At 40.0% G+C, this 144,179-nt stretch overlaps 2 protein-coding genes across 23 annotated transcripts in view; one reads left to right on the plus strand and one right to left on the minus strand.

Annotated features, from left to right (window-relative positions):
- The first annotated feature begins 9,268 nt into the window (after positions 1-9,268).
- ARHGAP21 (Rho GTPase activating protein 21) lies at positions 9,269-119,857 on the plus strand. Of its 4 annotated transcripts, XM_061351471.1 has the most exons (26): positions 9,269-9,375; positions 10,661-10,965; positions 57,001-57,183; positions 62,504-62,528; positions 73,506-73,598; positions 76,837-76,915; positions 82,309-82,363; positions 90,377-90,406; positions 91,875-93,822; positions 105,503-105,661; positions 105,810-105,912; positions 106,004-106,040; positions 106,515-106,640; positions 107,407-107,691; positions 108,728-108,792; positions 108,877-109,025; positions 110,574-110,716; positions 110,811-110,966; positions 111,069-111,147; positions 111,651-111,724; positions 111,808-111,897; positions 113,903-114,028; positions 114,230-114,271; positions 114,584-114,689; positions 116,473-116,504; positions 117,267-119,857. In XM_061351471.1, the coding sequence occupies exons 2-26, from the start codon at positions 10,885-10,887 to the stop codon at positions 119,004-119,006; spliced, it is 6,006 nt and encodes a 2,001-aa protein (XP_061207455.1). In that variant the 5' UTR covers positions 9,269-9,375; positions 10,661-10,884; the 3' UTR covers positions 119,007-119,857. The 4 variants fall into 4 exon arrangements, with proteins under 4 accessions (XP_061207455.1, XP_061207451.1, XP_061207469.1 ...); XM_061351467.1 differs by lacking the exons at positions 9,269-9,375; positions 10,661-10,965 and adding an exon at positions 41,592-41,699; XM_061351485.1 differs by lacking the exons at positions 9,269-9,375; positions 10,661-10,965; positions 105,503-105,661 and adding an exon at positions 41,592-41,699.
- A 5,472-nt stretch (positions 119,858-125,329) lies between these two features.
- The window catches only part of KIAA1217 (KIAA1217 ortholog), a 371,859-nt gene continuing 353,009 nt past the window's right edge, over positions 125,330-144,179 (minus strand). For 12 of the 19 annotated variants that reach the window (XM_061351553.1, XM_061351543.1, XM_061351563.1 and 9 more), the window contains 8 exons: positions 144,141-144,179; positions 143,245-143,425; positions 137,837-137,991; positions 137,068-137,214; positions 133,361-133,480; positions 128,289-129,977; positions 127,691-127,813; positions 125,330-126,962 (listed from right to left, as the gene is read on the minus strand). The exon at positions 144,141-144,179 is cut by the window's right edge and continues 454 nt beyond it. In XM_061351553.1, coding sequence (XP_061207537.1) covers positions 126,468-126,962; positions 127,691-127,813; positions 128,289-129,977; positions 133,361-133,480; positions 137,068-137,214; positions 137,837-137,991; positions 143,245-143,425; positions 144,141-144,179 — 2,949 coding nt within the window. In that variant the 3' untranslated portion in view covers positions 125,330-126,467. Of the gene's footprint in view, positions 126,963-127,465; positions 127,814-128,288; positions 129,978-133,360; positions 133,481-137,067; positions 137,215-137,836; positions 137,992-143,244; positions 143,426-144,140 lie in introns of those variants that run through there. The other 7 variants (XR_009725177.1, XM_061351507.1, XM_061351524.1 and 4 more) reach the window with 7 other exon arrangements.

The raw sequence follows: 144,179 nt of genomic DNA on the forward strand, positions 1-144,179 counted from the left end.
CCTGACACAGTTGAGAACAGCCTGCCAGGCGGCTCTGTGCTGAGTGACACCCTTGCCAGTAATAAGATGTTCCAGCCATGCTCCTACAAAGGATGCTTCAAGAAGCAGTTATCATGGACCAGCAGCAACAGTCTCCCTATAGATGGTATATCCTCTGGCTGGGTGAGTTTTTCCTAGACCTTCTGTCAATGCAGAGTAGCATAAACAGTGGGGCACTATTTCATTAGTCCAGCAGTTTGTGAAACAACCATTTAGCTCTAAGCGTAGCTAAAGTAGGCAGCTGTTTGAGGTAGCTGTCTTTAGGAGACACTAACATGGACCATCCTTTCCCAGTGATCCAAGAAGCATGCCTTGCCCTCTGCCCTCATCTTTGTTCTTGTAAGAATAATATTGTCATGATCAAGAAGAACGTAATCCCCCAAGCTGGAGTCAGAAAACATCTTGCAGGAGGAAAGGCCAAAAGATGACTGCTGCAGTGTTTCCACTCAGTTCATCCCCTTTGCTGTAGCAGCTAGCTATTGGAAGGGGACCTGAGCTCTGCACAGCTGTTATTTACTTCTGTTTTGAAATGCAGAAAGTTGCAGTAATCTGTTTATTTTTCTTTAACTCTTTTGTGCTTTGGAAGTATCACACAGTTCAAAAGGCAATATGACTAAATTTTAAGACAATTATTGTGCTGGCAATGTTTTAACAACTGTTTCTTTGCAAAAGAAAAACAATAAATACGGGAAAGCAGATTAAATAAACATAGAAGCTATCAACAGCATAAAAAAAAAGTCCCAGTGAATACAAAAGTTTGACAAATGGCAACTAGTGCAAATCTCTGCTTTTTCTCTGGCTTTCAGCAAGATTTTCCTAAACTTAAGGATTTTTCCAAAATAGGAGCTTGACACATCACAAATGGAATAGAACCTGTGGCTCCTGCAGCTGGTCCTACAGGTCTGGGAGTGAGAAGAGTGAACAGGAATACAGCATATCAAGGAGGAGGGTTCCCCCTTTAGATTTCTTTTTTTATTAATCAGATGCAGTCATTAAGGCTAATTGCCTTTACAGAAGTTGTAGAATGTTTGTGGCCATTACCTCAGGCAGTTGTATAGTCCTGAAATCTAATAGTCTGTCCCCAGCAGATCGAAAGGAAAGACCACTCTTACTGTACCAAGAAGATGAAGCCCTGTCCTTAGACTGCAGAAAAATGCTTTGCACTGCTGTGCTCTGAGTTTGTTTTGTATTTTGCTCAGCGCTTAAGGACCACCTTGAGAATGAAATTAACTTGGACTATTTCCCCTGGCCTCCCTTGTAACGCTTTGGTCTAATCCTGCACATGACCTTTGTGTGGACATATTTTGCATCCACATGGAGCCATTTGGAGTCTGGTGCATGTGAAACAGCACAGTACTGCAGTGAAGAGTTCAAGTATATCTAATGAGTTAAAATATTTGGCTGCTGCTTTCTTATGGGAAAGCAGTGCTGAAATGAACATCTGAGGGTGTCTCAGCAGAAGACTGGGCTGAAACTATTCTGTAAACGTGGCTTTGTTCCTTAGCTCTTTACTTTCATTTTGACTTCTCCCAGCATTATGTTACTGCTGGATTGATTTTTGTCTAGATTTGCAACTGAAGTCCATCATTGCCAAAGAAGGACAAACTGGTGGAGGGTGCTAATAATTAATTTAGTCACACTAGAAACATGTTATATTCAATGCTTTCTTCGGTCAATTCAGAAGCATGTTTCTTCTTTATATACTACAGTTTGCATAAGCAGTCAGCATAGCCTATTTACAGAAAATTAATGAGCGTTTCTGTTCATTAGTGGCAGTAATTTACATGTCTGGGATTTTTTTCATACTGGCACATGAGCTACTTGGAAGCTGAACCCAACCCCAGGTATCCCTATTCTCACACTTGTCTCTCTTGGTCCCTAAAAATAGTGCAGAATCACTCATTACCTCTAACTCTGATCAGCCAGCATCTTCTGCAGCATTTGACATTTGTTCAAAGGATTTGTAAAACACTGAAAGAGAATGAATTCAATACTTTCTTCTCCTTGAAAGCAACATCCATAGGCAATCCTTTCTCTGGAAGTAGGATGTAGCTTGCTGGGAAATTTATACTACTTCTTCCAAGAAGTGAAGTGGTAACAGTTTAGCTCTGTCAAAATACTAAACATATTCCTAATCCAGCCTCTCCTGGAAAATTCGTACCATACAGACATAAATACAATCCAGGTTGCTTCACAGATTATTCGGGGGGGGGCGGGGGGGAGAACGGGGCAGGGTGGTCATGCTTTCCTGGTACAGTCTCTCCATTTTTATTTCACTTTTTAAAAGCCAGAGCAGGAAAAGAGGTGGTGGGAAAGGAGTGGGGGAAAAACAACCAAACATTGTAATATCACTTTCAGAGCCTAGTCCCCATAAATAGTAATCAGCTTACAGGTTTAAAGACCTTCTGGCCTTTAGATGGCTCCTTCTGTCCCAGAGAACCTCTCTTGTGTCTCTCTTCAGTGAAAAGAGAGCTGAGCAGCGGTCAGTCGGAATAAGTAGCAACACGTGGAGTCAGGTTTAGAAGCCAGTAAGAGCTGAGTACATGGTTTCTACAGGATATATGGGAGCAAGGTTTTGAGGAGCTCAGAGTGAAGCAAAAGCTCTTTGCACAGAGTACATGAAATAAGAAAGCAGCAATTGATACACTGCCCTTGGGTGGAGCATGTCATTGTTGGAAGGAGGTGGGGTTCTGGTGAAATCAATATATATGATATAAATGTGCCATTTTTACTCCTGAGCTTTTTCTCAATGCCTGAAAGCTATCTTGATCCAGCCCCAGCTATAGAGAAAGTTCTGTTAAATGGCAGGGTGCAGGAAAAGGCTGTCACACTTTGTCCATATACAGGGAAGCTGTTGATAGTAAAAATACAGGATGTGTAGCCTGGATTTTGGTAGATGGCTGGTAGCACCACTGTGCTACTAAAAAAAAGGTTTCACTAATCAGCGGATCAAGCTGCTGACTACCTGATAAAGCAAGGACGCAGTGATAAAACTGTTGTCAATTCATTACCGGCTACTTCCACCTAAATTGTCAGTTCAGTAGTTAAACTACTCAGGGCTGATTTACCACCTCCCAGCTGACAGCACAGAAGGAAACACAGAACTGTTATTTCAGTAGAGGAGCTAAGGTAACCCCAATTGTCATTTCACTTTTCTCTGTCATTGAGCACTTAAACCTTTTCTGTCACAGCCAGTTTTAAATAGATTGTATATTTATTGTGCTGAACTCTTTTAAACTGTGCATGTGTGGGAGGGGAGGGTTTCTGAGGGAAAATGCTGCATGTCTCATAGTCCCTGCTGGCTTTCTAAAACAAGTTAACATTATTTGACCTAAAGTGAATAAACCCTCAGCAGAGATGAGGCTGATGACTTTATCTGTTAGACTCTGACTCCACTAATTTAAAACAAATGAAAGAATGTAGATAGTTTAAGTGAATGCAGAAGAGATGGGAGTGATATTTTTCTTCCCCTAGACCTTTACAGAATTAGGAAATCTTGCTGTAAACAGGAATGGCATTTTCAGAAACACGTTGTTATTCCACAGCGACAGTTTCCAACAGCAGAACGTGAAAAACAGGAATTTTGCTTTGCTTACGGTTTCAGAGTGTTTCAGGAGATTTTCATTGCTAGGAACCCAAGTTGAAGTAAAGTGAGTTCTGCTGGGCTCCTCCTAGCCATAATCATACTTGCTCAAATTTTACACTGCAACTCATTCCCCTGGGCTCACTGAATGATACTTGAAAATGCTTTTGTCTCTGGCTGGATGATGGTAAATTCCTGAAGGCTTGAACAATTTCATATTTCTTTACAGGGTAACAAGTTTGCTGTTGGAACTGAAATACGAATACCCCAAACCCACCAAAATGTACCAAACTCTAGACAGAATAGCAGGGGTGATTGGTGTGAACAAGAGGCTTATTCCTGGGGGAGTCATGCATCAGCCTGCCTTGATGCCTCAGGCAAACACCTCCAGTTCTAGTTCAGGGTATATGCAGGCACACAAGGGAGTATTAATAAGTACCAAGTTAGGCTGTGAATTCAGGAAACATCAGAAACTTTCTACCATCTCTGTTTTGGATACATCTTTCATGGAAGAATAACCTACCTCGCTACTTGGTCATCCTTACTCTAAGAGGAAACGAAGAACCATGAGCTTCTTACCAGAACACAGCTTCCTTCTGTTGGTGGTGGATCAGTGATGCTAGCCAGGAGGAGCAGGCACCTTGCTGAGGTGTCCTCAAAGCAGTGGGTGGGGAGTTGTCCTGGCACAGGATAGGAATTAAGCCCTGATAGCTTCTGCATGGAAGGGGGGCAGTCATCTTCCCATGTACATCTCTTACCCAATGGACACACTCTCATGACACGGGTCCGGGAAGCTGTTCCTCACAGCTTCACTGAGCATGCCCAGTAGTGATCTTTTCCTCATAGTCCTGGACTTACCATGCATTAATGCAATGTCACACTCAACCTGCCTCATTGCCTCAAGTCATTTACAGCTATGGCAAGAAGGAGGATCACAGGGGAAGGCAATAGGCTGCACTGCCCATCAGACTGGCTAGCTGAGTGCTGGAGGATATTCTGAGGACACACAAGTCAGCAGTGACACACTTCTGGTCTTACAGAGAATCGCTTTCTCTCCCCCTCACCTGTATTCAGCAAGTCTAGTGATACTGGCTCTGGTCTGCTTCAGTGCCCAGGCATTCACAGGAGACTAGTTCCCACAGGCTTGCCCTGTACCTGCTCTACAGATGTCATTATTCATGGGCACTGCTGGCAAACAACCTCATATCTCAGACTGGAGCCCCTGCTATACATTTTCCCCATGCCTTCAATATATTCTTCTTTTTGTAGTATTTCCATTTTCTTTTAAGTTTATCCATCTGAATTTTGCTCTGTAATGTTAATCCTTCTCTGGATGTCTGAGCCAAGTATAGTCCTCTTATGTCCTATTTCATTTCTTGTGCCTTGATGGTCACCTCCTGCAAACAGAGCTACCTCTCTGTTCATAAGATCTCTGGATGCCTCTGATCACCGGTCTTAAGCTGACACTGTTAAAGCTCATACATGACACCTTAGCACTCTTAAGATGTACAGCTCACCACATATCATTTTCACCACAACTTTGGACAGGCAGAGATCTTTCCTAAAGGTTAAGTCCTGCAGAATATTGTATGCCCTTAAAATGGTGTTCCTCCCACGGGATACTGCCCAGCACCCTGTGACTGGTGGAGACAGCATGACTGAAGCTTCAGGATGCCAAAATCCTCTCTTACTAATGGACCCAGAGGCAGGTCTGCCTACAGTTCTCTTTGGCAGTGCTCAGGAGCACTTGAAAAGCATCACTATCCGGGGCCAAATAAGGTAGGTGTGATCTCTTTTAAAAAGAACATTGAAATAAAAGAAAGGAGACACTTTGGACATAGTTCACTGTGTTCATGGGAACCACGATGTAGGCATGGCAGTGATTACATTTATTTCTGTTGCCCGAGTGTAGGTGATAAGAACATCTGTAGAATGAAAGGGGATATTGTGGTACAGTTATCAAGAAAACAGCCATCACTAGTGATGTCTAGGATGATAATGTAGTAGTGCTGGAAAGGAAGCAGATGCTTGCGTCATGACTGAATCACAGGAATCACAGTGCAGAAGTCTGTAAAGCAAATACAGTTGCAAAAAATGGTCGCATTACTGCACAGCTCTAGTCAAGATTTCATGGCTTTTACATGTCTAGGAAGGGACTACTAGCTGTAGTATCTTGCAAATATCGATTAATGAAAAATGTATCTGTCATCCACATCTCAATGTCCCATTTTGGGGAGGCTCTAATGAGTCATCCTCACTCAGGGCACCTGTCAACATCCTTGTGAGTGGGGAGTTGTTAGGCTGATGCCAATCAGTGTTTTGGCCATGTTCTGAAGTGTCTGTAGCCAGGGTGCTCACAGCAGTGCTTGCAAACACTTTCAGGGAGGTAGCAGCGTTCATTACCTCCAAAACAGAAGATATTGCACAGGTGTCCATGTTCAGCCTGAACCTCTCAAAGCAGGCCCTAACTGTGAGATTTAAGCAGCTGGGATCCATGGTGAAAAGTGTTATCAGAATGATCATTGTCCCAGCAGCTCCAAGTTACAATTTCTGAGAGCAAACATCAGTGCAAACATCTACTTCCTTAGAGACATATCTCCACTCACTCTTCCTTTCATTCCCAAATTCAGGCTTTGTTAAGCTCAGACCTTTTCCTACATAACTCTTCAGACTTTCTACTCTTCTCCTTATCACAGCATGAAATACCCAAGATTTACTGCTATCTTCCACTACTGCCTATCTAATCTTCTCTACCCAGGTACTCCAAAATAATCTAATCTAAAAAGACCTGTAAGAAACCTGCTTTCACTTTAACTTCTGTTTCTCTCTACTCGTGTTGTTCTCTATCCCAAAGGTAGGGCAGCTGGGACTCGCTACCACCAAGCCTCCTCACTGCTCATGACACCTCAGGTCTGAAGTACCATGGTGTGCTGCAAATGGTGAGAAAAAGAGAGGGCCTTCAAGATAGCAGGAACAATGTAACTGCCTGGGAAGTGAGTTGCTTCACAGTGGGCTAGATGCAGGTTAGATGTCTGAACACGTGGTACATGTGAGAGAAAGGGCCCTGCTAGAGGCAGATATTAAGGACCACGTGGGAAGGAGGCAGGTCCTTAAAACATATTTAACGTAATGAACTTCAGTCCTCCAGACTACCTTGCCACGTGAATTTTGATGTCCACAATTTAGCCTCTTGAATTTCTATGCTCTCAAGATGTTCATTCAGCAACTGACAGTTTAAGAAGATAGACCCCCATTATCGTGCCACCACTGACCCAAGGAACAGGAAAAACAGAATGACTGAGCACACCTCAGGCCCTGGACAGCAGTGCAAGCTCAGCTCTGGCTACTTCAACAATTTAAATTCAGCTGCTAGACTTCACATTGAAGCAGCTGAGATGCACTCAAAGATGTCTGCACTAACTCTCCTGGGGGGATGGTACTCTTTAGCAAGGAGTGATAATAAACAGTAGGATGGTGCTAACGCTTTAAGCTGCTGCAGCTGTCTGCTAAGTGAGTATGTGTCAACACCTTCAAACTGGAAGGTGAGAAAGTGAAATTACAGTGCTGTTACCCTAATTCTGCTTTTGCAATCTCTTTTATTAAACCACTTTCAAGGGTGGTTAAGGGACTCCGAGGTTTTGCTTGAGTGTTAAGAATCCAAGATAATAGGCATGTTCCTGAAAGTTTGCTTGCTTCTCTAAGTTCTTCTAACTATGGCACCATAGTTAAAATGAAAAATTACAGCACTGTAGCCTTATACATGAATGTCATAAGTACATCCCGGCACCTCAGACAAAAGCATCTGCCACAGAAAAATAGAACACTGTGATTAAGAGGAAGAAAATGAAATACACAGTTCAATAAAGATTTCCTAGTGTAAATACTTTTGATAATTACACAAATACGACCTTTTCAGAATGAATAAGAAGATCTATTTCCTCAGCCTAGCTATGAAGTCATTTATGATTCTAGGATCACATTTTCCTCTGTGGTATTTTCATCTCCCTGTTATAGTTTGAAAGCTAAAGCTAGAGAAACTGATTGGCAATGTAAGGAAAGTAAAAATGGAAGATTTGTCACTGTACTGATGTAGCTGTGCTGATATAAATAGAGACCTGATAGATACTAAATGATCACTCAGAGTCTACTTCTGGTTTAATGTCTTTAGATATCTTGTGAATCTGATGACTTTCTGCGTGGATATTAGTGACGGTGCTAACGCAGATTCGGAGTCAGCACTGTGGTTCCTACAGAAAAAAGTAATTATTCTGAATACACAGAGCTGGTTTTAGATACAGCATGGATTTCTGATGATGTTCTGTGGATTGACATGATGACTACAGTGCAGAGAGCAGTATGCAGCCAAGCACACAGCTACACTTTGTTCTGTTTGCTAACAGCTTCTAAACAGGAAAAGCGCTCCCACTGTTTCCCTTCTCCACCCTTCAAAAATCTCAAGTGATTTTAATTCTGGTCCTTTCAACTTCTTGACAACCATGGGCCAGACTACATTACAAGAATTTGCTCAGGGTCTGGACAGCAGTGAGAAACAATTAGAGAGCTGGGCAGAACCATCTGTGGATTGCCAGCTGGACAGCAGGATGCTCATTTAAAATATGTATATATAATCTCTGGTCCGGGTCAGGTTCATCCACAAAGTAGCCATTATCAGAAATCTATGAGAAACTCAAACTCTTCAGAAACCACTACAGGTTCTTAACTGTATAGACACCTCATGAAATACATAGCAGCACCTCGATGTAGGTAAGCACCTGAGAAAGTGCAACGGGCCTTGAGTTGTAACACCCTTTTAAACACGGCAAATGTGACCTTAGTTGTCAAGAACCAGCACATGGACAGACTTTTTCTCCAGCTGTAAGGATGTAAGCTCTTCACCCAGATCTTTGGATACCAATATTCATACCTGCTGCCAATGTGAGGGATAAAACCAGGCCAGTCACTTCTTTTCAGAGATTGCTTGAGAGTAGCATAGTAAAAAAAACCCACCCAACCCAAAACATCACTGTTTTGAGCCCACAAACCAGGCATGACCTTTCATTTCCCAGAAGACCTTTACCATTTATTACAAATGCCTTGCTCTTCTTTTCCTTTCACAGAGACCTCACTTGTCCAGCCTTTATGCTGAAAATAATCATTTAAGGAAAAAAAAAATATCACACACTCTGACGATAGATGTAGAAGATGGTTTTATTTAAGACCTTCAAGGAGACAGCAAAACCAAGCTCCCCATACACTGAACAGCGGTCTCAGGACTTCGGCATGGCCCCATCCAACAGAGACAGCCGTCTCCACCGCCAGGCGAGCCCTCACGAAGCCAGGTGCGGGTCAGAGCTGGCGAGACAAGCACTGAATTCTGCCTTAGGGCGGAACACCACATTACTCCTATGTGACCCACCCCCCGAAAGCGCGGGGGGGGCAGAAAACGCCGACGCCTCCGCCTCAGGCGTGTTGGCGGGCAGCGGACGGAGGCCGGTGGTGGGGTGCGGGCCCGGCGGGGCTCTGCGCTCCCGGGCCGAAGGGGGGGTGCCCTGGAAGGCAGCCGGGAGCCAGTTCCTGTCCTCGCGGTGTCGTCTGAGGAGGTGGGTGGATTTTTGGAGGGAACAGCAACGGCCAGCTTGGAGGCGGGGGAACGGGAAGGGCTCCCCACCCGCAGAGGCAGCGGGAACCGATAGAGCCGGGAACGCTTTATCGTCGCCGCGAGGCGGAGGTGCTGGAGACCCCCGGGCTGCCGAGTAAGACTGGGGCAGCTTGAGGGCCGGTGAGCCACTGCCGCCCGCCGCGGGGTCGCGCTGCCGGCCTGGGCTTAGCGGGCTGAGGGGAGGGAGAGGGGCTGCAGCCCCTGGCTCCTGTCAGGGTGGGGACCACCGCGAGGCGCTGAGGCAGGCACGGGGCCTTCCCGTGGCGGTGGTGTAACGGGACGAGGGAAGACGCGACCCGTGTTCGGGTGCTGGGGCCGCGGACGACAAGAGATGCCGCGCTGGCCCGGCGAGAGATCACGTCCACTAGCGCGGAGGAGGTTCCGCGGCGCAAATCCCCGCGCCTTCAGCTGGGCGCTGGCTGTAGCTCCTCAGCGCGCCCACTGCTCCCCCTCACGTCGAGCCCGGAACGGGGCTGGAGTGCAGCTAGTTGCCGCCGCCTGCGGCGGTGGGCGAGGCCGGTGCGCAGGTAGCCGGGGAAGCGCGGCGGGCGCAGCTGGCTCGGCGCAATGGCCCCCAGCGCCGAGACGCCCTAATTGGCGGCGGCGGAGCTAGCAGCGGGGGCAGGGTAGGGCTGGCCCTGAGCGGCCGCCTGCTGCCATCGCCGGGGCCAAACGGCGCGTCTGTGCGGAGAAAGGCGGGAGGCCCGAGGGAGGGGTGGCGGGCGGGGCGTGGGGCGCGGTGGTCTGATCGCGAACGGCTCCGGCTACGTAAACGGGGGGAGGGAGCCGCCTGCGAGCGGGGTAGACTCGTGTGAGAGACAAAAGCCCAGCTCTGCCGAGTGGGGGTCTCGGCCTCACTGCTGCCGGGAGGGCTCTTTGTTGCCGTTTTCCAACCGGCGTTTGTGCGTTCCCGCCGCCCCCCGCCCGGTCACACCAGTGGTTACGGCCGGGACGAGGACTGTGAACGGGCGGCGGCTTCCGCCCGACCCGGCGAAGGAGCGGCCCCTTGGCAGCTTGCTCCATACTCCACCAGTTGATCAAAGTTCGGCTGGGCCAACGCGAGGAGAGACCGGCCTGCTGTCCTCGGTAGCCACGGCTCCTCTCCCTCTCGTCCTGTGCGGCTCGGGGCAGCGCTCCCCCGTCGCTACTCCCTCCGGCGGCACGAAAGCCTATGTGTAGCGAGGCAAGAGGGAGCGGGCACCTCCCGTTTCTCCCCGCCTGCCCTCTCCTCCCCGCGGCTGGGGCTCTGGATAGGAGGAGCCGGAGGAAGAGGAAGATGACGAGCGGGTGCAATTAGCCTAACAAGGGACTGGTGCCGGAGGAGGCGGCAGCGTCCCCGCGCCGAGGACTGACACATCTGCTCTCTCTCTCTTCTCCAGCCATGAAGGCAGAAGCTGGGGTGCGCAGCTGAAGCCCAGGGTCGTCCCGGTGCGCTTCCCTATGGCAGCTGCGTGAAGGGGCTGAGCCCCCCTCCCGCGGCGGCGGGGCTGGCCTCGTCGGCCCGGGTGTGCGCGAACGGCTCTGGTTCTTCCCTCCTCTCCTTTCCCTTCCCCGATGTGGGCTCCAGAGGATTTGCTCCTCCTTTGTAACCGGGAATGAAATAATGGCGACCCGGTGGGCAGCGGGGCCACCCGGCGGAGATGGAAACAACGAGCCCCCCCCGGGCGGCGGCAACAACGGCCAGGTATGAGCGGCGGGGGCGGGAGAGGCGCGGGCTGCGCGTACGCGGCGGGCAGGGCCGGGCTGGGCGGTCGCCTCCCGCCGCGGGGAACGGCTTGGCTGGAGCGGGTTTAATGGCCGCCCCCTCTTTCCCTCCCTTTCTCCCTCCCTTTCTTCCTCCCGCTCTCTTCCTGCCCTCCCGCCTTGGAGTTGCTGGGAGTTGGACGCTGGGAGCGGTGCGGGCGTGCGGCTCCCCGGCAGAGGGGGACCGGCTGCTGGCCCGGCTGAGGGCTCCCCTCGCAGTCGGGGCGTAGCTCCCGGGACAGGGGAAGCGTGTGTGAGGGGACGCCTCCGCTGCTTTGCGGCCCGGGCGGCGGCTCCGCTTCCCGCCCTGCGGAACAGCCGGCGTCCTCGCCCTTGGGGCGGCGGTTTCCGTGGGGTGAGCCCCCAGTCCCGCGGTCAGCTCCCCTGCGGCCTCCCGGCGCTTGTCCGCCCCGTCCCTCCCCTGTTCCCGGCGGACGGTGGTGGGGTACGGCTTCGTCGTCCCCGTCCCGCACCTCCTCGTCCCACTCAAACTGTGCTGCTTTTTAGTAGAAATACGGGCTTGGCCTCTGCCTCCTTGTAGGTAGTACGTAGTACTTGTCACCCTCCTGTCTGTATGTAGCGGCTTGTATTCAACGCATTTCTGTTAATAGCATTTGTTGCTGGAACAGTCGTCTGTGTGCTTAGTTTGAAAACTTCATAGTATGCCCTATGGTGGCACCACTGCATGTTCGGACTCGCCACACAGTTTTTAACACAGAGCTGTGCCTGACGCTTCCTTCTGTACTCTCTATTAATAGTAATGTCTGCGAAACAACTGTAATTTCAGATCCAACAAAATACGTTGCTCTAAGATCTGTCCTAAACTTTATTTACAAAGACAAATTTGCTTTTGTATTTATCAGTTAGGGCATGTTTTGTCAAAGACAGAAAACTGCCCTAAATCTTTGTAGGGCTGTGAAATGGATGGCTTTTATATGTGTGCCCTGCTTTTGTTTGCTGAAACTGATATATAGTAGAGTGATTTTTAAATCTACAGAACTGAAAAAAAAAAAGAAGTGTGGGTTGGGTTTGTTTTGTTTTGTTTTTTAAGGACATCAGGTTTTAGTTTAGTGCTGTCCTCAATTCACCCTTTTGCCTTGGTTTGAAAGTAGCACATATGGTTTTGTAAGATACAGTCGACTAAAGCAGGTAGGTTAGGTGAGGACATGTGAATCTTAATATCATCTGCTTTCTTATTTAACCTTTAAGACCGTGGTCAATTATGATTCTTAATTTGTATGTAGATTTAAGCATGCATTATTCTTGTTGATGTCCTTTTTAAAAATGTGACTGAAAGCAAGGCCATTTTGGGAGAACCTGCTCTTTAATACTGTTCAAATAATGTGGGAAGAGGGGGGAGACCACATGTCTAAGTGTAAAAATTAAAACCTGATTTTTAATTCTGTCATATTGAGACTGCTGGTCTTTTGGCACTGGCACTTGTCATAATCCACATATCCCTACTGTGGTAAGCCCTAACACCGCCTGTGGCGCTTTTGGACATCGTTATGTTAAAGTTATCTAATTGGGGACTACTAATAGGTGTGGAATTGCAAAATGGACTGCTCTGCCTGTTGTTTTGCCTGATACTTACATGTTGCAGTTACATTTTAACTGCTAGAAAACATGCACTTACAGTGATGATTACCTTAATCACAGCAGGCCTGACATAATCTTTGCTTGAACGTAGATACCTCTCATGAATGCCTAATGAAGGTTGCAGTGCTATCTCAGTAACTTTAGTATACTTATTGCTGCATAGCTGAAAGTTCGAAGTACTTTCTTACAACTTTTTTCATAGACTGGTGTACAATGCCAAGAGAGAGTGAGAGTTTGTGATGTGGGATCTGCTGCCTCAGTTCAGTTGGTGGGACAGTTACTGTGTATAGTGTTTGTGCTATATGTGTGAACAAATGCCTTTAACTGAAGTCTTTCTTGTATTAAACAGTAAGAACTGCTTTTCTCTTGGGGAAAACAAAACAAAACCAGAAAACATCTTTAATGAGACACAATTACTATATAAAAGGGATTTGAAGTTTGCAAAAAGTCACTGGAGTTGCAGGCTTTTATAGCGTGCTCGTACTGACATGCAAGGTATTAGCAGTTTTGGGAAATGATACATGTTTTTGGGACTGTATCCCATATGATGCTTGTTTCATAATGCAGCATGAACTCACCTGCATTTACTGTTTAGCTGTAGACCTATATGCGTAGCAAGTTGTCACAAGGAGGATTCCAGGCATAGCTGGTGCTCATCACTGGCAAGGGAGTTTCAACAGAAATTGGGATTTTCAGCCAATTAAAGGTTTTGGAAAAGTACAGCTATAATCATCAAGATTTGATCAAATACTGAAAAATCTGCCCTCTGGCTTTAAGATCAGTGGTCAGTCAAAGGGAATTTCTGACTGAGAAGTTAGTGCTTCTGTGTGTCTGCATACAGAGGTAGGAGAACCGAGGAGAGGGGATTTAACTCCCTTAGGTAACATACATGGTGTTTGATAATAGTTTGGGTGTTTTTTTTTTTTTTTTTTTTTTTTGAATGCCTATCTGTTCTGATACTATGTTCCATTTGTCATGCCATGATTTCTGTTTTTATTTTCAGTTCACTTTTTCTGTTCTCCCTTTGACACTGTACCTGGTGGTCTTTCTCACTTCAGAGCCCCTTCACTGAAATGAGCGTTGAGAACAAAGGTTGTGCATTCAGGCTTGCAGGCTCCCGTCTTAACATACAGCGCCTGTTCAAAGGGACAGATCACGTATTCTGAGCTCCTGGGGGAGCTGGCAGAGAAGGCCAGAGACTCTTAGGGCTGTTTGCCATTCTGTTTGAAATCTGACACACATTTGCAAATGGGTGCAAGAATTGCTGAGCTTATGTTCATAAGGACAGATAAGTGAGAGCGTGTTCTTTTGGCTTTTAGATTAACAGGCATATACTATCTCTGTTTCGTCAGGCTGTAGCAGTGTTTTGCTGGAGTGATTAAGACCTGCTGAGGTACAGGCAGTACTGCTTCAGTCACAACGTCCCATCTACAGGCTTGTCCAGATTTGAGGCTGGAACTGGCTTCATCTTTAGTGCACTTTTAATCTCCCTTCCTCTGCCTAGAAAGGCACAACAAAAAGTGCCTTTTTTTTTTTGCTTTTCTATTCCCACTATTTTGTGCTTACTTTAAAAGAATTGCTAAGTTTGTGGTATAGTTTACTGTTAATCTGTATTAAAATTGCACGCAAAATGCTAATCGTAGGATGAAAAAAAATTTACCACAGCATGTGTGGTTTTAGAAGTAAAATTTTTACTGTAAGTAGTTTCCTTAGTTTATGATTACTAGGAGTATTTTATAAAATAATTTCTTAAAAGTGTTTGATATTTTTCTGTTGGATCTCATCAGAACACACATAACATTTAGGTATTTGTTGCAAGTTTCTAATACCTTACTGCAAATTTGCATTAAGAGTGTGGGCTTTGGGGTTTTGGTTTTGTGGGATCTTTTTTTGTTTGTTTGTTGGTGTTTGTTTGTTTGTTTGTTTGTTTGTTTGTTTGTTTTTTTAACAGCTGAGTTGTTAGGAACAGTTGCCTGCCCTTAGAGATTTCTGAGAATTTCTGTATTTGGCGATAATCAGGAAATACGTTTTCAAAGATTTTTGTAAAAGAAAAATCAGAGATTATTTTGTATTTGCATTGTAACCATGAATACTTGATTTCAGAAGAGGGGAGAAAAAAAGATTCTTGCTTATACATCTTATCAGAGAGAGCACAACTGCATAAACTAAAGAGAAGCCTGTGCTGGAAGGGTCAGGAACCAGAGAAGGGCAATGATGACGCTAAAAATAGAAAATGATTGGTGCTCTTGCTAACAATAATTAATAGATCGTGTACTATTTTAACAACCCAGTTGGGTTGACATTGGTAAACTTGAAGTAATGACTCCTATGTGCTGTGTCTCTCTACTGCAGGGACACAGGCACTGAAGGACTGTATTTTGATCCCTTATTTAAATTCCATCTTTATGTAAATATGCCTGTAAACATGTGAACTGTTGTGGAACTCTGTGATTGGATATCAGTACTTTTCTTATGCCTAATGCTTAAAAGCAGTACGGTTTAACCATAATGTTAAATCCAAGTTGGAGAAATGCATTTGTAAGATTCTATGTCAAACAGTACCAGAGCTAGTCATTAGAAGTGTATATTCCTTACGGTGATGAAGAATTCTGCACAAACATTTTGTCAAGGGAGAATAAAATTCACTATTAATACCAACATTGCCAGGAGTTACGGTTATAGCTGTTCAAAATGCTTGGGTCAAATTCTGCTTAATTATGTGAGCATAACACTGACTTCTGCTCTCATCTATGTCGGGGTAAGCCTAAGATGATTTGAAACAACATGGACCTCTTCCATGACGTAGTGCTAAGTGTTTAAACGACAATATAAAGCAGCAAATAATTCCTTCAAGAAAAGGAAGGGATCTGCTTTCAAATGTAGCTGCACATGGTGGGTTTTAAAGTGACTTTTTGCTTCCCAAAAATACACCTTTGTTGGTGGTACCACTTTGCTAATTGTCTGGGGGGACGGGACGGGACGGGACAACCAAACCAAAACCAAACCCTAAACCAGACCATCAGTTTTTGCAAGAGAATCGTGATGGACAGAGGAGTATCTTGAACTGGGTCAGTACAAAATAGTTGCAGTTACTGCATGCAATACGTGCATTATAAGAGTGAACTTTTTTTTTTTTTAACAGGTTTAACAAACATAGGATCACAGAATAGTTTGAATTATATCAAGGCACTGGGTTAATTTTTCCTTGTATGAGCTATTTTTAATATTTTTAATTCTGATACTTCAGATGTATTACTTCTAGTCTGTTGTATTTACTTGCTTACAGAAGAAAGCCCAACTGAGAGAATAGTTGAGGAAAGGAAAGTATATAATCTTGTGCAGTGTACATATTTGTGATCTTGTCTCTCGTGATCTTGTCCCTGTTGAATGTGTGGAAACATCTTTGTGTAGATGGATGACCAAATCATAGCTCAGCAGAACAGTATGGGCTCTGAAAAGAGTAGATGCTGGCCTTTTATTTTTAATAATAATCTTGTGAATACATCTGTTGCTGTGTAGATGGTGATTAGAATATAAATGTGTGCAACCTGTGAGCCTTATTAAAATGAAAACCTTTCTGTATCTCTTTCTAAGGAATTGAGTGTAGCAGTGTTAGACTAACATGTCAGGAATATATACTGATGCTTTGTAACTGGCATGTTGTTTTTTCTTTTAATCTGCCAACAACTGGAAGAAAAACAAATGTTTTCTAGCATTGGGTTGTGTGTTACTCTTCCTTGCAGTTGTTTGTGTGTTGTGTGCAGGGGTCATTGTTTTTAAAAAGCATGAGTTAGCCCTAGTATAAATGGGGAGACTTTTAAATTGATGCTGAAACAGTCTGAATTGACAGCAGTCCACAAGTCAGCCTGATGAGCTGTTAGGTATAACTCTGTGGTTGTAGAAGGCGTCAGAGCCTATGATCTCATCAGATCCTTGAATTCAGGGCCTTGCTACAGGGGAAGTATTTGTTTGCCTCCCATAGTAGATAATATATGTGCATGTACTAAATAATATATTGTGCTGAGCATAGGAGGTAAACAGTGGATGAGAATTACGCTGTTGGGTCAGAGTGGTGGATGAAAAGGGATGATCAAATCAGCTTTGCCTGTTTATTATACAGTGTAGATTAATATAAATGCTGTACATTTCTTCTGTCCAAGTCCTTCTTAAGTCTTGTCATTTTCAATATTTTTGTGAAGACACTTCCATGGTACTTTTTTCCCCATCACCTAATAGTAGGTACATGCCATAGAAGTACAACTGATGTGATGCCAAACACGCTGTGACTGTGTTCATATCAGAGGCTCAGTGCATCTTGTAAACCTGAAAGTGCCTAGTCTTAGAGTTGCAAGGTGGGATAAGCTGTTTTATGTATACAGTTCTTAAATACGTAAAGATTATTTAGTAGGAAGGCTTCCTCTATTGTGTTTGCCCTTTCTAAGAGGTTGAAATACATTCTTGCTTTTTTCCAGTTACGTGGGAATTCTGGCTACTCCCTGAATTGTTATTTACTGTCTTTTGTTAGTAATGGTGAAACAGTTTTCTGAACGGTCTTAATGTTCTATTGTTGCTGTTAGATTTGAAGAGAATCTTCATGGAGATGATGCTAGAGTTTGGAGCTTGGATCATTTGGTAAAAGGAAAGTAAAAACTAGGCACAGCTGTATGCTTTGTTCTCTGAATCTCTTTATATGGGGGGCTAGAACTACTGCATCTTTCTGAATTGGTGCATCCTGTTATCATTTTGTATCTTGTCAATGAATTGTATTCAGCAGGAAATGTTGCTGCTTTACATATTCTGTTCTTGATTTTTGCATTGAAAAGTTTACAAAGTGTGAGTAGAGAAGCACTAGGAGCTGTTGCTGCAAGCTCTGAACAGCATGATGCTTGAGAGAGCCTGATACAAATCATGTTAATAAATATTTGGCATTGGGTGTGAGAGGTTCTGTGTGGGCATTCTGGAAAATAACAAATATCTGCCTAGATTTTGACTGGCTTGGGCATACACCTTTGGGAGTTTAGGTAGTAGGCTTATTTTTGTTACAAATTTATTTCCATTTGGAAGCAGCTGCTGCTTTGCTGAGAGTGAATGAGGTGCCTCCTTAGAGGACATGGCTAATTACAAATTGGCTGTTGGTAGAGGGGTGCACTTTGAGATAGACATTTTCTTTTATGTGCGTGTCATTTGCATAATGTGTTAGGACACACAGTATGGACTGCATTAAGCAGTAGCAAATACTCTGTAGGGAATAATCTTGCCCTGGTATCGCTGAGCTGGCTGGATGAAATAATCTCCCTTATTTGAGATTTTGAAGTTTATTCTTTTTTGTTTGGCTGGTTTTCTTGGAGGCCCAGGGAGAGCAAATCAAATAGAAAGGTATAAATTTTATTGAGGAGGGGGGTTTTAAACACTTCTGAGTAGCAGTTACAGTTTGTACAAAGCAGTTGAAAAGAGAAACCTGAGCCTGTTTCTGAAGTGATTTTTTTTCTTTTATTAACTAATAGGGTACTGTGGCATTCTATTTATATCTTTGTATATTTTTTATTATATACTTTAATGGAGTACTGTTTTTTAAAGAAACTTAATTACAAATGACCGACCCTTTAAAAGGCTGTATTTTATTCTATTTTTTCATCTAAGTATATGGGGCTTTTATGCTAAAAAGTTGATAAAAACATAAAGAGTGAATGCTCCTATAATAAAAAAAAAACCCTACAGAAAAATCAAAGCTTTATGAACTCCTTTAATGTTAGTGTTGAACACATAGGTCTTCTCTACATAAAGTATTCTTGTTTTTATTCTGAGGGCAGAAAGCACTAAAATGAAAATACGTTCTTGTGCTGCCATTTAACACTGAGGTGAATAGTTGTCTTGAGTAGGACCTTCTCTGACCATGGGATGAACTAAAAAAGAATCTTTAAGTTCTCAGAAATCCCTTCGCTATCATTTGGCTTGGGACAAATAGGTGTAGCCTACCCAGTGGTATGTTCATGGTATTAAGGTGAACTTCTCAATTTTGGGAACTAAAGCTGAGCTCAGTCTACAACTTGTTGCGTTTTTGTATTGGAAAATTTTACACGGAGCAACATTGTTCAAATGCTAGTTTGTGGAGCTGAAGTCATGTGGGTTTTAAAATGGTTCCAGCTATTTTTGAGGAAAACATAACATTTTAACTTGTCCAAGGTCTACTCTGTTGTAATGAAACATGGAAGTGGTTGATTTCCTAAGAAATTTGACTGATAATTAAATATAATTATTTAATTAAAGTCTGTTAAACACTTCAGATGTGTTTAAAGTCATATGTCCTGACTTCTAATAATGTTTTAAAGGGCTTGAGTTCAGCCGCTGCTGGCAGGGGTATGCAAAACTGCAGGAACTGAGAACCAGAATGTTTTGTTCTTTTGTCCAGCAAAAGAAGCAGCAGATAAAGTAGGTGCATCTCAAGCAGGTGGCTCTTACTACCTGTAGGTTCTGACCTGTTTTGGGGAGATAAAAATCTGGTTAAGTTTATCTCCGAAAGGAATGCTGCAGTTTTTGTGTAACAAGCTGCCCCATTGCAGCTCATGTTTGTTATTGTTGCTGTGCTTCTCAGCTCTCCAGTTTTGATGCAACTTGAATAGGGAGCCTGTGACTCTGGTGAAAAGTATTCCCATGTGTAGCCACAAACATTTCTTATTCATCAATGGCTGTAAAATCTGACTTGTTCCTTCTTGCATGCATTTTAAAATTTTATTATCCTCAATCACCATGGTAAAAGGTGAGTAAGTAAACTTTGCCCGGAGTAATCAATTTTCATGGCAATTTTACAGGCCTTCTGCTGCATTTTGTGTACTTATACCATTTTCATATGGGTCTGTTTGAATACAGTCTTCCATTTTCTATTCACTTCAGTTATTTATTTTTTTCCCCAAAATTACGTGGTAGAAGTTGTTTTGGAGCTGTTCCTTAAGGAAGGAGAAATGGCTTCTGTATTGCTCTTATGGTATTAAAATAAGCCATCTTGCCAGATCAGCATTAATATGAATGTTCAAAGAGTGAAACAAGTTTATATGAATAGTCTTCAATGTTTCTTGCAATCTGTGCATCTGAATTGAGATGCAGGAGTAATTGGGTAGCCATGAATAGTTTGGCAAGCTGGCGTACTGATGCTCATGTCATGGAGGTAATCTTACAAGCTCGTTAATTGCATGTCTTGTTAGCATTTTTCTTTTTTCTTATTAAGAGTAGCATTACTGCTTTTGGAAAATACTGCATACCTAACCAGAATGGTCGTTGTAGCCCTGTTTGTGGAACAAAGGATTTTTCTGTATGCAAGTGTTGCAAAACATGATGCTGTATAATGGATGCAGGCCAATACTGGTAGCATTTCATAGTCCATACCCTTTAGGTGTTGTTTGTCATGTTGTTTTTGTAGATGGTTTTGAGTAATTTTCTCTGTTTGCACTGTGACTGAGAATATGATTCAGCTCTGTATCTAAATAGGTCTGATAGGTTTCTGCTGTTCTCATGAGTTAAATGGCAATGGAGAGGTAATGTGCTTATTTTTCTGTCTTTCTTTGTACAGAATTCTTGCTTACCTGTTCAGGCAATGTGAAGATGAATTGTCTGTGAAGAAATGCAGAAGGACCTTGTGATATTCAGTGCTAGTTGATAAAAAATAAAATTAGACTTAATGTGCATAAATGTCTAGTAAACGTCACATACAAAATACTTAGAGCTAATGATTAACTAGGAGCTCATGGGTGAGGTCTTAAGAGTTGTGATAGGTAAGTCTAAGAATTAAACAGCAGCTTAATGCTTAGTGTTGGTCAAAAAAGCAAATTGACATTCGTTTCCTAATAATTTTGAACAATTAATGTTCTCTGTCATGCCTCAGTGTATAAATCCATAGTGCACTTGGAGCTGATGTGTCTAGGTCTAATTCTGTCCCTTCATTTTTCCCTATTTCAGAAACAGTAAAGTAGAGCCTGAAAAGTCTCAGAAGAGGTGACAGTGGTGATTCGGTATATGGAGTTGTTTCTGTACCAAACCCAAGTAAGGAATCTAGGAACTGACAATTTGGGAAAGAGGAGACTGTGTAGATGGAGAGATGATTTTGAGATGGTGTACCTTTCTCTATCTGTCTAACTTCTGCAGGTAGCTTTTTACTCTCTACTCTAAGAACTAGGGCGTGTCAGATGGGCATGATGGATTGAGAAAAGGCAAAAGGAGATAGCCCTTTGCATGAAAGTTAATTAAGCTTGTTACTCTGCACCATAGTATTTTGGAAGCTAAAAGTGTGTATGTAAGCTGAAGGATAACCTAGATTTACTTTTTTGAGGAGGAATACAGGTTAAATACCCTTGTAGTGGCATGAATTACAAATTTGTGAATAATTGAAGCTGGGAATATATTCTAGTAATGCTTCCTTTTTTGTCCTTTCCTAAGTATCTGCAACTAAGAATTATGTCTCTGTTAAAGATGAGCTAGATGGACATTTGATCTGATCTTCAGGTGTTTGTATGTGTTACAGTACTGATTCCATGATAGTTCATCAGGATTCCTCCATCTTTCAGGAAGTTTTGTATTAGACCTGCTGAAAGAACACAGCTGTTTGTGATCAGGGACAGGAAGTGCATTTTTTCAAATGTTCAGGAATTGGACCTGGTTTTGCTTCAAGAGTTTCAGGCTAGATATCAAACTTAGGCTTTGGTTTTGCTCACCTTTGTAGAAGTTGCTATTCTGGCTGTATCACACAGGTCTCATGTTCTCCAGTTTTGTAAGTTAAAATGAAATGCACAGTTACCTGCTTTTGCATTCATCCCCTCCTCCACCCCACTTACCAGTTGAAGGAGAAAGCAAGGTGATTGTGTTGCTTGGGCGCAAAACTTACATAGGCTGTTGTAGTTCTCATTTCCTTTCTACTTAGTTGCAGTTAGGCAAGTACTTCTTTTGTCTGTCGAGTTGTTTTCTGCATTACTTCTTTTGGTGGACTGGATTATATTGCAGGACTTTAATTCCAAGTCTAGCAAATAGAGCAGGAGCAAACCCAGTGAATCCCTAAGAACCAGTGTAAAATTTATTTCTCCTGTGGTGAATGATGCTACTGGGTATTTTATTTGCTCTAAAATATTTGCTCCTTTTCCACTCCAGTTCTGTGGTAGCAGTTTAAGAAAAGGAAGTGGCGCTTGGAGGAGCCGTATTGCAAGTTAGGTAGCTTCAAAGACTGCTGAATGGGATTGAATGGTGTACAGATAGGGAAAGCACTGGAGGGAAAAGCTCTACCTGGCAAAAAGGAACTTCTTCCCTTTGCCAATCCTGAAATCAGTTATCAAGATGGTTAAGCAAAACACAACAAAAAAAGGTAAAACTTTTACCTAAAGAACTGTGAAATGAGGTGGCCACAAAATAATTTTGCTGAGTTTGTTTTTTGTTGTGAGTGGGCAGACCAGCATCCCACACCCCCAAAACCTATTTTTAAAACTAGATCTAAAACACTGAAAGGCATCTGTGGCTAAGATAGTCTGCTCTTGTAATCAGTGATTCATGACTGAGAAACTTAATTCTTTGAGGTAAGACATTGGTAACATTAGACAGCTACTCAGCAAGGCGTGTTTGGAGTAAACAGTTCTCACTGGTGAGTTCGTATGTAGAGAATCATTTTTTCCTCATTTCATTTAAACTGGGGAGTTGTACAAACTCATGGAAAAATCTTGCATTCAGTTTAAAGCTTACTATGTAGAATTCAGTGATGCCTGTTTTCACACTATGTGGTGTGAGTTTGTTTGGAAAAAGTTCCCCTCCCCCCCCAAGTCTGTCAGCATGTTGATCTTTATCTATTCCATGGCCAGTTGTCAGTATTAAATTATGGATGATGCAGCATTGGTCAGTGATGTAATGGTTGTCTGTAGGCTTCCCTGCAGCTTGCAATGGGAACCTGAAGTTTGGAAATAGGATTTTACTTGTGTGTTATGTTTTGTGTCTGCTTTTAGGGAGGTGAAGCACAAATACCACAATCCTCTCTGTCTCATTTTGGATAGTGCCAGAAGGGTGAATCATGTTTTAGCGGGGAGGGGGTTCATTGTAGGCTTGGGTTGTTTTTTTGGGTTTTGTATGTGGCTTTTTGGTGTTTTTTGTGGTTTTTTTTTTTTTTTTTTTCCTCCCAGGCCATTAATGACAGCAGATGAATTGAAGGGAAGGCATTCTGTGTGAGATTAAGAACAGGATTTGTGGGAGTGACTTGACCTTAAGTTCAGTTAATACTGTGGTCACTTCCCTCACTTAGATAATCTGCCCTTGCAGATTTCTCTCTCTTAGGAGCCAAGATACCATGAGCTGTCATTCTTGGAAGGTGCTTGGAGTCTTCCCTTCTTTTGTAAGTGAGAAAGTAGCCTTTTTAACCCATGAGGAGAAGTGGTGGTTCTTCCTCAGTTTTCCTTATCCCATGGTGCAGTTGTTTTATGGGGAGCTTGGTTTCTTTCTTGTAGAGACTCTTGCTTGGGAAAGGAGCAGAACTAGTTGCATTTTAGAATGATTCACTTCAGAAGGACTTTCGAATTAATCATTAGCCCTTAGGAAAACGTTTCTTCATAGTTGTATTTCCTTTTTCAGAAGCCTGTTTTTTCACTGTTACTTTATTTTACAGATTGCTACTACAAAAATGGTACTGTTCCATTACACTATTTTGTACTTTGAATTCAATCTGGTGGGTTCCCAGAAGTTTTATCATATGATGTATTGTTTAAAATGACTGTAGTCTTTTTTTTGTTCCCCTTTAACTATTAAGTGCAGATTTAGATTATTTCAGAAATTACATGTGTGTAGGAAGACATTTTGTGATGACTTGTGTTAATAAAATTTGGGGTTTTTTATAATTGGGGGGGGGAATAGTTTTCACAGTCTAATTTAAAATACTGAAATAGGTAGTTGTGTAGAGGCAATGGCTGTAAACTGTCAGAGGGTAGATTTGGATTAGATGTTATGAAGCTCTTCCCTGTGAGGGTGGTGAGGCACTGGCACAGAGAAGTTGTGGCTGCCCCATCTCTGGCAGTGTTCAGGGCCAGGTTGGACAGGGCTTGGAACAACCTGGTCTAGTGGGAGGTGTCCCTGCCCATGGCAGGGGGACTGGAACTAGATGAGCTTTTAACATCAACCCAAACCAGCCTGTGATTTTTGTGAAATGGTGGGAAAATGATGTTTCTAGTTCATAAAGTAACCTGCATAAGTTGTATCAGCTGAAGATTCTCATGCATTTCAGCACACTTTGGATCAGCAGTTCTAATAAACAAGCTTTTGAAAGTGTACCAATTTTGTATCTTGTGTTCTTGTTCTTTAACACTCACCACTTTTTATATTGTGTGCTAGAATATAAGTAAATAATTTGCATCATTACCTCCTGCAAACCTTTTGGAGGAATCAGTGCCAGGTTTAATCACGGATACCGCAAGCAACTAAAATTTTTTTCAAGTATTAGAGTAAAATCCTACCAATGCAAGTTCTGTTTCTTTTTATAATGCAAAACTATAGATAATGTCTAAAACATGACATGGTGTTACATATGAAGTCAAAGAAAATGAAAATATGACAAATGCTGTAAAAAACAGCAATAGTTTGAAGTTAATTAAACACACAGTGGAAGTAGATGTGTTTGTTTCTGGAACGAAAAGTTCATACTTCTCTATCTCAGTCAAGTTTGGAGGGGAGGGGAAATCTTGCCTCTTTAAAGGAATTCTGGGAAGAGTAAGGACTGCTTTTTTGAATGCCTGAGGCTTGAAAGAGTTGTAGATACTTTTCCAAAACCAGGCAAAAAAAGACTTCTTGCTGTAAACATAACACAGATTGTGAATTTTTAAACTGTAAATTTAATCTAAAATTAAATATCTTGAGCATTTTTCCACAGCGTGTCATGGACTGAAGTATAATTATACTTCATCTAGTGTCTCTTTCCAGCATTAACAAAGTCTTCATATTATAAGAGAATTACCTCTTCCTGCCTTTTTGTTTGTTTGCTTGGGTTTTTTTGGTTTTTTTTTTTTTTTTTTTTTTTTGCAACTTTATGAAATTAAGATTCTAGTCTTGGTGAAGTAAAGCTTATAGAAGAAGCCTTATGTGTGAAGGACATAGGTATCTCACCTGGAAATAACAGAGTGGTTAAATGTACTACCTAAGCACTAGGCTGGGAAAGCAGTAAGAACATACTAAAGCTTTGTTAAGAAACTCTGCCTTAAGGGGTTTGCTTTGCAGTTGAATTTTCTGTCCTTCTGCTATGTGATCCTTTTACAGCTTTTTGTGGGCAGCTGTGAATATTTGAAGCTTTTTATTTTTTTCCTGACTCCTGTTGGGCTTTGGATAATGAGGTAGATTAATGTGAAAAGTCACCTTATTAAAGAACATAGTTATACATTTGGTAAGTAGATTTTTGTATATCCTGAACTTGAAAGTAAGAGGCTGTCAAAAGACTGCCCTCAGTGGCAAAATACAGGGATCAGCTGATACGTGATAACTGGTTGTGGTACGTAGAAAAGGCTTTTCTGTAGTATTCATAGGATCTCATGTGGAGCTTAGAAATCACTGCTACCTGCTGCAGATAGTCTTTGGTATTAGATCTTTCTATGACTCAAGAGTTTCTGGCTTTCTGATGTCAGTATCAGAGTGAATTTGTTCTGTTTCCTCCTTTATTCCCTAAAGATGTCATTATGTGTTGTCATTGTAGGTCCTAAAAGTGGTTGCTGAATCCAGAAGTTTGAGAAAAGGATGATAGTTGCATGAATAACATAGTTTCCATAAAGTTAGATGGATATGGCAGAGAAGGAATTGATGTACCTTTACACTTACCTTAAAGGCTGACGCATGTTAGCAGAGAGTACTGCCAGACTATATTAGATATGAACAGTTAGGGAATGTTAGGGATTTGAGCTAGAGTGTACTAATGTGCCAAAACGCAGCCTGAACCAAATCTGTCTGCAGCAACTGTTCGTGTAGCTGTTCTATAATGCATTCTCACCATTGAAAATAATGCACGGAGTTAAAAGCAGTTTTCAAGAATCAGTGGGTCACTGAGGTTGGGTGGTGCTTCTGGAGATCATTTAGTTCAACCACCTGGAGCAGGCCACCCAGGACTGTCTAGGCTGGTTTGGATTCTGAGGATGAAGACTCAGCAGCTTGTCTGAGCAACCTGTTCAGTGTTTGATCATGCTTATAATAAAAGGATTTTCTTATGTTTAAATGGGAGTTCCTGTGTTTCAGTTTGTATCCACTGGCTCTGGTAATGGCATTTTTGGCAAAGTTGAGTCTGGCACTGCTCCTCCTGCTTCTCCCATCAGGTATTTGTACACATGGATAAGTTTCTGCCCTGCCCCCAAGCCTCTCCAAGCTAAAATGTTCCCTGCTCCCTCAGCCTTTCTCATGTGACATGTGCTCCAGTCCTTTAACCATATTTGTGGCCCCCGCTGGACTTGCTTTAGTATTTACATGTCTGTCCTCCACTGGAGACCAAAGAACTGGACATACCACTCCAGATGTGATCTCACCAGTGCTGAGTAGAAGGGAAGGGTCCCCTCCCTCAACCTGCTGGCTGTGCTTTGCTTTGTAGAGTCCAGCAGCCTGCAGATGATACAAAACTGGAAACTTGTTGAGGGTGTACTCTACCCAATTATCCAAGTCATCAGTGAAGAGGTGAGTTTTGGTTCCAGTATTGACCTCTGGGGGTATAGCACCAGTGGCTGGCCACCATCTGGAGCCGTTGTTGGTCATAACCCTTTCAGCCAGGCAGTTAACCAGTTTGCAGTAAAGTTCACTGTCTATTTATCTAGCCCATACTGTGTAAGATTGCCTATAAGGGTCTGTCTTTTCCCAAATAGAAATCCAGGTAGGTGCTGGCTGGCCTAAACCCATCGCTGCATGCTCAGGCAGGGTCTCTATTCCTCCTGTATCCATCAGGGTCTTGCTTGCAATGCTTGTATCTTCCTTTTTATATTTGCGTTCAGTCAGAAGCTTCTTGCAGGTCTCCTGACACCTCTGCTTGATTTTCTGCACACTGGTATGAGCCATTCATGTGTTTGGAGAAGGAAGTCCACTAAAATCAACCAGATCTCCTGGACCCCTCTACTCTCCAGGACAGTCTTCTGTGGGATTCTTTCAAGCTGATCTTTGAACAGTCTTGGTTCTTCTTAAGTTTAGGGCTGTGATGCTGCTGTTTGATTTTGTTCCCTTCTGTCAGGATACTGAACTCCACTGTTCATGGTCACCATAGCTAAGATTGCCCCTGAACTTTACACTCAACAATTCTTCAATGTCTGTAAATATGAAGTCCAGCAGATTGCCTCTTCCTTTTTGGAACTTAAGTCATCTGTGTCAGGAAGTAACTGTCAGTACATTCCAGAAACCTACTGGATTGCCTGTGACCTTCTGTGATGTTAATAAAATTATGATATTAAATACATTTTTTTTGTGGATACTTTCTGAATTTTTTTTGTACAAGGTGTAAAATGGGAACTGCCCTCACAGGCTCTTGGCCGGGAACTTGTACAGGAGAAATAAATGCAGAGATGAGGAAGCTTCATTAGGGGGTTAACCTGTTTCATCATACACTAAAATTTAAATGCCAGCATATAAAACTGGTTACCAAAAAAAAAAAAAAAAGTGAAGAGGTTTGGTAAAGGGCTATTCAATAAAACTGAACCAACAGCTTGCATTCCTACTTTTAAGTGTTTTTTGATGGATAGGCCACTTAATGGATAGGGAATTGGCTGAATGGTCTCACTCGGGGTTGTGGTTAATGGCTTGATGTCCAAGTGGAGACCAATGACAATTGGCGGTCCTCCGCGGTTAGTATTGGAACTGGTGCTGTTTAACATCTTTGGTGGACGTGTGGACAGCAGGATTGAGTGCTCCCTCACGCAGCTTGCCATCAGCAAGCTTGCTGATGTGGTCAACATGCTGGAAGGAAGGGATGCCATCCAGAGGGACCTGGGCAGACTCAAGAGGTGGGACAAAGCCAACCTCATGAAGTTCAGCAAGGCCAGGTGCAAGGTTTTGCACCTGGGCTGAGGAAATCTAAGTACATAAAAAGGCTGGGTGGAGAATGGATTGAGAGCAGCCCTGAGGAGAAAGACTTGGGACCGGTGGCTGGTGAGAAGATCAAGATGAGCCCAGAAAGCCAACTGTATGCTGGGTGTCATCAAAAGAAGTGTGACCGGCAGGTTGAGGGAAGTGATTCTTCCCCTCCCCTCCCCTCTGCTCTGCTCTTGTGACACCCCACTTGTAGTCCTGTATTCAGCTCTGGGCCCCCACGACAAGAAGGACATGGACCTGCTTCAGTGAGTCCAGAGGAGGGCATGAAAACGAGGCTCGAGCTTCTCTGCTGTAAAGACAGGCTGTGAGAGTTGGGCTTGTTGAGGCTGGAGAAGAGAAGGCTCCAGGGAGGCCTTAGAGCAGCTTCCAGTGCCTAAAGGGACTATAAGAAATCTGGAGAGGGACTTTTTTACATGTGTATTTAGTGATGGGACAAAGGGGAATGGCTTTAAACTGAGAAGAGGGGAGATTTAGGTTAGCTACTAGGAAGTAATTCTTCACTGTAAGGATGGTGAGGCACTTCACAGGTTGCCCAAGGAAGCTGTGGCTGCCCCATCCCTGGAAGTGTTCAAGGCCAGGTTGGATGGGGCTTTGAGCAGCCTGGTCTAGTGGAAAGTGTCGCTGCCTGTGGCAGGAGGGTTAGAACTAGATGATTCTTTTTGTTGCTGGTTTATGTCTGTTGCATACTCAAAATCTGGTTGAAAATTTTTGCCATCTTCATATCTTGCTGCATGTTAGTGGTGTGTTTTATTGTATCATCGTTTGACATGCAGTAGTGACTTTGTGCAGACACCTCTTCTTTCTTTTTGATCTTGGAATTTCTGCCATTTGGTCTGAAGTAGCAATGTGGTGATTTATTGAAGTAATTTCTCACTGGAAGGTTTCGAAAAGTTAGAAAATGCATTGTTCTTTTACAGACTTAGTAAAAAAAAAGAAAGAAAACAAGCCTCTCCAGAAGAGAGCCACTTCTTTAGTACCAGCTATTTTTGTGCAGTCCTATTATGGTCACTTATGTAATGAAGAGCTTGGCATGTGCGTAGTAGAGTTTGTGATTGATAGGTCACTGTGTGTGTACTCACAGTGGGACAAGACTGGTAAAAGACGTTGCTAATACATACTGTGAGCATAACATGACACTAAGTGATTTTTTTAATTTGTTTTTTGGTAAAGGATTAGGACCTGCTGTGGACTGAAAGAAGGTTGTAGTGATACAAGGCAGACTTTCTGCTCAAATACAAGCAATTCTGAATTCATTTCCCCATACTTACTGTTTGTTCTGTAGTCAAGCTGTAGTCTTCTACTAATAAGCCTCACTTATTTCTTGGTTTCTGCTGCTGTGTTTGGTTTTGGTTTTCCCCCCTGTATCCAACACATTCAGCTATGCAAGTTTGTATTTTCTTTTTAATTTCTTTTGAATGTTGGAGTATTTAATAACTTGCTTGTAGGATTTTTTGGCTGTAATATTAATACTTCCCTGAGCACCGACAGAAAACTGATATCAGATACATCATGATTGATTTAGGATTTGCTTGTTAAATTGGTATGTTTTTCTTGAAACTGTAATTTCATTAGGTTTCATTGACACATTAATTTCAGGCCTTGAATATAGACTGACTAGAACTTTCTGATAGCATTTTGCCTGGTGTGTTCTTTCCCATACAGAAAATGTATTGGTGAGTGAGCAGCTTTTTAGTTTGTTGAAGTATACTGTTTCAGGTGGTTTTATGTGCTCTTTACTTGGATTGCGCACCTGGGTTTCTGGGTTTGGTTGTTCGATTCAGTCTTTAATCATTAGGAGGTTTTTTGAGATTTTAAGTGCTCGTGTATTTGTTTCATAACTGGTAGGAGCATTTAAGTGTGGGATTTTTTGACCCTTTTTCATTTGTTTTGCATTGTAGCCCTGAACTTTTCACTTAAAAAATAAAATATAGAAAATCTTTAACCCTTAACTCTCTCCATCTTTTGCAGAAAAGGAACCTGTTAGCCTAAAAATGAGGACATCTTTATGTCCTTACTCACCTTACTCATCCTGTCCTCTTCCTAATGAACTGAACTTCCTTTGTTGTTGGGGTTTTTTCTCATTACTTAGTGCTTTGCAAAGACTTTCCCTTTTAATGGGTCTATTTTAAGGATGAAGGTGTTTCAGGGATAAGAAAGAAAAAAAAGGCTGATTCATCTTGATCTTAAACTTGGCTGAAGAACTTCAATGTGATGACTGAAGAGGAGATGGCTTTTCATCATCCATCATTATTTGTGACTAGGGTGATGCTTAGGTCAAACTTGCAGTTCCTCTTTATCACTTCACTTTAGAGGATGAAGTTTTGATAAGGAAAATGAGAAGAAAATCAGAATTAGGTTAACTTTAAGAGCTGTCTTGCCGGTGTGACTTCTGTATTAATTAATTTTTTGCAGTAGCAGTGCTCAAGTAAAGTGAAGGTACATGTCTGGTTTCTAGAGTTTTCTTTCTTGTCTTATCCTTATGTTGGGGAATTCCAGAAATGTATTTTAAAAGAAGATCTTGGAATCCCTTTGTGTTTTTTTTTCATCATGCTTTAACTTCACACCGTAAATTGTTCTGTTGAGATCTTGGGAATAAGGAGTAGGAAGAATGGATGTGAGATGAACGTGTGTCTCCGATTGATAAATCTTGATGATAATGATGAAGTTACGATTTTGGCCATCGGACCACATATGCGATGCCATTCTTGTTCTTCATTTATTAGTGAGGTTACTTCCGTGAATACTGTTAATGGTTTCAAAATGTTAAAGCTCCGTGTGTATTTGTGTACAATACTTTTAAGCTAAGAAAAGTGGTATTTTGTGCAATCTTCTCCTGGTTAGAAAGTTGACAGGAAAACAGTCATTCAGTTGAGTTCGTCCTTACTTCTAGAATTAATTTCAGATTGGGCTTTTTATTTATTTTTAGGAATTGAACGAAGATCAGTAATGCTCAGAAGGCAGTTTACTCCCTAGGGACTTCTCAGCTCCTCTAAGGCCTGGCTGTGTTTCTGGTGATGTTCATATCATTCCCTTGCTGAAGTGGTTCCCTGAAGGGTCAAACAGTAGGCTGTTAGGTTGGCCAGGCCCGCTTGTTTTATCATTAGATTTTTCTTTTTGTGCTGATGAGTGTTAACATGCTAATATGAGCAAGCTTTTGTTTTTTAAGATGCTGCTTGCTTTTGACGCTTCCTACGTAGAGGGGAAACGATAGCATTCTGTTTGTCTTACCTTTCAGAGGATGCACTAGCTTTTTTCTTTTACGAGTTTTGGAAGGATGTATTGTGCCACCAGCATAGCGAGGTTTAAAAGTATAATTCTAAGCGACACATTATTACTAAGATCTACTTCGATACCATCTCTGTGGAGTTACATGTGTTGAGTCTGTGGTTTTTTGCAATCAGTGTATTTCCCTTTCGTGGTAACCACTAAAAATTACCCTGGGTTCACAGCGTAATTGAAATTTTGAGGCCAGAGGGTGAAGCCATCGACTTCCTCCATAAATGTAAGAGGGCAGTGCTTTTGGTTGAGAAAAAGCAGGTCTTTACCAGTGCTACAGTGGTATTTTGCATACTGTTTGTTTTTGTCATAAAAAGTTTCTTTTATCCTGTGGTTAAGAAATCAAAAGGTTTTAAATTCCAATGTAAGAAAGAATTAAGTGTCATGTCAAATCTCTTTCATGCCACAAGTAATTGCCTGTTACATACAGACAAATTCAGACACCTGGCTTCTGTGCTTTTGATTGTTTAGGCACACATTGCAGCAATGCTTAATTTTACACAGTTCTTTTCACATTCTGTCTTAAAATAGGTTCAGTTGTCTGAACTCTAGAAATAAGTGGGATTTTGGGTGTACTCCTTTCTTCAGCATAATACTCCTTTCTTCAGTTATTGCTTTTAGCATCTGCCTGGGCCCTACTTAGCTATTTTGAATTTCCTTATTAGATGCTTAGCTGAGCACTAGATGCTGAGATAGGAACCTGAGCTCCTCACATTCTAAGTGCCCCTCCTAGAGCTACGCCCGGTAAAGTGAAGTGCAGCACCACCTTTGCTGTGCCTGTGTTTTTTGAATTTGAGCATTTGTTTTGTAGAAAACCATGCGTTCTTCAGCTCTTTTGTTGGTTTTCTTTACATACAGAAAATGAGGAGAGCAGAATTTAACCTATTGGAAAACAAAAATTGATCAGAAAAAATAGCTTATTTTTCTGCCTGTACTCATATTTTTTTGACAAGAATATGACTATAGGCCTTTTCTGACTTAATAATTTTCAGGTTTGTTCTTTTTTTTCCTAAGGAATTCACATGAGGATTGTAGGCTTGAAACATATTAAAAGCACCACCCTAGAGTTCTGAAGTTTCTTTTATACTTCTTATGAGAGGAGATCATGATCTCTGCATTTCTGTAGGACAGTCTCAGAAAGATAACCCTATAGGATTATGGAGGAAGTTTGAATGAAGTAGAGAATTGGTTTATTATAAAAAAAAAAAGGATATGGAATATAGCTTGTGCAATAACAACTGCATGATAAAGAAGCATAAGGCCATACAGTTGAAAATGCATGGCCAGTGCTCTTTAGGCAAAAGACATGGTGGGAAGCAAGTGATCTAATGGAGTGCAGAATTCTTGAAGCTGGTCTCTGCCATTAGTCTGCTCATCTGTTAGCTCTTCTGCAGTTGCTGTGAGCTCATGGACTGATTTTGGTCAAATAAGGTCTCACAAATAATGAAGTGCCTGGAAGTTTGCAGCCACTCAGTAGCTAGGTGCAGGAGCAGCCCATGTTAATGCTTCACACAGAAGATGAGATGGGGAGCTCTGGTGGCCAGTCAGCACATGCATGGCTGCTGTGTGGCCAAAAAACCTTTATTTCCATGATGGGGGATCTGATGGGGGGAAAGGCAATGAGAGGGAGATATGACATGTATGAGACCAAAGTCAGTTCTACTATTCATGTAGCAACTTGATATATTGGTTTCTAAAATAAACTTTAAGCCTTCTTAGCATTCCAGAGCTTGCTGGAAAATACGTTAACTTTTTAAGTCTGTTTTCTTCCAAGTCAATCCACCTTTGGATGAATGAAGGTTTTAGTGAAAAGATGGAAACTTGCACTATAGTGTGGAAGAACTTTGATCAAATGCACATATTTTATGCAACAAAAGATACTGGAAGGGATTAAAGTTAGCCTCAGAACATGTTCTGATAAAATGGTGCAAAGCTGGGTTTGGTCTACATGAAAAAAAATGATGGAGAAATTGAAGGAAAATTTGGATTTTTGAATTTCTTCCAATTGCCTGGGGAGATTCCTAGATGGGTAGAGTTTATAGAATTGAATCTTTGAGTTCTTTTCTTAAAAGTAAAGACTAGAGTTTGAAAACTGTATGCTCTGAAAACACAGCATATATAGAAGCAAGGTGATAGGGGCTAAACTAAAATGTTATTTGTAAACTTGACATGCAGGGGTGTTTGATTTTTCTGTTTGTTTGTCTGGGGTATCTCAGATTCATCTGAAGGGTTTTATGATGATAAAGTCCATCAAAATTTGTGCCTCTGGCACTTCACAACTTGTTCTAATTTGAGGCAGTCAAAAGAGAAAGCTAGACATAACAGTCACCAAGCTGTATTAGTTAACAAGCTGTTTTTATTTAACTCTTCTTCACTTAGGAGTGACAAGTGGTGATACTTGTTTCTCTGCTGCATTCTGTAGCTGGAGTGTGATAGGAGTTCTCTGTGCTGCGTTATGTTGACTGTAATCAATACAACAAATTGTCTGACAGCTTTGAAAATCTAACCTGTAGTAGCTTTATTTGGTAGCATATGTTAGCTACTATATTTACACTTCATCTCCCTACAAAAGAAAAGTGGAAGTGCAGATGTGAAGAATATTGCTCATTAGTAGTCTAATGTCTTTGAATCTGTCTCCTGTTCATTGATCTATAGGACAAACATGCTAACAAATGGCTCTTGTTTTCCTCCTTGACAAGCTGTAGGCTTCAAGTCAATGGTGTTCACTTAAGTACCCTTTTTTATATATTCCCTATATATAGGGAGTGGTAATTTTTAAATGTCGTGTTTTTAAAATTTGCTTGAAAGTGGGAGTGCTGCTGTAATATTTCAGAATAGTTTGGCTTCAAACTGCAGCAGATGATTCAGTGTTAATGCTTCCAAGTGGTACCCTTCTCTGTAGCATTTGTATAACGTTAAAGATGTGCGAGTTCTACTCAAGCTTTAAATTTCTGAGACCACCCGTGGGGAAAGGGGATTGGCATTTGGAAAGGCTCCTGTGAGGAGTACTTTGAGGTCTCTCTTGGTGTGGTGGTGAAGTGGTCAAGGAGAGTGTTCAGCGTGCATGGGCCTTGCCTGCTGGAGTGTACCTGCCTTCAAGGAGTTTGCTGTAAGAGTTTGGAGCTCCTGCTGCTATGGGAAGCTTCTAGCGAGGTATTAAGAATTGTGTCCACTAACTGCATGTAAAGTTCACATGCAACATTTTTTTTTCTAGGGTTTTTAGGACATAAGTACCAGGACTCTGACCATTACATAAATTTTGAGAGCTATTCTAAAACAAATTTAGTGTTTTCATTCTGAAATCTAACACTTTGAAGAACTAGAGCTCAGCGTGAAATTGTGTACCTGTGTTTGAGTCTTTCTGACCTACGGGTTATTCTTTGTTGGAATTGAAGTAGAATGGACATGTAATGTCTTTTCCTTCCTTCTTGATGTGAAAATTGTGTATACTTAATCATTATAACTCTAAAATTCCAGTCTCTTCTGCCTTTTTCATGTTTGTTTGTTTGGTTGTTTTTTTTTCACATGGTTATGTTTGTACCAGTGAAGGAATTTAAAATGACAGGATTCCATAAAAATATAGGGAAAGGTAAGACTGTAGATAAATAGTGCAAAAATACCTTGTGAACTAAGATAACGTCATTAAAACCAGTACTCTGATAGTGCAGGTGTCAAAGCTCAGAATTACAGAGATTGACCACCTGCAAGGAAGGGTAAGTTATCATATAACATAAACGTGTTTTTGTCACTCCAGTACCACTGTGTGTACAGTATGTCTTCCAGGGATTTACATGTAATCTAGACACAACTAGTGATGTAGTTTATAGCTGTTGTTTTTCTGAGGACAAATACAGTGATGGGGGTATACAAAGGCAGCAAAAAGCATTGCAGTATTTTTTCCCTGTTTTGGTTGGACTTGGAAAAATTACTGTGGAGAGAAAGTTCAAATTAAGTTTTGTTGCATTTCCTTTATGAGTGGAGTTGCTGTGAAATAACCAGGTGGATAGCACTAATGTGACTTAAAAGGCATTCAAGAAATACACTTGTTTAGAGTTTGTCTTGGGTTTTTCATTCTCTGTTGACATATAAAACTGAGGATAATGAGAATAAGTAAACACTGAAACAAAACTGATAGAGTTGTGGGAACATTGGGTTAGACAAATTTCCAAGGGAGCATATTGTCTGGCTTCTGTCATCCAAGAATTTTCAGGTGGAAAGTAAGTGATCTGCTCTTCTGAGACGTTGAGCTGTAGGTAGTAGTGAGGAGGGCTTGAGAGAACTTCCTTATTCTCATGAGTTTGATTTCATTAACACCATAAATGTTACAGAAATCCTTAATAGTATCACAGAAGCGTACTTTGCATAAAAATGTATAGCTTGTATTTCTTATTCATTCCCCACTGAATTTGGAGGTGCATTTCTTAAATGGAACTATGGTAGAGAAGCTTGCTTCCAGTTTCTAAAGATTGACAGCTGCCTTACTAGAGTTCAGTTTAGAGACTCATACCTTTTTTTTTTTTTCCCCAGTATATTAATTTTTGTGGAATATCATACAAAATCGCCATTTCCTGTAGCTGAAGTTAGTAAAAGTTAATTCTTTTTTGGGTATCTGATCATTCCCTGAAACAAAGGAAGGGATCTGAAACTGAATAGGTCAGATAAGGGGGAAGAGAAAATGCATCTTGTATCACATTCTGAACGGAAGCTGGTTAAAACAGGGAAACACCAGATTAGTCCCCTGAAAATGGCTGAGGCTAAAATCCAAGCAAATGGGGAGTACTTCAGCTTAGCTGGTGGAGGTAGCTCAAGAGAAAAGGAGTTTTCTTTGTCATGACTCAAACTAACTCTTGATGATTAATATTGCTATCCCATGTCCTTGAAGCAGACGGGATGATGATGTTGTCTGAGAGTAGATGCAAGAGGACTTTTGGAGAGTTAGGGAACCAAACTGTTGAGTACCTCACTCTGTGTGAGTCTTTAAATTGCTACTAAACTCCTTTTACATGACTTAAATATTGTGAATTTGTTTGCAGGAGATGGGAAGGTGGGGTGTTTACAAAATTAATCGCAAAAATACCTTGTTTGATTAATGAGCTTACATGTTGAATAAAAATGAAGAAAAATGTCAGTTAATGCTAATCTTGGTTATTTTCTTTTCCCTTTTCCACTTAGTTTTTGATGGAAGTGTCGTGAGTCTTGCGTGCTTCCTTGTTTTTCTGGTACTTGGGCTACTAGGAGGGTTATAGCACACTGGCATGAATATGTTAAACAGCCTGAAATGATGCTGTGCCAGTATTCTACAGTTGCATTTTTTTTCTCCCCTAAGGATTTCTGTTGTGTTTCTACTTCTGTGAACTGTGTTACATCTTAAAAGGAAGTTGATATAGGGGGAAGGAAATACTCCAGATTTTTTTTTAATATGGATTTTTTTTTTGTAATTACCCTTTCTTCCTTTTTTAGATGTTCATAGCTTTTTGTAAGAATTTCAATGATAGGAAAGAGTTCAGAATGGAAATCGTATTTCAGCCTTTTCCTGCTCTTGACTTAGTTTGTAGGAACTTTTCTCATTGTCAGTCCTGTGAGGTGAGCAATGCGTTTTTTCAGACATGCTTTTCCTATTTTCCTATTCTTGCACAATTCTTAATTTCATATACTAAAACAAGCCAGATTTTCTCCAGATTCCATCATCATCATTATCAGTCTATATCTTCTTGGTAACCTCTGAAATAAATTTCAGTTGTTTTAGGAATTCTTCTTAACTGCTAAGTCCAGCTGTGGTTAGTAGTAGCAAAGAGGATTGAGAGGTACTATAAAAGGTTTCCACCTCTTACATATTCGGAACAACAGGGGTGAACAAAATCTTATCTTTCCTAGGACCTTGTAACTTTTGATGGTAAAGAATTGCTTTCCAGATTTGAAAAACGTCTGATGTGGAAGAAGGGAGGAACAGATGAAGATGCTGATTGTTGTTTGTGTGTGTGCATGTTTCTGTTCTATTTTTGAAGCCTTTAAAATGTACACGGTAGAAAACAGTTGCTTGGTGCAGGGTACAGCAAAGCATTTGGTATTATATTGGACAGAAGTACCACTGAAATTACTGTCACTGGCTCCAACTGTGCTGAGTTCTTAACCGGATAGATGATGTAATAACTTGTTTTGCCTGTAATGTGACTTTCTCAGTTTGCTTGTGTTCTCAGTCCAGTCATCATTTACTGAAGTACATTTTTCGGGCCTGACTCTTGAAAGATAACCTTAGAGAGTTGTTGTTGTGCATTAGCATATATAAAGATTCACAGTGCCTTCTTACACAGGCGTGGTTTCTAATGGTAGCTTAAATAGAATTTGCTTAAGGGAGATAAAAAGGGTTTCTTTAGTAAAGGATATACCCTGTTAAAGAATTTGGTACAGCGAGTTATGAATGGCATGTTTTTGGGACCTGCTTCAGTGTGTGCTTACAATGTGGTTGACCGTTGTAGTACGGTTTACGTATTTGCTCGTGTACAAAAAGGATCTGCAGTCATCAGGAAATGGAAGCCCTTCCTTTCTGTGAGCAGGAGCTGTGTTTTCTATTTTGGAAAAGCTGACTGCTGTTTTTAGATAGAAGCCTAGATAATAGGGCAGAATTTTAGGAAAATCTTGCCTCTTCTGTACGATTTATCTTTAACCTTCAGGAGTTTGCATACAAGACCGACAAATTCTGAGAACTAATGAGTTGAGGAAGTTATGTTTCTGACCTGCTTTTAGCTTAGTTACCTCAAAATACCAAGATCCTAAGCCTCCAGTTTTTAACCTCAGGAGGAAAACATTAGTCTTTATGACAGGTGGCAGTGTTTGAGAGGACATGATGGCTTTGATAGGCTCTTACTTTTTTAGTTAATAAATTGCATAATTAAGCTTCAACTTGATTGTGTTACTGGAATTTTAAGTGGTGTTCTCATTATTTCAGAGGGGAAGAAGATTAACCAGTAGAGCTTCAAAACCTGGATGTCATCATCTTTTTTGGTCAGTCAAAGCTTACTGTACGACAAGGAGCTCTTTGGGCAGTTGGACATCAACACCTTTGGAGCCTGCTAATGTTGCTGTGTGTCCTCTGTCTTTCTTTAGTTGTGCAGTGAGTGCATCTTTAAATGTTCTGTTGACCTTTTTAGACTCCAAATCGGAAATTCAGTGTGGAAGCCTTGCTTTTAAATTTGGGGCGAACTTCAGAAAATTTTAAAAATTTTAAAATGTTTGTAGCACAAATTGTTTTGGTTTTGGTTTTGCATTAAACTTTTTGAAGGAAGGTATTGTGAAATTCAGTGTTGAAGGCAAAAAGGGAAGCCCTTTGTTTATTATATGTGTATTTAAGGAGGTTCTGTCAACCTTAAGGAGGTTCCGTCTTGTGCACATGCACAAGACTCTTCTAAGCATAGTAGCTATGCTTAGGAGAAGTAAATAGGGTCTTCCAAAAACCATGTTAACAGTAAAGGAAGTAGGGTTAGAACAGAGGAGCGCTAAGCTTTTGGCATTTGGTTTAACCTTGTACCCAACGGAGATTGCCTCTTGCAAATGAGAGAGCAATTATCAGGCTAGCTGAAGATTATCAGGAATGGTTTTCAGTAATGGCAGATCAAATTTATAAGTATACAGGCTGACCTGGAGGAAGTTTTTGAGACAGAGTCAAATTTTAAGCAGTAATTCCAAGTTACTGTTGAAGGTGTTGCTCTTGCAGCAGTTCCTGAGCCTCTTTTATCTAAGGGACTTCAGTAAAGAAAGAAGCTTGCAAAGACTTTGGTCCTCACCTCATTTTAAGCCTCTTGAAATATAGAAGCATTTTGATACTGATTTTTTGTGGCAGTTTCAGGCCAGTACTGATTGTTTCTGGAAATGTTGTGCTACTGCTCTGTATTGTTAGTTATGTCTTTATCTGGATGAATTGTGGTGGTGTGTAAGCATTGGCCAGATCGGAGGGGGAAAAAACCCCACCTTTATTTTGGAGTTTCCTTAAAACAGATTTGAAAACAAATGCCAAGAAGCAACAGGTTAATACTGGCTGCCGATTGTACTGGGAGAGTTGCACAAATTAGATTCTGAGGTTTAACTGACTTTTTTATATATCCCACTGTACAGTAGGAGACTTTTAATATACTATGTTGAATACTTTACTAGGAGTTTGAGGAATTCATAGGGAATTCTGAGTACTGCTTTATGGATCTTAAAGTAGCTACTTGATAATAGAAACAATCACTGCAGAATTGCATTAAATACTATTTAAGAAGAAACTGGTTGACATTTAGAGCGGAACAGCAGTTTTTAAATTTTCATCTCCTTTCCCTTTTTCCCTCTGCCTTACTTAGTTGATGACAGCATTTTTCCACAGGGCAAATAATGTGCAGCAGGCCGGTTATCTAGCTGTGTGTAGGCTGCCCCACATGTTTTGCCAGCATCCCTGCTGCTGGTCCTGCAGGGTGCCAGGTCCTTCTTCATTCCAGCATTGCTGTCCTGGCGACTTCTCTGCCTCATTCTGCTCCAGCACCTCTGCAGTAACCCCCTGCTCTGTAAGACCTTCCCAGACATCCTCCGTTTCCAAGATTTCTTAGTCTTGCATAGTTATGATGTCTGTTGTGAGGAAGTTTATCTGTTCCACCTAGTAATAGTTGCTAAGCAGGACATTTCTTCTAGCCCCTCGTCAGCACTGACTGCTTCAGTGCAGACCATTTAACTTGTACAAATAGATTTTATTGTTTTAATATCTCAAGATCTTTAATCCCCTTCTTTAAGTGCTTTTTCTGAGCCACATCCATTTTGTGCTGTGTTGTACTGATAATGCTGTTCTCCCTTTTTTATAATTAGGTGTTGTGAGGATAATGGAGAATCTATGCCATGTACATCTTAAAATGAACCAGAATAGATTTGTTGCACACAGCTGTTGAGGAAGTTTGCAGGCTGCTTACATTGGTGAGAAGGGAAGGGGTTGGCTTGGTCTGGCATTTATTCCCAGAGCCCTTGGGATGAGAAACTAGAACAAGATTTTTTATTTGGTTTGGTTAAAACAAATGAGGCCTTATCTATATAACTGTTTCAAAGTTACAAGCTGCTATTTGGCCATCCCATTTGTTTGACCCTTGTGTACAAGTTTGTTTCATTTCCAGTCTGCTTTTATAGCACAGATTTTATTTTAACAGTTGAAGTTCTCTTCAGTCTGTTGGCTATTACTGAACCGAAGAGCAAATTGGTCACCTGTTCGTGTAGCTGTTCCTGTGTCCTTTCTCAAGATAGAAAAGTTATCTTTGCTGGTGCAGACAGAAAGCTGTCTTTCTCATACATGTCTCCTCTCCTGTGTTACGTTATTCTGCTGTTACTGAAGGAGCAGCTGAGCCTAGGAATGAGGGGACCCTGATGCCCTTTTTGCAGGACTGTCTCTGCTTGTCTGTTGGCTTCAGGTGAGAAGGTTTGGGTTCCTTCTCTCAGTAGATAAATGCTTGGTATCTCAGACACATTTTCAACAAATAACATGTTTTAGTTTTCATAGAATCACAGGATGGTTTGGGTTGAAAGGGACCTTCAACACTTCCAGGGGTGGGCCATCCACAAGTCTTCTGTGCAGCCTGTTCCAGTGCCTCACCATGCTCACAGTGAAGAACTTCTGCTAATATCTAACCTAAATTTACCCTCTTTCAGTTTAAAGCCAGTATATCTTTTAAACTATTTTGAATTATACCTGTTAGATAAAGCCTTGTGTCTGTCTTTCTGAAGCATTTATTAGTTAATTGTGGTGTTTAAACTGCAGATTATTGTGACTACTCTAATAGTTCATTCAGTCATCAGATAAACCGTGTATTTTTCTGTGGAGACACATTTCCTGTATTTCTGAATTTCACCTTTGAAGGGGAAGAGGGAATACAAGGTAGGCAGTCAAGATGCAGAATATGAGGCGCATGCTGAAATAGGATGGTTGTTTGTAAATTGCAATAAAAGAAATACGTAAAGGAAGAAAGAAACTCTTCCAGTATTTCTTCAGATTTTCAGGATCCCTCTGGTGTTGCAGAGTTCCATTTCTGTCAGTAGGGCTGTTGTGCTTTATTACAAAAGACAACATTTCTGTGCAGTGCTAACAGTACTCTGCCATTTAAGAACCTGAAGAAGATGAACCCATACAATTTTTGTGAAAACTATGAAGTTCTCCTGATTTTTGAAAAGCTGCTCTTGTTTAAACATGCTCATGCTGGGTTTAAAATAGGAACCCTAAGCTTTTAAACCTCATGAAAACACAGAAGCCATCATCACAGCTGTGCCTAAGCAAGATTAAGTTTCGTATGATACAAATTATTGCACTAAATTGTGGATATTTGAACTGGTTGCAGCAGCTGCAGAAATGGAGGGAAACAGTTTGAGAGTGCCTTTCTGTGTTTGCTTTAGTGAGATTTCTTAGGATGTTCTTACTTCCCATTTCTTTTTCCTAAGAGTACATAATTTGGCAGCTTCGGAAGTATTATTTTGAAGAATGTTATGCAGTTCTGTCAGTTTATCTTTTGAGTTGACACATATTTGGGGTGGGAAAGGAGCCTGAACAGGAAGGAAGGTCCTTGTTCCTGAATGTCATTACTGCATAGCTCTCATATCCTTGATGATCACTGGGACAAAAGCTGAGTCAGAGTACAGCAGCAGTCTGCGCTATAGCAAGACATGGCCCAGTTTAAGATTTTGGACTGCATGATCAATCACAAATGGAGTTTCATATGTAACCTGTATTGTGCGTGGAGTGATCAGGTTTGTTGTTTGCTTATTCTTGCATATTTTAATATGATGACATAATTTACTACGGGGGGGGGGGGAATGCTTTGGTCAGTCTCTTCTCCCTACCTCAGTCCTATTGAGGATGCAACGTTAGAAATATTGCCATTTACTAAGGAGGTTTTTTGAGTTGTTAAGTATACAAAGCATGCTTTAACTATATAATTGCTTTTTTAACACTTTGAGTACTTTAGGTTGCTTTCTTAGAGTCTTGAACTTTGAGGGCTTTTACTTTGTGAATTGAACAAAAAGATAAAAATTAATAGAGAGGAAGGGGGTGATATGCCAGGGTAAACTGCATTGTTAATAAATATAAAGCTGATACGTTTTCCTGCTTTAAAAAGCCTTAAAGCAATATTTTGAAATACTTCAAAATACTTAATCATATATGATTTAAAAAAATAGTATAAGGAGAGGTTGTTGCTGTTTTTTTAATGTACAGGGTAAAATGAATTTTGACAGGATGTTATTCAGTTCTTAATAGGGACAGAGTGAAGTCTAATTGACTGCAGACCTGAGGGGAAGGGGGATGACAACGGCCACATGACACCAAGCCCAAAAACCTGCCTGGATTTTGAATGGAAATGTTTTAAAATGGAATCCACTTACTAAAGGGTTTGAAGTAGTGTATGCAATTGTAATAGTAATTTAAAAGTATTATAGGTATTATCTGTGTCTCTTGTGTAACATTCAGCCAGTCTTCTGTGGTGAATGGGGAAGGTAAGCAGTTCTTGCGAAGTTGCCCTTTTAGTGCTGTAACTAGAGGCAAGTGATTCAGAAGTATTCCCACCATACACAGAAGTCCTTTTTGAAACAGTATGCCATTTAAAATACAAGCAAACCCTGTATGCAGTGTCTCTACTAAAAGTTTGTAATCAGGAAAATACATTGTTGTGGGGTGGTGGTGTTTTTGTAATTTTCGATGTTTTGTTTGGTTTTTATTTTAATGATGCAAAAGGTGATTCACAACATCTGGGGTTTTGAGTCATCTCCTTAACCTCATAGGTTGAAAAAGTCTCCTGTTAGATTTGAGAAAACTTGAGGAATTCTCTTAAAAGTCTTAATTTTTGCAGGTGCTTAACTGTTTCAAGAAGTTTAATGCATTTTGCTTACACATATATCAGAATTCACCTATATAGACAAATTCAGTGTAACAATTGCTTACCATACTACAGAGAAATCAAGAAGAAGTAAGAAAAGGCTTTGGTCATGATGTGGGTCAGTCTGTAAAGTCTTGAAGTAAGTTTGATAACTAGAGGGAAGGGAAAGGGGGATTGAAGTGAATGGCTTAAAAAACCCTAAACAACAAAACCAACCCACAAAACAACACAACACTCACCTACCCCTAGCCCCCACGCCAACAAAACCCACTCAAGGAGGGTTCACATAGGGTACCTATGCCTAAACCCTGTTTCTTACCAAGCTGGAAAGAAGCACCAAGCCATAGATCAGTATACTGCAAATTACTTGCTTGCTTGAGTTGCTGCTGGTATTTTTGTTTGAAATGAAGCTGAAAGTTTGTTCGTGGGATATTACAGTGCAGCTGCTCTCTTCCTACTGCAGCTGAAATGCCATGGCCAAAGTGGAAGCTGTCAAGCTGGTGAGAGGTGCACGCTGCATTGTATAGCAGTGTTTGACGTTCTCCATTTAACAGTGTCCAAGCTGGTAAGAAAGCAGATGGGGGACCTGTGAAGCCTGAGACTAACAGCTCTTTCTCAGGTGTAACCTCAAAGCACAACTCTGGTTTGGCTCGTGGTATCTTTGAATTAGCAGAAGTTACAGAGGTTTCTTGGCAATTTCTGTTCATCCTGACCCCAGTAAAACATCAGGGGATGAATTACTGCTTGTGATCTGAGAGCTGAGTTAAAGATTTGCCTTACAGGAGAAAACGAATTTTCTTCTAAGGAGTCATCAGAAATAAAGAAGAAAATACAAACTGGTGTCACTGAGTAAAAGTCTTATTTGACACTTCCATGCATTTGTTGAATAATTACTCTTACTTGGATCACAGCTAGTATGCTAAGTTACGTTTCTGAGACTACAGCTTGTACTAGATGCAGAAGGAGCTACCCCTTCTGACCTTGTAGTAATATCCTTTCTCAGCCTTCAGCATGCAGGTGAACTCTCGAGGTTAGTATGTCTTTCCACCTTGTGGTCATGGTGGGGTATATTATAGCAAATATGTCTAAAATAATACCACTCCTTCAGATGGTTGGAAAAATTACTGGTAGGTAATATAAAGTAGGTGATTCATCGATTTTGGTTTTTGATCGCTGCATCACAAATACCTTGCTTTCAAGTGCTAAGATAGGGCATGGTAGAATATAAGTTGAATGTAGGTTGCCTTCTTACCAGCGAAGAGCATACATAGGTTGTCACAGCGCTTTAAGCTGGCTTTTATTAGTTTGAGGCAAACAGATCTTCTCATGTGCTGGCCTCATTGGTTCTTCACTGATCAAGAGCTGGCTTCTATTTTTTGTCTTATCTCATCTCTGCATCCTAACCTCTAAAACCAGTAATTTTTTTGAGCCCTGTAAATACTTATATCTTGGTTTTCTCAGCCAGAGACAGGTATTCTGCAAAGTTCTGTAAACTTAACAGTTGGTGGAATGAATTTCACTGCACAGAGTGGGCCTGACCATTGAAGTTGCTAGTCTTGGAGGCATCTTCTCGTGAAAGACTGTATTAATGTACTTGAAAATACACTAGTATGTTGTGACAGTATAGCAGCCAAGATCTCTTATTTCTGGTTGGTTTTTTTTTTCGCTTGAGTTCATTATTGCAGCCTCTGATTTTTGTGAGGCTGTATGTGAGAATGGGATCTTGCAGTGCAAGCCTGGCTCTCACGTTGCCTTCAAGCCCCAGGACGCATCAGTACTGCAGCAGCTGCTGCACTGCAGCTATTTCTCTCCCTTCAGAGAATCCGACAACATTAAAACAATCTTTCAGTCTTCCACGTTTGTCACTCGGAGGATGAAATAACAAAGGTGGCTGCATTCCTGCTGAGATATCTGCAGCTGATAATGGGTTTGAAATGTGATATTTATGTTATCTCAGTATGCTCTTACCTCTGTTTATCTGCTGCCTCAGGGAGGGAGGGAATATGATAAAAATCTTGTCTCTTCATCACACACTGCAGGGTGTGATGTTTTCAGTTTTATTGAGTAAAAAATGAGTATATGTAAAATCATTGCAGGAAATAGCTGGTGCCTTTACTCATTGTGGGAATTTACACTGCTGGAGAAACATTTTATAATGTTCAGAGGTACAGGGAAGTAACTCGGCAACAGTGAGCAATTCAAGCCTTAGTAGACATACGAAGATGAGTAGTTTATTAAATAAGGAAATAGATTTCTATTAAAATAGATTTCTTCTCTCTTCCTACCCCAGCCTCCCAACAGGGATACAAATGTAGTCAATCTATATGAATCATTCCTACTGACATATTCAGTGCAAACTGTGAGGAAATACACAGGTCATGTATAATAACATTGTAAGTCAACACTGAAAAGCTTCTGGATGTGCAGCTAAACTGAAAATCCTGTGGACAACTTTCTCCTCTCTATCCTCTTAGTGATATTTAATCTCCGGGCATAAAGATTTAAGATTATTTTTTTTTCATGATAATGACTTAACAGTCCCTTTTAAAGCACCTTTCTTTGCATTGTAGCTTTGTAAATGAAGTGTCCTTCACTGAAAAAGTTTTGGGTTTTTTTTCCCTCTGTTGTATGTACACAACAGATTACAAATGTAGGGGTTTGATATACTTTAACTTGGGTATTTGGATTTGTGGCTTTGCATTTATGTATGCTATCTTTTTATTTGTACAGACCTCAAGCCTTTTCACTTCTGAATTTAAAGCTTTTAAAACTTCCAGTATGTTGTTTTACATGTTATATAATCTGTTCAAATTAAATACCTTGAAACACAGGGCTAGGATTATATTTAAGTGGTGATTTTGTCTGCAGGAGTTTATTAATCGTCTCTGTATTAGAAAGCTTTAACACTGAGAAGCTCAAATTGTATATTTAGAGGTTATTTTTGAGGTGGGAAGCTGTCTATGTTATGTAAAGAATCTTGACACATTTGTTTTCCAGGTTTTGGTGTGTTTTGTGTTAAACTTCTGAAGAAGCTTAGGTTTGATATGAATAGTTTCTCTCTTGAGTCAGTTCTTAAAAATTTTCCCTATGTGTCTAGGTAAATCTTCTGTAAACAGAGTCAGACTCTGGAATACCAACCCACAATAACCATATTTTTAGGGCGACAGGTTGGATTTTGACATTGAGGATCAGTTCCCTGATGTTCCAGATGTTTCTATTTGGCTTTGGGCAGATCAGAGACAGTTCTGTTGAACATGGAAAAAAATCTTAAGCTTCAATATTGCAGAATTGAATGATCTTAACAGCTCGAATTACCAGCAGGTATGGTGATGTGTTTACGCAAATGAAGTGGTGTGGATAGTCTCTAAATGGTCTCATTTTCTTGTTTTTTTTTTTTCTTTTTTAGAACAGGAATGAGCATATTCTGTTTATGTTGAAAAGTTCAGTAGCTTCAGTACTAGAAGATCAACCTCATATTTGATAGAGAGCAAGTATAAGGCATTGCTGAGCCTATAGGGTAAATCCCTTACTCAGTGTTGTAGTTGCATCATGGTGTAGCCTAATCCAAGCACAGAAGTTTGCAGAGGGGGCAGAGTAACTGTGGAAAAGCTGGTCTTCTCTTGAGCTGGTTTGGTCAGCTTCGACTCTACAAGGGACATAGTTGATAGTTTTTTGAATCAAGAATATAGCCTCTGGCTACGGTGGGGAGAAACGGTATGAACAGAGGGAAATGTGTAGGTAGTTTCCGAGCTGACATGAGTTTAAAGCTGTGGTTTGTCTGGTTACTGAAACGGGGTCCATGCAGGTCAGGTTTTACACTGTGCAGTGGTTTTAGTTTTCTTAACGGATTCTGCAAAGCTATTTCACATGTAAATAGGTATGTTATAGTAGTCTGGTGAAAGTGTAGTAGGAGCTATCTGGAAGGTTGTGTGTTTGATAAAGTCCATGTAACTCTAGAAAGCAAAAGAGCGCAAACTTCGTTGAAACTCATTCCTATTCTTGCAGTAGTGTACTTAGGTAAGGACATCGGCAGTGTTTCTTACTGTTCTCTTCCTGTTTGTAGGGAGCAAAATGGATCATTGGGCAGGCAGCTTGTATTCTTGAGTCTATCAGAAAGTTCCCATAGGCTGAAAGAAGCAGTGTAAGGCAGTCCTTGACAGGCGGTGAGTGTGCAAACCACTCTTTATCAATTCTGTCACACTGCTGAGAAAGTTCTTTTATCATGCATAGAATAACCTCTAACATTACTTCAATGCTGAAGGGCAGAAGCATTTTTTCTTTGTCTCCTGTTTCTGATATTTCAGATTAGACTGTAAGGTGAGGACAAAGCATTTCCTATTCTTAACAAGCAACGACAGAACAAGCAGAGAAGGAAAAGCTTCAATTTAGCTAAATTAAGATCACATGACATTTTGCTGTTATGCTACCAGCCCTGCAGATGTTTCCTTTCTTTCCAGTTTAAGGATGTATGTGTTAAGAGGGGAGGCTTTTGCTAATGAGCCTGTAAGAAAACAAGGAAGCTCTCAATTTCTTTTTGTTTTTCATGTTTTTTCTGACTAAATTTAATACTATTAACTCCATGTTTATTATTGTCAATACTGCATGCAAGATAAAAACACATTGTGAAAATAGTTTGCATCTCTACTGTGAAGTCTGTGCTTTTTACTCTGTTTCTTGGTGATGTTGCTTGAAATCGGCAGGCAGTCTATGGAGTATAATGCATGATGTAAACTGAGGTGTACTTTAATTGGCTTTGAAAAGGATCTCGGTAAAGTAGTATAATTTTTTGGATGTGGACAAGCTACTACAAATATGTGTGTATATATATGCACACACAAAAATACAGTATACTTTTGGTGTACATATTTGTATACCATAGATGTTTATCTGGTAGATTAGGATCATTTTAATGAGTTAAAGTATGCTAAACTTGCTAGTATCTAGTGTTTAAAGGGAGATCTGATAAGTTAGTTTATGTGTACATCTGCATAATTTGAGGATAAGGTGTTAAGTCTGGAAAAGTCCCATTTGAGCTATGGCGGAGCACTAGTCATGCCAGACCTAATCTTGCTCTTTGTGCAGGTAAGAGTGTACTGCAAAACATGCAGATACCAGAACTACAGTATAAGAAAACCAAAGCTTCCCCTGTGTAAAAAAAAAAAAGCTATTTCAAGTCTTTCAGACTTAATAGGTTGGGATTCTCCCTGCTTCAAAGTAGAAAAACTCTTTCTGGATCCCCTCTGTCCTGGGAAGTTGCATGTTCCCTTCATTCAAGCAAGGATGTCCAGCAAGGCTCAGTTTACAGAGCTAATTGGCATCACTTTAATCCAGAGCTAGGTAAACTGAACGATAATAGACACATGGAAGCCACATCGTTGAGATCACCCATTTTTGGACTGTCATGTGTCTCTAAGTCCTTGAGTAGTTTGCCAGTGTAAAGCCTAATTACTCGTGATGGTGGGACTTGATTTCACATCAAGAAGATTGGGTTTTTCAGGTATAAGCTTCCTCTGACTCTTGGCTTTCTGTATTTGAGTTCAGGGAAAGTGCAGTATAAATGTGTGAGCATTTAAGGTGAGGGAGGAAAGTAAAGGTTGCTGTAGATAGCCGTCAGCTTTGCTTTTCAGGATTTACGGAGTACTGATGAGACTGACATGAGAACCAACTGGTATGCTTTACAGAGCAGCCTGTTGTGAACAGCAGAACACAGTAAGGAAAATTTAAGCTGGGTAATAAGCTGCATGTGTGGAGGCTTTTATTGTGTGTTTTCTCTGTGTGCCTTGACCTGATTGAGAACTGAAATACTTTATCTTGAAAATACTGTTTCTCCTTTGGATGGTTGTGTTTACTACAGCATAGTTATGAAAGTACATGGAAACATGTGTCCCTCTGTCCTCCTTCCACTTCCAAGCCAGCTTTGTGGCCTGCATGGTGCACGGTAGTAATGCATGTCTCCCTCCCTGTGCCTCCCAGCCATCTGCTGCGCTGGCACAGACACTTTGTTTTTGAAAGGTTGCAGACTTCCCACTTACTTCATACATTTGGAGTAGTCATGTATTGCTTTCTTGAGCCTTTCTCCTTGCCTGGTCTTGGTTTGAGGACATTATTTATGTATTTTATTGAATTAGGTTATTCATTTCTTAGATGCTTTTCAATATCTGTGTTGGTGTCCTCACCAGTTTCTGCTACAGGCAGGCAGCACCTGCCTTTGTTATTGAACTAAAAGAGGCTTGTATGCCATCTGGGTGGGATTCACACTTCTAAAAGAAAGTGGTAGGTTTGCTGCCAGAACCACTGCCCAGCAAACACCTGAATTAATTTTGGTTAGTCTCCCAAAAATGACCTGTTGCTGTGCCCACCTGGGCTTAGTTCAGTGCCATAATGGTGCATTAAAGTGATGAAAAGCAGGCTTCTGTGAGGGAGATACCTAGAACTGTGGTCACTCTGTCAAGTGATGTTCAAATCTTTATTGCCTTGCCCTTGTTTTGAAATGTCTTGTTATGGCTATTAGCAAGACCCATTGGGGCTGAGCGAGGGTGAGCTGCTTGAAGAGACATTCTCTGCTGCGGCTGGCAGCCCAGGGCCCACCTCATGTGGGCTACTCAACCGAGGTGAGTGGCACACATGAGAAATAGCATTGCCTATCCTTGCTCTTAGTTTTATGTAATCACTAATAACTTACTTCTGCTTTCTGGTTGTTTGATATTGAAACTATTCATTGCAGTAACTTCTCTCCATATGGAGTCATAAAGGATTTTGTTCTGCATCACCCTCAGCTGCAACCCAGGAAGTGTTTGGTAGTCTCAGGGAATCTTAGCAAATGCAGTACATATATACATAACAGCCACTCTGTAAGAGGTGAATGGTGTCCCCTGGTGACTGTTGGAGTTGATGCTTCGCCTGAGTTGCACAGTTGGAGGTCTTCCTGTGGAGACTGATTTTTCTCTCTGCCCCTTCATAAAGAGCTGCTGCATTAAAAAAGACCTATGCCCCCCCAGCCCCCAAAGCAGACTGTGACTGTTTTCTGCTGTTAACAGTGGCCTCAGAGAGAAGGCACTGACTGGACCAGTTTTATCTGTCTTTCTGAATGCTACCTACAAATGGTTGTATGGGTGAGGGCTCAGGCTCCCTTTACACCTCAGCTTTCTCTTGTAGTGAGAGTGGCTCTGTAGCTGTTTGATCTTGTGAGCTTTGAGGGCTTGTTTACATCTTCCATTTCCAGTTTCAGGTGCTTTGTGGCTGGGCAGCCTCCTCTTGATCACTACCGAAAATAGGCTCAGCAGTTAACTAGCATTAGGCAACCAAATCATTCTTGCGGCTTTCCTAAATGTACAGCACTGAAGCAGACAAGGTGGAGACAAATAGCTTCTGTCTCTTGCTCCAGGGGTCTTGCTACTAGTCAGTAGGTCCAGCAGGATCTGTTGGGTGGAATCTGTTTCCCTGTGGACTGTTCTGCAAAAGAATGGAGAAACACTTAGGGATATTCTGGGGTAGGAAACAGTTTCCTCTTCTCGGGTTCAGTATGTCTCCATGCGTCAAACTGCCTGACTCTTCTGTTCAGAATATGCTCTTACAGTGTCATTCTGTACATAGAAAGAAGCCTGTTCATCCTGAATAACTTTCACTACAATCTGGTATGTTGTGGTCATGCGTAGTTTTAGTGAAGTGCTGGTAATAAAAAGTCCATGTCAGCACATAATAAATGTCAGGAGTTACATAAATATACTGTATATTCTGTTGTGTTATTGTGGAAGTTGTATATTGAGAACTCATTGGATAGAGGGAAGCTGTTTTAACATTCTAGTGATTTATTTCTACTCAACAAAGTTCAATTTGGCATACAAACTGGAGGTGATTACACTTAGCCATGCCCAGGTCATGTTCTTATTTCTAAAAGGTAGACAAGAAAAAATGTGTCCTTTCTGATTACATTAGATCTCATAGGCATGCTTAATGGCAGCGTTTAGGCACGGTAAGAATTTAGTTTTAGAAGGGAGTATGTACACAAGAGTCAGAGATTACACAGGCAGACTCTCAAAGCAGAACTATTTACTGAAAAAATATTTAAGGCGGAGGCTTTGCATACAGGCTTCTTTACATCCTCAAGGGTGTATAACATCTTGGTATGTGGCAGGAGAAAGGGTCCAAGAGAAGAAAGCTCTAGGGAGTTGATAGCGCATGTAGGTAGATGCAGCTAATTCATGTTTACTGTGTATCTGCCTAAGCATAAATCTAGACATAAATTAAGCATTGGTAATTCTGTGTCCTCAACCTTGTTGTTTGTTTAGTGTGAACGGGGTGCCTTGGGGTAGCATGCAAAAATGAGTGCTCTAGTTTGGCGCTCAAAATACTGAAATGTGTGGGCTGGTTTGTCAATAAGCTATACAGGCTATTTGTGATGTTAGTAAAGGGGCAGTTTTTTCGGTATTATGCATGTATTGCTGCAGGTACCTTTGGAGTTCAGCTAAAGTTTCTAACCAAGCCTAGTGCATACAGCAGTTAAAAATTTAATTGGTGTCTTTTTTTTGCCTCTGTTCCCTCTCACAAATTCTAGATGTGTTTATTTTTTTTATGTTGTCAGCTAGCATCCAAGATTATATATCTAGGATTTCTAAAGGTTTTCTTTTATCCCACCAATTTGCAGACTGATTTTTGAACATCTGCATGGGGTTGGAGATACTGATGATTACACCTTGCAGCTGCTTGGCAAGGACAGAAGATGAGGGAAGAACTGTCAGTACATACACTGCCAGGTTATACTTCCTTGCCTGAATTTCTGACCTTGCCAACATCCTGCCCTACCTGTTTAGGGGAAAACTAGGATTTTGTTGAGCATGAAAGTCAGTCAGAAGTCTGAATAAGTGGATATTTGACATGGAGGCCTAATACTGCTGTGTAGGTTTGGAGTTTCTGCATTCCATTTTCATTTATTTTTTTTCTCTTTTTTTTCTTCTTCGTAATGTATTTGCTGAGGCTGAAAGCTACAGAACTCATTTGTTTTGAGGGGAAGACTGTCCTGGATACCTGGAGGAAAGATTTAGTCAAGGTGTTACCTTTGTGTCAGTAATAACTTTTCTTCAACTGGGAATGACCTGCATCTGTATAAGATGTTGTTTGTACATTCTAGTTTGATTTAAAGATGTGAGAAATGTTGTATCTCACCGTGGCTTGAGACTGTTTCAGTATGTGATCATAGTGTTTGTCTTTATAAGTGTGACCCATTTGCCTTGAAATCCTTGATTTATGAGCTTGAGAACTGAAAGGAAAAGACTCATTTCGTACCTTGTGTGAATGATCCTGCTTTTGAGGTGCTGCTAAGATAAAACATCCGATGGCTTTCTCTGGGTGCTGGATATGCCTCCCTATACTGCAAATGAGGATAGGGAGATAATGCATCTCAAACAAAAGTTGTGTAACCTCTTTTTTTGGCTGTCTTAAATGTCTGTGTGTTTCGGATGTTTCTGAAAGGAAATGTTACAAACTTAGGAACACAGGAGCTGTGTGCTTTGGAGGGTTTGGGTGGGGGGTTTTCTATTATGTTGGAGAACCAGGGAACCATGTGTTCTCAAGTGGATTAACTTTTTACTCTGAGATTTTTATATGCAAGAATCCAGGTCTGTAACCACAGGAGAAAATAGTAAGGGTTAAGGGAACATGCTGTCCTCTGAGTATTCATTTGCTTCTTCATCTTCTGAACTAAAAGGATACTGAAAGAGTCAGTAGCTTGTTAATAACTTTATTTTAAAATCATTGGTGGAAGAACCTGGTTATTACAGAAACAAAGGCTGTTCTGTGGGTAACTTTTTCTTGCCATATAAGCAGGATTTTTTTCTTCCATTCTGTAACTTTAGCCAAGACAGACTTTTTTTTTCCTTTTACTTTTTAAAGGACCTTATGCTTTGCCCCATTTAAGTAAGATCAGACTGTTCTAGAAAAACCTTTTCTGTCCGGCATTTATCTGTCTAGCCAAACTGCTATTTCAGGTATCACATTTCTTGGTAGATAGCTACAAGATGAACACTTCTATATGCAGCTTAAGCAGGCCCTGCTAACCACAGGCTGTCTACAAGCTCTTGCTGAGGTACTGATAGGAAAGTCCCCTGGTTGGTCTGGTGGGGTTTTCTTCTTTTTATTTTTAACAGAGGTTTAGGCTTCAGAAAACAGTGTGTTTGTCTAACCCTTACATTTACAATGAGATTTACATTTACATAATTTACTTGTGAAGTGTTATATGTGGTAAAAAAAAAAAGCAAACTGTTTAAAGATCAGTGTAGAGTAAATCTGGATGCTAGTCCTAAGAGTCTTTAGAAATAATTTTGAACCTGTGCACTGAAAACAAAGACGAAGATGAAAATGGATTATTCACACCAACTTTAAAATGGCTTGAATGATTTATCAAGAATAAATAGTGCAATATATCAATGATTTATTGTGCTCAGTGTTATTCATCTATGAAGACAGTATTTGGAACTCTGAGAATACTTGTTTATCTGTCTAGATAGTCAAGAATACAGTTCTTTATTGATAGCTTGTATTGCAATTGCTTATGGCTCTTAAAGATTTTTAGCATGCTGAGTAGAGGTCTGTCTGTAAAATGATCAGAAGATTAAAAATCAGATGTGATTTGGAGAGCATGCAAACTGGATGTGTTCAGTTTTTTAATTTTTTTTTAGACTGATATAATGGGATATTACTGATTGCAGATTTGCTTTTAATTGGAAATAGTATCCTTTACAAACATCAGTGCTGTTTACTGAATTTATATGATTCTTATGTTGTGTGTTAAGGTCCCAGTGATTCATGTAGTTCTTTAAGGTGCCATCTGATATTTTTTTCATGGATGTTTTCATTGCTCAGGAAAAAAGGGTTAAAATACAATATTAAAAACAAAGTATGCATTTTACAGTGCAGTTAAGCATCTGTTGTATGTCCTTGAAATTGCATATAACAGGAAATGATGCGTTGAGATACTTTGTACAGAAACCTTCTATGAAGAACTCCTTAGGGAAATGATGCTTGAATCATTTTTAGTACCCTGGGATTCTTCAGTCCTTGAACTTGATTGTATGCATTCTGACTTTATTTTTGAGCATTGAATCTGTATTGAAAAAAACATGCAGATCTTCAGTAAGGAAATGGCAAAATAATCTCTGGTTTGCTCAATTTTATATAAAATGATAATAAAATAAAGCATCCATTTTTCATTCTCTTGAAACGCAAATGAGTCTACCCAAAAGACAAATCACCTTAAGGATATGAGATACGTATGTATTCGGAACTTGATTGCTGTCATTTTTGGCTCTAAAGGAAAACCATGTAGGAACTCTGCCTTCAGTAACACATTCTTGTCAATGCTAAACATCATCTGTTTCTTGCTCGCTGTCTTGAATCCTTGTTTTGTATTCTGTATTTGAAAACTTCCCTTGTTCCTTTCTAAAGCTTCTCTGGCAAGGGATGTTCTTGTGGGTGTGCTGTGCTTGGACATGTCACAGGGTTACTCAACAGATGTTGACTCTTTGCTTCATAATTCAGATTCTTTCTTGTCCATAGTAGTGGTTGAGAGTTGCTGTTACTGAACATGTCTTACATTTACTATTAATACTGGCTTCTTTTGTTGCCCTGTTGGCAGACCTTGCAGGGGATCCAAGGTTGGCATGAAGATAACCTTTCCCTTCTGACATGCTTTTTAGAAATAATGATTTGACTGGGGAATACTGTTGTTTATGGATATCTGTTAGTTCAGCAACTTCTGTGAATGCTGAACATTTACATGAAATGACACGGAAATGAGAGGTTATCTTTTTTTCACCACAATCAAATGCTGCATCTCCCATTTCTCACACCTGGTGTAGTTCTCTGTATGACTGTATTTTGAACTCAGGTTACAGTATTTCTCTATGTAAACATCAGTGAACAGTTACACGTATTAAGATTACCTTTTAGCCTAATTAGGGAGGGTTTTGTCAGAAAAAAAGATGCAAGTATATTCTAGAGTTACATTTTGTCAGTGCTAAGCATGTTGCTGTCCACATATTTATAACAACAGCTATTTGCTTATTAATATTTTTTGCTGTTGTGTGATACCTGTGGTTGCTCATGATTGTTCAAACCTCTTGCATCAAGCATTGCTTATAAATATTTGAGAGGATAAACGAAAGATTGCAAGGGAATGTTAAATAGATGGGTTGCTGCCTGTAGCTTCATGGAGGAAATCACTGTCATATTTTAGAGGCCAATGAATTCTTTTTTTATTCAGAGCTATTTCTTTTGCCAGTTTACTGGGATCAAAATGTTCTTACTGGCTCCGGTTTCCGCTCATGTCATGAGATCGAAAGACTGAGAAGGGCCATTTATTTGTGCAGAACTGAAAAAATGCTGTTATGTTTAGAAGCTGAACAGGTTGTTAGGGATCAACTCAGTAACAAACTCCATCCTTAGGCTAAAGGATTATGTGGCTTTCACCTTAATCTTTGCATTCATTGAACTTTAAATTAAAGCACTTACCTTGGCAGTTCCACGGTTCTTGCTCGTTTTTTGTCATCTAATTGCACAGTCTTTTCAGTTTCTCACTAATACTCTAAAACATGAATGAAGATGATAGATGAGGGCAGACTAGGCTGAGAGTGAGTCCTGTTTATTGGTGCTCTTCCCAAAACCTGCTGGTAATCCTTCCAGACTGTTCAGAGGGGCAGATTCTTGTCAGGATGCTTTGGATTCTCTGCATTTTCTGGTTCCAGAAGTAGCACCACGACACTTCTCCATTTGTTTGTTTTCCTTGCTGAAGAGCAGTGTTGGTGGAGTCTGGTCTTTGAAACATTGGCTAGTATTTCCTTGTCTCCCTGTTGGACATACCAAGATGTGGGTTTTCAAGGACAAGCCATAGCAACTGTAGAAATGTGTCATTTTTATGTAGCTGAATGCAGAGTATTATTCCAGTGGGTTAAACTATCTCACCAAGCAACTTCAACATATTGCTTACAGTAATACGTGTTACTATCATTGTGGTTAGAGTAGAAATGCTTTGTTCTCTTTGTAGATGTTGATTGGAGTTGTCTGGACCCACCTTGCCAGTAAGCATTGCAGTTTGAGATCCCAGATGTAAGACTAAAGCAAAAAGGATTATTTGGAGCAGCCAAGGGAGAAAACCAAGCAGTAAATTCTGACACATATCAGCTAGTTCCTAAGCCACAGCAGCAGAGCTATAGGAGGACAAGAAGACTATTATTTCTGTTTGAATACCCTTTGAATAGGCTATAGGCTGTGGTATCTAAATTTGTTTCATGCATCGTTGAACTAGAATATTTAGAGGAGGGTCATAGGCTTTTGCATGCTTTCTTTGTATGTCTTCTGCCTTTCATTTGAAATGTTGTGTGTGGTGTGGCATTCACTTTTAAAATTGAAAAGGAAGATTTTATATAAGGTTGAAAAGATAATTTTTTTAATATAACAGTATGTTTCTTGAGTCGTAGGTATATAAAATTGCCCCCTAAGAAAATAAAACCCACAAGATGTCTTATTATACATAAGACAAGGGATTGCAGTAGGACTGTAAAAAGAAACACATAAGTAAAAAAGTCTAGTTTAGAATTCTCTCATTGAAATGTTCAGAGAAAGTAGCTAAAGGCAGAGGAAGCAAAGGTGAAGTCAAAGATACGACTGGAGAAAAAATATGTCTTGCTGAGGAAGCCTAACCACTTGACTAAGTTCTTCAGTTCTGTTTTACTTGTTCTGAGTGAGGAGATACCAGTCAAGAAAACTATGCTCGCACTGTAAGTGAGAAAAAGAGTTGTTTTGTACATGTGTGTGAGCTGTGTGCACTCAGAAATGAGGTCTCAGAAGACACATGTTTGTATCTAAAGTAGAAAGCAAATAAAACATGCAAGCTGTACACGTTCCTTGCAGTTCATTTGAGCCTTTCACTATTGTACTTTGACTTTCTTAATATCTAACTTCATTTAAAATTGAAGATTAATTCTGTATGTAATGTGACCAGAGGTGTAATGCTGTAAGGGGAGCTGCTTTACATTATACATTTATTTTGATAAGTGATCATTAAGGTATGTTGGCTATGGGGAAAAATAGTATTTTCAAGTGCACATGAATATTTTGGGGGGAGAGGGGTTTGTTTGTTTTAAATTACTCAAATTACGATTCTTTGTGTGTCTCTCTTATTTTAGGCATCAAAAAACAAAGATGGAAAAGAGCAGAGTGAAACTGTATCACCATCGGAGGAAGAAGAAACTTTCTCATGGCCTGGTCCCAAAACTGTCGTGCTTAGGAGGACATCTCAGGGTTTTGGCTTCACCTTAAGACACTTCATAGTTTACCCTCCAGAATCTGCAGTTCAGTTTTCTTTCAAAGTAAGTGAAATTAATAAAGAAGCACTTCTATATAGCTTTATTACACTTCTGAGGATAAAAAAATCCAGCATGTTTGAAAGTAAACATATGTATAGGTGTACTTTCACATCTATATCCTATGTGTGTAAGGTGGCTGGGCCACTTCATTGTGTGACAGATGTGCACTGATCTAGTCCAGGAAAATGCAGTTGACTGAGTACAAGTTCACCTGAATTAAAATATTTGTTACCATGGGTAAGACCAGTGATTATTGCAGAATATGGAACTATTTCTCTGTACAGTTTATTACTTATTTTTTTTTACCCAAAGCCAGTGTCATTATTTCTTTTAATAGTGATAGAATTTTAAATATTGAGAAAGGGTTTTTCTAGTGAATTCAAGTAACATTTGCTCATTTCAGAGTCATCAAGTATGAAGTTCTCATCATCCATGCTGCCTCTCAGTTTTGCTTTTGCTTTTCCACTTAGGTGGAAGAATAGATTCTTGCCAAGATGCGGAATGGGTATAGAAGCTTCCCACTCTTTCCAGATAGCTAACTGACTTGGGTCTTTGCAGGAGTCTTTCATTAAAGTTGCCCTTTTTGCCTGTTCTCTGTGGCTATAAGATTTCTTTTGAAGTAGAAGAAGCTTTGCAGGACAAAGTTGGCACATTGTTCTAGTTAACTTCATCTCTTCAGTCTGCACTTGAATGCCTGGATTCTTTGCCCTTGACAAGGAGTCACTGAAGCTAACTGGAAGTGAGACTATTAGCAGTATCAGGTGATCCAAGTATTTCTGTCCTTCAACACAGGTTATAGAGAGTCAGCCAAGAGCAATCTCTGGTTGAATTCCAATGCGAAACAGAGGAAGGAGGGTGGAGAAGCCTTAGCTGAGCAGAATTAATTATGTGCACTTGTTAGCATCTCCCAACAACCCTATTCATGCTGAGGGTGAAGATAAACAGCATGAGCAGGATTAATCTCCTTAATTAAGAAGTGACTGGATAGGTTTCTTCCTGAATGTATCGCTAGATCTCTCTGAGGAGGTCAGTATCTTTTTCACAATAGAAAAAGAGAAAAGATATGTCAGCCCCTCACCTCCATTTCACACCTGCTGGTGTCTCAGAGAGACCTAAACAGTATGTAGGGAGCTTGATATCTGTAAACCTGAGATGTCTTGGAAGTTCTGTCTCCCTCTTTTTCTGCAAGAGAGTTCTTAGTGCCTTTTTTCTTGTTTCTTGTCCAATATGCTAGAATCTGATTACTTAATTCCTATATCTGTCTAGTTTTATTTGAAAATGAAAATAATGAGATTGTTTTAATAGCTGTAATAAATTTATTAGGGATTCAGATACATCTAAAGATGCTAAGATTCATTTGCACAGACTGAAATTCACCTCTTGTCAAATCATGATTTCTCTGCCCTTCGGTCCCCTACTAGTTTCTCAGACAGTACTTTCATTATTCCAAGCGTCAACCTAATGATGGCACTTTCCCTATAGATCAGTGCAGAGGTCTTTTTTTATCACAGAGAAGGCTTTGCGTTCTAGCTGCTCTCCTTAGACTTCTTGCAAGGCAAGCTGTTTTGTTAATACCCACTCTTGGTTCCAATTCAGAAACACCTAGTGAAAATTTCTTCTTTGGATGTTTGGCTCCTGTTGCTTGCAGTTTGTGTGCCTTTGAAAAAGCTGTTGACAGGTCAAGTGGAATCCTTTGGGGAGGACAAGACTCCTCACATGGGGGAAACAGTGGGTATCTGTAGGAGAGAGAGCATATAATGTTCCTAGACTGCAGTGTGTGGTAAAGCTCACACTACAGCTGGATATTCTGTGAGAAGGGGAAGAAAAGCTTCCTACAGGCTGGAGAAGGATGCAGCTTGGAAAGCTGCTGAGGTGAATTTTCTTGGAAGCAAAGAATCCTACCCCAAAGGATGTATTGAGTGGAGAAGAGAGGGTATTATTTTATACACTTCTTTTAATTATGAATATCTTTAATAATATGTTCTCTTCATGGGTGTGTTTGAGTTCTTGGGGTTTTATTTACTTATTAAGAAGTTCAGTGTTCTGGTTGTTAATCTAATAAAACCTGTGTTCAGTTGAAAAGCCTTTCGGTTTTAGTTTTCTGAGCAGCTCACTGCAAGGAAGAGGACTAGGTCAAGAGTTCCAAAATACACTTGCCTTTAATATATTAACACCTAGTAGTACCTGCTTTGAGTTATCTTCAGTACTTCAGGTGATTGTTCAGTTCTGCAGGGAAGGTGAACCTTCACTTAATACTTCCCAGACTGGTGGCACAACTTTCCCTTGGTATTCGGTAGGGAGATTGCTGTGAGGCTTCCTCCTCCTGATACTCAGAAGTACAGAGCACCAGATTAGCAGAATGAGGGTCACTTTTGTGCAGAAGCAAAGTCCAGCTTACTGTCAAACACATGAAATTCTATTTACGTAGTCCATCTCGCGGATGTCTCTAAATGTTGCAGAACTTCAGAAAGGATTTCTTTTGTTTCAGTGCTTACCAGAAAAACAGACAGTGCTGAACTTTATTATTCATGATGCCACTGATTTTTTTCTAAAAAGAAAGAACTGTTCAAAACCTGAGTAAAACAGGTGGAGTCCTGTTAACCAAGAGACTTAGGGTTTGGTGAGGGGAAACTCTAGTTGCAGATACTTCTAGCCTTATGTGTTACAAAGCAGACATCTGCCTTTCTTAGACTTCCACTGTTATGAATGTGAAACTACAGTTCCTGGTAAAGTAACTATACCAGTACTCTAACTGTTACTGTGGGCTACCTCAGTTAGATGTGAAACACAGCTGTGCAACACATGAATAATCATGGTGAGTTTCAAGAATAAAACTGGATACCTTAGTGACAGGGGAGCAGTGACCTGCACAGCTGTGTATGAAGGGCATTCATAAAGCTTTGTTTTTCTCCATTTACATCTGACTGAAAAACAGGCCATACTTGGTGTCATCGAAATGATTGAACATAATCAGTTCAGAGAAGTATCTCTATGTATTTTAATCCTAAATATCAGTATGCTAGATTTAATTTACACGTTTATATTTTTATTACATATATTCTATTTTTATACTAGATTTACTTTCATTTAACATTTAATATATACACAGTACTGCAGGTCGAGGTCAAATTCAGGGTACTGTGCTAAGTTCTAGTATCTTTTCACGGTTCCTGCACAAGACAGCTCATTAACTACAAATCAAGGGTGTCTTTGTAATTTTTATTAAATAATTTAAAAACACTGTGATGGAGAACACTCTGGGAAGAAAGTGTTGTCTGGTAGGTTTGTTGGGAGGGACAGCCCTGTGTGAAGGACAGTGTGAAAGATGATCTTGGAAACTGCGGTTTAACACATTTCATTTTGGCAGAAGTACTTGGCTATGCTTGTTTGTGTGGGGCCACACACCGAACTGGGAATAGCTGCACATTCAGGCATAACCCATTATGTATTCTCCTTGCTTCCCATGCCTCCTTTCCCTTAAGAAAGTGAATAGGGAGTGCGTGAAAGATTTCTTAAGCTAGCATTGCAAAAAGCTTACATGAAATTATACTGTTAATAACAGGTGTTTATTAGGATTTGTTAGCAACACGAGGATTTTTTTGCATATGAAGTCTGTTCTCCAAGTTCAGTCAGAGAAGCAAGAAGATGATAAAAGAAAACCTCTTTAGGTATGGAGGCAGCATATACTAACATTGTGTAGTATGTAAGAGGTACAGGAGGGAAAGCTAATTCCAAAACAACTGCATTATAAAGCATTCGGTTTTAAATGCCTGAGCTCACTGGCTTATTATCATGAAAAAATGGAGTTTTGCAGCTGTCTTTTATTACAGAGCTTTGTATACCCAGTGACAAACTGATAAACCCACTGCAGTATTTCATAAATGATAGCATCTCTATATTAGATAACTTTTCAATTCCATCACTATTTTTTTGTTTTATAGCATCAAACCAGGTAGCCTTCCCTATGCATGACCCCTGATTTCCAGACTTATCAGCTCTAATATTCAAAGTCCTAAAGATGTTTTTTCACTTGACAGATTGGATGGAAACTAGAGACATGCAGATGTTAGCTATTTTGAGCAACTCTGCTGCTGATCAGAGTTCAAAACTAGGTGGCTGTTACAGGGCTTCAAGAGATATAGTGATAAGTTTTAACAGTATTCATCTACTAATGTGGTACTTTTCCCAAAGTATAGAGCAGGCAGGACAAGCTTAAGGTTATATTGTTTGCTGCTGTTAGAGTTTGGGTGATAGTGACAATAATGGTGGCTTTTTAAAAGTATAATGAGTACCAATTCTTTAACTCAGTATTTTGGGGTTTTCCTGTGTTGTTTTATTTTGCTTGTTTCTTAAAGTTACCTTTCCGTGGTATCTTATAAAAAGGTCCAGCAGAACTTTTGTACATCCTGCAGGAAATGTATTGCGCCTAGGAGAGACTGGTCTCATGCTCATCATTATAGTGTTCATGTCCAGGTCTTAACTCTCTTCTTTTTCTTTTGAACGACTTACTCAGATCAGCTTACAGTTGCTTCAGAAATATTTAATATGAAAAATATAGTGATTTGTCTTTAAATGCAAAGAGCTAGAAATATGGAATTAATCCATTTAAAGGTAGGAGAAAATATATAGATGAAAATAACTTTTGTGGTCATCTTCTTGCTTCTCTTTCCTTCAGGATGAAGCTGTTTCAGTTAGCTGAGGTGAACTGCTAGAAATACTTGCCAAATAGTACATACATATTAGTCTAAGAAATTGTATTTAAATTGAAATTTTGCTATGCTGTGAAAGTTAGAGTTGAGAAAGAAAAGACATCTTTATGTCCTTAATACGGGTAGTAGTAGCAAAGCAAAACAAACTTCATACTGCAAATTTCGGGAAGCTACCCACAGCTTGCAAAATACTTTGTGTCTCTTGCATATTGTTTAACTTTGTATCCTTAGATGATTAAAGTATAACCTCTCCTGCCTGGCTTTCAGGGTGGAAACATTCTTGCAGCAACACAAAGTGCAGCATTAGGCTTCATGGCAATGTTTTGAGGGTTTTGGTATGGTACATTTGTTTTCAGATAATGTTGTCCGTGTTGTTTCTGTGGGAAGTTTTCCTAAAGCTGCTTAGTTGTTTCAAGATGGGTATAACTCTGCATTGTCAGAATGAAAACCTTAATTCTATAAAGTTGAGTATTTGTAAAAGTGCAAGGTAGCAGAATGCAGACTTAATCCTACAAGTTCACTGCAAGTCTTCATAGCTGATAGATGCCTGTGCATTTCTTTTTTCCATTATTGAATTTTTAACATGAACTCTTTCTTTCTTTCTTTTTCCTTAGGATGAAGAGAATGGGAATAGACAAGGTATGTCTTAGTTTCATTCTTCCGCAGATCCAGTATGTTGGGCACTTCAGCTGTGTAATACATTTCAATAGGTATCTAAGAATTTGAAATGTATGATCACTTAAGTGTGACCATCGAGCTCATTGAATTCCATGGCATTGGAACAAAAGAAAGAAAATACCTGTCTTTTATCTTCATCTGTTTAGTATAGGTGTTTGTTGGGCACTGTTAATTAAAATGTTCTGTATCACTTCTGTGCTGTGTAAATATCACCTTCTCATGTATATGACAAGAAACCTTTTTAGTACTAAAGTTTCACACTCTTAATTTGATCTGCATGTAAGATCCAGAGTTATCTGTGCAAAGTACTATTGTAAAGATATATTTTTATATACATGTATTTTAGAGTGCTTGATAGCAGCCAGTGTGAAATTTTAATTTTGCTGCAGCTTTAATAAAAGCAACACGTTAAGTATATAAAACCTCATGTAGGTTGTGATGGTAAAAATGATCCATGGAAGTGGTATACAACTGTTCTAAAAACAGAAGATTAAAAAAAGTCATCCCATTAGCTTCATGATGCTTTCTTCAGTATTTAATAGCACTGATCTAACTTACTTCATCAGGTTTGATACTCTTATGTATATTTTAAGAGATCTGTGAAGCATGCTTCAGTGATGTCAGATAAGATGCGTGAATAAAATTCTTGCACTTGATTTAGGAGGGATGGAAAAATCATTTATTTCAAGGTTGTGTCTGCCAGTTGTGTGTTCCATCTTGTTGCCCCCCCGCCCCATAGATTTTCTCCTCTCACATTGCCTGTGTCTGCTCTTTCTTAATTCACGAGTTAACTTGTTACTAATTTGTGCTACATCTCAGTCCCACTTAATTTACACTTCTGTTTGGTATTTAGCTACTTTTTCATTCGCAGTCCGTTTTGCTGATATCTTACTTTTTCCTTTAAAAAGTGAAAAATTTGCTGATTTAAGTAAGGAAATGAGGTTTTCAGGTTGAGAGCCCTGTCCCGCTTTCTGTGTTTCTTAGTCTCTCATGATGGTAAGGCACACAGCACAGGTGGGATTAGGTGCATATGCAAGTGTAATGTGCTTCAGTTTGTGATTCATTGGGCAGTGCTTTGCAATTCACTGAGGACAGGCGTGTTGAAAGGCGGGACCTTTGCTCAGACAGCATAGGGCAAATGCTTGTTTCACTGGTAGGTTATGATTTTCTTTAAACTGTAGCAGAGAATGGTACCTGGTTTCAGTGTACTTTTAAAAATCTCATTTGTTTGGAAGACAGAGAACGTGTCTCAACTTTTGTTTCAGGTTTTGAGGGCTCTTTTTTGTGTAACTGTGATCTATTAGAAGCATTCTGGGAGATAATGAATTTGCTTGAACTTTCTTACTTTTCTCTTGGAAGCAGGTGAGTTCGTACATTTCATCCTCATTTTACTCAGCTGTGGTCATCTGCTTGTTAAACAGTTGGAAGTCAGTGTTTTCCTATTCCTCATCACCCCTTATTCACTCCCCAAACTTGTAACCTCCTTTGTGCCTTTTGGCATATAAAAATGAAAAGCATAATCTTTTAGGAAGGGAAAGGAGTCAATCCTCTGTGCCAAACCAGCATGGAAGGTACGACATGGTCAGGAAAAGGTTCTGCGGTATACTTCTCACATGGAGAATTGGGTCAGCTAAAGATAAACAGACCCACATTTGTATCTGAAATGTTACCCAAGATCTGTTTTTCAGTAGAGGAACAGCCATAAACAAACACACCTGATTTGCTAAGAGAGCTGTGCAGGTGGGAGAAAGATTACTTTCTGGAAATTTTTATGTAGCTACTTAAACTATGAATCATAGCTCAACTATTGCTTATTTATAGCAACGTAGTACGTTGTATGCCTTGAAATACAGATTAGAGGGCACAAAGTGCTCTGGGAAGATAACATTCTCATTAGCAGGAGAGGAGCTTGGACTTGTGCTCCTTCTGGAATGGGAAGATATGCCTTTGAGATGGAGTATGGAGGTGTCAGTAGAACTTAATCTGCCAGTTCTGTGTATTACACCTTTAAACATAACAAAATGGGACAAAGTCTGTTAGATTTTTCTCCAACATTTAGCCTAATCTTGGGGGGTGGGAGTGAATGGAGTGATGTCTGTTTACATTGCTACAAGTTATTCCTCTTCCCAAATGAGGTATGTAGGTAGACTGTGAGGAGAAAATCAGGAAAAGCATATCTCTCTCACTTATCATGTTCACAGACATCATGTTAATTTGGCAAAAGTGGATACGCCAGCAATTCTGTGAAGGATTATCACGAGGATTCTTAAAATAATTAACACTGGAAGATCAGATCGAGCTACTCTGGAGCAGCAGGAAGCTGGCTGCTGGCTGCGGCTGGAGGGGGTCCCTTGGTGCTGAAGCACCAGTTGCTTCCACAACTGAGGAGGAGCATACTGCTGGGCAGGGTGCAGTGCGTATGTCGTGCAGAGGAGCCATCTAGTGGCACATTTCATGTATTTTCTTTCAAATTTGGTGGGGAAACTTGCCTGTGAGCAGCTCTGTCTTAATTAACAATGAAAGTATCTTAATGATAATTTTTCTTTTGAAGTTTGTGGATGATAATTCGCTTAATTCACTTGAGCTTTCCTTATGAAGCTAAGAGGATTCGAGCTTTCCATTTTTGTGAAGCAGTGTGCGCCAGTGCAAAATTGTCTTTTTCTTTATAATTTTGAGTGAAGGTTTCTAATTACTTGCATTTTCCGCTTTGTCCTTCTCACAGGTTAATCTTACCTTTATGAGTTGAGACTTTTATCAGGTTCAGCGTTTGCAGGTTTGAGTAGGTGAGTGTGGAGAAGAGCATCTCTATTGCTATTGCCTTTTATTGAAAGCACTTGAATATTTTTTTCAAAGGAGCCAAGTACCTAATTAGGCCTAGAGGGCAGAAGATAAAAGGATGTACTAGGTTTGATGTATTCTAACAGTGAAATAAATATTTTTATCTGACTTTATGTTCTGGTATAGAATTTTAGGGCAACTTTCTTAGTATATCTTTAGATTGTGCTCCTGGCTTGCATTAATCTTGCTTTTGGTAAGCAGTAAGATTTCAAAGCATTTAGAATAAAAGGTAATGCAAATTTGTTCAGCCGTGCTCTAAACTGGGAGTGAGGCAGGAGAGAAATGATGGCCAAAAGCAAGTAAGGAAGTGGTGGATGAGGTTGTTAGGCAAAGAATAAGTTGGGATGCTGTGGACAGGAGGCACTTCATGGTCAACAGTTGAGACAGAAGGGGACCACCTCAAATGTATGTGCGTAAAAGAATGCTGACACGACAATATGATGGGGAGAGCTCCCATGTCTTTTTTGAGGGCCTCTCTGAATTCCTTGTGCACTCAAGTAAGCAGCATGGGGAACAAGCAGGAGAAATTGAAGGTCTGCATGCAGTTGCAGGTGGGATAGCTTGCAGGAGCTGGCTAGAGTGCTGCAGTGAATGAGGACATGCACTTTGGGAAGGACAGGTTGGGAGAGCACAGAGACCAAGTTGCTTTTGTTCTCAGTTTGTATAGGTATGTAGAGCTCTGGCTTGGGATGGACGTGGAGCCAGCTTAGAGCTTATGGTCATGATTTGCAAGCAGACCCACATGGGCAACATTTTGATGGGTATCTGCTACAGACCACCTGATCGGGGAAGAAGTAGATGAGGCTTTCTTAAGACAAGCAGTGGAAACTTAAGATATGCAGATCCTGCCCCTAATGGGAGGCTTTAGCACACTGTTACCTGCTGGAAGGGCATCATTGCAGATTTACCCTAAACATTTTGTAGTTATTTGAAAGGTTGCTGTTCTTTTGTACTTTTACTGTCCAGGGTGATGACTTTAAGCAAAGCTATTAAAATGTTTTTCTAACAGGTTGAAGATGCCAATCTTTGTTTATGGATTCCATTGTCACTGCATGGAGGCTTTGATCAGCTTCTGCTGTTTCCTTGAGAATTTCTGTTGTACCGACCGGCCTGTATTGGAGTTTTTTCTGGAGCTGCCCTATTTCAAAATTTTATTTAAAAGATCTCACAGACGGAATTCTCTCAGGAAAGCAATGTAGGACTATTTGGAGACAAGCTGAAAAATACCTATACCTATTAAAAATAGTAATATTTCAAATTAAAAACTTGCATTGTCAACATGTGATAAGAGGTACTGGAGAAAGCAGTCTCCATTGCCATGCTGTCTCCATGCCATTACATTGTTCACTTAATACGGTGGATGTAGTGTTGTCCTTTAATGTAGTGTTGTGAAGCAAAATACACATTTAGTACACATTAAAGGGGTTGGTCATTTCTCGTATCTTGTCCTAAACCATATTGTTCTTCAAAAATGTTTGGCTTGTGGATCATGATTAAATGCACTGTGAGAAGCATATAGAAATAGTCTGAAAGGAATTTCATCTTTCATATGAGAACTATTTTATGTTTAATACAGTGCCTGGAAATGTAGTATAATTATAGTTCAGTATCTGTCTTTTTTTTTATATGGAATTCTTGCTATTCTTCTATTTCTGTGTAGAAGTATCTATAGCAACTAGCTGCTTATCTTCCAAAAAAAAGGAAAAAAAAAAAATGAAAGGTATCTTAGGTATATTGCTCAGTGTCCTCTTCTGTAGACCCTGAGCATGTGCTTCCTAATGACACTTCAGACATCTGTTTTCACTGAGGTCTCTGGATTGTTAGTTTTTGATCAGCAAGCTATTTTTTTAAATGTTTCTATGGATTACAGTTTCTATCCTCCAGTAGTCTAAGCTAAATAGTTCCAATGTATGACCTGAGCTCCTTCTTCAGCTCTGTGCTAGTCTGGTTTGACGTTGTAGAGCTGAGTGGAAAAAAAACGAGGAAGAGGTTTTTTAATTCCCTACTGCAGCTTTACATAATGCCTCGAGTATTTGAGGTTTCATTTCTTTCAGCAGACTGATTTCTGTGATATAGTTTGTGCTCTCCCAGGAGTTAATTTAATCCCACGTTTTTTAACGTTATCGTCTATCAGCTCAGTCTGTTACAAAATAAACTAATTGTGCCTGTGATAATGGGGCAAGGGAATGAATGTGAAAGCAAGTACTTGGCAAAGTCAAAGGTTGCTGGGATGATATGGTCTAAGGTATATTATAGTGGAATTAGGAGTAAGAGACAAGAGGTATGTAACACTAATGCTTTAGGATAGTGCCACAGTAAATTGTCCTTTTTTACGGATTTTTAATCCACCTTCATTTTTTAACACTATCGAGAGTGTTGGAGGAGGGCTCATTTAAATTTTCCACTGAGGCCAAAACCTGAGGATTTCTTTTTCCCTTAAAATACATCCAGAATGTCCAGCAAAGTGGCCTTCCAAGTTGGTCACATATGTAACATCTGTGAGTGACTACTGTTGAGTTTCCATCATCTTTGATTTTTAATAAAAATGCAAAGTGCTACGTAAGTGTAATTTCTGGATTTATGGGAGAGTCTGTAGGTTCACTAGAACAGATAGAAATTGAATGGCCATGTGTTTATCTCAAAACTACAGTAAATCCTCTATACTGTTTCATCACAGGTTAAGTTTTAAACTTGAAAAGGTTTTCTTTCAGGTTTGAGAAAATTGAAAAAACTTGTAATAATATTGGCAAATAATGCAAAGGGGAAGCATGGTTTGGAAGAGTTTGTGGTTAAGTTGAAACCGTGTTACATGTTTTCCATAACAGTGCCAGATTATTTTCCTTTTCTCCCCACCCTGCCATGGAGATAGAATTGAGGCTCTATTAGTCAAATGGTTTAAGAGAAGAGTGAGCAAAAGAAGAAATACCATCTTTTGATTTACTTAGTCAAAATATCAGTGGTGCTTTGAGTAATAACAGAGGGTATTTTTCCTCTATCGCAGAGCTGAATGCCAGGTGTTTCTCTGTTAAATGACTCAGCAGTGCTATTAGACTTAGTGTCATCCTCTTTTAGAGGCTCATCCCTGGCACTGTATTTTGACAGTGGGTGCAATAAACTCTGTAAGGGCTGGGCTGGGACCTTTGGGCTCCTTCTCTGCAATGGATTGCTAGTCGAGAAATGCTTACTATGTATGAAATTCAGTTTGCAGATTATAAAATCCAGGATTGGCTTTAGTTGGACTCTCGGTTAAAGGTAATCCTAACAGATTTGTGATTTATGTTTAATTAAATCTCTGTTAATAAATTTAAGTACTGCTGCACTGCCAGCCGTCTGTTTTTGAGTAGTTTAGGAAGTGATTAGCATATTTTTGATTCAGGGTTCATATAGATCTCACTTTATCTGTATGTACTTGTCCTCCTTTGCCTAAAAGGTGTCCCAAGAATCAGTGCCACTCAGCACTGTTGCATCAGTGGAGTTCAAATGCCGTGGCTGTCCAAACGCATACTTGTAGATCTTCACATTGAAGATGAATGTTTCTCCCTCTTGAGTCAAAGATGTACATAAGAACCTGTCCTAATTTACTAATTTGAGGTTGTTTTTATGGTATTGGTAATTATTTGATATAAAAATAAAAATCATCCTTTTGCTGTCTGCTGAGTGTAGAGCCAGGAGTAAAAATATTCTGCGTAAGGCTAACAAAACTGTAGCCTTTATTCAGTTCCTATGTTATGAGGACTTCTAAACATGGATCAGCTGTCCTGGGCAAAAGATTTTTTCTTTTTCCTCTAGGAAGAGAAAGAAATGGCATGTTTTTAAGCAGCTGATCCTTAAGAGAGATTTTGTAAGGAAATATGTATTGCGCTGTCCCCTGCAACACTTGCAGGTTTGTGCTGTTCAGGTCATAAAGACAGCAATAGCACTTTGGTGTGGTGTTTGGTTGGTTGGTTTCTTTTGTGGGTTTTTTCCCCTCTTCAAAATGTAAAGTTTCTTTGTCAAAGAGGTGTCCTTTGTGTAGTCTTTATGACTTTGATCTTTTTATCTGACTGTATTATATCAGAAGGTTAATAACTAAAGAGAAGTGATCTGTTTGTTGCTATTTTGTAGTGTTTCGGTAGATTTGGTAATGTAACTTCTGCCATGTCATTTAGTTTTCCAGAGTGCTCCATCCCTGGCAGTGTTCAAGGCCAGGTTGGACAGGGCTCTGAGCAACATGGTCTGGTGTGAGGGGCCCCTGCCCATGGCAGGCTGGCTGGAACTAGATGATCATAAGGTCTTTTCCAAGCCTAAGCATTCTGTGAATCGTGGAGCAGTATATTAATACTGTCTGGTCTGCAGAGAGTAGCTTAAAAACTAACTCAAGGTTAATGCATTTGGTAGTACTAGTTACGTTTCCTACGTAGCAGCTGTATTCCAAACTAGCGTTTTAGGGGGTTGAGTTAGAATTGGCACCTAGATAAAATGGATTTCTTTGTGAAGTAAGGGGAATTAGAAGTTTTGCTGTATATGACCCCCATCTAAGTAAATCACGAATGTTATCAACTCTTCAATTTTACAGTTCTGTTTAAGGGCAGTGATTTTTTTATATTCCCTTTTATTAAAGGGAAAGAGAATTTTATTATTAAACACGAATCTTACAATTTTATTTGATGTGGAAATGTTTGTATTGGCTAGGAGAAATTTTGTTGCAGTAAACTGCTTTTCAGTGTATGTCTTGCATTTGATTTAGAAGTTCATGCTTTTCTTAATTTCAGTTGCATAGACTAAAGACTGTATTTGATTTCTTACTACCCTTGTTTAAGCCAATGAATTTTTGCCTTGAGCCTTCTGTATGCATGGTAATTCATTTTTATTTACTTATTTCTGATGGTGCTGAATGTCTGAAGTAAAATTTCAGATAACAGTTTGCCTGCTCTTAAATTTTGTTTTCGTTTGAATAGCATCACTTAAGCTAGTAGTTGTACTGCACAGAATATTCTAGTTGTTCTGTCAATAAAACTACATTACTGCCTGCACAGTAACTTGAGTTTTAATTTTTCCTGACTGGTGACCATTTATTCATACTTGAGATCTTTCTGTGCTAACAAAACTGATAAAGGAAAAGACATCTTGATCTTTATGGACTGTTTTCAGTTTCTGGTCAGCTAGCTTGTGTACTTAGCAACTGTATACATTTCTGTTTCTTTTACTGCCCGTACGGAAGACTGCACCTTTGCTTATAGCTGCATTTATGGACAAATGAAGTAAACATGAAATTCTTTTTCACAGAAATTGTGCTTTTCATCTCTGCTGTCTCCTTGTGTATGTGAGTGTTCCTGGCATCCTGCGCTTTCCACTGTTCTTTGTGTGTGTGATGTCTTGTTCTTCACTTGCAGTTGAAGATTTGGGAGAAACTGTCTTATTTCATGCTAGCCTGCAAAGTAATGCTCAGTTGTAAAGTTGTTTACAGAAGTAGGGAGGAGGTAAAGTAATACACAGTAATGAGCACAGGAAAAGCGCTGGCAAATAAGACTTCATGTTTAACAGACTAGTAGTACGAGCTGCTTTACTGCTAATTGTTGTATCACCTTGTAAGGAATTGCTAGTGTGTTCCAAAAAGTTAGGCCTGTCAGTACTAGAAAAGATAATTGTGAATATGATCTGGTACTATGTAGTGCAGAGCCGGAGAGCTTAGTGTAAAAGTTTCACTGTGATAATCTGCTCTAGATGATGGACTTTGGAAGGCGGGGAAGTTTAGGCTCACATTCTGAACAGCATCTTGATTCTGCCTGACGATTGGGTGCAAAAAGGACCAGTGAGATTTAGGCGCAATTAAACTGAAGTGTAGCAGTTGTTAGATTTTGAGACATTAGGCAAGTTAACACATTGTTCATTTTACTGGGAATTTATTTCTGTAATGATTGAGTGCACATCCACAAGCTTATACCTGCTCAGCTAGTCTGAAGAAAGTATTGTTGGCTTCCACTGTCAAAAAATACTGTTTAACTTCATTTGCATTTCAAACTCAAAATACAAACATACACTTTGAAACTATGTATTCAGGAAAGTTCATTTTTATGTTACTGATGGGAGAAAGTTTTGGCTTGTATCCAAATATGTAGAAGACCAAGGAGAAATGAAGAACATGTATTCATCTATTAAAGATTGGGAGTCCTAGCTTTTCTTTTTGTCTTGTATTTGGATGTTACTGAGCTGTAAAATGAACCTGACAATGTAAATAACACTTTAAACCTTTCATGCCAATTTTTTACTTCTGCATTGATCTTTATCTTTAGGGTGGGGGTTCAATATAGTGTCCTTCTGCATTTAGGACAAAGAACCAAGTTTAATGCCTAATTAGCTTTCAGAATCAGTCTTATCAGATAGCTGTGAAAACCTGAAACAAGAGCCTATGGTGCTGAAGAACCTCTTGGTGTAGCTAGCAGTTCGGTCAGAAATTGGATGCTTATGGGAGCCTTCAGTCTCTGGTCTTCATAAATTGATAGTTTTCCCCTCTTACCTTAGAAGTGGGAAGTGTATGAAAGGTATTCTGTGTTGGATGTTGAACAGGAGTAACCTTATCTGCTTGACCTCTTGCTTTGCATGTTCAAGTGTGGACAAGGCATGAAGTAGCAGTTGAGTGTTAAGCAAACTGGCAGTAGGCCACTAACTTTGTTTTTCTTTTATGAGCATTTGTAAAGGAAACTAAGGTAGCCCCTTGGTGTTTGAGTTATGAGATATTAAGTGTTATAAATGAAATGTGCCATGGGAGCTGCGTTAGTTTTTCTTGACGTTTTGGGGATTGTATATCTCTTCAGTAAAAGGTTGAGTGGCAATACTGGGAGAATGTTTGGTGGTCCTATGTAAGGTCGTGTATCTCGTAAACCATTGAAGCAACCTTTTGTTCATGGCATCTGGGTAAATTATACTTGGATCTTGTCTAAAATTGTTGAAACATTACTGCCTCTCACAGGATGAGACCCTGTCATGTGTTCAGTGTCTACTTAATTCATCAGATTAAAAATGACAAGATATTAGCTTTGGCTCACAAAGAGCATTTTGTATGTCTTGTAGCTGTGTCCTGCTAATAAAATTTCGAAGTATTTGGGAACTGAGCTGCCAGCTGGAGTTTCTTGATTTATAATTCAGTTGCTTTGGATATAGCAATTACCTGATTTTATCCAATCAACTTTCTGATTGTTCTCTACCAATCTGGAGTTATTTTGAGAAGGCCATTTAGAGCCATATGAGTAAGCCATCTTGTTCCGCTGTTTTGTGATAAAATGGCAGGACACTGAGGGCCTGCAGAATGAAGGCAATAGGCTAAAATGTATATTTGAAAACTGTGAGTCTGATTTTGGGCAATTTATTAAAACTTCAAATTATGAGCTTTTCCCACATAGACATTAAATCAAAAATATACTGTAAAAGTATACTGGGAAGGCAAGACTATAGAGGTGTTACAGTTTTTAACTACTGTAGACTAGCTTCTACGTTGTATATATATATGGATACTACATATACTACAGTACATGCAGACACTATAATTTGCTTTGAATTCTGCATTACTTCTTGAATTTTGATAAATCTTCAAGAAAATGTTAGACTTTATCTTGGAGCATCTTAAAAACAGTGTTAGAAGATCAGTTTCAGTTCCATGTGGGCTATAAGCCAAAGTTATGGGGTTTTTTTCCCGTCTAAGGAAAGATGCAAAAATTTTATTTTTCAGTTTGCACTATGAGTTCTTAACTTGTCTGGATTTATATCTTATGTCAGATAGCAGTCTAGAAGAGGAAGCAAGAATGCTTACTGAATAGTGTAAGCATCAGCATGAAGATGAAATGAACCTGAAAAATACTACTTTCTGGAACATATTCACAAGTTTTAAGTTTGAGATACACCTCTCCCCCCCACCCTTTTTTTTTTCCCCAGACACATAAAAGATGTGTAGTGTAGTTGCATTTAAGACTCCTAGTCTCTCTTCCTTCCCTCACCCAAATTGATCCTGAGTCTTCAATATAATGACGAACATGGCAGGGTTGCGTTTCATAACAATTCTTAAGGTGAAAACATTTGTGATGCAATATAAGGGAATGCTGTTAACAGCTATACTTTCTTCCCCAGGGAAACAGAGGAACAGACTGGAGCCAATGGATACCATATTTGTTAAACAAGTTAAAGAGGGTGGACCTGCTTTTGAAGCTGGACTGTGCACAGGTACTGCTTTTCTGCAACACTGATGACATGCTTGTGTATGTGATGTAAACTATATAATGTGGTTTAAGCTTCTACACATAATTCTGTCTTCCTTTTAAACACAGTTCTTTCCTTTATAAGTATGAAACCTCTCTTAAATTGTTTTTCAGTGTTTCTTAATCTCACAAGCACCATGGTGTTCTCTCAGGAAGCGTTGTATAAAATATATCAAGACATTAAAGCCTTAGTCTTTTTGGCTTATCTTTTAAAAAAAGTACTAAGTAGTACAAGATAAAATATGTGAGGAGAAAGTGAAAGGGGAAGAAAACAGCACCTTTCAGCTCCCATTTCTTTTGCTTTGTGACAAATGAATAACCTCAAAACATTCAGGTTTTTATCCTTTAAATTATTCCACCTCCTTAAATCAAGTTGAAACAATCCATGTTTATATCTTATAAAATTTTGTTCAGTTGTTTGGTTTAATCGAACTGGAGAGGAGAAAACTTGCGTTTTTGTGAAGTGCCAGGTACTTTGTCACACCTTTACTTAAACGTTGAAGGGAAAAAAAGCCATGTTAGAATGGGGAGGTCTTACAAATGTTAGTAAGTTACGTAGATGGATGCCCCTGCAACACAGGTTTCTGCTCTTAAAAATATGACAGAAGATAGGTTCTATGAAAGGATTGTGGTTGTGTTGACAATGTGATGTTACTTTCTTTTTTAAAAACAGTTATTTACGTGCATTTGACTGGAATAGGATAATTTTTGTATGTTTCTTCCTAAGGAAATACAAAGGTTCTAGAATGATCAGCAATTTAAAAACAGTGCTGGATCTTCCTTATACAGAATAAGGCATTTTTCTTTTTCAACTCCTCCTTAAGTAGCTATTCAGGAAGGGGCTTCTTTGGTATTATTTTAATGCTGTTATATAAAGAAATGTTTTGGCTTGATAAAGTGCAGCATATGTTGAAGTTGTACTGAGGAGCAGTGTTAATTTTCACTCTGTTCAGTGTTTGCCAAATTGAAAGAGATGAAATCTGTAGAGAATACTTTATTTTTAGGCATAGAAGAGATTTTTAGGAGCCGAGGATAAAGAACAGAAAGTAAATTTTTAGATTACCAGAGTATTCTTCTTAAACACATTGCTGGGAGCAGTTATATCTAATTAGGTCATGCCACTGTTTCTTGTTGGAAACTTCAGGGTGAAACGTATTGCTATATCTGTGTCTTGAAATCATATTATAAAACACTCAGGGAATAATCAGCCAGTTGGATTGCTTGGCCTCTGATACAGACACTGTATACATTTCTTATTTTGTAGAATCATCGTTGTGGTTTTATTGTTTTATTTTTTTATTCTTTTTTTATTTCAACTTGGTTTTGTTTCATGGTCACACTAATGGGAAAAAAAAAAAAAAGTCAAAAATATCATATTAAAATACAGCCAGCCAGATTTCCCATGTTTTGATCTTCATGCTGCTTCTTATGTCTTTTATAAGAAATCTGGAGAGGGACTTTTTACCAGGGCATGTAGTGACAGGACCAGGGGGAATGTTTTAATACTGAAAAAGGATAGATTTAGATTAGACATTAGAAGGAAGCTCTTCACTATAAGGGTGTTGAGGCACTGGAACAGGTTGCCCAGAGAAGTTGTGGCTGCCCCATCCCTGGCCATGTTCAGGGCAGGTTGGATGGGGCTTTGAGCAACCTAGTCTAGTGAAGGGTGTCCCTGCCCATAGGGGGAGTTTGAAACTGGATGAGCTTTAAGGTCCCTTCAACCCAAAGCATTCCATGATTCTATCTATATGCAAGAATATAAAGAACTAAAATGCTTGTGGAAAGGGAGGTGGTGTGTGTTCAGATTAGTTTCTAGTTTGATCAGAGGTATCTAATGGAACACCAGATTGATAGGCAGCTGTTAGAAAAAGCCTTCATGCGTAAGTATCTTTTTTTTGACCTACAGGGACTGGCTTTCCCTTTTATGTACTCCTGAAACTGAGCAAAGTTGTATTTTTCAGAATTGCCTGTTCCCACTTCTTTCATGTAACCAGTTCTGCACTGTCCCCCACACAAGATTTTTGACAGGATCATTGGATGTATACTTCAAGTAGGCTTGTTCCACTGCTGTGTGCAACCTAGTTTGTTTTCTTTGAAAAACCCCCAAACCTGCACAAGAATGGATAAGATCATATGGCCTGCTTTACAGATGTTCCTAATTGCAGTTTTTAGTGGAAATGCTGAATAAAGATCTACATCCACGGGCAAGTTCTGGAACAGCCTGGAAAAGAGCCAGTTTTCAGTTCCAGAGAAGGGTCTGGTGTGTTCTGAGGAAGTCTTGCCACAGGACCTAGCAGGACATGGTTCAGAGCTTGTAAATAAGAGTATTTTTTGGCACAAACTAAAGCATTCCTTTTCCTGCAACTTTTTGAAAGGATTTACTTCGGTGTTGTACTGAGCATTTAAAAATTAACTTTGTATTCATTAAAGTCCAGTTTCTCAGCCTAATTGCATAAGGTATGTGTGTGGGAGGGATGGAGTTTGCCATCCATCACAGGTGCCTGGCAGTCATGTGGATTGCTGGCAAGCATTGAATGTTGCCACCAGCCTTTCTTTCATTGCTTAAGAAGCTAGACACAAAACTCTTTGAGAGTTCTTTCAGGTGAAGAAGAGGGTGGTAACAAGCTGATAGAAGTGCATATGTAAACTGAAGCCTTTCAAAATACCCATTCTTTATTTCTGAGAAGGAAGAAGTACAGAACTGCAGTATTTGCTGCTATTAAAGGACATGTATAGAGCTACACCTGGCAGTGTTCTGATGTAAAGTTTTGGTTTATTTTGAGGTTAAGTGCTGAAATGAAATGTCTACTTATAATTCATTTAAAAATTAGGCAGGGTTGTCAGTATCTGTTGTCATACATCAAAAAAATCTTATTTTGAAGCCTTTACTTTGAGCCTTTCTATAGCTTACACCTGCTTGTGGTTTTCTTTCTATGAGTTTTTAGGTAATTCATTTGGAAGGGTAGAATGAAATACCACACCTGAAAATGTTCTGAGAAAAGAGTAGAAACTTGGCATCCTGTATAAGGTCATGTTGTTGTATTGTGCATTTTTTATTTTCTTCTTTTTCTATTTTGAATTATGACTAACCTTAGTTTAACGTGTTGGTGATCTTGAATATCGTGAGGTGTGGACATACAAAATGAAAATGATAAAAAAGTATCTAGACAAATTAATTGAAGATAAAACTTTTCCTTTTTCAGGTGACAGAATTATAAAAGTCAATGGAGAAAGTGTTATTGGGAAGACATATTCTCAAGTCATTGCTTTAATACAGAACAGGTAAGGTAATGTATTTAATTATATGCCACATTTTTTGTATACTAAGCAGGAAAAGACCACGTGATGGTTCTGAAAAAGTCACTGTATTTTTAAATTTTCCTTAATACACACTGTTAGTATTTCTGTTTTCATGTATTTATTGAATGCTGAGAAAGGTTTGAGTATAGGTGTGCTGAATTGTGCCCACAGTCTTTTTATTTCAGTACTTGTTAGCAAATCGCACTGAGTGTTACAGAGGAAGCTTGTTTGAACTTAAAATGGGAGGATTAGGTAGATGCATACAACGTGTCAATTTAAAAACAGCAGAAAAATCTATCTTGCTTATGAGATCTGTTAACTCGAAATCAGCATTTCTGGTAAAGGAAAAATGTTACGCTAGTGCACACCTGCAAAATACCTGCAGTACATCTTGGCTTTCCTCTATTTTGCAGTAAGTGATGAGCCTTGCAGAGTTGAGGAAATGCTGATATTTACTTGCACCTGCAACTCACAAGGGCTTGATAAATCATGTCCATACATGAATCTAAATACTTCTTTTCATGCCTTGTATCTGCCTCCATTTTTAGTTTTCTTGGTGCCAGTTTCTTTTCTATAGCAACAAGTTTCCAGTATAATAATATGTTATCTAGAAAGATGTATTATGATTAGCATGCAGAAATGTTCTCTAAATACAGCTCATGTCACATATTTTTAGTAAATCTTCACACATTAAGGCCCAGGTATGCTTACAGTTAAAGTACAAAAATGAAGTTCCTGATATTACAATTTCAGTGGAGTCTTTATTCAAGATTTCATTCAAAATAAATATATCCCTGCCTTTTTTTTTCTCCTCCTTTTTTTTTTTTTAACCTGTTCAAAGTTATGACAGCAAGATGTAGTGAAATGCTTTTTGTCTCATTAGTACTTTCTATACAAGGGCTGGAAAGATGGGGTCTGTCTTGTTTTAATAACCTTTCCTGGAGGTAACACTAGTCATGTATTGTTTTTTCATTTCATATTTGTACAGGCAGAACTGTTGTACAGTAGTGTATACCCAAGGTACAGGATTTTATTTTACATGCCCAACAGGTACATCAGTCAGTTAAATCAGAGATTGGGTTGGAAGGGACCTTAAAGATTATCTGGTTCCAACCCAACCTGCCACGGTTGCCCCATCTTTAATGGCCTGTGTGGCCAGAGATTCTTAACTGTAGGTCTCCTTGTGTATAAAGTTTTATTTTCAACCCTGTGACTGTACATGGCAAACTGTCCCAGCAGAATGCAACCCCTGCCCACTGTGGATAAACCAGGGACACCTGAACAAGGCCTTATCAGTGGTTATCTAGTGCAGCCAGGAATGACATAGTGCACTGCTGCATCTGTCCCTCTAATCTCCATGAGTGCAGAGAAGATGAAGGGATGCCATTGTTAGTTAGAAGAACAATTTGTTGCCTTGAGCCAGATGTGTACATCACAGAAGATGGTAACAAAAGGTCATGTGTATCTTTGAGTGTTTTATGCAGAACCTATAACCATCAGGAAGTCTTCAGCTGGACCTCTTAAGATAAACAGATAAATATTAATCCTGATCCATAGGGAGAACTCAGACTCTGGATCAGGTGTATCTTCCTGGTAGGCAATACTTCTTATGTGACTAAAGAATAATCTCTCTAATTCTTTTCTTGAAAATGGTATTTTTATGCTCAGAGCAGTTTGTTCTGCACATGTGCTGCCATTTCCTGGCAAGTAAAATTATATCATGGTGTATGCTTCTTGTTTTAGCATGTTGTTCTTGCATCAGCATAGCCATTCTGGGTCAGACTGATGATCTGTTTACGTCAGCATCCTCTTTGATAATATCCAGAAATGGATTCTTAAGACTGTGGAAACACTGAAACTGTTACAGAGTGATACTTGGTCAGGTAATACTAGCCCACTTCCCAGAAATCCTTGGTTTAGGAACTTGCTGAAGCAAAGGTCTTATCTCCATCACTTGATTTAATAGTTCTTGATAGGTTGGTCTTGCATAAGTTCGCTTCTGAGTGAACTCTTCGTATTGAAAAATACCCACTGACACAGTTCTTGCTGATTTGTGTCTCAGCTGATCTTCCATCAAGCACACCTTGGTTTCTTCAGTAGGCTTTGTGCAAGCAAGTTGATGAAAGGCTGAATTGTCCGTTGAAATATCCTTTATTCATGACTGAAGACAGTTTCATGTGTAGTGTCAGTATGTTCTGTGATGCTTTTCTAGACATTTTAATTACTGAATTTTTAATTCTTGTTTTCAATTGCCCTTTCAAACTTATTGCTGACTGCAGGTGCTTGTTCTTTTGTCATTTTTGTGATCATCTTCAGAGCAGTTTTTAAGGATAGAACGTATTTTATCATCTCTTATCTCTAAGGAGGGAGATCGCCCCCACACTAACTGTTTAGCTGTTTTGAAGTGAAACTCAGTCTGGACTTAGTGATTTTTGGATTTTATCACTCAATTTCCATAGCTGCTGACTGTTTTTGTAGAGAAGTTGTTCAACTGTAGCTGTTTGTCCTCATTATATAATGCTGCAGACATCGGAACTTAGCTACCTTATATGAAATGAATCCCATAAATTCCAGTGGGGCTTATGATGGAAGTATGATTCAGCCATGTTTTGTATTCTCATAAAAGTTTCAAGCTGTGTCTAGAATGTTACCTATTTTGCTCTGGTTAGAGATAGCAAAGCAATACTTAGACTGATTGCTTCCTCTGGAAGGTGCAGGGCACACCTTAAAAATGTTGCTGGAAATAACTGTGTCCTGTAAGATTAATTATGAAATCACTGTTAAGTCAGGGTTTTGTAGTGTACTTTACCAATAGCTGTTAAGTTTGGTCCATGAAGAATTTATTCTCATCTGTTTACATAATCAGCATGGATTTACATTGATTATTAATGTAAACTCTGTTAATTATTTATAGTTCTAAATAAAACAAGAAACAGATTCTGATTCCCAGCTTTTTTTTTCTTATTATTCTGAACTGTGGGGAATTTGGATGATTAGGTCTATTCTGCTTTTTCTCCTTGCAAATTCTTCGTGAAATTGTTTGGTTTACTTACAAATGTACGGAGTTCAGCTTTTGAATCTGTTCCATTAATCCAAAATAACACATCAAAAGATAGTCTTTATGATTAATGCTTTAGTTTCGTGACTCAGAGACAATAAATTTAAACTTAACTCTCAAAATGTGTAATGAAAGTCCTTACATCTCTGAGAATTCACAATACTGTTTCTAGTATTTTAGTGTAAACAGCCGTTTTGTGTGGTGGTTTTTAATAAAACTTTAAGAATTTGCATGTAGTAAATACACCAGAAGCTTTCTTTAGTACTTTTTGTTTCTGATATAAGAATTGAAAAACACTCTGAGAGCATGTCATAAAATGTAAAGCAGGAAGATCGAAATACTCTTCAGAAAATTCTGCATACAAACTGAAATAAAATACTTAAGTATCATTCAAATAACTATATACTTAAAATATTGTTCCTGAGTGGAATCCTTTCCTCTTTTGGGTAGCTTGTTTAAATTGATTTAAACACTTTAAAAAAAAAAAAGCTGCAGAATGTTTGTATAAGAGAATGGTTTGTTCTGTGTCAAATTATATTCCTTTTTATAAAAAGTACTTGAAGAGAAGCAATATATTTGTCAAATTAGTGACTTCCAAAGTTGACACTACTTTTAAAGAATTATTTGAAATAGCTTTGCTGTTTGTGCATTCAGTCAAAGTGGGAAATATTATTGTAAACACACATTAAAAAGTCAATACTTTTGTGTGTCTTAAAATTCAGTATTCTGAAAAAAAAAATTTAAAGGCTTTTGAAAACTTACATTTCCTAGCAGTGCATAGGCTTAAAAAGAAAAACTTAAGTCTGTCACCGCTGATCTTTTGGTCTTAAAACTGAACTAATTTATGCTGCTTGGAGATTTATTTCTTTTTTTTGTACTCCCAAATGAATTGTGGTTTAAGAAGATTGTGAAACCAAATACCTTTACTCCGCTATTTTGGAATGCAGCCTTATGTCTGCAGTTGTTAACAAATGGAAAAGGAACGACATTGTAAACACATTTTTCATGTAAGAAAGCATAATAATCCCATGTTACACTTGTGAGAAGATGGCTTTCCGCAGAAGTCAGAAACTGAGGTCCTTCTCCATGCTTTCACAAACTGTTCTGTGCACCCTGAAGTCAGCGGCCGGTGTCTGTGCTGGTTTTATCTTTTCTCAGCCTTGTACTGACCAGTACAGATTAGGTAATTTCTAGTCTGATGTATCAGGTTACATTGTATACACTTTTTCTTGTACTGGTATTGATCATCTTGTCCAAATACTCTTTTCTTCTTGTGACATGTTCTGTGAGATTTCTAAGTGAAAGTCATAATCTCCATAATCTCTCCGTTTTCTATTTCATTAAGGCTAGTTAAGTCTGTACAAGCTGTCTCTCTTGTAGCCCTTCTCTGTACCTGTTCCAGTTTACGTTTAACGGCTGTGGACAGACTATTCCTCTGTCTCAGATGAGATAATGAATTCAGGTGTTCTGTATCCAGTGTTACAAGCATATACTTCTTTCTTGCTTGTGAAAATGGTTTTTTCTAGTAGATACTAGCTGCAGGTTCACTATTTTACAGTATTTGACTCTGGATAACTCGGTAACATTGTACATTCAATGTCCAGATTTTGCCTGTATTTAAATTGCATTGATTGAACTATCTGGATTTCTGTATCTTCATGCCACTCCCGCTTTTGGTTTCAGCAATTCAGACTGACAGGCTCAGCACTTAAAAATAGCAAGTGTTTTTCATCCATACTTCAGATGTCATCTGACTGACTAAATATGTTTAAGTTGATTCTGTTAGGAGGTGATCGGAGTGGAAAGGTGTAAGTCAGTGCTTGCCTTGCTGTTGCTCCACTTTTCACATGATGTGGCAGTTACAACATTTCCCCATCAATTTTAGAGTGCTAGCAGACTTTAGTTTTAAATGGAATAGAGAGAGAACTTTTAACTTGCATTCAGAGATTTGACACCCTGTTTTGTCTGAAAAGCTCCAAATGGCTAATGTACCTTAGGGCTGGAGGAAATAAAAACACTGCAAAACAAATAAACAAAATCAAAACTGACAAAGCGTATTGGCTTAATAAACTGACTTTGCTGAGTACACAGATGTAGTCTTCAGTCAGGTTCCTGCTCTACTCATATTTGCAAAGGTTCTAATGGAAATCAGTGGGTTTCTGTTGTGTTAATTAATTTGATATTGTAACTTCGTGTGGGAGTTCTTGAATGGGTTTGCTCCATGGAAGTTAATGGATTGTCTTTGTAACAGTAACTGAAAATATTTTCCAAAAGTTCATGTCTTATGGTTGAGGTTTTTCTTTTCTATTTCTTTCAGTGACAGCATATTGGAACTTAGCGTTATGCCAAAAGACGAGGACATTCTTCAGTTGGTATGTTTATGAAGCTTATATTCAGACAGTATGTTGTCTAAAGAAAAATGTCTTGCTCTTGGTTACAAAGTCTTCGAACTGTGCTACCAGCAAATAATTAAAGAGCTAACATTTAACTCTCTGTCACTCCTTAGATACTCTACTTGCTTGACATTCTTTGACATTTCAGAGGAACCTAAATATAGGGGAGATACCTTTTGCATGTGATATTTCTAGCTTCTTGTAAAAAAAAAAATCTTGTTAAGAACGTTTGTATTTTTATTAAATTTTTGATTTGTTTCCTTATGTTAGAAATTATGAATTGGGTTGCTTTAACTAGGTTGTCTAATTCTAAGTGAGTTGGGAATGATTACTAGATCTGAATTAAATAATAAACATATGGTGCTTAGAATTAGCTTCTGATAATAACTCTCAAACTGTGCATTTCCAGGAAAGAAGCAGGGGGAATGTGCTGAAGGTTGTTCACAGAATTTTTAATTGGAATTGCTGTAAATATTTTGTTAGGCTGGTGTCTATATGCCCCTCATTTGAGCTGAGGTCCTGCATATATACCGAGCTAGTTCATCTCCTGTTTAGTGTCTCTAAGTCCAAAAGATCTGTGGATAAGATATGATGTGTGTCTTGAGAAAAATCAGAAAAATACCTAATGTATTGATACGGTCTAGTTTATTTGTAATTGGAAGTATAGGAAAGGGGTAGACTCCCCAGTTAGTGGTTGGAAAATTGTATTTTGTAATCCACACAGTATCATGAGAGTTGACTTTAAATAACATTTAAGAAAAATCTGTGGGTTTCAGTAGCTGTTTTCCAGTATTAAAGGACAAATTAATGCGTAAAGAAAAAACCCCCAAGAATCTCTGTTTTGAGCTGAAGGTGAAGATAGAGTCTAGTATAGGAGCTCAGCCAGTTAGGCCAGCAATCCAAGATACTAGAACAGGAGTGATATTCTGAGAATATTTGATAAAGAAATACTTCAGTAATCCAGCACAGGGAATGTTGGGGGCAGGGGGTGGTTTTGGTTGCATGAATAAGTGAGAGTGAAAAGCTGTTTGGCAGTGGTGGTTAGGGTGTTGGTTTTGTTTGTTGGTTTTTTGTTTGGTTGTTCCCCCCCCCCCCCCTTATCACTGGAACTGTGAATAAATAAAAATGTAGGAATAGTTCTAACCTTTAAATTATTTGAGTGGCTGTTTGCATCCAATGCAGTCTTATAGCCATAACAGTGTAAGGATCTGGGCAAGGCAGGATTCACAGGTTTAAACTTTGTATTTGACTGGGCAAGAAGCTCTTAGGCACATCTTCCTTCTGCTGTTGAAACAAGAAGTGCAAGCTTCAGGTGAAGTATAGATTGAAAATGATTGGAATTCAAGTTGTTTTATCAATGAGTGAGATAATGGTGGCAGAGGAAGATAACCAGTTGTTGCCTTTGGGCTAGAGAAGGTTATTAGTAAAAAGAAAATACAATCATTCTCTTGGAGGAGATTGAGTGGTACAGGAAAGAGAAAAAATACCTGTGGGAGTTCTGGGAAAGAAATTAAGACACATGTGATTTCCAGGTGTCATTTTAAAAAACCCTTTCTTTTGAATTGTAAGATGTGGTAGACTTGTGAATTCTGTTTATGGTGCTCCTGATTTGAAGATATGAAGAGGATTAGCTGTGAGTGGTGGGTCTTCATTTTGCAAAAGATGCTTTGCATCGTCTCTATAGCTTTGTATGAGTTCCTGCTGAGAGTTGTTTGCTGTTGGGTTGGGTTGGTATGTGATTATGATACCACATGAAGGAGATTATACTCCTGTTTGCTACAAAGTGTGTTTTTAGGTATAAGTGGGTTTGTCTTGAAGACTGTCAGTTCCACATGGCATCTGGCAGAGGAAAGCCATGAGGAGACATGTTTTCTGCAATCCACAAGACTATGCATTGCATGTACTCAGGCCTGTTGGAAAGGCTTCTGATGGCTGAAGTTTTCACAGTGTGAACTTCAGTATATATGTTTTCAGGTGTCAGTTTTTGATGGCAGAGTTGCAACATGTCAATATACAGGTCATAAAGATGAATTGTATCCTATAATAGAAGCTGGCAGTTAATGGCCTACAGATTTTCTTTTAGATCACCACAAAGGAGGAAAAAAACTTGTAAAACAACATTAGCAGTATTTTGAGACAGTGCACCACTGTAACTTCAGTCAAATGAAAAATTTATGCAGTTCTTCTGAAGATGGTAATTATTAAGCCTTCAGATGTTAGAATCTACTGTTCTCATTACAAGACTTGGTGAAGAACTTTGCTCAAAGCTGAACAGTCGTGTTTAAAATGTTTTTAAACAGCATAGACTGTTACTCCTTTCACTCAGTGTGAAAAGATGGTAACTTTCTGTTTTCAGCTGAGAGACTGCATTCTGCTTTTGCTTTGTTTTTCACTTTTTGTCTTTGTCATTAATGCTGTATTAGCTTTTGTGGATGTCTCTAAATAAATTATAAACCTCAGAGCAAATTCTTATTCCTGAATGAAGTGCAGCTCCTACAATCTCTGTAGTGGAAGGGTCAGTGTAAGTGCAAAGTGACCAGAAATGGGAAGGTGCATTATGCCCTTCTTAATGGAGGGAAACCTTACACTTCTGTCACTGAAGTTGTGTTATGTAAGTTGCTATCATTCATTGTAAACTGTTGATGTTAAATACAGGTATGCTGTAAAAATAGAACTCGAAGCACTACTGCATATTGTAGTAGGAGTTAATGAAAGGTTTATCTAGTGCAACGAGCATGAAATAGTTCCATTATGTTCAGGAACGATGCTGGTTGTGGTAAGTTTTACAAGTACTTGGCAATCTGCTCCATATGGTGATGACTGATTGCTAGGTTAACTACATAAAGACCACAGTTGCTTGTTTCTATCCTTAGTTTGCTATTTATAAACCTTGAGTTTAGTTTGCAGAAATATCCATATATATATCTGTGAACCTCTGGGTATATTGAATTTCCTGAAAACAGGGGGTTAAATCCATTCATCAATAGTAACAGTGAAGTGGTCCGATCCACAGGTCATCGCCCTCTGTGGCATATGCACAGTGCTTACTTTGAAGGCAATTATATGTGAAAGCCTACTGTTAGTGTATCAGTCATGTTCATTGGTTGGTGTGATCTTGGAAATGTCTCTTTTGGGATGGGGGAGAGGATATTTAAAGTATCTCTGCCCATGACAAAAACATGAATTCTTGGCAGCTATGATTGTGTTGTGTTTTTTCATGCTTCTTGTAGGTTTTAATACCACTGACTTCATACAAATGGAAAGACACATTTAGGTTGACTACAAGTAGCTCTTAAGTGTATTTAATGGAATTGTTGCTGTTCTGTAATCTTTGCATAACAAATTTAATACTAAGAAGTTGTTCAAACTGTGGCACTTTCCAGTCATCCAAAAGCTTTTCATGCTGCACAGAACGTACTGAATGTAAAGGTGCTCCCTTAAGAGAGAAAATTGAAATTGGTAAGCCCACTTACAGGTCAGCTGTGTTATAATTCTTGTCAGTAGTTTTTAGTTTCTAATGTGTACATGTTAGGGTGTTCTTCATTTGCAGTATTATTTCATGTGGGAATTTGCGTGTTTGCTAATCATTCCTTGTGTGTGTGAAGAAGAATATAGCTTCCAAGTCACTGAATTTTGAAGTATCAGGCACTTGAAAATATCACTCTTAAAATTGCATCTGTGATGGTCTACACCAGAGCTGTTCATCTGGAAGGTTATTTGTCCTGTAGCGTATTAACGCTTATATATCAGGTCTGTTATATGTAAGTATATGTAGATATTTATTTGTAAATATGTATATCTGCTTTGTGTGTATGTGTATATAAACACACATGCTACAGGCGAGTTATCCTGACTTTCATCTTTTGTTTTCTATCACTTCCCTCACTACTAACTCAGAAAATCAGCTTTCCTAACTTTTATCCTGCCTCCAACAGTTTCACTCTGAATAAGTTTTAAGAATTCATTTCTTCATAGGAATTGCCCTAAAAGGTGGGATGTTTACTTCTAGTCCTAGGTGGTGTCACCATACATTTTAGTAGCATGTGAATGTGTTGAAACACGCTTGAAACACTCCTTAGCATTCCAGAAGGATCTCTGTAATTTCATTTACAAAAAGATTTTATTGGGCATTCTGTGAATTATGGAAAATGTGGAAATAAAAGGGGGGGCCGTTTATGCATTTTTTTTATGTGTGTAGTTCCCTCTTGTTTATCTTTTATTTTACATCTTCCTGTAAAATTACAGGCCACTGAAACTGTGTATCACTAACTGAAAGTTGACCATGTTTGAACAGAAATGTTTCTCTTGTAATAGGTAGTAGGGGAACAAAAAAATCCTAGATGGGAATGATCAGGAAAGCAAGTGAAAGCCAATTGAAGCATCTCTTTTTTTGCCTTTTTTTCTAGTGAGGTGATGTGAACATTTTCAGTATGTTGGGCAGCTGTGCAGAAGAGTTTGCTGCTTTGCCATTTCCGATACTTAACCACAATTTTGCAGCTCTCAAGGCTTTTTGGTACCCTGAAATTGCGAGGGATGCACCTGTATTAAAAAATAAGAAAAAAGAACACTAATGAGTTTATATTTAGAGTTTCATATGCCCCAGTAACCTCATGTCTCCGACTACAGGTCTGCTAACAGTCAACTTGAACAATATTGTCTTCTTTTTTCCTGAGACCGTCCAGTTGCATCAGACCCAATGGGAGCAACACAGCTGTTTCATTGGCAAACTAAAATATCTTCATTTGCCTTACTTTAATAAACAGAGATGTGTTAATATGTAGCTGTGTTCAGAACTGAGTCTTGGACCATGTTTACTTCCAGATTTTGAACTGACACAGTTACTTATGTATGTAGAGGTTAATATTAAAGCTCTGACAGCAAGTACAATGGAAGAAGGGCTGTGGCGTGAAGACATAGCGACCTAGGAGACTTTTATTTATCTAACATTGCATATGTTAGAAAATACCATTTGCGTCAACCCTCCTCATCTCAATACAGACTAATACTCACAAGGAAGTCTTTCACATGGCTTGTATTGGGAAATGAAATTTCTTGGGCTTAAGGCTATTGAGAAGGTGTGCGTGGGGTTTTTTGGTCATTTTTTTCAGGTAACGTTATTTGACCGTAGTGGTTGCTGGGTGTCTCTGAGTGAAATGAAACCCCTTGAGCTGTATTACTGGCATTCTTGCCAGAGCAAATTGTAATTGGAAAGTGTTTCCTTTAAGACAGCTGAAAACCTTTTGTGGTGGTCAGTTCCCATACTCATGTTAACTGTGAGAATAGGTTAGGGCTGGGGAAGCAAAACATAATCAGAAGTCAAAGTGATTGGAGAAAGAAGGAAGAATGCCTCAAGCTCAGACTTGCAAGGTGCTGGACACATTAGGTTGATTCACCAAAACGCTTATCTACAATTTTGTAAGTAGTTCGGTTGAAATCAGTGTTATTATTTATCCTCTAGTGAAGCATAGTGAAGCATGCTTGTCCTCAGTGAAGCATATGCCTAAATGCTTTTATGAATTTGGACTAAGGGGTATAGGACATGGTTGGTTAAAGTTCTTGAAAGTATGGGGTTTCACTGTGATTCTTACTAAGACATACCCTTGTATGTCAGCTGTTATTATTCTCACATAAATGGCATAAAACCAAGTGAGGAAAAAATGCAAGCAAAACCCTTAGCTGAATTTTAGAGGGTTAATAAAATGCCTTGTAAAAATACCTTATAAAATGTTTTACTGACTTAAAATTTATTTTGTATATCATACATGAATGTATTACCTTAACAGTTAAACCCTTAATGTGCTAACGGTTCTACAGATTCACAGTAAGAAATTAATTCTTTGCCACAGAAGTTTGCAAACTTGGTGCAAGCAAAACCAGATTGCAGGGTGGGGACGAAATTGTACACAGTAACTGGAAACACGCTGAGTTCTTTCTGTAAGCACAGCAGTTTTCTTCTAGTAATTGTTGCAGAGCTGTTCTCCATCACAGCTCTTTATGTCACTCTGAATTCGTGTCTTTGTATGGTAAGCTTTCCATAACTGCTGTTGTTTTGAGAAAGTGGGAAATTGCTCATAAAACACCATGTTTTCAGTTGTGTTGGACCTTCTGAGTAACTGCTGAGTACCTGGCTCCTGTAGGACTTCGAGTGGCTTGGCTGGTGTCTGAATCAGGAGCGTTAATGATCTAGATATTAAATTTTTATTTTTAAGTTGGAAGGCTTTTTTTCATTTATTTATAAGGCTCTTTAAAGACTTAAGTTTAAGCCCTACCCTAATGGCTTTTTTGATAAGTATATCCTCTATTGCAATCACTTAGAGATTAAGGTAGTATTTCCACATGCTATATCATTAGAGGAACTAAAGGGAGAAGAGAGTAGTATTTAAACTGTGTTTTGTATATAGTTGCAAAATGTTAAAGTGTCAAAATAGTGTATGAAAACTAATAAATACATTGGCATGCTTCACATTTTTTAGTCTCCAAAACCTCTTCTTAAAATTTAACTTTACTTTCTAGTTAAAGCAGTTAAAATAGCTCATAGTAAAAAAGCGGGTAATACAGCATTTAGTGTGACATTATTCAGAACAGATCCCTGCATTTCTTTGCAAGTCGCAGTATTCCTTTTTAGGCCCTTGATTGGAATTATGAAGCAAAGATACTTAATATTCTTTGTTACAATGTCACAGCCCCCGTTTATAAACTTTTTCTTGCTTGGAAGAAAGTTCAGCTTTGTTTCAGTGATTTCTTGGAAGTGGGTGGAATGAGCTTGAAAGAACGACACTTCCCTCATCATAACCTTTTTTCCAGTAACTGTCTCATTCAGAACTGGCAGTCTGTCTGGTTACACCTGCATCATGGAAACATACTCTTTACTGGAGGAAGGGAGAAGAAAGCCTAGCTGATCTAATTTTGAGCCCTGTGCGAATGCTGGCTTCTGAAGAGATGTAGTGTCTGTGATACATTTTTGTCAAGAGTTCAGACCTTTTTTTTTAAACTCGTTTGTAGTCTTCAGCTATGATCAGATCACGCTGGTTTTGGAATTCAGCCTTTCTGCTGTCAAAGTCAATGAAGCATTGTTTGTCAGGGGCATGCTTTACAAACACATAAACACAGTGCATTTTATATTGGTGTAATGTGTGTGTATAGCAGGTTTTGAACTGTTTTATGAACTGTATAAATTAATAATTGTTTTCTGATTGAGAGGGTGATTATTTTTGTTTCCTTTGCATGCCAGTTGTCTCGCTCTATATGTTTTCTGGGTTTTCAGCATCTTTTCCATTTATAGATAGATATAGATATAGATATAGATATATTTTTTTACAGCCTGTCAAGTTCCTAAATAGTCATTTATTTAAAGACTTAGAAATATTTATCAGTGTTCTTCCCCTCCATTAAATGTGCTAGTGGAAACCTGGCTTGATTTTTTTACTATGAGTGGAGGAGGAAAAAAAATACAAATCACATGAGTAGAGTGTTTCTGCAGCATCATTCCTCTAATTTCAGATGTAGAGCATGAAAGCAGCTGCAGTCAGCTGACAGCTTGTGGTCATGTTCATATATATGTGGGGAAGGGGCGTGCTGTTATAAATGCATAATAAAGCTGTTGTTTCGTCACCAGGAAGGCAGGGATGGTAGCAGCCCAGGGGAAATGAAAAACAGTAACGTTGCTGTGGTGGAAGGGAAGTCTTGTTGCATAGAGCCAGAGCTCTCTGCAGGCAGCTGTAGGGATGCACCAAGGCAAAATGGCACAAATGTATTTCGCTTTCTGTAAGGGTAGAGGATAAATGCAAGGAGCAGATGAAAGCCTAAGATGGACGTGCTCACAAGGAGGGTGAAGTTATTTTTTGTGCTCTACTGCCCTTTACCTCTCTTGGTACCTTCCAGTGAAATCAGTGTAGTTGTATTTTTAGCTTTCTGTATTCAACATCAATATGACAAGATAATTCTGTCTTTACATCTGTAAGCAGCTTTTACTGTTTTCCTGTTTTCTGCCAGCTGCAGTTTACAAAGGATGTCACAGCACTGGTAAGGAATGTACAGTAGCCATTTCTCTGATGGTTTTGTAAGGCATGTTTTTCTTAAGAATATGAAACAGCAAGTTTGCTGGAAATGAGATAGATAGTCTGAGCTGAATTTTCTTCATAATGCTAATCTCCTAATTTGTGGTTTGTGCCTGCATTATTTGGTCGGTTTTCTCTCAGTATGCTTTAATATTTTGCACTTCACTAATGCTCGGTGTAACATTGCAGCACTGTTGTAAATGCCTCGCCCTCCTCTGTACTTTGCTCTGTATTAATTTTATGGCTGCACTTGGGCTTTTATAACCTGTCTACTGTTAAGACAGAGCACATTGATATTCTGGAATTGAGCATGTTATGATTTGGACAGGAAATGCTGTGATATGATACCACGCCTAAGTGTGTAAAAGCCCTGAGAAATCATTTTAATCTTCCGTTGCATTGGCAGGCTGTGCATTGGCTCTTTATCTCATTATGTTTAAACTGAACAAAGTCATGCTAAAGTTTTTCAATAAGATATTGTTTAAATATGCTGTGTGCTTCTCATTGATTTATTATTTTGAACGTTCTGTTAATTTCACAATAATAGATACTGCTTTTTTAAAAGGTAAAATAAGTGTAGTAGAACGTTTTTTTTCTCAGGAGTCAGGCTCTTAATCATAAAGGTGCAAATAAATGCACTAAGGAAATTAATTGCAGATTTTAATACTGAGTGGACAGTAGTGGATATGCATGAATTTTCATACTGCTTGTACCTTAAAGTTAAAAATGTTAAATATTAGTAATATTTTTGCAACAGCATTTGTGTGCCATATAGTAGCTGTCTCCTGTAAAATGTAAGATGACTTATAGGGTGTTGGCTCACAACAAAGATGTTACTGCTTCAACTTACTTGTTTTATGCTTAGGAACAGTAGCTTTTATGTAGAAGACATCTTAGAGGGGTGTGTGTATGTATATATTCATGTGTACTACATTAAGTGAACATGGTTCTTTTGTACACTAAATGAAGAGAGAATTTTCTAGTGTTAGTTGAATTTATTGTGCAGCATTTTAACCTGTCGGTTGCTGTGAAATTTTGGTTTCCAGCAAAGTGAAGCTTAAATGGGAAGAATGTGTGAAGCATCATGATAGAAAGCAAAATTAAGGGAGAGAAAAATACTGTGTTGTGTGCTTATGGATTTGGGGAAACTTGCCTCAGTACCATGCCTGCGGTATTTCTTAGAATTGGTCTTCAGTTTTTTTATATTTGGGGGGGGGGGGTGTGGAATTAGGGAGGAATGTGTATAATGATCTTGCTTGTTCTGTTTCTGCTCACTAAAGGACTAAGGGGGTGAAACACTATTTTTATCTTTTTAACTAACATCTAAGATTATGTGAATTCTGTACTTGTGTTTCCTCTCTTGAAGCTTGGTGGTGCAAATGGAGAGCTTTTCCATTTCCCTCACTACTGAATACTCTATCTTCTCTCCACAGGCGTATTCCCAAGATGCCTACCTGAAAGGCAACGAAGCCTACAGTGGTAATGCCCACAACATACCTGAACCACCACCAATATGTTATCCACGCCTGACATCTGCACCTTCTGTGATGGCGCAAGCTGGTGACAAGCTATCTTCTGACTTCTCACTAGGGAAACAGCAAGTCAGTAGACCAGTACGGGCAGTGGCACAGCCAGAGAGGGCCTACAGAATGGAAATACAAGTGCCTCCATCACCAACAGACATTGCAAAATCAAATACAGCCGTGTGTGTTTGCAATGAAACCATAAGGACTGTTATTGTGCCTTCTGAGAAGGCTGTAGATTTGCCATCCTGTAGAAATAATCATGCTGGTCCGTCACACAGGACAGAGGAAGTAAGATATGGCTTGAAAGATCAAACCAGTCTAAAAGCACGGACAACGTCACCACCTTCTTCAGTGTCCACTGCCATTGTACTTCCCCAGACTCAAATAACAAGGCCAGCTGATCCAACTGGAGCACTAAGTAAAGCTTCAAACTATGTAGTATGTCCAGAAGCAATCCCAAGCACTAGACCTCCTGCTCAAGTCACAGACTCACCCTCAGTCTCTACTAATCATTACAGTTCTCCAACCTCCCACCAGCAAATAGACTGGAAGACCTACAAAACTTACAAAGAGTACATTGATAATAGGCGCATGCACATGTATGGCTCCCGAACAATACAGGAAAGGTTGGATAGTTTAAGAGCAGCTTCTCAGAATACAACTGATTATAATCAAGTGGTGCCAAATCGCACTGCTTCTCAGGTACGGCGCAGGAGCACCTCTCACGACAGGGTTCCACAGTCTGTTCAGATCCGTCAGAGAAGTGTATCCCAGGAAAGACTTGAAGATCCTGTGTTGATGAAAGAGTGGCCACGAAGTGCTTCACAAGATACTCTAACTTCACCTTCAGTTAATGCTAGGAACCACAGGGCTCGGTCATGGGATTATCTCAGCAAACAGGGTGAAGTGCTAGAAAATTTCCATTCTGAGAATCTGATTGCAGATACAAATGGAGATAGGAGAAAGACTTATAAGTGGACAGGGTTTACTGAACAAGATGATCGGCGGGGTATTTATGAGAGATCTAGACAGCATGCATTTCATATGTCCCTTAGAGGGCAAAATTTTCCTGTGGCTCCTAGTGCTTATATTTCAGACACCAGGAGAGCAGGGAGTAGAGCTTCTCTACCTGGTTCTCATTTTCAGAAAGTTGCACCAGATATAAAAATGTTACAGCCTTCTCGAGATTTGCAAACTCCTGGGGGAGTTTCAAAATCTACAACTGTTTCACAGGAGAGATTGTCTCTCACGCCAGCCAGAAGTTCTAAAAGCAGTTCTTTGAAGAACTCCACTCCCTATGCAGCAAAACCATCATTTCCCCTTAACCAGGGCCTGGATGCTATTGCCAGCAAAGACCAAAGAACAGTAAATCACTTGCATCAGAGTGGTCCGTTAAACCAACAGTCAAGGATCCGAGCAGAAGGTGCCCCAGATCACAAAACAGAAACTGGCAAAACCATCCCACCCTCCTCTCTGTCTCCAGCTTCTGCCAAACTTGTTCAGCCAAGTGAGAGTTCAACTACCTCTGACAAAATAGATGGTTCCATGAGACAAAAAATTCATGATTTCGAAAGGGAAGATATCCATGAGCCTGAAACTCTGCAAACAGATGTTCAGGAAAATGACAAAGACACGGTGGTCATGCGGGACAAATCACCTTCTGGCCACCAGACTCCGCAGCCTTTGAGGCATCAGTCCTACATTCTTGCTGTAAATGACCAAGAGGCAGCCTCAGACACTACCTGTTGGTTACCTAATGATGCTCGGAGAGAAGTCCACATAAAAAGAATAGAAGAAAGGAAAGCATCAGGTTCCAGCCCACCTGGTGACTCGCTGGCTTCTATTCCGTTTATTGGTGAGTTAAACTATTTGAGTGTACATAAAATGCTTTTCATTGCTAAAGATGATGGAACAGCAGTAAGCTACCTGGCATAGCATAGCCAGGTAGCTTACTGCTGTCCCTGTGAACCCTGAAGTCGAAGGGAATGGAGGCTCTTTTCTCATCTAGAGCAATACTATTTTGGTAAAACTAAAAACACTCTTCAGTGGAGGGAAAAAAATATGTTCTGCTTTGTCTGGAATCCTGAATAGTCAGTGTAAAAAAGATACTCTTCCAGAGCTTTCCTTAACTCCCTGGAGAAGTCTGCATTATATAACTGTGTCTGGTTAATACTCCACATAACACTTTGATGTTTCGTATGTGGACAGCTAGCATTTGCAGCACCTTTAAAAATACTTTTACTTCTCTAGTATAAAACGTATTTATAATCCAGTAAAAGAGAGAATATGCATGTGAATCTGTAGGAGGGTGATTTGTAAAAAAAACAAACAAGCTGAATGGGTAGGGTGAAAGCTTTCTGAGACAGATGTGGGATGCAGGAACGGTGTTTCAGGTGAAAGGATAGCAAGAAAATGAAGTGAATTTGCAAGTGACGATGCTAATGTGGGTATGAATTGAAGACTTTGTGGAAGCAGAATGTGAGAAGCCACTAAGGTTTGCTGGTGGGCTGTGACACGAACAGGATTGGAATTGCAGGGAGATTATAAGAAGGGGGCTGAGAGCACTTGTGAGATCATTTAGAAGCAAAGAGGAAATGGGAGAATTGTAAGTAATAGGGGAAAAATAATCCAATTTCGGATATGTGAAGAACTGGAGTCATCTGCTGAAGAGAGTTTCAGTGGCAGAGCGCTTCCATTCTACTCAAGTAGTGAATGCAGAACAATGTATTTGCCCTTGTTGTTGAGTTGGATTTTCTTTTGTTGTGGCTGGTTTATCCTTTAGAGTCCAGGTATCCGTGGACCATTTTTCACAGGGCCTGATTTATATCTTATTATATGTTCTTGAATTTAATGTAAGTAGTATTTGGAAAATACTAAATTGTGATTCTCTAATTCATGTATGTGAAAACCAGCTCTTTTGTTATTTTTTTTTCACATTAAGGGAGTTACAGATACATTGTCTTAGCACAATTGTCTTCTGTTGTGGATCTGCAGCAATGATGTTTTTCCCCCTAGAATTATCTGTGTTGTGTGCTACTGCTTTAAAGTAAATACCCAGAATTAGTGCAGAAGGTTTGTGTGCACAGAAGAATGGAAATAATGCAAAAAATAAAATGTGGGGGTTTTGACAGAATTTTGTTAAGATGTAACAGAAATGGTTTCTTAGCTAGCAGGTGGGTTTTATATTGCATTTTCTTTTTGGAATGGGATTTGAATGGATTTTTTTAATATTTTTTTTTTATTATTACTGAATGTATCAGTATCCAGTGAAATTTTGGATTCTTCTTTAGACCCTGTCAATCTTTAAGGATTAGTGCAGGTTTGTAAGGCATGTAACCTGTCTTTGTGTAGGGTTTTTTAATACAGTGCCAAAAGTCAATGTTTGGCATTTGATTGAAGGTATGTGTAGTATTTGTACTCAATCAGAAGTCGTGCTGCAAGTTTTCTGATCTCATACAACTTAAATGTCGTGTGAAAATCAGATCAAGATTGTCAGATGCAAACCCAACCTTTTCTACACAGTCTCCCGTATTCATTTTGACGAAGATTGGCCATGAACTCTTACTGATGTGGCTTGCTTCCAGATATTTAGAAAAATCTGATGATTAAAATTCAAACAAGCCTTAAACATGGCAATTGTACTGCATTCTGGTAGCAGCTGAGCAGTTCAGAAGAAACAATTGCAGCCTTGGGTGTAACACCACATGGGATTCTGTGAATTCTTATGAGCTTCCATAGCCTCTTTGACTGTAACCTCCTGAATACTCTAGACTTATTAAAAGGTGGTGCTGCAAGAGTGTGGTCATGGCCTGAGCCAACACAGTACTTGTGGCTGGTGGCCTGAGCCAACACAGTACTTGTGGCTGAATTCCTAGCAAGAAATTCTTGTGCTGGTACAGGTGCTGTGGAAAATTTCCACCACTTTGAAGATGAAATAACCCTCTCTGAAAAGAAGGAGCATCTAACTTCTAAAGTTAGAATTAATATGTATGATTCCAACTTTGCTTGTTCCACTATCATTATTCCTAATTACAGCCTCATTTGTTAAAAGGCTTACTAAATCAGGCGGATAAAACCCTGTATCTACTTTGAAACTCAGTTAAAGGCTATTCAACTCTTCTGAAGGAAAATCACTTGGATTTTTCTGTTTTGTGTTTTGGTTTGGTTTTCCTCCTGTCTGATTATTGAAAAGGATGTTACTGTCATTTAAGACATACCTTGGCTGTTGGTGACCTGTCTGCTTCCATTGTTTACATCAACATAATTGGGTTTTGCAGTATTAGGTTTTATTAGGTATGGTTCATTTCATCAATGCACTTCCTGAAATTATTTGTACTCTAGATCTTTGGAGTAGTGTAAAAAATGTAAATTTGGGGGCAATAAATATCTTCAAGGGTCACATATTATTACCTTTTAAAATACTTTGTGGCGTATTTATTTTTGTTATCGCTTTCTGCTCATTACAACATAGGGCCAGACCATATTTTGGTAGAAATTCAGCCGGGAACAATTGGCTTCTGCAGCAGTATTTTGTGACTTGTGCTCTTGAGAGCAACACAACATCAGGATGATTTTAGCTAAGTATCATGGTGACCTGAAAGATCCAAAACAGAAATCCAAGCAGAGTTTCCATCAAGCTTGCTTACGGAAGGTTCTATAGGGATTGCAGTGGGTTGCTGCAGAACGCTTTTGGACATTAATCGTGTCACGAAAGGCTGTTTCAAGCAGAGAGATCAAATTTTTGTTTGTATTTGCTTACAGAAATGAGAGATCTAATCTGTTGAAAGCAAGTCTAGTAGGTAGGTGTAATATATTTTATAGGAAAAATAGATTTACTTGGAAAAATTAGGCAAAATACTGTGTGCTCAAACTCTTTTTCAGGTAAGCAGATGTTCTTGGGGGATGAGGAACCTGATGGTTTTACACATACACGTACACATATCCTGGTACTGCAGGCTTCAGTGCTTTCTATGTAGCTACTAAATGCAGTGTGGTGTTAGCTTGGAAAGCTGGTGTTTCAGGTTCTCTCTATTGTTTCAAACTATACCAGATAGCCTAATGAAAGGTTATTCCTTTTACCCTGAAACAGTCTCACCTGTTCTCTAGACTAGTAAAAATACCATTATCTCTGTCACTGGCTGTATTCGCAGTTGTGGTGTTTAATGTATGTTTTTTTCAGACTTGTAATTTGTACACAATTTCTGTGTTAGAGAACAGCAAATGATAAATTTCTGACCTACAGGGTGATTTTGTACATGTTAACCTGCACTGGGGTGGAAGCTAGGAGGCTACTTAACATTTGAATAACTGTCAAGAAAAGGTTGATTCAGAATATAGTTATTTTAATACATTTCTTGGATGTCTAGTGTGCATGTCAGAGCTCTGCAGCTAGCTTGAAACTTTTTTTTCCTTCTTAACACCATTTATTGTAGAGTAGAGAGCAATTTTTTAGAAAAGGATAATCCAGCTCCCAGATTTAGTTGAATGAACTATCCGTAGGAGTGAAATGGAGAAACTGCTTCAATACTTAACTGGATTGCAGTGTGCCCAGCTGACAGTGCAGTTTAGTGCTTTGGCCTTTACTACTGAGTGGATGTTCTTTCTAACCTTGCCAACTTCGGGTTTTCATATGAAAATTAATTTTATATGAATATGTTTCAAAATAATTGAATGTAAGTAAGTATAATCTTGAAGTATTTCTTTTTTTTAATTGAACAAGTATATAGTTATCCTATGAGAGCTTTAAGCATGCAGTAGCATCTGATAAGTATGAAGACTTTCCCTCAGAGTGTGATCCCGTTTTTGAAAATATCTAGTACATCCTTACCCTAGAAAAATTTTAGGTCACTTCATTGTACTGTTAATTTGTGAATAACTGAGAGAAAATTAGCCAGATAAAAATATTTGACCAGACTTTGATAACACCAAAGTGTTGTAAAAATTAGATGAGTGTCCTCTTTCTGTCTGAAACTGATACTTAAGGAAAGGTGTAAGAGGAGGACAAGGATATATGATACTTAATGCTGGTACTTTCTATTCTCCAACCATTTGCACTTTACAGCATCCCTGAGACAAATGTGATTTTTAAGTGCTCCATAAGCTTATCAGTTCTCTTTCATACTATGGTAAAATTTTGCTATCCAATCCCTGTATTGAATTAAGTAAAGATTTGCCAGGGGTTTAACCACATGGTATTCATTCCCTTTTGTTGGGGAGGAGGGAGAGTGTCTTTTAAGACCCAAATTTCTGATGCAAATGTTGTATGAGTGACCATCAAACCATTCACCCTTTCCATGCCACTCATGGTTTTATCGTTCTGTTGCTTCTACCTTTGGCACTGGCAGACAACCATAGCAATTCCTGTGCTAGTGATCAGGCAGATACTGATTTTCATCTTGCTTTAAGAGCTGATCTTCCTGACAGTATTCAAAAACTTTTTTGTGTGTGTTTCCATTCTGTTTTTCTGCAAACTTCTGTAATAATAAAAGTATTTGGGTACTTGTTAACAAATAGGATAAATTTAGCTGGCTTCTAGTGAATCCTGCTTAATTTTTTTTTAACCAAATACTTTAAATAAATTAACTAGGGGATCAGGAGGTGAAACATTCTATAGTACATATGATGGCATTCTTCTTCTCCAGTGGTGGAAGTAGAGGCATATTAAGGGTTCACCTTCCCAGTATCTACCCTTAAATGGTGTGTCCACAATTCCAAGAACTGTTTTTAAAATGTAATGAGTTTACTGCCTTTTAGTGAAATAAGTGCCATACCTTTCCATTCCTTCCCATATATCCTTTTGTCTCTCTCTGAAGGATGCTTAGTCTCTGGTGAACAATATGACAATGTCAATGCATACATACTGAATGCAATTATATTCTTGAAACTAGAAAATGATTCACCTCACAACGCACTATGAGAAGGGTTATGATGGTAGAAATAGAGAAAGGTTGGGGGAAACAACTAGAGACTTCTCACATGCAGTAAAGAAACAATTGAAAGAATGTGCTCATTCCATTTTCTCCATGTGAGAAGAGGTAAGCCTCAGGTAGGGAGAAATCCAAAACCTCAGATTTCTGCAGCAGAGATTGTGGCTCATCAGTCCAAAATGTGTGGTTACCTTAAGGGCAAATGGTGTCTGAATGAATACATGTGGCTGATAAGGCATATTTTAAGGAAACTTTAATTTTAGTGAAAACTGATAGCAGTCAAGATGAATATGAAAATGTAATATTTTATTATTTTTTACAAGTTACTGCCTAGCTGTTACCAACCATGAAAACATAAATGTAACCGCAGTAGAAATTAGAGCTGACAGATGTTCGTTTTTGAGGGGCTGTTGCTTCCATTATTTTAGCAGTAGCATTGGCACAGCTTTTAACATGTCATCAGTGTTTCTAAGATAAGCATCAGTCTTCTGTTTTGTTTTATTTTTTTTTCAGGGTTTAACAGTGTGGCCTGCCAAATCATTGTTGCTTCAGGCTTGGTTTCTTAGCCAAAGAACAATTTTCAAATCATTGTGGTATTCTGAAGTGTAGCAGCCAAAACACAAAATTACAAATTAGCATTTTAAATACCGTTTAAATGCTTTGGGAACTCAAAAATCCTTTTTTTAATTAAAACTTAAAATTTTAAGGCAGCGACTCGTAACTTCTAGAAGGCTTCTGATTGAGTAGAAGCATCAGATTTGTTTGCTAATTTGTAATATTTTCAAAGCATATGTCAATCCTTAGTACATCATTATGACTTTAACGATTACAGGTAACAAAGGATTGCTAACAGGGTTCTTCACCAAAACAAATCCCCAGTATATTGGGAACTGTGCTTTGTTATGTTGCAGGGTAATACTGTGAACAGGAACCTTTAGAATTGCTTTGTATTACTTCACGTAGAAAGATGGTTATGTATTTGTTTAACACTGCAATAAGTAAATGGCTGTCGTAGACAAGGTTTTCAGAACAGTTTCACATTAAGAATAACCTTGGGAAGCCTTTTTCTGTTTGTGCGAAACTCAGTATACCAAACATACAATTTATAGGTGCGCATTAGCAGAGGACTGGATTTGATGATTCAGGGAGCTTGTTCCAGTGCTGTGTTTGTGGCTTACAGAAATGAATGTGCTCAGCATGCAGACATGTTTCCATTAGTTTCTTTTGACCCCACGAGGCAAATTACGTAGACATATGAAGAAGTTCCTTGTAAAGACAAGCAGTTCTGTCAGTACTTAAAAACTAACATGCAAACAAACAAAAAACTTAAAGGTTCTTCTTGAAAAACAGGGTAGCAAGTCATCATGAACCCAGCAATAGTGTATCCTCTTTCCAAATCACGTGGTTTAGCCTTGGAAGTCTTCAGTTATTGGAGCTTTTACCTTTGTAGGCTGAGTAATAAGATGCAGCAGCTTGTACTTCAAGATCTGCAACAAACTCACTGCTGTGGGGTATTTATTAGTCCTTTATGCTGTCCTGTATGATATCAGGGTTAGTTTCATGTAGTTTATTTTTGACTGAACAGTTAATCTTTGGTTTATTGATTGTTTCTATTCTTCTCACTATGCATAGGTAAAATTGTATACATGTCTTTTTATTTGATTGCCTTCCTGACAGGCTTTTAAGAAAAATGGCCTATGTGATTGCCTTAAATTTAGCTTCTTTTGAGGTTTATTGGAGATGAGGACCTCAGACACATCTAGCTGTGTGTAGATGAAGATCCTCTTCATACCTCTAGTATCCTGTCCGACCTCACTCCTTTCTTACTGAATTCCTCTCACTGTTGCCTCTTCCTTGCAGCCTCTCTCTCCCTGCTCTGGTTTCCCTTGCTCTGCCTGTGCTTCAGCAGCATTTGCTTGACCCTTCATGTCCTGCCTGCTTCCAAGGTCAAGGAAGGGAGATGTGGTCCACATGGCTGCACTATATAGGAAGTGCTGCCTTATAGCTAGCTAAAACAGTCCTAAGACTGAGAGACACAGAGAAGGTATTAGACATAGGACAAGATTTTAAAGCTTTCAAATACTGTGTTTAAGAAGAACACTTTGGCAAGGTAGTGTATGTTGTGGTGGTGCAGAGCCTTTGGTTGTTGTGGTGGTGCAGAGCCAAAATGGTTGTTGACAGAGGGCTGGAAGTAAGGGAGTGCCTCTGAAGACTGGCTTGCTGCAGGATCTTTTTGTGTCATTTTCATGTCCTGTTGTCAGTAAAGATTTTTTTGGTGTTATGATAAGTGCTTGATAGTTTTGTGCCTTCTTTTCTCTAAAGTATAGTTATCCTCTCCAGTGTATGCCACTTGGGAAATTGTATGTTGAGTAGTTTGGGGGGTGGGGTGTGTCTGGAGGTCCATGCTGTCTCAACATTCTTCTCATGAAAAGCAGTTTAAAGCTGGTTTTAAGTATGTGTTTAGTTAATGAAACCATTTCCTTAAAATGAAAAAATCCACAAAACCAAAGCCATAATCATAACCAACTTGGATAAGCAGGGAACTCTTAAGACCACTCCAGTTCAGCTCAACCCATACTTGTCCGTCCAGTACAATGAAATTCATCTGAAGGTGCTAAGAGAGTTGGCTGATGTCATTGTAGAAATACTGTTCATTACTTATTGTGAACCTGTCTTGAAGAAGGACAATCCAGTCAATCAGCCTTATCTCAGACCTTGGGGGAATCATGCAGTTAGTTCTCTCCGAGCTTATTTCTGAGCACATGATGGAGATGTTTGGAATAGCTATCATGGATTTACCAAGGGTAAATAGTGCTTCACCAGTGTGATTGCTTTTTTAATGAGATTACTAGATATGTGAATGAGAGGAGAACACAAGAGGATCAGCAACCTTGACTTCAGCAAGGCTTTTGACCTTTTCTGTGGTACCATCCTTATGCCATAGTCTAGGTGAATGCATTGCAGATACGGAGGAAAACTAGACCATCAGGCATAAAGGGTAATGGCTAAGGATTAATGTTCTACCTGAACATCGATTACAAGTGGCATTCTTCAAGGTCCATCTTGTTTTAATATCTTTATATGTGACCTAGACAGGAGATGAATATGCTCATCAAGTTTCCAGACAACACTGAGTTAGGGGGTCCAGTCAACATGCCCAAAGGCGGCATATTCAGAAGGGCACAGCCTAGAGGGGTGGTCTGATAGGAATTTTCTGAAATTGAATGACAAATGCTAAGTCCTGTTCCTGGAATAGGCTATTCTCCTGCAGTAGTACTGGCACCTTGATGGTTATGAAGGCTAACACAATACTGGTCTGCATCAATAAGAACACAGCCAGCATATTGAGGGAAGAGATTATTCCCTTCTGTTTGGTACTTCCTGGACAAAAGCACTGACCACTGTGGTCTGAGTTCAGCACTAACCCTGCTTGGAGGAGGAAGAGGTTGGCCTAGGGGACCTTCTGAGGTTCGCTTCCACCTCAATAATTTCGTGATTCATTTATATTTAATGTTTTCAAAATGTCCTCCTGTTTGTGCTCAAGTGATCAGGTTCTTATTTTCAAACCTTCATACGTAATCTAGGAGGACTGTCCCACAAATTTCAGGTATCAACATTAAACAAAGGCATTAAATATTATATTAATCATTGTAAAATTGTATTGTAGAGCATAGTAGGGTATGATACAGATTTGTGCTTTTCTTTCACTGATTTTGGTGTTCATTCCTTTGAATCTTCGGAAAACTGATCAGTACTTCTTCCTCAGTTTTTCATCCACAGAGTGGGGTAGTATGTCCTCTTTGTCATGCTTTCTCACCTGTTTTGAAATGTTTCTCAGCTCAGTTTTGAAATCTCTAGTTCTGCATCTGAGCCCATTCAGGGTAAATTTGTTTCTTTGCAGAGTCAGAAAGTTAGTATTTATCTAGATCACTTACACTGTGTATGGATGCTTCCTCTGAAGGTCCCTGATCTCCAGCTGCACTGCAATACAAATGCAATGCAAACTTATTTGCTAGCTAAAGCAAAAAGAAATTTGTGTACCACTTTGGTACCTTTAATGCAGGTTGGAGCTGTGTTGACTGTTTATTACATATTTGCAAGTGTCTTACCCCCTGTGTTTTTGCATTGAAAGGCTTTTCCTGACAGTCACTATGTGACTGTTGACCAGTTGCATGCTCATGTTCACACAGGTGACAAGCAGCATCTTCCACTTTGCCAGAGATGCTCTGTTACCATGCTCGCTCATTGTCTGATAGCTGGTCTCTTGGGTTGCTTCATAGACAGCAATGCACAACAAATGGTACTTGTATCCTTTTCTCAGAACTTTTAAATAGTCCTGGAGGCTTTGACCTTTTTGTTACAAATACTTAAAGGGACACCAGTAAACTGTGAGATAACAAACTGGAAGACATTCTGTGTGGCTTCTCTGCCTTGTTCATTCTGCACACTTCACCATGTTTCAGACACAGGCATTTTCATTGATTGGGCTGAACATATCCTTTTACATGCTGTGTGAGGAGTTTTGAGGTGCAAATATACTAATTAATCAAGGAAACGGTAAAGGGAGACACATATTGCAAGCACTAAAAATACAAGGGATATATGTAGTTGTTTGGGTTTTGTTTCTTGCTGGACAGCAGCAGTGGAGTTTGCCAGTGCGTTCAATTAGTAGGCAGTAACTCCTACAGAGTATGTCATAGCTTGCTCTGTAATCACTTCATGTTATGTAAAAGCTTGCCATTAACTGACCTTCAACCTCTTTAGGGATTGAACAGTTATTTCCCTCCTGTACCAATGTCATTTGCAGTTTTTCTAAAGCTTGCCTGTTTCTAAAGCTACTTTAATTTCAATTCATCTGGGGATTAGATTCACTGTGAAGTAATAATTTAAATAATTATTGTTGTTTTCAAGGACTTAGAAACTGTTTCCCTCAGCTGAATTCTTGGATTTAAGTGTTGTGGGAAATGGTGTTGCCTTTAGTGTTGCCTAGCACTGTTGTGTTCAGTGCTTGCACAGATTTGTTTCAAGTGCTAACATTTTTGTAACTTGAGGTGCAGACTATGACATGTTGAGGTAAATCTGTAATATAAATAATGTAAAGCTGAGCACTTCCACTTTGCGTGCTACAGACTAATTAATTGTACAGTGAGTGGTTATATGCCTTAGTCAACATTAGCGTAGTTCTTAGGGTTTGCTTAAGAAGGCTGAGCAAATGAAAAACGGATAGGACAGTGAGCTGTTGTAGTCTTGAAATGGAAATGTAGCTGAGGTTTTTCTGATTTTCTGGTTGCTGTAGGGAATAGATCTGTAAATGTTTCTAATTTATCACTGAGGATATATTTTTTTTTTAATTACAGTATCACAGGTTTGCTGTGAGTTCTTTTGCTTTCCCTTTTATTAATGTTTATAGCTTGCAGGTTTCTTTAGGGGTATGTTTGGGGTTTTTTAAACGTAAAACTTCAAAAAGTACTGTATTTTCCACACCATACAATTTAGAGAGGTGCTGTTGCTAAACCTTCCTGTACTTTGTTTACTGCCTTGTTTGAAATTTACATTGCCAAATTTTGATGGTACAAGTGCTGCCTTAACAGAACTGTTAGTGACTGCTGGAAAAGCACAATGCAGCACACGCAGTTGTGTTTGCACAAAGCAAAGAATAAACCTCTGTCTGTTGAGTGTTCATTGATTTCAATAGGCTTTTCAGTAGCTCTGCATATTACAATTCTTAGCACCTAGAATACATTCATATTCATTATGGCAGTGCAGTTCAGCCGCTGCTTGTGACTTGGTCCGCCGCTCCATTCCCTCTTCTCCTGGAGCATGAAGTAGAATTATTTTCCTAGCACTAGTAATGTGTTCTAGAAGATGTTACGTTTTTTTTCTCAGAGCGATTGGAAATGCATCTTTCAGCTTCCTCCATCTTGTAAGAAATATGTTAAATACTAGAAAGACTTAGAGCTTTTTGGAATCTTTCATGATGACCCTTGTGGCTGTTGAGACTGTGAGGTGTTGGGCATGTACCGCATGCAATCGTTTATATGAACAATTAGTGGAAGAGCTAATTGGTATGTAGTGGTACCATCTTTTAACAATATGAATACTTGCTGCTTTATTTCAGTGTACGGGGGGGTTGGGGGATTGATTCTTCGGATTCTAGATAGCTGTTTGAAATGTTGTTTTTTTGCTTGTAACCTGGCTTTATTATTTGAATGCTCATTTAAACCAAATGGTTTTCAGTAATCTGCCTATATTTTACTGTGAGAAATTGATTCTCTGTCTCTTGAATTTAGATTTATTGATGTATTAATTGTGTTTTTCACTTACGCACATAAACAAAAGTAGTCTACTTGAAAATAATATTGCAATGGATTAGAAAATAATTCTGTTCTGTTCTCTCATGGCAGAATCTGTAATCGGGTATGATTTCCTTTGCTTTTATCTCTGTGCAAGTAACATCTCTACAAAATGAAACAGGCCCCTCTTTCTTTAGGAGAAAAAAAAAAAGAGTACATTTGATAGTGTGAATTAATTGGACCCTTACATTTGTTTGAAAGGCTTCATGTTTAAGATAGCTGATATATATTAATATATTACATATTACCTTTGTAGATGAACCAACTAGTCCTAGTATTGACCATGATATTGCACACATTCCTGCTTCTGCTGTCATTTCTGCATCTGCTTCTCAAGCACCAGCTATAACAACTGTTCCTCCCAGTCCCGCATCTCCAATCCCTTTAATTCGGCGTCAGCTTTCACATGATCATGGTGAGCGTTGATTTAATTTTCTTTCTCATGCAACTTCTTCCTTTTATTCTCTGGAGGAATGAAAGCTATGTACTCTTTATTGCTTGAAAAACATTGCAAAAAATGTGATTCAGGTTCCTACCTATGCCAAAATTTCAATTTGTTTTAGAATCCATCCGGCCTAGTGCCCTGGATAGCCAGCCTTCTGCAAAAACAGAGAGATCAAAGTCATATGATGAAGGACTGGATGACTACAGAGAAGAGGGAAAATCGTGAGTTGATGAAAAAATAGCAGTTAATTTGGAGATCTCATTTTTAAAGTGTACAAAGTCTCATTTTAACATCTGTTTTTTCTCCCAACAGATCCATTAAGCATGTATCTAGTTTAAAGGGGATTAAGGTAGGTAAACATATATATAACAACTCCTAAGAATTACGCATAGTGCCGTGACAAGTTGTATGAATTGTACACCACCATTATACAAAGTGATTTGTTAAACACAGGCATGAAGTTTATTGGAATTGCCATTCATCAAATTGTTCATGCTGTGTGCATAGCATATTTAAACATGGTCTTTTTTTTTCCTAGGCTCACCACATGGTCCTTGATTTCATTTTCCTCAGCTTCTGTAAACAAAGCGTACCTATGGTGTGCTTTTGTAAAAACACTAATGAGAGTCTAAGACTCCTCCTCAAAGTGTTCTTGGGATGTGTAAGGCCACTGTTGTTGTATGGGGAACTTCAGAGGTTATATTTTTCCCAGGAGAATATTCGTAGGGGCATTTTTAAAATGAGAAACATCTTGGATGTAGGGCATATAGAGAAATGTGTTCAGAAGTGCACTGTGGGATTCTTTCTGTGGTGTTTTGTTTAGGTCCCAGACAGCCAGAAATCTTCAGAAGACTCTGGTTCCCGCAAAGATTCTTCTTCAGAGGTCTTTGGTGATGCCTCCAAGGAAGGATGGCTCCATTTTCGTCAGCTTGTTACAGACAAAGGGAAGGTACCTGTCATGTTTGGGTTTTTTTAACCTACCACAAATACTAAGCTGGTGAAACACTTAAGATAAGAAACTTCAAGCCTTCCTGTTGTGCTTTTTTAATAAATTTTTGGGGATGTGAGCCTCAATAAGACTGGCAAAATTTTAGACCTGTTAGAACATTGACTTCTGTAAATTCCTTAATTTCTTTTACAGATTTTCTACATTGTCTTAAATTCTACATTTCAAAGCATCTGTGAAGTAAACTAATTTCTAATGTCTAATTAAGTATTAAGAATCAGTCTCTTGATAATTATAGTTTCTGGTTTTTTTTCCCCTCTCTGCTAATTATGAAAAAAGCTGTAATTTTTTAGGCTATTTTGGAGTTCAAATTAACCTCCTGCACAAGTGTAGGCTAACACTTAAAGAAAATTGGGAGTCGGGAATTGCAGTGGTGTGTAGAAGTGAGTCTAATTTGGGCAAGAGTCCACTAAATATTTTTTCCTGTATTTGTATTAATGCCTCTGTGAAATTCTAGTCACGTTCTGTTTCTTACTACTGTCATACATGAACACACTCTTAATGGGCTATCAGGGATTGCAGGGCAATTCACTCCTCTAATGGAGAGTAATTAGTGAATCCCACTTTGTGTAGTCTTTCTGCAGTCCGTTCTTAAGAATGGTAGAGGTAGGCGGTCAGCCTGTATTTTTAAAATACGGGTAATTTTTGTAACCCAGAAACATCAGTTCTAACAAATAAGCAAACTAATATATTGGGTGATGTTTTTCAGCGAGTTGGTGGAAGCATTCGGCCATGGAAGCAATTGTATGTTGTTCTTCGTGGTCATTCACTTTATTTGTACAAGGATAAAAAGGAGCAAGTGACCCTGTCTGAAGAAGAACAGCCTATAAGCATCAATGCTTGTTTGATAGACATCTCATACTGTGAAACCAAGAGGAAAAATGTATTTAGACTCACCACATCAGACTGCGAGTATCTGTTTCAAGCTGAAGACAGAGATAACATGTTAGCATGGATTAAAGCAATACAAGATAACAGCAACTTAAATGATGAGGTAATCATAATATATAATGCAAAGGCAATAGTTCTTGTATTTTAATTAAAAATTTATTTTATTTTCTTGTAATCAATACTTCAACAAAAGAAATAATTAGCAATTAAATAATAAAGACAAAAATGTGTACAGCAACATAGAAGAAAATGAGGTGAAAGGCAAGGTAACTGAGTTTAAAAAAGCCTGACACACTCAAAATCAGCGAACAGGCTTTTGAAATAAATGGATTAATGTTGTTGCTGTTTTGACTAAAGATACACTTGATTTTAAACTGATCTGTCAAAAATCTCTAATCTTTTTAGAAGATAATTGCAGGATTAGAACCAGTGTCTTCCGTCTTCAGAACATTGTAAAGTGGTGTGTGCAGTGGTGCAGTATGACAAGTTTCTTAGTAGTTAAAAAAGTGAAACTTTGAAGGAAGCCTCTGTCTGTGGTTAAATGTTGATACTTCTGTGAAGTAAATGTTAATGCTAATTACAAAAGGCAAACATAAACTGTTGTCCATAACATATCGATACCTGTCCCAGTGTTGTCCTCAGCGCATTTTCATTTCAGTGATGAGCCACAGAGAAGTATTTTCATATCTGTGGTCATGCACATTGCTCTGATGTGAAATAATTATCCAAAGGGTAATGGATTAATAAACACGATTAGACAGATGGATAAAAGCACATTTTTAATCCATGGTCATTTCACCTCTCTGTGTATCAGTAATTGGTCATAGAAGTACTGTGTGCACATACGACTGTTGTTTTTCAGAGTATTAGGATGTGTTGACTTTCAATTTAATCAGGATTTAATAATGTTGTATTGCTGTGAAACAAGTCTCTATAGCTGCATTTAATTTGTAATCACTCACTTCAGTTTTCCTCATGTTTTTTTAAATGTTCTCAAGGCCTGTTAGATTTTTTTTTTTTTTACTGTACTGAGATGTTAATGTGGTCTGGTGACAAGAAGAGTTAATCGTATCCTGAAAGTAAAACATATCTGTTATCTTTTACAAGATTGTAAAGTAGATCTCAAATTTGTTTTATAGGACACTGGTGTCACTAGTAGAGATCTAATTAGTCGAAAGATTAAAGAATACAATACAATGATGAGGTAGGTGAATTATATACAGCTAGTAATTTTTTTGTAGGCTTCTTGCCTAGTTTTTTTTTACTGAAGTAATATATCTTGTTCCAGTTCTTCAAGCAGCAAAACAGAGCCATCTCCCAAAACACCTCGCCAGAGTCTAAGTATCAGACAGACTCTGCTTGGAACTAAAGCAGAACAGAGGACCCAGAGTCCCCATTCTCCTAAGGATGAGTCTGAAAGGAAGCTCCTCACTAAAGGTCTGTATATTTTGTGTATTTCTTTAGTTAATTATAGCCCCAGTGCAAGGCCACTGAGGTGTCTTTCTCGGTTTTTCAAACTCATGAATATACATTCATGATGCAAGCCAAGTATTAACCAGGTGGGTTTTTTTAAGCTGCAGCTATAAAATTTGTTTCTTGTAGCTGCTTCATTTCAATATTATCTTAGATATACTTCAGGTCTTCTCAGATCCCTGAAGCTCTTTATTTCAGTCCTCTCCCAAGAGGGTTCTGGATTTTTTTCCTATAGCTATATGTACTGTTAACAGTACATTACAGACATAATGCTTCTTGTGACCAAAACTTCACCAAGCTTTGGAAATAATTTTGTGTGTAATTCATACTTTTGCCTCCAGCTCACTTGGAAGTGATGACAAGGTAAACTCATATTTCATATATGCTGTTAAGAAACGAATTTCTACTGAAGTGTTTCAGGAGTAGAGAAGAACATATTTTTGCTCTTAGTCTTTAAAATACAGATGTGAAACTGTATAATTTTCTTCCAGAACAAAATTAATGCCTGCTAGATTCACCTAAGTTCTGATAAGCTGGCACTGTAAACTTAAATCAGTAACTGAACTCCATCAAGTAATTTCACAAGCTACCTTTTTTCTCTTTCTCCAAATTTATAAGTGTATTGTATTTCTGATAGACTGTTCTTGTAAGGATATTGCATATAAATTTGTGGAATTGGCTGAGCAGTCACTTTTGATGAACCACTTTTAGACAATTCAGTGTTGATTTAAGCTGTGAGCGAATTCCGGTTTATGTTACCAGCAAACGTCCCTTTGCTCCTGCTGTGCTGCAGGTTATGTATCTCAATTGCAGATGTCAAGTAAAAGTCAAATCTTCTGAAAGAGTATTTCCAGAAATAGTAAGGCGGAGTACTGCTGTATGGGTGACTTGTAGTACGGGATAAATGGGATTTGTCGTTTGCTACATCAGTTAATACAGGAGAGGTAAACAGAGCGACTGAACTTTTTCTCTGACTTTTGGATACATAATAATTTTAAGTGTTTGAGTCCTGTTTGGAATGATTTAGGAGTGACTATAATCTGATAATTTTTGAGAGTGGTCTGCACTGTGACTGTGAGCATGGCTGCGCAGACATATGCTCACACTCATGAGCATGGCTGTATAGTCATAGGTATTTTGTGTGGAGCAGTGATTAGTAGAGACTGGCTTTACTAAATGTAGATTTTAGTATTTTTTAATTGAATTTATGTACCTTTAGCCTTTAAATGATGAAATTCCACAGTTCTGTCAGGCTACTTGCTTTTCTAAATCTGGGATGTATGTTCAAATGTATCTTTTGAATCACAGAAGAGTAAAAAAGGTGTGTTTAAGGCAGATGAATGTTTAGTTATCCGTTGCAGGAAGCCAGGCAAGTGAAAGAGGTCAAAATGCAGTAAGTGTCACTTGATCTTCGAAAATCTGTTAACCTGTATTCACAGTGGTTTTTGTGACTTAATGTTCTTGTTTTCTTTTTTTATATTTCTGTGTTTGCATTATACTAACAACAAAAAGATGAGACAAGCCCACCAAAGGACAAAGGAACATGGAGAAAAGGCATTCCAAGCATTATGAGGAAGCCATTTGAAAAGAAGCCATCTGCTGTAGGAACATTTGGTGTTAGACTGGATGACTGCCCCCCAGCTCATACCAACAAAGTATGGAAGGATAATTTTGCTTTCCATTGTGATTTTAAAATACTTTTTGTATGAATTATTTTAAAATGTGTATATAACTTTGCTTTTTCTTCAGTATATTCCACTGATTGTTGATATATGCTGCAAACTGGTTGAAGAAAGAGGCCTTGAATACACAGGTATTTACAGAGTTCCTGGAAATAATGCTGCCATCTCAAGTATGCAAGAAGAGCTCAACAAAGGAATGACTGACATTGATGTTCATGATGATGTAAGTCTTAGATCACACTGTCTCCAGGTTGAACTGCCAAAAACTTCTGGTTGTGTTGTGATTATAGAAATATAAAGCATGTCTGTCCTTCTAAATGTGTAGAAATGGCGAGACTTGAATGTGATAAGCAGTTTGCTGAAGTCGTTCTTCAGAAAGCTCCCAGAACCCCTTTTTACCAATGGTAAGTTGGTTGCGTTACGTTGTTTACATTGTTGATTGCATTTAGGAATTATCATTCATCAAGGTGTCTTACAGCTTCCAGATAGTTTGAGAGAATATCCAGTGAAATCCTCTAATAAAGGCCCCTTTCCTCCTTAAAGAGCAGGGAGTCGTGGTGATTATAGAGCTTAAAAATGAGAGCTGTAGATAGAATTTCTCTGATGGGGAAAGAATTATGAATTTGGAAAAAAAAGCCTGAGTAAAATTTGCAATTTTATTGTTGCAATATTTTATGAAAGCTGGGGTTTTTTACCCATTGTCATCATATATTTTGTACAGTCTAATAGGCCAATTCATGACTTGCAAAGACCATTCACAAATATGTCTCTGTGTGTTACCTGTATTTTGGGAAAGGGGGCTGGGTGGTGGTGCTGATATATATGCATACATATATATACATACATGCATACATACGTGTATATATATATGAGCTCACATATGATTAATTTCTGCTTTCATTAACAGACAAATACGCAGATTTTATAGATGCCAATAGAAAAGAAGATCCTGTTGAGCGTCTGAAAACACTAAAGAGACTGGTAAGCTGGAGTCATGTGTTGTAGGTGCACTACAAAATTAGCATTAAATGTTTAATGTTCTGAATAGTAATTGTTTGTTTCAGATTCATGATTTACCTGAACATCATTATGAGACTCTCAAGTTCCTTTCTGCACACCTGAAGACAGTAGCAGAGAACTCAGAAAAGAACAAGGTATCCAGAAGCAGAAGTACAGTGTTTACTTCATTCATTAAGCATGGGGTTTATGCAGGCTTAGTTCTGTTAAGTGGTAGTGTATTACTGTAGACAAGATTAAGATCTTCGCTATGTTGAGGAGATTTTGGGGTTAGGCTAAGGACTCCTGAAAAATGCGGACCTGTTCAGTGTGAATTAAGTTTATTCAAGCTCCTATTAATTCTTGTGTGAATAACTGCCTATATCCTGAATTTATCCCCAAGTCTGTAAATTTCATATAATCCCATCTAGACACCAATAAGAGTGTGCTTGGGCAGGACACAGCTGGATGTCTGTGACATGAATAAACCTGTCATGAATGAGGCTGTCACACCAGCTTTGTGTGAAGTCTGAGTTCCTGGACACTTGCGTAATTTTTGAGACTAGGACTTGCCGTGATTACTCAAATATTTGATAACGCTGTAGATGGTGGTTTGGCTGGTTTTATGAAAGAAAATGCATTATATAAAGGGTGGTAGTTCACCCCTATAGGGTCTTAGTCAACTACTAAGAATAGCTTTTTGTCATTTCCATTGGGTGAGGGAGAGTTCGCATTAAGTGCTTCTGTGCGTGCTAATACCCTGCAGTAAATGCAAATAATAGTATCCCCTTTTTTTAGCTGTTAGGGAGGGGTAGCTGAGTGCAAAGCTGTGCACAATATGAGTGTGCTTATGGATGCTTACCTGAGGGCAGGTAACATGGTGTCTTGTTACTTGGCTAACAATGTGTAAGGTACAGAAAAAAAATTGATGTGATTGATACAATATAGAAGAACCTATGTCCAATCTTAAATCATCTAAAAGATCAGAAAATGCCTCTGTTCAGATGAATATGGTAGGTTCCAACATCAGTTCTGCAAATAATACGTTCTGCCTAAATATAAAATAAAAAATTGTATGTGTGTATATAAAAAAAATATTTAACAAATTATAACCTGTAGTGGAATTATAGCTGACATTGTAAGGGAATGTTCATAAATGTCGTTTTTACGGGTAATGCCTAAAGCAAACATTTTATTTACCATTTTATGGTTTTGGTGGGCTGTATAAATGTTTAAATAATGTTAAGATTATAGAGTATATAAGGCTAGATAGGTGAGGTGATACTATAATTGTATGAATTGTCAAAGGCCATAATTCAAGTCAAAGTGAGCATTAGGGGAGGCTTGTGTCATGTTTGTGGCTTCCCTCTGGTAAGCACAAGGACCTTGCCTCCTGTATATTACTGGTCTGTCCTATGTCACAACAATAAACTCAGAGGAATAAGCAAAAATAGAAGGTAAGTATTCTGTTGATGCTTTCTTGGAATTATTTGTCAGAGATGTAACATTAAAAGTGAACTAAGTGGATGATTTAACATTGTGACATGATTGCATAACTCTTGAGTCTGTATCATGAATGGGTGAGTTGGGGGTATGATGTTGGTTGCTACCACCTCTTCCAAACTGGATGCAAATTGAATGAGCTCTTTGTCAGTAAACACAACGCAGCATTTGATTACCAGCCCAGTTTTCTTGTGTGCCATGTAAACATTTTCAGGGAGGAAAAAAAAAAACAACAAAAAAAGAGAAGTACCAATGCCTTTTTATATGAAAAAGTAATCATTTTAGGACATAAGTGTTTCTAAACAAAACAAATAGTCTTTATGTGGGAAAAAAAAAACAAAGTCCTGCTGCAAGTGTGAAGAATATTTCAGAGTTCTTGATTTTTCTGTGCTTGTTGGACCTATTTACTTGCAATGAGTTAAGGAAGGTTGAATTCTGAATTGCAGAAATGTTGGAAGCAGGGATTGCAGCTGTGTGTAGAAGAGGTTTAGTGTAATGTAACATGATACCTGAGTCAGTAATGTGTTTTTAAAAACCTTTTCTTTATCCTTACTTAAAATAGCTCTGAGATATGTTAATAGTGTTACATTATTGTACTTTGCCCATATTATTGTATTTTCTCATTACAAATGTATGATGTGGAAATATTTCATTTCTTAGATGGAGCCAAGAAACCTGGCAATAGTGTTTGGTCCAACACTTGTGAGGACATCTGATGATAACATGACACACATGGTTACGCACATGCCAGACCAATATAAAATTGTAGAAACACTCATTCAAAAAGTAAGTGAATGCATTTCATTATTTACAAAATAAGTTCGTACACAGATCGACCGGCTTTTCTCTCATTGGGCCAGTTTGGATCTGGTATTTATCTGCCCAACTCCAGGATTATCAGTTTTTAGTAATGTCCATGTCTGATTGTTCCATATTTGGGTTTTGTGTTTCTTGTGGGGTTTTCACCTTTTTTATTTTAAATCGTAGCATGACTGGTTTTTCACAGAAGATGATGCTGAAGAACCTCTTGTAAGTATTGTCTCATAAATATTTGTGCTCTAATGATCTTAGTTTAGAATCTGCTTCTGCTGCCTCTAGAATGTCTTTATATTTCTTATTACATCACTGTATGGTTTTCTCTTCAGAAGCAGTCCTTGCAGTGATGATTTTTTTTTTAATGCAATCATTCATTTGTTTTAAAAACATAAAGCAAAATGGGAAAGTAAGAACACATGAGGAAAGCGTGTCCTCAGGTGAATAATGCAGTTTTCTAAATGCTATTGAATGGTAATTAACTATTTGTGAAACGATGATGAAGAGATCTTTGTTTATTAACTATAGACAGCAGTTCATGAGGAAAACACTGTAGAATCTCAGCCAGTGCCAAACATAGATCATTTACTCACCAACATTGGAAGAACGGGAGTATCTCCTGGAGACGTATCAGGTAACTCTGCCTGGACAGTGTTAGTCCATAGGCTAGAATAACCTACCCTGTTACCTCACTGTAACTCTCTCTTCCTATTTTCTTTCACTAATAAACTGTTTTTCTCTTTTTTTCAAAAGATCATTAACACTTCCTAAAGAGTTGAACTGATGATTTATCATGCATGAAATAATTTGGAAGACTTTGTCTAACAGGAATATAATCATTAAAAGATGAGGCTTGCACATACTGTTTTATTTATTCACAGTAACCCATGCAATCATCATCGTGAGGTGAAGCAGATATGCTGCTGTAAAGTGGTTTGTTGTGATGGCAGAAAGACTGATCTTCAGTGGTATTCTAATATTACTCCTTCCCAACGTTAGGAATACAAAAAAACTTGAGTTATGTTTTCTTGTCAAGTGATGGACACTTTAATAAGTATGTTGCAGTATGTCTCTATACTAAAGCTGATTTCCTTCTGTTTATAAATGCCAACCTCTTTTGTGGCTAAGGACAAGCATTGCAGGCTCTTTTTTGGTGACTTTTTCCCTTCTTCCCTTCACTATACTGTTGCACTAACCCAGCATGTTGAATCCCACAAATGTTACCCTTCGTCTCTAGCTTTTGTTTCAGTTCTCAAAGGGTTGTCCAGCACTTACTGAAACAGTCACTTTATACTGATGTTGTAACAGGCGAAGTGGGAGGAGTCTATCACACGGTGATGTCATTAGTGGACTCTGTGATGTCACTGATGGACAGCTGGAACTGTAGGAAGAAGGAGGACTGTTGCCCACACTGTAGCTGCCTTGTCTGCAGAAACCCCCGTTTCTTGTAAATGGAAATTTAAAAAAAAAAAAAGGTTGATCTGTGCTGTAAATTTTCTTTCAAGAGTATTTTAAACAGATCAATGCTACTTTTTAAAAGTTTTTCTGCTGTTCTTGTTATCTCTGAAGCAGACCCTGAGGAGAAATAGCATGGTATGGTCTACCAGTCTTTCTAGTCATAAAGCATTAGCCATGTGTCAAAAAGGGGCGTGGCAGGGGGCTCAGCTCTTTCTTCCTAGGGAAAAAGTCCCTAAAGGTGGAACACATGCAAGTTTCTATTTTTTAGTCATTGCGCTAGCCCCTTCCTACCCCCTTTGTAATTGTATGATCTTGGGTTTTGCGAGACAGTGAAACTATGGTGTCCATTTTTCATTTCATATTAGCGCTTGTTACAGAAAAGTACAAAACTGGTAGCTGCTGAAATCTAGCCAACTTAAAAATGCAATTTTGGCTATTCGTAGTCAGAGGTGGAGAGAGATGTGTAATTTGGGTCTTACACACAAAATACGACCTAATTCCTTTAAAAACTCATGAAAAGAATATGACTACATGAATCATGATTTGTACCTAGGGCAGCCAACAGTATGTTCAATTTTGCTTTGTGTATCCTGAATCTCAGGAGAGTACACAGTATGATCTTGAAAAGGTCTCTCAGCTGCGGTTTTGCAGAGGCTATGCACTTAAAACATTGAATAAACATTAGTATTTCTGTTTTTTTATTTAGAAGAACAGGGCTCCTTTGCCATTCCTATCATTGAGCTGGTTCTGCCTACAATTCACAGCATCCTTTCATGGCGGTGGCTTTCTGTGGTGCAGCTTGCATCTTTGTGAGCTCTGACTATTCACTCTGTTCTGGTTTTATTTGCTTCACATTTTGTTCTGTGCTTGTCTTTTTCCATAAGTCCAGCATTGTCTGTAGCAACAGCAAAAAAATTGCACAGAACTGAGCAGAATTGTCTTTTTCAATTTTTCCACAGATTCAGCTACTAGTGACTCAGCAAAATCTAAGGTAAATAATTTTGTGAAATGATGTAGTTACATGCTTCTGAAATCTATTAGATATTTGCTTGCTTTATCACTTAGGTGTGCAATTCAGAGCTTACGTGGGTTTGGTGGTTTTTTAATGAGTGGAAATACTCTTTTCTCGTCAAATTTTGAAGTGTTACATTGGAAAAGTATCACTTGTTTGCAGTTAGCTGCATCTGCCAGAGCAATCAGCTGCACACGTAAACAGCTTTGTTCCATACTGGTGCAACTGGGAGGTCTTGCCTCCTTTCTGCACCTCATTCAGTAGAGATAAATGTATATAGTACGTTCCCTGTCATTGTTGGCATACTACTTACTGCCAGACGGTATTAGGTTTTCACTAGTTCACTGAGAAAAGCATATGTAGAATTTAGCTTTTCCTTCCTCAGGAAGTAGTGGCTCCTCCTCTTATAGCTCCTCTGTTGCAAACAAGTCATGCAAAGGTTGTCTTCCTGTAATGGAGTCCACTTTATTAGTCTGTCAGAAACTGCATAGCTCTGTATGTACAAACCAGACTTCATTAAGTTGAAGGGATTCAGGTAAAAAGTGGAATTCTCAGGAAGCAAATTTACTTCTTGGCCAATGTCATGTAGACTACTGAAAGAGCATGGAAATATTTCCTGGATATTTCCTGAACAAGACTATCTGCTGTGAAACTCAGGATGTGTTTTTATTAAGCTCAGGCTAACAAATGTTTCTTCGTGATTTCTAATCATGCTCTTTCACTTTCCTTTTTCTTTAACAGGGTTCTTGGGGTTCTGGAAAGGATCAGTATAGCAAGGAACTGCTTGTGTCCTCCATTTTTGCAGCAGCTAGTCGCAAGCGGAAAAAAACAAAAGAGAAACCGCAACCAAGCAGTTCAGAGGATGAGTTGGATAATGTGTTTTTCAAGAAGGAGCTTGCAGAACAATCTCACAAACATGGTGACATGACAAAAGAGGACATAGCTAAAGGGGAATATGAAAGAGAACGAGACACAGGGAGAAAACAGAGGATGTTTGTCCTGAAGGAAAAAGAGAACAGCAGTAAAAAAGATGTGAATGTTGTAAAGGATGAAAAGAAGTCTTTAAAGAAAGAAAGTATCCTGTCGGAGGAACCTTCACTGCCTTACCATGAAAAATGTACAAAATCACCGAATCTCAGCTGTCTGCAAACCACGCAGAAGCATAACCTAAAAATGCCTATTTCACAACCTTCTTCCCAGGTTGAGGAGACAGTGTCTGACTCTGGCACTATGCTAAGCACTTCCTCCCAGGCTTCCCAGCACAAATACTCATGCAAAAAAGTAGCCAGCCCTGAAGTTAAACACAAGGAGTTTTTAGCAGCTGATGTCAGTTCCATCACCTCAGATTATTCAACTACTTCATCTACTATGTGTCTAACTGGTTTGGATGCCAGTATGCTGAGCCCTGAGGTACAGTCAGTGACAGAAAGCAAGGGAGAAGATGCTGATGATGAAAGAAGTGAATTGATCAGCGAAGGGCGCCCTATGGAGACTGACAGTGAAAGCGACTTCCCTGTCTTTGCCACCAGTGCTGCTGCTGAAAGGCTGTCCAAGGGGAAAGTTGCAGAAGTGGTAAAGACCAGTCGGAGGAACTCTGAAGAAAGCGAAGTAAGTTGTACTGAGGGAAGTTCAACACCAAAGTTAGAGAGTCGCAGACTTTTTAGCTCACACAAACTTATTGAATGTGATACACTGTCTAGGAGAAAGTCTGCACGGCACAAAACGGACAGCGAGTGTTCAGGAGATGCCAAGAGTGAGAAGGACATGCCTACTGTGACCAAAATGTTTGACATAATGAAAAAAGGAAGATCAACAAGCAGTTTAGCTACGTCAGCCAGAAGTGAAGCTGACAAACAAGAACCTACCTGGAGACTTAAAATTACAGATAGGTTAAAGCTGCGACTCAAGTCATCTGCAGATGACATGTTCGGAGTTGGGAATCAAAAAGCTAACTCTGCAGAGACCGCAAAGAGAAAAAACATCAGGCGAAGGCATACGCTTGGAGGACAGAGGGATTTTGCTGAAATAAGTGTCCTGAATGTTTGGAAAGCTCAAGAGCCAAGTCAAAGTAGAGAGAGAGAATCTGAGCTTTCAGCTGTGAATCGGCTGAAGCCCAAATGTCCAGCGCAGGACCTCTCGATCTCAGACTGGCTTGCACGAGAACGTTTACGCACTAGCACAACTGACCTTAATACGGGTGAAACTGGAAAGCCCAGACTTGAGAACACTAGCTTAGCAGATGCATCAAAGGTAGATCTGCCTTTATCTGCAGAGATGCAGGCAGATGAAGGCAGTTCTTCCAGCAGCTTGACTTTAATTAACAGAACACCACCTTCGGGACCATTTCCACCACCAGACCAGGTAAATGGTGAAAATTACCAGAACGTGAACAAAAACAACTTCAGCCCAGCAGTTGATGCCCATCCTCATAAACTGTCTGGGGCCCAAGTGGTAAGATCTCGATTCTACCAGTATCTTTGAAATGGGGAGATATGTCCACTACAGCAATTCATTAACTTACTGTTACACTTCCCAGTAACTCTGTGTGTGTGTGTGTGTGTGTGCGCGTGTGTGTGTGTGTACATATATATATATATTTTCCTGTACTGTTGTTGTTATGCAGCCTTCATTTGGGCTGGTTTCATCAATATGCTCTGTGGAACGTCTTCACAGTGCATTACCACAGCCAGAAGAACACTAAAGTTAAAGTATATATATATATTTTAAGAAAAAGTATATTTGATGGCTGCATACAAATGTTGAACAAAGCATCTGATGCAACATGCTGTGTAGTGTATACATGGTTTTCTGACTGAGAGTTGGCCTGGCATTAGTATGCAGAAAAATTGTTCTTTTGGTTTAGTCACTAACAAGTGCCTCATCATAAATTCATTTGGTTTGTTAGGGTGCCATATTGTTAAATTAGAGAAACTTATTACAAACAAATGAATGCATTTTACTGTTAACGAGTTTCATGACGTTTTACAAATGTTAACACAGGTGGCTACGGAGCTTCCATTCCTTAGGCATTCCAGTAAATATTGGAGTTTTATATTTCCAATTTTAATACAGATTTTGAGTTTTATGTGACTTGAATTTTTAATCTTTCTGTAAAATAAGTAACTTAAATGTACATATTACATGTGTATCTTTTCTTCAGATACAAGATTTGATATAAATGTTGTAACATAGGCGTGTAGATAGTGGATACTGGATGGAACTGGTTTCTTTTATTGAGAATATAATTCTGCATGAAGACCTAATGAATCCAAACCTGTATCATGCCTGTGTGCATACCCACTTAAACACTGGAAATAAAATTGTTTTGGTGACTCTTTGCATGATGTGAATTCATTGTCACAAACGCTTACAAGTTGCAGTTGGCAGGTGCTTTTGGGATCACAAAACCAGCTGTTACTCCTGGGTGAAGGGTGCTTCTCTTTAAAGCCTTTTGTTTGTGGGACAGCATTGTGGAGGTTGGCATGTGAGACACACTCATTTGGATAAGTATTTTCATCTTGATATATAATCTGATTCTCAGGTATGTAGCAAGTTAGTTGTTTATGGTTAGTATGTGGGGTTTATCCATAAACATGTCTGTGTTTGTCACCAGATCATAACAAGGGGGTACCAGTATCTGCCAGTCAAAAGAACACTGTAGGATGGGTATTGGACTTTTTATAGTTTCAGCTATAAAGGTGAGTTTCTGGCCTAAAACCCTTCTCTGTGTGAACTCTCTGCCAATTATATTTTTTCCTTATATTTTCTGGCACACCTGTTTGAAAACAAAGCAGCTCTTCATCACTTTGGGTATTCCCATGTCTTGCACTGTCACTTGGTAGAGGATTAAACCCATATCAATAATAAGTAAGCAGTGAACACCATGAGCATAGAAAAAATTCATTCATGTGTTCGTTAACTGCAAAGAGAAGGAATTAGAGTAACCAGGATGCGTAGGACGACAGCATTTTAAGCAGACTCTGTTTCTTTCCAGAGTGACTGTAACAATCACATGCTTTCATCTGCTGTCGTTTTGATCCTTGTGAGAAACCATTATAAAAATGGGCTGTGAAGAAAAACGTCGGATACAACAACTGAGATCTGTTTAAGTTCTCACCACGTAATTGTGTGTATCTAGTACCAGTTCACATAAAGATGAGTCATGTTGAATGTCTTCTTCCCCACCTCCTCCTCTCCCCAGGTGAGCAGGAAGCTGGTGCATTAGCAATGTTTCTGTATGCAGTGCAAGGAAGGATGGGTATGATTTATGAAACACAGACTAACTGATGATGATTTTTGCTGCAGTCCTAACAGTAAAGTGTATTTGAACAAGGGATTTCAAAGTGTGGTGTTGCAGTGCCTCAGTACTGCTATTCATCAGCACATCGTATTTACTCGAGGCATTAATTTTTGCCGTCAGTAGTCTTAAAAGCTTGTTTGTGTGTGCTGAGCATCTACAGCAAGTCGCAGGGGTTTTCTCAGTGAAGCAGTACACTGAACAGAGGTATGTACAGGGTCCTGGGGGTCTGTATTCTGATCTGATGGCCAATTTGATGATCAAGTTAATTTTCAGTCTGTTGTGTTTATAGATGACACATTATTTTAACTCCTGAATCTAGATGCATGGTGGCCAACTCTTGGGCTTGAGAACATAAACTTCTATTTTATTCACTGGAATAGGGCACAAGATCTTTGGAAAAAGTAGGAAACATCCACAAGGCAGGAATTGTATTGGCTGACAGTGCTACAGGGACAAATTTCAGGCCTGGGCAGCCTCCATGGTTTTGTCTGCTGCTGCACTGGCAGGATTGAAGCTGCAGAGCAGTTGCAGGAACTGTGAGAGACGTCAGGGACATCCGAGGGGGTGTAAGAAAAGGGATCATGGCAGTTGGGATCATCGCTGCCATGCCTTTGCCATGTACGTCAGGTCTTGGGGGAGATAACGGGGCAGACAGAGGGAAAGAAGCTCTGGGGAAGCACTTGACTTGAAGGGGAGACGCACAGAGCAATCTGTCAGGAGCATCAGACAGGAGATGACTGGGCTCCACCTGAAGAAAGTAGCATGTGGCAATGCATCTGAGGCTGGGAAGACAGCGATGCATGTTCTGCTCTTTGGAGACTGACAAGATTTGGAGCCACATTGAAGTCTGGCAGTTGAGGTGGCAGACATTTTTAGGAGCTGTTACTATGCTCTGATCTTATAAGCTATTTCAGACCCTTACCTGGGGGGCTTCTTACTCTGTGTGTGTGGGGGGGTTATTCGGTTTGGGCTGTGAGGGGGTTTTGTTTGGGATTTTTTTTGCTGGAGGTGATGGCGTGGCGGAGTGTGGGCTTGGTTTTTGTTTGTTCTTCCCCTCCTCTGGAAGAGAAGGGGGACGGTCTGATGGACAGGGGAAAGCAAATGTGTGTGCACAATAGCCTGCCCTGACTTGAATACTGTCAGTACCAGGATTTCCTCTGGAAGCTGGATCCAGTGGGATGAGCAACTCCATAGGGTCACAGAGCAGTTGAGGTGGGCAGTGACCTCGGGATCCGCTGATCCTGCCCTGGCCCAGGCTGATGCAGCCAAAGCAGGTTGCTAATGGTTGGAGCTCTGGTGGGTTTTGAGTATCTCTAAGGGTGTTGTGTCCGCCACCTCTGCCACTGATTTGATTACACTTACAGTAAAAAGGAGGTTTTTTTAATGTTTAAGCAGAATTTCTTACAACTTCCATTTATGGCCATGGGTTGGTTTTTGTTTTTATAGTCATCAGGATTCAGACTGGTTTGGAAAGTACTTCTGATCGGAGGACTGTTTGGAGCCATGTAGCTGCAAGTTTGTAGAAACAGGTCTAAGCTGAGAGCTGATGGGGGAATAATGAAAGGATGAACTGTGGTGGGAGCAATAGTATTTGGATTTTTAAAGTGGTTCTAAATGGCAATGCCTGTTTCTGTGGGGATCGGTGGTGTAATTTGAAATCCCTGTTCTGGGATCTGGTAGCTGGTAGGTGCTATACAACTGCTTTTTAAGACTCTAAAGGGCTTGTAATGGTCCCCACTAGTATGGCTCAGAGCACTGATAATGTGGAATTAACACATGGCCACAGTCCAGACAGTTTCTTCTGCTCTGCTGCAGAGCTGAAGGAAGATCCTTTTCTGAACTGCACATACAGGTTTCCATCCTGTCCACAACATCTGGGAGAGCCTCTCTCTACTTTGTCCAGGCAGGACAAAAAGAGTTTGAAATGTGGCCTCCTCTGCTACAGAAAGCCAGGTCATTGCACCATCCTCATGTAGATGGTAATCGAGCAATTGATAGTGCCAGCCTGAGGAAAGAAGGGTGTAGGCTGTTGTGTGTCTGGGAGGGGGAATGACTTGGAACAGACCAGCCACCACTAAAGCGGTGTGTGTACCTGCGCCTCACAGTCATGAGACCGTGAGTCTGCCTTCATCATCTGTTAGCAAGCCTGTGAGTGTTCAAGCACGCAGGAAGAGCCACCTCATTGTGTGGATCAGTTGGATTTTGGCCCTGTACATTTATAGGCAGGAATGTCTTGCACATCCTTCCTCTCCCCTGCTCTCTTGTTTCCTCTTCTGCTCTGCCTTCCTGTCACTGTAGCCTGCCCAACACGGGCTTGGGGCTGTGTTTTGCTGCAGTCCCAGTCAGTCCTTGCTATCCCAGCCAGCTCGCACCCAGTGATGGCGCTTGCTCTGCTATAAAGTCATGGGCTCGTTTGGACCACAACTGGCAGCAGGATGGTCCCACTCACTTCCAGCTCCTCCCACCTTGAAAGGGAGCAGTGAGCTGCTTCACTGCTGATTTCTCAGACCAGTGGAGTCCCACTGTAAGTGAAATCATCTTTAAATTGCCCAAGAGCTGGTAAAGCTTGATCTTAAGTTGCCTGTGCTGGAGTGCAAAGATGGTTTTAAGCATGTCTCCGTCTTGAAGACAGCGGGCTGCAGGGGACACAGTTGGCCTCTTGCCTGCTATGGACTGCTCTGCTGGTGCTGAGCCCACTACTCCAGTGGTAGCTGCAATTGCCCAGTAGCTTTGTCCCTAACTCAGGCTGCAGTACCCTCCACCAAAACTGCCTCTGCATAACCAGCTTACAGTGAGGAACTTGTCTCTTTAACCAGTGGCCTGCACTTTTCCCTTCTGCATTCAAGGGATTTACTTACAGACTTGATGATTTTCCTAAATACTCTGCCCAGTGTTCAGAAGCATCCTGGTGCTGAGCTACAGCCTGTGCACAGCCCTCCACCGCCCGTGGAAGGGAAAGCCCCGCACTTCATTGCCATACAAGCAGGATGGGGAGGGAACGGACACGGCCTGAGTGCCAGTGGTCCCTGCAGCGGTGCCTCCGCAATGGGTTAAGCACTGTCTGAGCTGCGGTTGATTTCCTGTGGCTGGTGAGACATGGACATGACAGCACACAGTGGCTGCTGTAAGACGTGCAGGATGCAGTGTAGCTGAGGCCTGGAGTGGGTGTTGTGTTATGCTCACTCCCTGATGCAGATCTCCACCACCACAAGCAGCAATTACCTGTTGGGTGCAGTGCTGTCTTGCTGCTTGCTGCACGCCCAGTGACTGCGCAGGTTCTTTATACAACTCCTGTCTGCCTCCGAGTTCCAGCAGATAGGCAGGATGTGCTCCTGCAGCAGCAGGAGCAGTGTCAGAGCAGCTCCCATAGGTGTGCGCTGCAGGGCAGAGCAAGGCCATGGCCAAGGGCTGCTGTCAGGAGCCCTGCCCAAGTGCACAATGGCTGCTGGGGGGGGGCCAGCTTTTGCGGAGCTGCAGAGATCAGGTATTCGTAAGTTCCTGTTTTTCATTAAGTGTTGGATCCCTGGGCGATGTCAGACTGACAGTTTTAAGAACAAAACCTTGCATGGCCAAGATACACATCGAATTGCATCTTTGGCTGTGTACTGTGAAGGAGATGCCTCCTGGTACTTCTGGATTTACTCTCTGTTGTATGGCGACATGCAGTAGCCCTACCTGGTAACAAGATACAGCACTGGATCGGGCCGGTTCCCTTCAGAGCAAGGGGGTGATGTACTTGACACTTGAGAAAGTAGAAAACACACTTGGAAAGTGTGGGGTGTGCAATGTGGCAGAAGCTTTGGGAGGTTTTACCTACCTAACTCAGCTGCTCACACACCAGGCTTCAGAGCTGGTGCTTTCCTGCACCTGGAAGGGTCTGAGAAGTTCCCTTCAGCTGGATAGGGAACTGTTGTCAGTCAGTGGTCTGGTGTGAGCACTCTGCACTGTGCCTTATGCTTTGCTCCATCTTTGGAGCCACCCAGCTTGTCCCAGGCTTGGCTCAAAGCCTGGCACTGACTCTGCATGTTCCTGGGGCCATCACTGGCATGGCAGCGGTGGGGCTGGCACTCAGCAGGGCCCTGCTGGAACGAGGCTGTGTGTTGTGCTTATGAGGGGTGAGTTAATGTTTGTGTCCTTTAGTTACTCCTAGGATGCTCCACCTGAGGGGATCAGCCCTGAAATGACACTTTTAAGACACTTCCCATTTCACAAGGAGGAATAAAGCAAATACTTGGAGGTGGAGGAGGTGATGGCTCAGTCAGACAACCAAAGATTTGGGTGCTTCTGGGTTTTTTTTTACTAGTTTTCTAACCTGGAGTTCCAGCAATTGGCTTTTGTCCAAGTAAATCTGAAAGACCCCATTGAAAATTAATACTTATGGGTGGCTTTAATCTAGGGAAAATAAAGTCATTTTCTCTCCTGCTGGTTTAGTGCTCTCAGGCAAACAAACAGCTCAACAGCTACTTGAGACCATTATAAAAGTTACTAGTGACAAAATACAAAATATATAAGCATGCAGCCCTTTATTTTTGTAAAGATCTTTGCTCAGCATAGTTCTGTATATTACATTATGGTGTTATACAAATAACCTTATTTACAAAACCAGGAGCTATGCAAGCTTCTTGCTTTGTTTTTTTTTCCTATTTGATTGATTTCCATCTTTTTCAACCCTTCCCCATATATATTTTTAAGCATGCATAGAAATTAACTTTGGTGTAGTAAAACTACTCTATGTGCCCAGCCACATACAGTATTTATTTATTTATAGATATTTATAGATATGTACAAAAGTTTGCCAGTATACAGAACAGTACTGAAGTGTACATTGTAAAATCCACAATGCAATACATTAATGGGCTACCAGGTCTCAGTAAAAGAAACCGGAAGGAAAAGGGTGGATTTAGCTAAGGAAAAAGAAAAAGAGTAATCAGCAACTACCTCTATGTGTGAAACCATTTATTATTATTATTTTTTCTTGGCTGGCAAATTCTTAAATATAATCTGAATGGCAGTGCAATAGGTTGAGTTGCCTCGTACGCACTCAGACCAGTCCGGTTCTGTGTCTTGTGCAGAGGCTTACTGTCCAGCATACTCCTTTCAAATGTACTTTACAATAGTATCAAAATGTTTTGGCAAAAAGATCTCGAAAGGAACCATGACATTTGTTGACAAAAATAGAAATCTGTAACAAAGCTAAATAACACCAAAATAAAAGAAAAATACTTTAGTTTCAGTTTTACAGTTGTGTATAATCACACTTTAGTATATCTCTGTTCACTTCTAGTCCCCATAATGAAAAATAGCTTTGTACAAAACAACTTACTGTATTTTTTTACCCATACATTTCCCCATGCTCGGTACACCGCCGTGCACACGCAGTCAAGCTCACTCACACACCTTCACACGTTACTGTAAGAGGTGCTGCCTATAGGAAGGAAACGCTCTTTTATGATTACAACGGTAACAGAGTTTTCCAAAAAGCTCCACTCTACCCTAGTGTAGTAACTCAGTGTTTAGCACGTGATTAGTATTAAGCCTCCAGCAATACAGCAAAACGGTTACATTCCCTGGTTAATAATATTGGCTGCGGGTTCTTTGAACAAAAAGCCTTGGTGAGCTCGCAGGCGGGCTGTGCTCAGCCTTTAGGATGGCTCCTTGGCTGTGGATGGGGTGGACTTGCCGGCATTTCCGTTCTGTGCCTTGTAGCTGGTGAAGCTAGGTGTGTGGATTGTCCTGATGCTCTTCATACCTTGGTTGAGGGAAGTGAGAGAGGTAGAGGAGGGGGGGGAGGTAGAGGAGGAAGGAGGGGGAGCCCGGCCGTTCTGAGTCTGTAGTGAGAATGAGGGATGGTGACCTTTCCCTGGGTAAGTGGGGCTCTGGAACTTGGAGGAGCCGTTAGAGACAGAGGGGATGAGGGAGGTAGAGTAGGTTATGCGACCTGTCTGAGGACCGAGAAGGTTAGAGGAAGGAATGGAGGTTTTAGTGGGTGGATTAAGAGGGTTAGAGCTGTCACCGCTAGAAGCAGGTGCTGAGCTGCTTTTCCCAGAAGTGGGAGAAAAGGCTGGGATCTTAGAAGCAGGGAGGGTAGGGGAAGTAGCCTTATAGTCCCCACCAGCTTTCTTAGCACTTCCATTAGCCTGCAAATAAAGACGGCGGGAGACAGTTCGTCAGAAAGCCAGTAACATGATAAACCAACAGGACCTGGGAAAATAGCCCTACAGAGAGTAAGAATTAACAGTTCAAGGCCTGAGTTAAGTCTTGCTGCCATGGACTGGACCTGGTAGAGAACCCAAAGTGCCCAACAAGGAGTGCATAGAAAGAGATAAAGAGACAACAAAGCGTTTGTGAGAAGGTGCAATCTATGGGTTATAGGCCGGTCACTACATCGGCCATGCTTCTGGGTTAACGTGTGAAGAGACATGTCCGGCCGGAGGGTTAATGTGCATCTACTGCCACCTATTACACCAGCAGGTTAGTGTCCAAGGCCTCCTGTAAAGACTCTCTGAACAGAAGCATTCCCAGCTCTCCTAAGGAACCGCGGCATTGACCAAAGGGATAGTAAACAGGTAGTTGACATCTTAAAATTACAGATGAATACCACAGTTTAAAAACAAACCAAAACACAAACAAACCAAAAAAAGAGAAAACAAAAGAGCAGCAGGTGTTTTATTGCAGACATGCATGCACAAGCACGGTGAAAAGATCAGTAGATACTGTCATGCCCCCAGGATCCAGGACGTCCACTTAGACCTCACTCGAAAGTCAGGCATCCGATATTTGGTATAATCTCAGTCAGTTACTGGAGGTTTTAAATAAACAAACACCACCAAATGTCCACCCAAACATGGGTTTAGGGTAAAACTACCTGTCTGTATTGGCGTGGGTCCTGCAGCTTGTGCTGTTTGCCTGCTTTCTCCATGCTTCCTTGCCTACTTTTTGAAGCCATAGGGACCGGCATCCGGCTTGTCTGGGAGGCAGCGCTGGAGCCCTGTGGAAACGAGCGGAGGGGCAGAGAGGGGAGACAAAGGAGGAGGAGTGATCAGAACCTGTGTGCTTGAGGAGGAGACTGCACACCATGCGCCAAAAACAAAGCCACAGTACTACATGCAGGGAAAGTTCAGGAGCTTCACACCGCAGGTGTTAATTCCCAGAATCAAATGGAGAAAACTGCTCAGCTACTGATCAGCCTGGATTTCGTGTCAGTGACACTTGTCATTTCACACAGTGGATTATTTGGCCCAGCTCCCCGGCATTTGCCCATCACCAATCAGCAGCAAAGATTAAAAACAACGAAATAAAACCAAACAACCAAACCAATGGTCTATTAGCTGTTAGACACCTCGTGGGGAGCCCAAACAAGCCACCTGAAAGGAAGCAAACAAATCACAAGACCCTTGTGTTTAATGGTGATTATTGCAGATTTTAGAAAGCAGCTGGAGGTTTGATTTCTCGGACTAAGGTACCTTACGTGCAGTGGCTGGGATTGACGGAGGGGGCTCTACGCCAGCAAGGCTCTCATCCAGCACTACAAGCTCTCGGGATGGGGTCTCTGGTACTATCTGGGCAGAGAAGGGGACAGTGCTTCCCTCTGAGCTGAATGTGCTTTCAGGGATAGATTTTGGACTCATTTCACTGATGGTGTTTTCCAGCTGCTTTATGGTCTGCTCAAGGCTGTCTAGTGTTCGGTATGTGCTCTGGCGAATTTCATCTGTCCTAGACAGGGACACCGCAGCTCCCGGGGGTCCCTCGTGCTTCCCGGAAGGACTTTTGTCAGCATCCTCGCTCTGAGACCTGGTGATTTCAAATCTCTTTGCCTCCTTGTGCTGCTTCAGGGTCCCATCCTCCTCCTCCTCTTCATAGACCACAACCTGCAAGGTCTTCTTGCCAGTCTTGGTTCCTGTCCGTATCGCCTGTGTTAGAGCAGCCAGCTGCTTTTTAGGGAATTTGAACTTAAACTTTTTCTTGGAATCCTGCCTGCTTCCGAACTGGTCGGCAGAGTCCGAGCTGGCTTCTGTACTTAGCCCATAGATCTGACGGTACTTGTTGAAATTTGTCTTTGTGCTTTCCTCCTCTCCAGAAGGTTTGGTTTCTGTGGAGTCGGAGGAAGACTGAAGGTTAAACATGTACTGCTCACCGAGACCAGGAGCCGCTGAGTACTCTGAGATGGCTTTTCTGTCATTAACTACTGGTGGCTCTTCCTTCTGGCTCTCAGAGGTTTCACGTGCTTCATTTTCTTCCTCCTCTTCCTCTTCTATCTTTTCATCTGTCATCATTTTCTCCAGCTCCTCATCGCACTCCTCAAAGATTGTGGAAAGCCTCTTGTACGCTGACCTAATATCCATCGGTTCATCAAAAATGATGATGACAGGTTTTTTGTCCAGACACACCACTGGCTCTTCACTGTCCGTGCTTTCCGGGGTACCCTTCTCCGACACCGCATCCTTCCTTGCATCAATGTTCACTGTCTGCACATCTCCCCCTTTCCTGCTGACTATGTCATGAACTTCCCCGCTCGACAGGACCTGGACGGCTGTTTTGGTAATCATGAAGGCGATGTTTTCTGTGGGTGGGGTGTCTTCACTTGGAGAGCTGGCCGGAGGAGAGTCTGCCTCTTCAGTGCTGCTCACACTGTTACTCCTGCACACTTTGGGTCTTAGCACAACCTGATTGTAGTTGACTGCAGAAGCTTCTTGCTCCTGCGAGGAAGGCTGAGGCCCTGGAGCTTCCTGCGTGTGCCTCATGAGAGGGGCAACGCTGCTGATGGGGATATACTTGCCCGTGCTCTGCAAGGCTTCACCCTGCGGCAGGTCCTGGTGAGCATCTTGTGAGAGTCTGTAGCTTGGCTTTTGTTTTCCAGTTTCAACAGCTGGGAAATGGGAGCCTAAAATATCTTGAGCCCCTCTTCGTTTGTCATCCTCTGGCAAGCTGATGCCAGACAGGCTTGTGTTCATGTTCTGAAGGCTTTTCTTAGAATAGTCTCTACTGTCTACAAACAAACCCTTGCTAAATGTAGGACTGTCATTCATTGAAAAGCCAATTTTACTGTCATCTGTGCTGGATGAATCAGAACCCAATTCTTCTTCAGTTTTCCCTTCCCTCTTCTCTTTAGGATGGTCACTATCTGTGGGAGATCCTGTTGTAGCCCCATACACCTAAGGGGGAAAGTCGGATTACTCAGTTATTCAGGGCTGTCACCTTTACAGGACTTTTTTCTTTTCCCCCAAAATTAATGACCGCATTCTCAGGGGAAGCGCAGACCTCATGAACTCACCACTGTGTGTACTGCTGCAGAGGCAGGGCTGAAGTTGTCATCCGATTCCTGCCTGTCTTTGGGGCAAAATTCCAGATTCTGGCAGAACAGCTTGTGAAGTTACTGCTCTGTGCTATGTGTGTGGCCAGCACGGGTTGTTACCTAGGGCTTCTGTTTTAAACAAGGCCTCCAGAATATGCGAAAACACCCTCATTACCTTATTTCCAGCACAGAGCTACCTTGACCTGTTCGCTTTCCAGCTAAAACCCCCCATACCCCTACTTTGTGTAAGACTGAAGTTGGAAAGATTCACAGCATCTGATTGAGTTCTGCTGGGACACATCAAAGGGAGGCTGATGTGGAAGGGCTGACAGGAGGGCCCTGCAGCTGGCTAGCTCAGCAGAGAGCCAGATGTAAGAATCTGGCTGGCCCTGAAAAGAAGCTGTGTACTGGCACAAGCTGATCGTCAAGTTCAACACTTTGCTGCTTCTAATGTTGCTCCCACCTGAGCAGCAGTGCTCTGTCACAGTTAACAAACAGCATCACAGTCTGTGTGTTTGCAGATCCTTGCTGCAGCTTTAAAGTACTCCTTCAAAATTACTAGTGGCACCCTCCAGCACCCGTGGAAATTCAGAATGAAACAAACATTGAGCTACATTCATTTATAGAAGCAACTCCAAACATCACACAGAGCAGTCATCCACTAGCTCAAAAGTAGTATATTCCCAAAATGATGTTCCCTGGAGATGATGTTTCATAATACCAGGCTTTTCTTTGGGCCTTGGCTTGTTAAGTCATCATCAGGATGAGGGAATGACCTGAAGAGACGCCATGCCTATGTATGTATGAGCAAGACAGAAAACTACAGTCAAAAGATGGCTCTCCGAGAAGGACATGAATCCAGCCTGGAGTGCACGAGGGCATAAGCCAAAAGTATTACTGTTGACATTGCTTGAGGCTAGAGGCTGACTTCTAACACAGAGATTATACTTATATGAGCAGTGAGACATGCAGAAGATCAGTCAGGAGAGTCGCTCTCCCAGCTGAGATGAATGAGTGACAGTACAGAAATCCACAGGTTGGCTGGTGCATGCACTCCCCACGCATACAAAGGTTCACAAAGCAGAGTTTCTATACCTCGTGTGGTATTTTCTTATATGACATCTGAGGATTTTACACAGGAAAACTTTACACACAATCAAAATGCAGGAGTGAGAAAGTCAGCAATAGACCAGAGTCACACTTCATCTCTACAAAGGCTTACACTACTAGTAACATGGCTGTGCAGCTGCTCCAGATACCTTGACATCCATCATATTTCTAAGGAGGAGCCATCACACAAACCAGCCGCAAGGAGTGAGGCATCAGTGGGCAGGCAGACGCTGCCTGCACTTCATGCTGAGGGCTGGGATCAGAGCAAAACACCAGGGCTTGTGATCACCTCAGGCCCAGACTTGCAAAGTGGTAAACAAACAACTCCCAGTCCTGCTACATGTCCAAGCTCCCAGAATTAGGCCAGGACATTTAATGACACTTGTTGCCTGTGGATATGCTCACTCAGTGACTGAGTTCCCATTGCTCTGTATCTTTTTTAGCCAGTTTTTTGTCCAAGCACCAGTGCCCCATCACGTAGGACCATTGTACGACATGGCTTATTTTAGCAACTGCTGCCATTCTACTAAAAAAATAAAAACAACAAAATCCATTTCCTGTATGAGTTTATCACGACCATAAGGCTCCATATTTAAAGGCAACAAACACTCAGTCATGTCAGATGACAAAAACAGATCCCATCATTAACCTTAGTTTCCTGTACTCCGTGTTATTCACAGAAATAGCAGTTTATGGCAATTACTTGGCAGCACCTTTCAAAGAAACATTTGTGCTGCAGGATGTGCAGTGTCCTGAGCAGTGACCCAGGTGTTTGGTGAAACAGTCTGATCTTCTCATTCTGACACCAGTGGTAATGAGGATGAATAGAGGTAGATATTCACACTTTTTCCCCCCCCTCCATAATGCTGTTTGTTAAACACTCCACAACAAAGGAATTTTTTCCCCTTTTACTCATACCCTTGAACTTGCACCCTCTCCCAGCCTGGCATTTACAGCTTTAGACCAAAGCTGCTGCTTGGGCAGCTCCAAGCCAAGTCCCTGTGTGCAATGCCCTGACCTGGCAGCAGTACCTTCTGGCAGAGAGATGGATTTGCATGCTAAAGATAGACCAGACATCACCATCTAGGTGTCACCTTGTGCCTTACAGCTGCAGTGCCCTGTGCAGATGCAGCTCACTGCGGTTAGGGCAGCTGGGGTTTTCTCTGCCTTGGAGACCTGGCAAAGCCATTTTCTCTCTCCCTGCCTCACCTTCTCTTAAACGAAACTGAAGTGCAATGTCTCGTACAAAATTCTTGGGAAGCTACTCATGATGCTACATCAGAGAAAGTGTTGCTGCTATTTCTGATCTGCAAACACACACAAAATGCCTACAAACTTAAAATGCTGTGCTTGCACGACCGCCTAAACACAGCAATGATTCGATTCATTATTCCTAAACTTTAAAAAAGAGGTCTGCAAAGGCAGAAACATCTGTCATTTTCTTCATCCTGCACACTGGCTGCCCACTAAGGTAAATCAATCGACTCAATTGGCAACTCCAGTCCAGACACAGCTGTGAAATTCACCCCAACTTGGCTCTAGCCCCAGACATGTGGCAACTCTTTAAGTCCCGTGACTGAAGAGTGAATATTAGGCATTAACCTTCAGAGTGAGGGCAAATTCAGCCCATTCACCTTGACTCTGTCTTCCAATAAACTGAACATGATTTCTCAATATCTAGTAACTATTTATGGGATCAACAAATTAAACAAAATAAAGCAGAAATTCTCTAAAGTGGCTCTTGAGACTGAGAGGAACCAGTAATTCTCCTCAAGACAAGAACATGCCTTAGGAGAGATGCTTCATCATCCATTGTCAGAACAGCACTGGAAGGATGTTCTCAGGAGTATGAGCATCTCTTTGGCAGAAACTGATGGATCCTCTTTTAATTGTGATTTCACAGCATCATATAACTTCATGCAACCATTGTACAATTGCTGATGAGACACATAATGCAGACCGATATAATGTTCCATAGGGGCATTTCTGAGCCATACTGAGATAAAAGGAAGAAAACCACTGGGCAGTGGTGGGTGGGGTTAGAGAGAACAGGACACAAGATATAAGATTAGTTTTGAAGAAAAGAAGGTTATGCCAAGACCGGGTGGCATATTTACAAATGCCACTTGTTACCTTCTTTTCCTTGTGATGCATTAAAGTCCCAGGCCTTATGTCTTTAACATGTGTATCATTTCTGGACTGTTCAGCATGACTGTTTGAGTTTACATCCATAAAAGAGCACTTCTGGAAAGCCTAGGAAATAAATACTGCAGGTTATCAGGAGACCAAGAGCTTTTTACACAGGAACCTCTGGAGATGACCAACTACAAAGATAGCATTTATTTTTTACATTCACAGCTCAATAATACTATCTACAAGCTCATGAAATAATAGAGATTTTAGAGTATCAGACTAAGAGAAACAGGGCATCCCTGCCAGTCTGCCAAGGTTGCACTTTAACTCGTCACATTTACCTCAACGCTCCCTGAAGGGAGATGAGCTTGATTTCTACTTTTACAGATGAAGGCATACGGAGGTGATACAAACTTATCCAAACTCTAGACTTGTGACAATACCTACTGCCTAGTAGCTGATAACCATAGAAGAGCTACATAACTCCACTTATCCTCACACAAACTGCCTTTGACCTGGACACATGTGGCTTTGCCACAGTCTTCAGTAACACGCCAGATGCTGACAGTCCCAGCATATGGGCTTGTGGACCATGGTATCCCAGGGCACAGCCTGGACTTTTCATCCCTTCATCTTGCTATCTTCTTTCCATTTCTTTTGGGTTTCTCTATCCAACTGGCTCCCATATCCAGAGAAGAAGAACTATCAGTGCCACCAGTGTGTAGTGCTGGCTGTAAGTGTGCACCACTGGCATTTCTGCAGGCCTGTACTGGCATAGTCTGCCTTTGGTCAGATGTTCAGGCAGGACACCTCTGCCAACCAGAGGATTGAGGGAGGAGTGCTTACAGGAGTCAAACACACTGTGACATGCAAGATGATTATATTCTTATACCATGTATTAGGGAAATTATTTAATTCCTGGCAACTCTCATTAAATTAATAGCTCTGATTACAGATTAGAATCAGGCCTGTTCTTTAAATATTATACTCATATATATTGCATATTTATGCAAAAACAGAAAAGCAACAAAATCCTGTGCAAAAATCAGGGCGTAGTTCCTTCTGCTTTTCCATTACATCCTATTTGTACGCACGTATAGACCAGAGTACCTAAGATGACAGGGAACTATTAGAAAAAGTACTCTCACTCCTCATAATACAAGATCATAGAATCATAGACTGGTTAGGGTTGGAAAGTACCTTAAGATCATCTAGTTCCAACCCCCCTGCCATAGGCAGGGACACCTCACCCTAGACCATACCTCTCAAGGCTCTGTCCAACTTGGCCTTGAACACTGCTGAGGATGGAGCATTTATGACTTCTTTGGGCAACCTGCTCCAGTGCCTCACCACTCTCACAGTAAGGTACAGACTTTCTGAAGCTTAGCCACGTGAGACCGGTGATGTGTTTCTGAGTTAGACATGCCAAAGGCATCCTTAAAGTCCTTTAGACTTTAAGTGACAAAGAATACACTATTTCCCTTGGTAATTTGTTTATTTATCACCTTTGCTCTGCAATATCTATAACAGTGTCCAAATGCAGTTTACACCACAGCAGCTGATTACTGATTATTATTATTGTTATGCCCTTTTCTGCCAGACTAAAAAGGTACTTCCCATGAAGGTACCTCCATATTTTATTCAAGTGTCTTCTGAACTTTCACATTCTTAATAGCCTTTTCAAATGGGAGACGTATGCACACTTAGTCATGGATGCAGCAGCCCAGTGCTGATCTCACTGATCCTGTACTCAGAGATAAAAACACTCCCTGTTCTCCCATCTAACCCAAAGCAGACACTAACTTGTTACTGCAACTCCTGTTTCTTTCCAAGACACGCGGTTGTGGTCTGGCCTGTATTTTGTTGTTCTGCGTGTGGACTTTGTATTTCAGTGAATGTATTATTACCATTAAGTGATTGCTATCATCTCCCTGCTCTCATACTTCACTAGTTTGAATTAAACTGATATAAACAGTAAGGATTTGAAGCTTATTTCCAGGCTGTTGATGAAAATACATAGTGACACTGGGCCTGTAGCTGATTCCTATGGGACCTGACTAAATACCTGCACCAAGGGCAGCATTTTCAGAGTCAGACAGCTCTCAATTGTCCTACGATAGGTTTTGGGTTATTTATACTCTGTGATGCCAGATTTTTATCAGAATGTTGTATGATACTTGATTAAATGAATGACTTACTTACAAAAAATGTTTATAGGGATACAATTCACTTTAAGCAGTCAAACCTGTTGCCTGATCAGAGAGTGTTGTTTGCTTTGAGAGATTTGTGTTTGATTACATTGTGTTTACGAGCATAACCATTCACACCTGTCCTTCAGTTCATCATTGATCGAATCCCATACCTGATTTTCCATTATCCTGCCTGTGACTGGTATCAGACTAAAGAGCCTCTTGCTCCTGGATCAAGTAGTTTGCCCTTTCTAAAAGATGGGTACTCCATCAACCTTCTAAAGTATACCTGCTATTTTGGTATTGGTTTAGAAAGAGCACTGCTTGTGTCCAAAAGTAGCGTAGCTCATTTCTTATTGAGCTACCTTAGCTCCGCTCAGCCCCTCCCTTCCAGACCTTAACCTCCACTTCATTGTCACCAGTTGCAAGGCAGCCGTGTTGCTTTCTAAGAGACAGGAGAGGATGAGGCAGTTTCACTATCCCCAGCTCTCCTGTTGCTCTAGCTATTAACATACAAATGGGGGCATAAGGGGCAAGTGCTGCTCTCGCTCCCTGCAAACCAGCTACTTGAAGGACCGATGGTTGAGAGCTGAGCAAAGGGGCACCCACCACATGTAACAGTTACTAGTGCTTAATATCCATGTCTCCTGTGCTGCACATGATCCCTCTGCAGCACCAAGCTCTCCTGTTGGCAGCTAGACTGCAGGAACCATCTCGTAATGTGACAATGCTCTGAAACACCCCAGCATCAGAAATTATAGCCAGTTAAGCTGATCCACATCTCCTTTCCTCATATGGGCAAGGAAGAGGGCAGAGGGTGCCCCTGGGAAGCCAGAGCTCTCTAATGGTAGGTAAAATAGTTGGCTTTTACTGCAGCATTGCCATCACTGAACTAAATCAGCCTATGCACTATCAAGTCAAGGACCAGCAAGAAAATATTACTTTTATGCCACTGGCAGAATAATGTACCAGTTACACAACAGTGAACAGCAAATGATTCATGTTCAAACACTTCAGAAAACACTGGACCATAGCACAGAACAAGTGAGCACAGCCCTCCAGGGGAAGACCCCATGTTCTCTGTTCCCACCAATGTTAACACAAATGATGGGCTCTCAACATCTGGCATAAAGCAAGAAATGCTAGGCCAGGGACAGCCACACCAGATGATAGATACACACGAGTATTTTAATGTCCCACTTATGTGTGTAAGATCCTGCAGTGACAGCCACTGCATTCTTGATCACTCTCTCAGCTCCAGACCTCTTAAACAAAATTTGGGGTTGCTTACAGAATGTGCACCTCCCACTGCAATAAAGTGGGATCATGTGAAACTGGCAGACCTAGTTTCCTTCATGTTCTGAGCTAGAAATTGTGCTGAGGCCTTGAAGTGGTATTAAGTACAAATGATTTCATGTCTTCCTGCCTCCATCACAGGAGCACTGGAAATAGATGATCCTTAATGTCCTTTCCAACCCAAACCATTCTATGATTCTCCGTGCAGCCCAGAAGGCATACCTGTAATTCTGCCATTATTTTATCTCCTTCTTCTTCCTCTTCATCTTTTGCAGCTGATGCTACAGCATGCCCTGTGCTCCGAGATAATGCCTGATCCTCTTTGGGAGCTTTGGGTTGTGCTATTTGCCCAATGTCTTCACTGCATTCCTACAAGGGGATGAGAAAGCACAGACAGACGACAGGCCTGAGTACTCCTGATGCAAGCAAATGCAGGAAAATTCAACACTACTGCAGTTCACCCATTGCAAGGTCCCTCTTCCTTTTTAAGAAGACTGCTACTTCATCAGTTCAAAAGCAACCAGTATTGCTGATGGGATAGGATGTTCACAGATTAAAAGGCTTCCTAATCTGGACTTCCCTCTACTTCGTTCAGAGAACAGAACAGATGGGGAAAGGAAGCCCACAGAAACTAATTCGCAGCATTTCTGTTAAAACACTCTCAAATCTGAGCTGATTATCCTCATCTGTATAAGGCATGCTTTTTTTTGTTTTTAATCTTCTTACCACTCGAAATGAAAGCAGCCTGTGGGTTGCCTTCTACACTGCTAGGAGATACGAGCAGCAAGACTCCTGTAAAAAGAACTGATCAAACCTTACTTCTTCATTTGGCCTAACAGCAGTTTTTCCTGGTAAGCAGTTTCAGTATCTCTCCAGGATGTAAGCTCTGTCTCAACTTATTCTGTGGTTTGCAGACACAGCCCAAGCCTGGGAATGTGTCTCTGTGCCAGCCACTCAACAGTGTGACTGCCTAGAGTCTGAATCATCAAACCTTGCCAGCAGCAGCTTCTTTTCTGGGTGTGCAGATGACCTCTCCTGATCTCGTTGTGGTTAGTCCTGACCCTGGCAGGTAACTGCGCCGTGGAGGTGGAGGAGGTGGAGACTTGGTCAGCCGGTCGTTATCCTGCTCTCCATCGGGAACTTCTTCTGCAAGTAAACAGCAGCACAAAGTGACCACAGGTGAAGGAGGGGGGGTAAGTATTTGCATCCCTGCCTCAATTGGAAAGGACAAAAATGTCTTAAAGGGTCCAGATTCTGAATATATATGAACAGAAACACATTTTGGCCTCAAGTGGAACTGCCTCAAGTGAAGGTGAACAGTGCTGCACTTGTACAAAGGAACTGGGGTCACTTCACCCAGAAAACTTCAGCAAAACTGTCTTCCATACCCCTGTGGCTCGGTTTCAGCCCTCGGTGTAAAAGTGTGATAGTTGAGCACACATTTATAAATCAATCCCTTGCAAAGAAGTACGTAAAGTACAGGTCCAGCTGGGTACTTGGTTACAAACAGTGCTCCACAGTCTCCTTTGAAAGCAGGGCAACAAACCTAGACACCAAATGTGGAGGCTGCTCATTGCTGTCAGCAATTCTGAAGCACCCAGCACGCACTTCTGCTCTGCCTGGGAGGTGCTGCCAGCAAATTGCTAAGTAAGGAGCTGAGGAGTTTTGTCCATCCTATAGCTGGACAGAACTAGCGAAGTTCAGACAAAGGCTGAAAGGGAAAATGTGAACACTGCTATAGGGATGCCACCTCTTGCCCTGGAGCAGGACAGGGGAACACCAGGGGCAACTGCACTTTCTCCTCTCCTAAGACAGCATTTATTTTCACTTTACTTACTACTAACTATTCCAGGAATGCACAGTTTTGCCTTTGAATTACAACATAAGAGGCCTGCATATATGTTGCTAGCCTGTGAAGATTCAAATACCAAATACAACAGCTGAGCAGAACCAGCCTTTGCTTTCTGACTCAGACTCTTCCCAGGGAAGGCCAGTTTCTCAAACTCTCACCTCCCTGCACACGATGCTTCCCATCCAGCTGCCACTTCCTCTTCCCAATGTCACTGGCTGGCATTTTTACCAGGAGCAGCATTACCCTGCTCATGACCTGTCCTTTTGTACTTCTGGTCACAGGCAACACATCACACATCGCACATGGCAACAGCCACCGTTTTCACACTGCTGTTTACAATGTTTGTTTTCAAGAGCAAGAGAACGACCTTTCTGCAGCTACTCAGTGTTATATAAACAGCTGGAACGAATATAATCCAGAACAATAAAACCTCCTGCTTTTGTGATTACCCAGCTGTTCAGGGCTGAGTGTTCCCTCTAGGCAAGTTATTGCATAACTATTCACTCCTGGGGCTGTCAGGTTTCTTCAATATGCTGGCTGACCCCTGGGGCTGGATGGAGCCCTTGTCCGACTCAGCTTCATCTTTGCTCCCTTCTTAGCTCAAATGTTCTTTGAAGCTGCTTAAGCTTAAAGAAATGCTCTGCTGTATTATCTCCTTCTTTGGTTATCTGGCACTCACTTGCAGGACTGCAAGATGAGTGAAATTCCAGGTGCACTTTACATTAGGCCACTTTGGTCAATTCACACCACTCCATTTTTTGTAGCATCAGATACACTTCTACCAGCCCAAGGCAATTATCTGCTGCTGTAAAATCAGACTAAATCTCTAAGGTGGTGTTTAGCAGACTATGATGTAGGGCCTGTTCAAATTCCTACTCATTTGAATGGGTTCAACTTATTTAGTTTTTCTCACACTGAGAGCAAGTCTGTATGAGAGACATGGAGGTCACAAAGAGAGAATGATTCCTGACATCTCTTTAACATCTGAGACATTCATCCATGTCCATCTTCAAAAGGGGAAACAAAACGGAGAAACACGGGCAACAGAAATTTTCAGTGAGTGCGGCAGGAACACAGGGTATCAAAGGCTAATCCCCCTCACATCCTCTTGCTGGAGTCATTAAGGAGAGGTTGTGATGGAGTTTGCTCACAGACCACACAATGACACTGGGCAAGGCAAAATTTCAAAGCTGGATTTCTGTTTTCTTTACTAAATGATTAGATTTCCCCAGTCTGAATGGGAAGGAAACAAAAGCCAAAAAACTTGGGAGAAAAAAACTTTAGGAAAAAACCTGATTCGAATCCATTTTTTCTTATGGTTGGGTACTTGTAGCATATTTAAAGAGGGAGAAGTAAATGGACATGTACAACTTGCTGAGTCCAAGACTACCCAAGAACAAAAACGTTACTTCATGGAACCTTCTTTGGTGCCAAAGGGCTAAGCACTTCTGTGAACGAAATGGGAGTTGTTCATTGCCAGCTGTTCCACTGAACCAAAGCATTCTTCAACACTGAGCTGAAGCATTCTTCAACAGTCACAGACAGACTGGAATTAATTTCTCCCACTGTACAAATTTCTACTTGCACCAAAAGAATCTATCACGTCTTAAAAAGATCTCAAAATAATAATGCCTGCCTTGAGGCAGCTTTTGTAGTCAGAGAAGCAAACTGTCTTTAATGGAAGTTACTGATCACTCAGCACGTGCAAAAATCAGCGCATTCTGACATATGAAGGCACAAAGACAGATGAAGGAGCCCAGTTTCTAATGTGCATGCTAGAGAGAGTCCCCATATTTTTCATTGAGTAACCCTGATAAAAAAGGTGAGTTGAAGTAAAGACATTAAATAAGTATTTACAGATCATCTGCAAAATTGCACAAAGTGTGTAATTTTACATTGTTTCATTCTTTGCAGGGGAAAAAAGCCAAAGTTTCTTAACTGGGTTCTGTTTTGAGAATGGCTGAGACAACATTCTGGCAATGTGATCTACCTGGGCTCTGCAGTGAAGGCAACAGAGGACTTGCTTTGCTAATTTATGGCCAAAATGTCTTACGCACTGTGTGAGTATGTAGGTGGTCTCTCTTTCCTTATGTTGCTCAGTCTTCTAGTCTACAGCACACTACTATTGCAAATTTATCTTGAACCATAGAAGAGTTGGGTGGCATGTGAGAAATCTAGTTAGATATTAAAGTTTTGCTGTTCCCTTATTTATGTTACTATTACAGGGTCCATTATGCACAACAGAAGGCGAATGTCTCAATCTCATCAGATTTCTCCTTAAATCTGCTGGGCTACACACTGTGCAACATTGTATTCTAGAAGTGGATTAGTTAACTGCACCACACCAGTTAGTTACCAAACTTCTCTGTTACTGTGCTCTGCACTTCTTAAGATGCTACAGCTCGCTGCACCCATGTGGTATGCATTTTCAGTCACTTTTTATGCCACACACACATTACGGAAGACAAATGTGTTGATTGATAGGCAGTAACCTGACTGAACACTGCCAGAACTCTAAAATTATTTCATGAGGCTCAATAGAGATTTATTTTTAATCAGTTTGTTGTGAAACATCCAAGGGCCACAACTTGCCAATGTCAAAGATGGGCCCAGACCAGAACGCTGGATCTGGAAAAAACCCTCTGAATCCTACATGAGTTTCTGTACACAAACCCCAGGGCATTGTTTTTCAGCTATTTACAACTTTGGCATGCCAACGCCTTGGCTGCAGCATGCAGCCCTGGTCTCCACAGCTCCAGAAGGACACAGGGGAGTTAGACAAGGGCAACTGAAACTAGCCAAGGAGGGGAGCAGCTGGCATAGATGTAGGGACCAGAAAGGCTGCAAGTTGGAAGCTCGGAGCCTGTGGGGCAGGCTGAGACCTCCAGGATATGATCAAGGTTATTCACTGCCTTCATGATTTTCTAAAGGGAATGCAAAGCTGTTGTTTGCCAAATTGCAGAGTATTAGAACTCTGGGGAGGTTCAATGAAGCTGGTATGAGATCAGTTTAAAATAGATGGAAGAAAGCTCCTACACAAGATGGGGAGCTTGTTGCCACAGCAGTGGGGTTGCAAATGGTTTAAGCAGGTATAGAGGAATAAAGGAATAAAAGGTCCATAACAGATATGAAAAGGAGGAAGTTGGGATATTCCCCTTAATACCAACTGGGAATGCTGGGGAAGTACCCGCAGACTGCAGAAGGTGGCAGTCCTGGTTGCAATTGCTAACTTCTATTGCTGTTCTACCCACACAATGCAAGTTAGTCTTTCCTTTTTAAGGAAATTCTTACGTATTCAGAGATACCTTTTCAATTTCTCAGCCTTTACTTCCTCATGCTAAACAAAACTAGTTCTTTCTTTTTTGTTCCCCAGAGATGATGTTTTTTTAGAGCTCTGGTCATAATCGCTGTCCTCTTGACTCCCTCCCATTTGTTCAGTCTTCCTTGAAGTCCAAAACACTGAGTCTGGGAATTTCAATGGAAGAGCTCACCACTTCTGAGCAGATCCATGTGTCTTGTAGATATTCCTGTTCATTTCATTATGTTTGCTTGGGTTTTACTACAGGGTCACAGCCTGACTCACATTCAACTTGAAACTCAGTGTATCTGTGAAGAGCCAAAATGCTTACTGTGAATGTTGCTCTTGTTCATTCCTACATACCTATCCACTTCCTCAAGAGAACTTTGCTATGTAGCCTCACAGGTCATTTTCAGACCTCTCAGGAACTCACTCAAAACATTGGTTTTATTTACAGTTTAAGACTATGAAGTTAGCAAGGATCATTAAGTTCAAATAGTCTGATTTTCCACTTAATGTAGGTTCAAAGACTTCTAGAAGTAGGTCTTGATTCATGCACATAGCTTGTGCCTGAGCAGCCCTTCAGAAAGAAACACAGTATTGCTTAAAGATCTGAAGTGGCAGAGAATCCCGTATGTTCATAATTAAACTTTTGTGATTAGTTACTCTGAATGTTAAAATTTGACAGCTGACTTTTAATGTGGCTTTTTCTAGCTTCAGCTTTCAGTTGCTGGAACATCTTCTGCAAAGTTAAAAGGCCTCCTTACCCTCAGAAACCTCAGGCATGTCTTGATCTTCTTTTGATAACAAATCTGTCTATAAAAAGAGTTTTTTAGGTTCTGATGGTGCAATCATCTGTGCTCGATCTTTTTGTGGTTCTTTCCAGAGCTCTCTGTAATGCTAAACTTTTAAGTGCATAACTGAACACAGTACATTAGATACAGTATAGTATCTCTGTCAAAAGCAAAGTGTACTCTTACTCTCCTGCTAATGAGGAGTCTTTATCTCCAGAGGACAAATTCTCTCAGTTGCAATATAGAGGAATCTGTATTCAGCTGGTTACCCACACTGGCACTGGCAAAATCACTGCATCCTGTGCATAAGACTGTATTATTCCTCAGAAACATCCTCACAGCTATGATCAAGAACACAGAAATCTGTAAACTGAAACCATTCTAGAAAGCAGGAAAAATATAACATCTTTCCAGACATGCAGTTCTTTAGCATCATTTATTCTAGCAAACCTTACCTGAGACATCTAGCTTTTCCAATGCATCCCCTTTTGGCAGGGCTGCTGGCTGTGGAGGCATCTCCAAGTTAGGAATTGACTTCATTATATTGGCTTGGGCCTCTTCCAAGAGCTTTTCAAATTCCTTTCCATTATAATGATCGAGGTTTTGTCTTTTCTCTTCCCATTTCTTTTCAGCTTTCTAGACAAAAAGTAGTAAAACATCTCTTTATTTCTCTGATTCCCGTTGTGACCACTTATTTTAGAAAGAAATAAAGAATCCATATGGAAACATTCTAGGTAAATATGGATAGATTCTTACAGCTATAGTCAGCAACTAGAGGAATTAACACTAATTGTACAGTGGTTCTGACTTCCGTTATGCTAGCGACGGCACAAACACATGACTGACAGTGGCCACTGCTCACTAAAGGAACAAAGGCAAAATTTAAATCTGAGTCACTCTCTTACTGTATCACTCTGGTGATTAAAGTGCATGTCTGTAATAGGACATGATAGTTCATTTGTGGGTTTTCTCAGTACCTCTGTGTGTGAAACCACTGGAACTTCACACTCTTTCATTTTAACCTCTCAGTAATGAGGGGTATGAAGATTTAAAGAATGAATGAAATCCACGGATGCAAGTGTTGCCAGAAATAAGGTATTCTAAAAAAGATTTTTATTTTCTAATTTTTTTATAAAGGTTAGTTAAAAAACACTGTTACTCATTTTGATTGCATGTTATTATCCTGTTGCATTTAAGATCAGAGGGTATCTTCAGAAATGCACGGTGGAGTCAGGGGTTAAGCATTTAGGTCCCCAGAAAGCATTTTAAAAATCCCACCTGCAGTCTCACGAATGAGACTGGGAGCTCAGACCCAAAGAGAGGACAACTGTTTGAGTGGAATGCACCATACCTCAATTGACACAGCTCGGTTTCTGGTACTTGCATTGTG

The sequence above is a fragment of the Neopsephotus bourkii genome, unplaced genomic scaffold, assembly GCF_033783945.1.
Source record: "Neopsephotus bourkii isolate Nb327-2 ecotype Australia unplaced genomic scaffold, CSIRO-AGI_Nbou_v1 NB_53, whole genome shotgun sequence".
Lineage (NCBI taxonomy): Eukaryota > Metazoa > Chordata > Aves > Psittaciformes > Psittacidae > Neopsephotus > Neopsephotus bourkii.

Coding starts and splice junctions, on each gene's coding strand:
- ARHGAP21 (XM_061351467.1), top strand. CDS start 41,616: ATGGCCCAGTTTAAGATTTTGGACTGCATGATCAATCACAAATGGAGT. Junction 106,041..106,514: donor CTAGTTTAAAGGGGATTAAG/GTAGGTAAACAT, acceptor TGTTTTGTTTAG/GTCCCAGACAGCCAGAAATC. Junction 110,967..111,068: donor ACATTGATGTTCATGATGAT/GTAAGTCTTAGA, acceptor CTAAATGTGTAG/AAATGGCGAGACTTGAATGT.